Source organism: Helianthus annuus, chromosome 13 (genome assembly GCF_002127325.2).
Source record: "Helianthus annuus cultivar XRQ/B chromosome 13, HanXRQr2.0-SUNRISE, whole genome shotgun sequence".
NCBI lineage: Eukaryota > Viridiplantae > Streptophyta > Magnoliopsida > Asterales > Asteraceae > Helianthus > Helianthus annuus.
In genome coordinates, this window is record NC_035445.2 from 148466012 (window position 1) to 148610190 (window position 144179).

Sequence of the window (144179 nt, forward strand, 5' to 3'; positions counted from 1 at the left end):
TGTCTTTCCAAGTAAGATAGTTCTCCACCTTCATCATCTTAGGTGCATTCAACTTGGTCATGTTCGACTTTTTAAACGTTGCAGACTGAGAAAACCGTATAAAAGTCGTCCGAAAACAGTGGTTACCAAATTATACCGTTAGAATCGTCTCGAAAAGACGAATCCAATGATATATAATGTCAAAAACTGAATTCGGGATTTTCCAGAGTCTTTTTTTTTATTATTTTTTTTTATTATTTTTTTTTTGTCCTAAAAATCACACGAGTTCAACGGTCCAAACGGTTCTGTCTAACGAGTTACGGATCAATTTCTATTTTCAAAACACCGAAAAATTTCCGACGCTTGCCAACTGAAATTCCACCTCTTAATTTTGCTGATAATTTCGCTGGGAATACTGTTAAATTCGCTGGTTATCCACTTAATTTCGCTGGTTATGCTGCTTAATTCGCTGATCAGTTTAAATTTGCTGGTTATTTCGCTGAAAAGGCTAAATTCGCTGGTCTACTTTCGCTGGTCAAATTTGCTGCTTAATTTCGCTGAAACCGTGATAATTTCGTTGTGGAAACTAACACGATCACCAAAGTCGCCTTTGGATTTAAGTGCGCTGGTCAGTTAATTTCGCTGGTCAGTTAAATTCTCTGGTTTCTCAGCAAATTTAACTATCTTGTTCAACAAGCAGCTAATTTCGCCAATCAGTTTATTTCGCAGATCTGCAAATTTTGGAAGGTTAATCTTTTCGAAATTCTGATTATTCTCCAACACAATTCTGCAAAATCAAACAAGCAAATCAGTCAACTTTTGATGAAAATTTTTATGAAATTTATGAAGAACACGAAGAACAGTCTTCGAATCTTCAAGAAATTCAGCCAAAATTCTTCAAAACTATCAACCAAAAACAATCTTGCAAACCCTAAAACCTGCAAAAACAGCAATCAAACAAACCAGAATATCAAAACAGCCAACAAAATTCGAAAATCAAGATCAAACACACAAAAATTTTCGAAAATTTTAAGAACCCTAATAATCAGGTTTCAAAAATTTTGAAAATTTTACTCCCTGTTTCTGCAGCAACAATTCTGAACCGAGCAATCAAGAGCCTAATGCTCTGATACCAATTGTAGGTCCCCTTGAGTCTTATGGATCGTCACAGAATCGTCTTTCCAATCAAGAGTGCGGAATCCTCTTGATCAGAATTAGCAGAAAACGTGTAGGAAACAGAAACAGCAAATCACTTTCAAACTGGTCTTTATTGATTATCAATCTTGACGAATTACAATCAATCAAGACCACAAATTCGTCCAAGCCCTAGCTCTCACGAATTCTCTCTCTCACAAACTGTTTTGGCTGATTAACTGATTAACCTAAACCCTAAAGCCTAACCTTGTTTATATAACACAAGGTTTACTATTTGGGCTAGGGTAAACCTCATGGGCTAGGCCCAATTCGTTTCCCTACATCCAATTGGGTTTAGTTTAGCCCAAACACTATTATCTCACTATTACAAAGCTAAACTCGCTAACTGTTTATCGTTAAACTAATTACAAGATATCCAAAGACCAAATCTAAGCTGTTGTCACAAATATGTACCAACAGAATATGCAGGAGGTAGTGAAGAAGGAGGTGATGAAGTTGTTAGCGTCTGGGTTGATCTATCCCATTTCTGATTCAGCTTGGGTGAGTCCTACGCAGGTTGTCCCGAAGAAAGGGGGGATGACGGTTGTTCTGAATTCGAAGAATGAGCTTATTCCGTCTCGTACTGTTACGGGTTGGCGTGTGTGCATTGACTATCGAAAGTTAAATGACGCCACTCGTAAAGATCATTTTCCGCTCCCATTCATTGATCAGATGCTTGAGCGTCTCGCGGGTCAGCAGTTCTATTGCTTTCTCGACGGGTTTTCGGGTTATTTCCAGATTCCTATTGCACCAGAGGATCAGGAGAAAACCACTTTTACATGTCCATATGGCACATACGCGTACCGACGCATGCCGTTTGGATTATGTAACGCTCCTGCTACATTCCAGCGTTGTATGATCGCGATCTTTCAGGATATGGTCGAGAGTTCGATGGAGGTGTTTATGGACGATTTCTCAGTGTATGGTAGTTCTTTCGATCAGTGTTTGACGAATCTTGAGAGGATGCTGAAGAGATGTGTGGAGACGAAGTTGATGCTGAACTGGGAGAAGTGTCACTTCATGGTGACTGAGGGGATTGTGCTAGGGCACAAGATTTCGCGAGCAGGTATTGAGGTTGATAGAGCAAAGATAGATACAATTAGCCAGCTTCCTCCGCCGACTAGTGTCAAGTCGGTTCGTAGTTTTCTCGGTCATGCGGGATATTATAGGCGTTTCATTAGGGATTTTTCCAAAATCACTCGCCCCATGACACGATTGTTGGAGAAGGACGTTCCTTTCGTCTTTGACGAGGAGTGCCTTCGAGAGTTTGAGTTTCTGAAGGAGAGGTTAGTGAGTGCACCGATCCTCGTATCGCCTGATTGGAGCTTACCATTCGAGCTGATGTGCGATGCGAGTGACTACGCAGTTGGTGCGGTGTTAGGGCAGAGACGGGAGAAGCATTTTCACCCGATTTACTACGCGAGTAAAACGCTGAATGATGCCCAGGAGAATTACACCACTACGGAGAAGGAGTTGTTGGCGGTGGTGTTTGCGTTCGATAAATTCCGATCATATCTCGTTCTTTCGAAAACCGTCGTGTTCACTGATCATTCTGCTCTGCCTCACTTGTTTCAGAAGAAGGACGCGAAGCCGCGTCTTATACGATGGATTCTGCTTCTTTCCGAGTTCGACATTGAAATTAAGGATAAGAAGGGGGCAGAAAATGTGGCGGCGGACCACCTGTCTCGCTTGGAGGATCCGAAGCGTGAGGAGATTCGTGAGGAGGCGATAGGAGACAGATTCCCTCACGAGTCTATTGATGCTGTCACGGCAGGAGCCGTAGACCTCCCGTGGTTTAGCGACATAGCCAATTATTTGGCTGACGGGTTTGTGATGGAGAGTTTGAGTTTGCAGGAGAAGCGCAAGTTGACGAGGGACGCTAGGAAGTACATTTGGGACGATCCCTATCTCTTCAGGATAGGCGGTGATCGAGTCTTGAGGAGGTGTGTTAGTAGAGAAGAAGGTGCGGGGATCCTGAGGCACGTGCACGAGGGATTGACTGGAGGACACCATGGTGCGCATGTGACCGCACAGAAGGTGTTTGATTGTGGTTTCTATTGGCCGACGGTGGTAGATGCGGCCGAGTTTGTTAGGAAGTGTGACCGGTGCCAGCGGACCGGCAACATCTCATCCAAGGATGAGATGCCCCAGAATCCCATTCAAGTGTTGGAAGTCTTTGACGTTTGGGGCATCGATTTCATGGGACCATTTCCATCTTCGAGTGGAAATCGGTACATCCTCGTTGCAATTGACTACGTTTCGAAGTGGGTGGAAGCTCAAGCTTCGCCTACGAATGATGCTCGAGTGGTGGTGAGGTTCTTGAAGAAGTTGTTTACGCGATTTGGTACGCCTAGAGCCATTATTAGTGATCGCGGCACGCATTTTTGCAATGCGGTTATGGAGAAGGCGTTGGAGAGATATGGAGTTACGCACCGCTTGTCCACCGCGTATCATCCACAAACGAGCGGTCAAGTGGAGAACGCGAATCGAGGAGTGAAGCGGATTTTGGAGAAGACGGTAGGAAAGAGTAGGCAAGATTGGTCCGACAAGTTGGACGATGCGTTGTGGGCTTTCCGAACCGCCTACAAGACGCCATTAGGTACGACACCGTTTATGATCGTCTACGGGAAAGCGTGCCACTTACCGGTCGAGTTAGAGCATCGGGCTCTTTGGGCGCTCAAAACGGTGAATTTAGATTTGACCGAGGCCGCTAGGAGACGATTTTTCCAAATCCATGAGTTAGAGGCGCTTCGTGACGCCGCGTATGATCGTTCTTGGAGTATCAAGGAGAAGTCGAAAGCGTTGCATGATAGGAAGTTGCGAAAGTTGAAGGAGTTTAAAGTGGGCGATCGGGTGCTATTGTTCAACTCGAGGTTGAAATTGATCGCCGGGAAATTGAAGTCGAGATGGTCCGGGCCGTACGTCGTGAAGGAGGTTTTCCCGTATGGTATCGTTGAGTTGTTTGATGAGGAGAGTTCGCATGTGTGGAAGGTAAACGGGCATAGGTTGAAACACTACATAGGAGGTCCCATCGATACCGCCGAAGAGGAAACCGTTCCTCTTTCGGACCCGCCTAGCACCGCCACGTAGGTTCTTGAGTGAAAACTCAAGTGTAGAGTTTGTATATTGCATCGTTGTCCGTGTCGTGTCCTTAGTTTAGTTTTTGTGCGTTTTTGCGTCATTTGTGTCGTTTTGTGTGTTTTTGCGTCGTGTTTGTGTCGTGAGTATTTTTGCAGGTTTCATCGCCTTTACGGAGCCGAGATCGATCACCGAACAGCTGCACAGGTACGTTTAACGCTGAAAATGCGTAAATAAATGCAGGGGGCAAAATGGGGATTAATGAAATTAAATTTTTGCTGAAACTTGCTGTTGCTGTTAACCAAACAGCAGGTTTTTGCTGTCCATGCGACCCGCGTAAGGGTTCTTCCCTATTTAACGCGACCCGCCTGGACTTAAAAAGAGTTGAAAAAGAATCAAACACTCGCGACCCGCTTTCACTTACCATTACCTTTCACGCGGGTCGCTTGGTTGTTAAAAGGTTTTAAAAAATAATAAAGTTGAAGCGACCCGCTTCATATTGGCTTCACACTTCATGCGGGTCGCGTGAACAGTCACAGTCGGTCACACTTCAAAACCCCCAAATCAGTGTCATTTGAAACCCTAACCATTTGAACACCTCCCTCCGGCGATTCACACCCATAACCACCTATCTCCACCACCCATCACCACCACGATAACCCACCATTCACCACACCACTACCACCGTTTCACCACCGTTTCACCACCACCCATCTCCCCGAACACCACCATCCACATTACCCTCACCACTGCCATACAACACCACCATCAGCCCGTCCATTTTAACCACCGTCTACCACCCCTGCAACCGATCACCCACCACCGCTTTCCACCGCATCACCACCATTACACCCACTGTCCACCTCCGCAGCCGATTGCACATAAGCAACCATCACCACCATCACAGCTCCAAAGGTATGTGTTTCCTGTGAAAGTACTGGTCTAGTCTGTTTTGTCGAGTCGTGTCTGTTGTATTGAGTGTGCAGGTCATTTATGTGTCGAGTCATTGTTTGCAGGTCCTAAGTTGATGTTTGAGCAGTCCGGTTACTCAGTCCGGTCCGTAGTCGAGTCACGTTAGCTGTTTTGAAATCATAGGCTCAGTGTTTGTTTTGGGTCCGGTCCGTGTCTGTTTTGGGGCACGTAGTCAAGTCAAGTCAGTCGTGTCATAGTGTAGAAAGGGTGCGGGTGGCCCAGGTTGGTTTGATATGAGGGATTGATGTCTTGCTTTGAGCGATGTGCGCGTGGGGTGTGATAGATACATATAGGAGGGGTGGTTTTGTCCGCGGATGTATTGGTCATGTTCTTTGGACGCGGACGTTCGTTTTAGGATATGGTAACCTCCAAGTGTGGGGAGGCTTTTCGCGCCGTTTCATAAAAATTCCATTTTTCACCAAACTTTGCGCGCATTGCTTCCGTTGCTTCCGCACTTGGTGTGTGATGATTTCTCGGCACTTAGGATTGCTCGAGGGCGAGCAAGGTGCCGGGAGGGGGTAAAAGTGAAAATTTTTGTAAGATGAGTCATAAGTGTCGTTTTTAGGGTTATGTGCGTCATTTTGCGTCGTTTTGCGTCGTTTAGGGTCCGTTAGTGTGTTTCAGAGTCATAGTTGCGTCATGTTAGTGTCGTGTCGTGCACGTACTATTGCATCGCTCGATTTTAGGCCGCGTCGCCCGTACTCAATCTCCATTCGGGCGAGGTTGGCCTAGTTTCGGGTTGTTTTTTGTGATATGCACTTATATCGAACAACGGCCGCGAATGAAATGCTATACGGCCGTCGTCCGATTGTACAATATTATAATATTATTTTATTATATAAAACTATAAAAAAAAAACAGAAAAATTCCAAAAAAAATCAAAAAATTCAAAAATACCAAAAATAGCTTGTGATTACTAACGGTTCACCTGTTTTGCATGTTTATTTGATCTGTTGTGAACAGGATGTCAGGTGAAGGATCATCTTCGGGTGTCAAGCGCAAGAGGCGCACTACTCGTGCCCAGGCAGCTGCACAGGAGCAGCCGGATACTCTGGTGCTTCGAGAGATTAGATACAGGGATGCTGGGACCCCACACGGGCAGAGTGAGAGGCTGGTTGAGAGCCCGTTGTTGCGTTTTATGGTGGGGTCATATGAGTTTATGAAATTCGAGGCAATTAAGAAGGTGAAGTTGTTAGAGAGTAAAAGGATTGACTGGGATTTGGTTAGGAAGTTGGGACAGGTCGAGAGAGTTCAGGAGCTTCTAGGGGATAAGTTTAGGTGGGCGATGGATTGTGAGATGCCTCAGTATCTGGAGCTGACTATGGAGTTTCACTCCACATTCATTTATAGGCACCCAGGGGGGTTCGATCAGCCGGATGTGGTTTCGTTTGCGTTGGGCAAACAGGTTTACAATATGAGTCTGATACAGTTTGCAGAGGCGACAGGGTTGTATTCGGCTGAGGAGGTTGGGTCAGATGAGTTTAGAGGTTTAGTGAGGCAGGTTTTGAGAGACCCGGCAGAGGCGTGTGTAGTGAAGGAGGATTTGGCACGTTTCTGGCACACCATTGCTATTTCACCATATTCTAGCAATTTGGTGGCGTCAGACATTAGAGATCCGATTTACAGGTTCGTGCACAAGATTTTATGTTCCACTCTGATAGGAAAGCACGAGGGAGACAAGGTAAACCAGCACAGTTTGTTTTGCTTGATGTGCATGGTTGAGAGGCGGCCGGCCAACCTAGCTAGTATTTTGGCATGGTCTTTAGCGAGGCCGAAGAAGGGGGGTGGTACGGCCAGATTGTATGGTGGGCCGTATATCACTATGTTGGCAGCCAATTTGGGTGTGTTTGCTGAGTTTCCGGCAGAGAGGATGACTGAGGGACCCGCTCCATCTCTCGTGGAGTTGAGGAGTTTACAGCTAGCTAGGATCGTCACGTTTATCGAGCCGCTAGCATGGACAGAGATTCTGCCAGCACCACCGTCTCTGGATCCGACTGCCGAGGAGGCAGCGACCACCACGATTCCGGAGCGGTACCTGGTGCCACTTCAGAGACATCAGCTCCCAGCACGGGAGTATCCTTTCAGGCCGCCGCGGCCAGTGCCGCTGACTTTGGAGGGTTTGTATGATAGAGTGGAGGAGGTTAGACAGGAGGTTAGACAGGAGGTTGAGCAGGTTAGGCGTGAGATGCAGCTGGGTTTTCAGGGTTTGTATGATTACTTCCATATACAGCTACCACCGGTATTGCAGCCACAGCAGGGGGGTCCCGCTGGTGGAGAGGAGGAGCCTGCTGGTGGAGAACAGGGTGGAGCAGGAGATGCATGAGGATGAGCAGCAGTGCTTACAGCAGTTATATCTTTTGTTTTATTTTTTTATGTTGTTTTTGATCCTCGTTAGTCGGTTTGTATTGATATGATATATTTGGTTGGTCGGGTTTTTTGGGTTGGATGATACTTGTGATGATACTTTGATGGTTTATATTATTTTGGGTTTAGTATGTTTTGAGTGATAGGTTGATTTTGATGCCGCTTCCGTTCGCGTGTCCGAGTTAGTACAGTTTGCTGAGCGCGTTTTGGATTGGAGGGCATGTGTGGTATCGACTGGCATACTGACAGTCTCACATATGATTCAGCTAAGTCGTTCCACTTGTATACTTGTATATTTATTTATTTATTTTTGTTTTTAGGTTTTAGGAGTCAGGTTTACATCCTTGCATTAGGGACAATGCAACATTCAAGTGTGGGGATGGGAACTTGTAGTTAGTGAGTCTTTAGTCGAAAAAAAAATAAAAAAAAATAAAAAAAATAAAAAATAAAAATAAAAATCCAAAAAAATTAAAAAAAATAGAAAAATGTCTTTTGAAATAAGAAATTTGCAAAAAACGGAAAATGATAGAAAAGTCGGGTTTTTGATCGGGTTCAAATAATAATAATATGAGATAAAAAAATCGTGCTTGTGTCTAGTTTGGGATGCGCGGGTAGGCTTGATTCGGTTTCGGGTTCCTTTGATATTAATTATACCTAATTGTCGGTCTACTAGTGGGTTCTCATCTAGGGAAAGTGGGGAAATTGAAACCGCCAATAATAGTATAAGGGATGCCGTTATAAGCTAAGATCGTTAGAGTTTTTGGTCATTATCTCGTTGAAAAAAAAAATAAATAAATAAGCGAGCTAGAAACTAAATGAAAGTAGCCATTCTATGTAATCTGTGGTTGGGGATAGCGACTCTACAGCCGGAATACCGCTAGAATGTGTGAAATTGACCTTGCAAAATAAATAAAAAGTACCGAGGCCTATGTAATCTGTGGTTGGGGATAGCGACTCTACAGCCGGAATACCTCTAGGATTAGGGAAAGCAACGTCTACGCTCGTAAAAAAAAATGAAAAATGAAAAAAAAATGGAAGAATAGATTTGATTTTAAACTCTCTTGATCTTGGTATAAGGCGGTTAGGAAATAACCCAGTGGTGGTTCCTTTTGTCCTATAAGCTTGAGGGGGGAGTAGGTGGACTTGCAATTCGTAGCGTGAGACCCTAGGTGGATTGACCGAACTTGAACCTAAATTGCATGATAAGGGCTTGAAACCGGGTTGGGTTTAAGAGGATCATTATACTTGCAATCGCGGCTAACACGAGTATCGATTTAATAAAATAATTTAAGCTTTTGTCCCGATCGACTATCTTGGCTATGATTCCGTTTGCATTATTCTTTTTCGAGGACGAAAAAAAGATAAGTGTGGGGATATTTGATGTATTGCAAAATACATCGGTATTCGCGTCGGTTTTAGTCGTTAGTTAGTTAGTTTTAGTGTCGGTTTAGTTTAGAATGTACATACTATTGATTTATTTGTGTTTCCAGGTCTTTACAGCCAAAAGGAGCGAAAACGAGCAGAAATCTGGAATGGCGGAAGGCTGGCACGGAAACCGAGGAAGTCGGGAGCTGAAACGAAGAAAATTTGCAGTTCTGGAGCTCCCAGGCGGGCCGCATAGACTTAACAGTCAACTTCACACGCCCCGCATTGACTTAAAGGAGAAATAGAGGAATAACATCCTCTCGCGCCCCGCGTAAACTTAGTCAGATATCTTAGGCGGGCCGCGAGAGATTTGTAAAGCGAATCAGGATTGTAAACCCTAGGCGACCCGCGTTAGCTCAAGCCATTTCTTCACGCGGGCCGCCTAAAGAGACTGTGTCGGCAGAATTACGCAGATTGCATGGCAAGTTAGGGTTTTTGGGTTATATAATAACATATACGCGTGCACAGCCGAATTATTACGAACTTGGGCAACTTTGGGCAAGAATTGGCTGCTGATTGAAGGCTGTGGACATGCTTGAAGCATCTTGGAAGCTTGGAATCATTGGGATAGCGTTTTTGAGCATTCGGGAGTGAAGATTCGGGTTCTACATACCTTTTTCTTTCGTTCTTTGTTTGTTTAGACTTTGTTACCAATGAATTCAGTTGATACAATGTTTTTGACTTTGTTTTTGATGATGTTTTCCGGCTAAAACCATAAACTACCTAGGCGATGACTATGGCATGACAAAGTTTGGATTTTTATTTGATTATTGATGTGGTTGTGGACTTTTCTTGTATTGTAAACACTATGATAGTTTGTCTTGGTGCATATGTGTGCTTGTGATTATTTATTTATTGTTTATTTGTTCCATTCGATTCTTGGTGACGGTCTTTATCACGGAATAGAGTCGAATTAGGGTTCTTGACTTAGGTGAGTGTCTATATCACATAATAGGTCATTAATTCTTTAGGGTGAAAAGTGCACTAGTAACCTTAGGAACAATATTCGGTAATTAATTAAAATCAAGTGTGCTGCTAGACTCGTCGCGGAAAGGCTCGAGGATATTGATAGGTCTCGGAGTAGTTATAAGGAATTAACCACCCATTGTCTATTAAGCCAAGATTAAACCCATAGTTGCTTTAGACGTTCGCGCGGCAAAGTAGAGCGTCTTACATAAGCACTTTCAAGAAACTAGAGGACGGACAAGAAATCTAGAAAACCGGTGAGCGTAACATCCTAGGTAGTGCCACAAGAATCGCCTCGAGAGTGTTTGAGGGGCTTAGTGGTTTCTTAATAGGTTTAGCATTAGAAGATCCCGGTTCCACACCACATTATTATCATATAAGAATCCATTCTGAGTTTAGCCTGCGTCTAGCCTAGGTAGTCTTCATTCTCACTGATCAGACCCTTCGTTTGAGTTCGTGTCTAGCTTTCTAGTATTATTTTATTATTTTATTTAGGATCTTTAGAACCCCCCCCCCCAAATTAATAAACAATTTAGTATGTCGTGTCAGTTTGAGTGTAGATAGAGTCGTAGCGTAGTCAGTAGAGTCTCGTGGGTTCGACACTCGGACTTACTTTAGCTTTACTACGTCGATCGGTTCACTTGCCGGTTGCGTGTTTTTAGGGTTTAGGTCGAGTCTTAGTTTTATAAATTTAAAGCTTAGAGAGTCTAGAAATAGGGTAATTTAGTTAGTTTTATTTGACCCATTTTCAGCACATCAGAGTCTAACCGCCAAAATAAATAATCAATAAAGATAATGGATACACGCGGAAAGTAACGGCCAACGAGGCCTTACACATGAAAGATGCACGCGCCAACATAAAAATGAAAACTTTTGACCAGAAGAAACGGGTACCTTGAAAACTAAATTAGGTTCGTTGGAATAAACCAATGAACTACGTAAATAAGGTTTCGAGGACGAAACCTCTTTAAGGGGGGTAGACTTGTAACACCCCGAAAACTGGTTTGGTAATTAAACCCCGTTAATACTAAAAGACGGGTAAAGTACCGTTAGTAGTAAAAAATTAACCCGGTAAATATTAGGATCTAAATAAATAAACCTAATATTAGATAAAAGTTGAACAAATCCTTTTTAGGAAAACAAAGTATATAGAAAGCCCGAGTTAACAGGACTTAAAATAAACGGGTTATAAATCCCTAGAACTCACTAAGTTAACTAGGAATGTTTAACCTTGTTAATTAAAGGGAATATTGTTAGAAATAAGTAGGTTGTGGCCTACTTAATAACTAACCTAACATGAGGGGCCAAAGTTGGATAACATGAAAGTTAAATTATAAAAAAAAAAAGAAAATTGTAACAAAACACACATGTTGATCGACATCAGGGAGCTCCCATGGAGCAAAACCCTAGTTTCATCAAAACTACCAAATTGAAGGTCAATCCAAGACCCAAATCGATGCATGGACGCGTAGAAACGATCACCAAGTCATGGGGATCACAAGGTATGTCACTAAACCTAGATTGGTTGAAGTTGAAATTCGAGACAAGTAGGTTACTTGCAAATAAATTGATGGATTATGATCCAAAGATGAAATTAGGTGTTTATGTATGCTTAATTTCGTTAGTTATGAAGAAATTATGAACTACTTGATGTAAGGTTACATCTAAGTGATTTACAAGTAGATTATTAAGTGGGTTTTGATAATATGATATAATTATGCTTAAAACCATCACGAATGGTAGTATTAGGAAGATACTTGAACAATTTATGAGTTTGAGTATATGTTCATACATGACTTGAATTGGGTTTTGTATATTATAATGGAATTGGTGATTTTGATTCAAGTAAATAGATGTTTGAAATCATGATGTCTTGAAGGATCGTTGTCGGACCCGAATGAGTGAATTAGCGGCGTTCTATGCACTATGAAAGGCGGAAACAGACATAATGCATGAAATTCAGCTAGGTTTACACTAATAACTGTCTTTGTATTGATTCTGAAGCAATTACAGATCTGAAGACACTTCGACAGAGCTTCGCCGTCGGAAAACCTCTAAGTAATTTCGTACCAACTGACACAAGATCACAACTATATATAGTCATGGTAATTCCGCATGAAACATGCTTCACACGAAATTAGATTACATGCGAAATTACATCACAAACGATATTAAACTTACAAGTGGAATTAGGTCATTAATTACTTGCGGAATTACCCTAGATAATTCCGTGTGGAATTAGCTTAAACCCTAATTTCGTTTGTATTTCTCGTATAACATGCCTAAGACTTGAACGAAGATGAAGTCGACAGACAACTGCACTAACAGACTCCCCCTTGAATGTTGACGGAATCTTTAGTGAGAGTCTCCATCATGTCAACTCTTCAGTCTTGATTAGTCTTCTTTCTTTCTTGACATGTTTCAGGATCTATCTCTGCCTCTAACTTTTCTTTCTTAGATCTCTTGATTCCTAAAATATCATCAGCATGCATGAACTTGAATTCCTGAATCGTAACCTGGCTCACATTTTGCTCAGGTATCGGAAACTAGCTTTCCTGCACATTCTCTATCTCACAATAAATTTCACGAATTTAACATTTGACAAAATTTATTTATTTATTCAAACTCTCTCTCAAATTCTATCCAGAATGATATATCAATGATAAGATCTGATGAACCACTTGCAAACAACATTCAAAATTTTATCAATTAAGAATTCAAACTCCCCCTCACATACTGATCATCATGTTTATCCCTCGGAATTTTGAAAATCAGCTATTCAACATCAGTTGTCGAAAATCTTTTTGCGTTTTTCAAAAAAAATTATGCTAAAACACACTAAAATCTTTTTGGAATTTTTGATTAAATCACAGTAAAGAAATATTTATATACAATCTTTTTGTGAGTTTGTGTAAGAGGATCATATCAGTATATGAGACAAATCACGAACACCGTTAAGCTTTAGACATTTTATGTTCTAAATGATTCACCTAGATTATCAGTTAACTCTTTACACAAGGTTTAACTGTTTCGAGATACGAGATTAATGTTTTAATTACTTGACTTATTCGCGTGTCCCACCTCAGAATATACTCTCGTATCCAGATTTCTATATTCAGTCTTACAGGTGAGTGTACGCTAGTGATATCTGTAAATGGGTGAATGTGAAACCGTGAGAGCTCAGGTCAGAACTTTCGTTCAGCAGAGAGATGACGGTTCGACTTTAGGTGTGTCCCGTTTGGGGATCTTTTCTTCAACTGCCATTGATATATATATCTTTCGATATTTCTCAATTTTTTAGCAAAGGGCTGGCTTTAAGATTAAAGCTTTTGCAGAGTATTATACAAGGACTAGGCTATTGCTCCCACAAAATCAGAAGTCCTGGTATAATACCCCAGATATCACCACGCACAAAGACCTAGTATGTCAAAAACAGAAAATCTTTCAACCAAGATTTCGGGGGTTACCCATATATCCGAGAGATATTCCCCGCGAGATAAGTAAGCATTCGAATTTATGTTTATATCTCGAAAACAATCTACTAAATGAGTAAAAATCTACTGACATATCCGTAGTGAAATCATTTATCACTTTTTGACTTTCCAAATCTCTAGCGTGTCGTGATAGTCCACTGATGTACTATCATTTCCTCTTTTCACAACAAAACTCATTTTAAATTTTATCATGTTTTTGGATTTTTCTGAAATTTCTTACTCCCCCTAAAATTCAAAAACATTTAAAGAAACTTGAAAACAAACTATACATGAAAATTAACAAACTGATGTATCAAGCTTCAAATCTCCATCCACTTGGCATAAACAATCAGCACTCCCCCTTTCAACAAACTATTTTCTCATTATGATTTCAAAACACTTAAGTTTGTTTTAATCAAAATGAATTTTCCGGAAAATAAGTTTTGTTGATTTTAAACCACATGTAAGTTAGGGGTTCATCATCTTGTTCATCTTTAACAACTTGTAAAAATAACCATCAATCACTTGTATGAAAGATAAATCAAGTACAATTTAATGTCCCTGATTAATCTTGAAGATTAAGTACCACTTGTAGGAAAACTTGTAAGAAAAATGCCGATACCTACTCCTCACTTACCAACCTGGGAGTTCCGGCAAAGTTCACAACCTGTAAAAATTAACAATTTTAAAATTCATTCATAAAACAAACTTTATCAAGAATAATGCCGATTCCTGCTCCACGATTACAAACTTGGGAGCTCCGGCAAGTCCGGTTTTTTACATGTTAAACACAGACATCTAAGCCTCAGCAAGGTTGGATGTAAGCTTATCAAGTTCACTTTCAGTCAGGGTGTATGTTGCTTTTTTCGTTTCATAGAATTCTTTTACCCCTTTCAACTTACCCTCAACCATTTTTCCAACAATCTTTTTCACATTTCCATTAAACACTTTATCAACATCAAATTCTTTCTTTTCAGAATAGAATTGATTTGATATTTCAACCTTCCCAACTTTTGATTTAAAATTCTCAACTCTCAATGGTGGAAAATTAACTTCATCCATTGGAGGCACTGAGTTTCCTTCTTTAACTTCAACCTGTGGCTCCACTGATTTTGTGGAATCAGATTCATTGCCATATTTTACATCAAACTTCTTAACAACCCACATTTGGTTGTCATTTTTAGCTCTTTTTTTGTAAAAATGTGTCTTTGAACTTTCACCAACTTCATATGTTGAATTTTCAAAAATTTTGAATTTTTCAGTTGGTGGTTCATTTTTCTCAACAAATTTTTCTTTGAGTTTCTTAGAGACTTCCTGTTTTGTCTTTGTAGCTTGAGAGCGGTTCCATGCAATGTGACCAACTTCATTGCATTTGTAACAGGTTCTAGTCTCCTTTCTATGAAAGACTCCAGTCCCCAATCTCTCTTGCTTCTTGGCAAGGAATTCCTGATTCGATTGCTTCCAGAATGGGCTTTTTACTTCTTCTTCACTGTTTGTCCCTGAAACAAATTTTGTTTTTGGTTTATAAGTTTTCTCATTATTATAATTTTTAGGTGGAATAAAGCCAAGACCTTTCTTTTTGAAATTACCGTTATGATTTGGTTTCTTTTGAAAACCAGAACCAGAACCGTAACCCTTTATCTTGTTTAACCGTTGTTGAACTCTTGAAGTGTATTTTTTAGGTTTTGCAGTAAGATTTATACCTTTTATTCCAGAAATATTGATTTCTGTTAATTTGAAAACCTTTTTGATCTTTTCAGTTTGAACACTTCTTATTGGAAAATCTTTATCAGAATATAATTTGTCAGAATCATTTAAAGTGTATGCAACTTTAAATGTTTCCTCATTCAAATTAGATTTTGATATAAAAAACTCTTTACTATAAACCCGTTTAACCGACGATTTTGGACTGTCAACTGATGATGATCCCGGTCTTTCCGACTCAGACTTTGACTCCGACTCCTCATCTGTATCCAACACCTGATCGACCACCTTTTTTATTAATTCAGACTCATGATCAGTGTCAGATGATGTGAACATGACGTCAATGTTTTCTGGTAATTCATCAGTTGTTTCGGATTTTAACTTTATATTGACAGCCTTTTTGACTTGCTCCTCGTTCGGTTTTCTAGGAGAATACCCTTTCCGAATCGGAGGCGGACACTTGTTATAACTAACTCTCTATTTCTTACCAGTATCCTTCTTCTTTGGCTTCTCTTCTTGAAATGCTTCAAAACCCGCAACAGTTGGATAAATTCGATCAATAAGATAATCAGAACTAGAATAACTCTGTAGTAATCGTCTGATTCTCTCATTCTCTATCTTTTCTGTCTCCAACTCTTCTTTCAGCTTGGCACATTCTCAATGTAATGATTAATCGCCTTTTGCTTCGACATCATTACAGCATTCATCATGGTCAATGCATCTTCTCTTTCAGAATCTGTCTTTTGAAGACCAATCACTGTTCTGTTCAATACATCATAAGATTCTTTCACGTAGTTAAGATTGAACAGGAATTGTTCTTTCATCTTCTCAAACTCAGTCAACTTTTCATCTTTTGCTGCACATTCCTTGCAAGATTCTAAACACTTTAAGCAAGGCTTGATGTCTTCCACAATCTTTTCTTCTTCAATAATCTTTTCAGTTTCAACAACTTTTTCTACTTTCATCACCTGTTCTGTTTCAACACTCTCCTCAGCAACAATTTTAACCTCTTCATTTTGAACAGTCTCATCTTTTTGATCAGCGCTTTCATTCTTTATTTTCTTTTGTGCTTTTGCTTCTCGTCTCTCCTTCAGCTTCTCCAAGCGATCTGCAAAATAAAATTGAAAACTTTCAGGAGATAGATGAGTTTTTGCAACATTAATATGTCTTTCTTCCCCATCATCACCACTATCATCAGTTGGTGATTGATCAAACTCTATTGTCTTCATAGAACTATCATCTGAAGAATCAGGACCAGATGGTGTTTGATAAAAAGTGTTGCTCTTTCTGAACTTTCATCTAAACTTTGTGAGCTTTCATCTGATGAATCAGACTTTTCTTCTTGACTCTTCAAATTAACACCAATCACTTTCATCCACTGTGTAAACAAATCTGGTTCTTTCACAATTTTAGCAATGAAAGCTTTAAACTCCCCATTCTCATCCACAAACATATCCCAGCTAAATCCTTCTGGTAACCTTTCATCATCTTGATTGATTAGGCATGCTTTGTTGTCGGATGAAATGTATTTATCCCAGCTGAAACATGCTCTGTTTGAAGAATCCTTTATCACCTTTCTACCATGAGCCACTTGTGGTTCTTGTTGTTGTTGTTGACCAACTTGTTGATATATGGCTTTCCGATAGTAATCATCTTTTCCAAATGGATTCTTTACTTCACTTGCTTCTCGATTTTTGCATTCCCTCTTGAAATGACCTTTCTCCCTGCATCGAAAGCAAGTAACTTTAGATTTATCAAAACCCAAAGTTGAAACATGTGCATCTAGAAAATCATTTCTTCCTGTAATCATTTTGAACTTTTCTGCTCTCCTCAAGACACTAGCTAGACACCATTTGATATCCATGAGCTCCATTTCTTCAGCGTCTATCTGATCGTAATCCTCTTTCGTCAGCATAGGATTTCCTATCCTCCCTGCAACCAAACCTTCATAGGATTGTAGCACAGTTGCAAGTAACGACATGTGATATTTTGCAATTTCTTCAGAAAAACTTTGACCCTCTGGAAGATTCAAAGCAATGTTACATTGTATCACACAACCATTTCCACTTTTTGAACTTTGAGAATGTAAACTTGAAGTTGAACTCTTGGGATTAACACTCGGATATGACGAAAATCCACTGCTGTTGTTTGAACTTTGATCAACATTTCCAGATGAATTTCCAGCACTAAACGTAGTTTGGATTTTTGGACTCATTTCAGCCTCTTGAACACTGCCTTTGTAGTACATTTTCACATCTTGTTGACCACTTGGATTATTCATCCTCGCAATCTTTTGTTGTTCCAGATCTTGACCCTCAATCTTCTCGATGAATTGAGAAATTGTTAGCCCATCATACTCTCCGGTGTTCTTTAAGATCATCAAATATGTACCCCACTCTTTTTGAGGTAAAGCGTCAGCTAACTTGTAGACCCATTCCTCTCGATCTTTGGTTATGCTTAACATTGACATTGATTGCACTAAATGGCAATATCTTCCAATTAATTTCTTTGTATCTTCCCCTGGCAAACTTGTGAAAAGATCAAATTCTTTCTTAAGCAGTGCCTTTTTACTCTTAATCATCTTCTCACTTCCTTCAAATTTGAATTTGAGAGCATCCCAAATTGATTTTGAAGTTTTGTCATGTTGAAGTAATACAAAGATGTCTTCTTTAATGGCTTGCTGAAGTAGACTAATCATCATCTTTTCAGCTTTGTACATGTTACGTTCTTTGGCATTGAATTCTGAGATCGTTTTTTCAACTTGCAGCTCAGTGCGTGGTAGAACATACTTCTTCAAAATACACTCCCACGATCTCAGATGATTAGCTTGAACCAAGTTTTAAAACCTATCTTTCCAACCGTAATACTCCTTAATGCTCATTAGCTTCGGGGGTTTTTGCATTGTTCCAGTCTCATTTTCCAAATTCATGTTTTGAGCAATGGAAGCCGGAGTAGTCGGAGATGTGGCAAATGCATTGTAAAATTCTTCGTTAGACATTCTCAAACGGAATTAAGTTCCTCAAACGAGATTACTTTCAAACGAGATTATCTTCAAACTGAATCCCTTCACGCGAAATTAAACTGTTCAAACGAGATTACCTGCACCAGACAACCTTCAAACGAAATTAGTACTTTTCAAACGAAATCAGGTAATTCCGTGTGGAATTACTCAGATTTCAAACGGAAATAAGTTTGGAACGAGATTATCCAAATGAAATTTGAATTCCGTGCGGAATTAACTGTGAATTCAAACGAAATTATCTTTTAACAGTAATCCCGTGCAGAATTATAATGTTCTTCCAAACGAAATTAGAATGATGTCAGCATTTTCGAACAGAATTTCATGCGAAATTACAGATTTTGTTAGTTTTTGATTAAATTATGGTCCAAATCTCTCAAGGCTTTGTAAAAACACTATTTTGCATGTTATATGTGAAATTCAGATCATTTTGACCGTGAAAAGTTGTTCAATTTAGAAAATAAGGTGTAGAAGTAAGAAAGCTATATGAAATCCAGCTGAAAATGGCAGAACTCCTCCTCCTATGCTCTGATACCACTTGAAGGATCGTTTTCGGACCCGAATGAGTCAATCAGAGGCGTTCTATGCACTATGAAAGGCAGAAACAGACATAATGCATGAAATTCAGCTAGGTTTTACACTAATAACTGTCTTTGTATTGATTCTGAAGCAATTACAGATCTGAAGACACTTCGACAGAGCTTCGCCGTCGGAAACCTCTAAGTAATTTCGTACCAACTGACACGAGATCACAACTATATATAGTCATGGTAATTCCGCATGAAACATGCTTCACACGAAATTAGATTACATGCGAAATTACATCACAAACGATATTAAACTTACAAGCGGAATTAGGTCATTAATTCCGTGCGGAATTACCCTAGATAATTCCGTGCAGAATTAGCTTAAACCCTAATTTCGTTTGTATTTCTCGTATAACGTGCCTAATACTCGAACGAAGATGAAGTCGACAAACAACTGCACTAACATGTCTACTAGTTGATATGTAGAGCTTGATTATATTAGGTGATCGGATGAATGTCTAATGTTATGATGAGGCGGGTTTACATATAGATGGAAACCTTTAGTTCTTGCTTAACGAACGAATAATTAGCTTTGATAATCGAAAGTTAAATTAACTCGATATTAATAATCACTTGAATTTGTTAAAGTGATAGAAAATACGTAAGGTGGGATAATCGTGTTAGACGATGATTGATCTAACCATCTTATGAATTATAAATGATAGTTTGACGCTTGGAAAGCTAGGTGAAAGCTTGGGGAAGGAAGCGGGTCAAACAAATCAAGAATGAATGAAAAGCATAATTCGGATGCAATGTAAGTATAGGTTACACTAGTCATATATTTTAGAATGTTCTTTTCTCATGTTGATTACGAATAAGACAAATGCCTAATTGAGATATGGTGTTCCAGCGTGTAGTCCTACGGAACGAGATAACCAAATAGGATAAGAAACCGTATTGATGTTAAAAATGAGTTAAATCGGTAATTCGATCATGTTATGACGAATGAAACATGTACTTTTAAAGGTTACCATATAAGGTAAATCATGATAACCAATAAGGGTAAAATTGTAATTTGGTCACTCGTTGACAATAATTGTTAGTTTTGAAAGATACTTATTTCGTAAGCCTTAATAGGCCAAAAAGCGTTAAGAGGTGATTTATAATTAAAACGACCGTGCGGTGTAAACCGGAGCGAGTCATGTAGACGAGATGACAATAAGCTTCATCTCGCCAATATAGTCGGTCATTTAGACCAAACGGGTCAGAAGGTGAAAATATCACTCTCTGACAATATCGACTAATGGTTTGTTGAGTCGTATGATTACAAAAATAATTATCGAGTAGATATTTACATTGTTATTACTTAGTAGCTATTGAGGCAAGGTATTTGAATGGGTCAATATAATGATCCGAACCAGGTACGCATAATGGGATAACTCTCATTCAAACGTAAGGTCTAATGAGAGTTAATCGGAGTCTAAAATAGATTTTGATTACTTTAATAGGTAAACCGAATGTTGCCAACGATGGTCATTACGTTAATGAAGGGCCAAAATGGCTAAAACGCCCTTATATGTTTAACTGAGCAAACAAGAGGTTGTTTGGAAACGAGTTTCATGATTAGATAACTACTTAGGACAAGCATAGAAGTCGAAAGATGTAATACGATAGTCAAATGGCTCGATTTGAGTCCCCGCCGTAAAAATTGTTTAGTCGATGGGTAAAACTCGGTTTATATAGGTTACCTTAGTAAACTCACCATAAATTCAGTAGTGGTGGAATATTTTATGAATAGAAATGTGGTAATGTAATGCTAGAAGCAATCGAAAACGATTTTAAGCTAGAAAGTGCTTAAATGCCCTTAACGGGTCAAAATAAGCACTTGAGCGTAAACGAGTTCTAATTACGTAAGAAATTCATGACTTGAACCTAATATGATAGGAGATATTGAAATTATGAATTTCATGAGTTTAGGGAGCTTACAAACCGGTTTTTGTTTGATTATGAACGGGTCAAAACAGCAAAATGTGAAGAACATGCAGTAGCTACCATAAGTTACGGTAGCTACCGTAACTTACGGTTGCAACGAAAGTTGTTACGGTGGTATTATACTGCCTTACGGCAGCCCTGAGAGCCCAGTGGCTACCGTAACTTACGGTGGCTACCGTAAGTTACGGTGGTGCCCAGTTATTTTTGTTAAGTTTTGTTTCGCGAATCCGTTTGAACACGTTTAAAACTATGTATGACTAAAATCATTTCATGTTTATGGAATGTAGGTTGCCTAGTAGTACCGGATGACGACCGAGCCCGATGAAGAACCGAACACGATCGAGATCAAAGCTTCCGCAAATAGTTTCATCATCACATTTTAAAACGGCGAATTAAGTTACAAAATCTTGGAATGTTTTATTTAATAAAATGTTTAAACAAGCTCATTTTTTAAGTGTATATTAAATCTTAATACAGTATTATAATCCAAATTTATTGGTTAACCGATTAAAATGGATAAAGGGTCTTACACAACCCCAGGCCCTTGCGTGCTGTGACTTCCGCTAGGAAAGTAATTCTTTATCTTTCCAGTGAGGAGTCTGTAGGGTCATCGAATGGGGAGCTAAGTTCCTGGTCTAACATCTTTTCAGGTGTGTTACGCAACCTTGGGATAGATCCTGATGAAAAGAAGAAGAAAGCTGCGGGCAAGAAGAAGAAGAAGGTGATAACCATTGATGTTGAAGCGACCAGCAAGAAAAGCGGGAGTAGTCGCGCGACTGCTGCACCCTCTGATAAAGGTACTCTTCGATTCCGGCAGAGTAACCTGGAGGACTATGTTGTTACGAGAGACTCGCTGTAGGGTTTGTCCCATATAGGTGAGAAGAAGACTAGCGCAGCTGGTTCAAAAAGCTCTGGAAGCGCGGGATCAAGGATCCTAGAAGCCGGCGCGACCCCTTCTTCAATCGCCTCGGACGAAGATGAAGAAGAACGTGAAGAAGCTGCTGCTCAGCTGGTGAGCAGGAAAAGAACTAGGGAAGAGGCTGTTGCTGGGGCCATAGCAGTACAGAAGGCTGGGGAAACCCTAGTGATAGGGAAATAGAGTAGGTTGCGCTCCCTCTACAAGTTCTCATCAGGTTAGTGGAGGATCTTAATACTTGTGTTTTCCTTAGTAAAATTTCCTAACACTTAATTGCTGCAGAGGCCCAAAAGAAAACCCCTGAGAAGGTAAAGGGTGTTGAACTGAAAGACCCGAAGGAGCAGGCGCCGAAGAAGACAAAGTTCATCATTAAGGCTCCTAAGACTGTTGAGAAAGAGATTGAGAAGGTGGTTGTGAAGCCTACGGGCGACAAATCAAAAGAGACCGAGACCACTGCTACTACCGATCAGGATAAAACGCAGGGTCCGGAGGTCGTGCGCATTACGGGGCTTGACCAACCCTTTGTTAAGCCGACTGGGCCTGCGCAGCCAGATGCCCCCACCCAAACTATACTGTACCCGAGCAGACAACGCCTAAAGATACAACAACTGCTGCGGATGGTGCAGGTGCTGGGGGTTCTAGTGGTGATGTTAGTGCAGGCGTGGCTAGTGGTGCTGTAGGTTCTGGTGCAGGTGGCCAGACAGGTGAAAAGCGTCAATGGGCTATGCCGCGAACTCCTATAGGTCATAAAGATACCTTGGGAGATATTTATTACAAGACATATACTGAGGAGGCTCGCGGCGATCTTCCCCACCAACTTGTCTGGGGTTTGAAACAAAAGGATATCTTTGTTAAATTTAGGGCTTGCCGAGATTGGTTCCTAGGCTCTTTTCCTCCCAGTGAGGTTAATCGGCAAAGGTCCCGCAATCATGAACAATTGTATCGCACCTACATCATTGGTGAGGCCAACGCTCGCTCTGCTAATCACCAGATTGTGCGCGAATGGCGCACCATGTATAGGGAGCGAGCTGATTAGGAGAAGTATCGAGAGCGGCTGGTGAAAGAAGTCCAGGAGTTTAAGCAGTTGAAGGGTAAGTTTGCGGAGGAGAAAGCCCCCTTTGATGCGGAGAAGAAGGCAGAGGAATGGGGCCGCGAGGGCTTAAAGAACAAGCTGCATGCTGCTGAGGAGCTTTTGTCGAAGGAACGTGCTGAATGGAAGAAAGTATGCGAGAAAGACAATCAACGCATGTATACAGCACGCTCCAAGATTACCGATCTCGAAGCTGAAGTTGGCACTCTTAAGAGGAAGGTCGAGGATGCTCAGGCTGATAAGGGCGCATTGAGGTTTAACACTTGGTGCTTTCCCCTTTATATTGTTTCTGTCGAAATATTTCTAACTTTTATTCCTATGTTTGCAGGAAGAGTTGAACGCCCTTGTTGCAAACAAGGATAAAGATTTGGCCGCGAAGGATGTAGAGATAGCGGAGCTTAAGCCGATTGTTTGAGGCCCATGACAAGAATGAATTGTAACAAATCTCATTAAAATTTATAATTAGAATGATAATTAGTCAATAAGGAAACCCTAATTGAGACACCCAAGTAATTCTGCACTAACCCTAAAATTTTCGGAACAATCGGAATTAGGATCAGGGCCCCTAAAACTCAGGGGGGTAAAACCCTAATTGACAATTATCTTTAAATTGTGTTGTCTAAACTTAGAATTTTCGAAATAGTCGATTCATCAAGCCTATACCACTGACTAGGCTACTCTACAAATTAGACCGAACCCTTACGGACCGTAAGGGGTTATGGCTTACGGTCCGTAAGCGAGGCTATTTTCTGGCTATAAATAGCCGACCTTGGGACTTGAATTTGGAAATGAAAACGACGTAAAGTTGCTGTCTGTACGTTGAGTTACAGTCGTTATACTACAATTAAACACACACTGCTTTCGAATTGCTGCCGCAAAACAGGGTAATCACTCGATCGCTATTACGATTCATTTTCCGAGATCAATATATCCAAAGAATGTTTAAGTGCCGCCCACATTGGGTTATACTTTGTCGTTCGTCGTTAAATCGATGAATGTTTAAGTATTGCACTTTGTCGTTCATTGTGAGAATTTGATTTCGTGAGTTATCGTGACTGCTGTATTGATCAATAACCCAGTTTTGTGTGCATTATTATTGAAATTAGGTTAACCAGGCTAAATCATATTCTGTCCGTGTTAAATCTGCAATGTGAGTCATTCTCTTTTTATCAAATGTTTTACAATACTCCAAATTATTTTCAGAATTATAATTACAGTGATTAAGTTTATGTAATCACCAAATTACAGCCAGTATGTGGGGTATTGTGCACATTACTTCTGTTTTAATCACATTAGGTGGGCGAACCTAAAATTAAGTGATATACGTCATTCATTGGGGCAGCCAATGGTGATATGACCAAAGTCACAGATCCGGTCGAGTGACAAATACTGTGGGTAGTTGGTTGATAATAAACATATGTAAAAACTATTAATACTGTGAATTATAACAAATGTGTCGTTTTCAGTAAACTAAATGATTCACTCAGTATTTCCCCGCTGACAAAACCTTTTTCAAACATGTTTCAGGTGATCTACTGTAATTCAGGAAAAGTGCCGGGGAGCATTTCAAGCTTAAGATAGTGGCTCAGTATAAAATAAAGAAATATGTTTTATCAGAAAAATCTTATTATTGTAAATTATCGGGGTTTTATCCCGAGTTGTGAAATAAAATAATCGGGAAAAGTTTTTAGCTTTATAACGATCCTGATGTTAAAATTTCCGCTGCTAAAATCACATAAATAAATATCACGGGATTTCTGTCCCGCGGCTCCTGAAACGGGTCAAACCGGGTCGGGGGCCGTGACAGAAATAAGGTGGTATCAGAGCCACTGAGTTAAGCTAATTAAGTATTTAAAAGATACTTAATTTTTCCTGATTACTATTATGTGATTATGTGTTTTATTAAACTGATTATTTGTTAGTTACAGTATGGGTAAGCAAAAGCTGCAAGATATCTATCTTAAATTAGATAGGTCAGTCTATGAAGAGGGAAGTTCATCCAAAACTAAATTTTCAAAACTCCCTACAATCCCTGAAGAAGGAATATTTGTGCGAAAAGCATAATATGAGAAACCGCTTTCTCCTAGAAAAAGGAGTATGATTATTAAGAAAAGTAAAGAGCAAATCCGAGAAAAGAGGATTAAAAAGGAAACCCAAGAGTTAATCAATAAATCACCTTGGGAAAATAAGCTATATGAGAAATGGGCAAATTTGTATATGCTAGCCACTGTAGCAGAACATGCAAATCTTTAAATACCCTAAGTCTAGTAATAGCACTTCTCAGTAAATAAATAAATAAATAAATCTGAGTGTGTTCTTTCCTGTTATTTTGTACAAATAGTGTGCAATAAAACATCGATGTTTATTTGTTAAACTTTGTTCCAAAGTTTTAACTTAGCATTTCTGTGCATTTTGCATATATGCTACACAGCATGAGCGAGATATCTGAAGCTTTTCAGAACCTCAATCTTTACCCGGTGAATATAGAAGTTTCCCAAGAGTTTACTGGATACTTTGCTGATGTGGACCAACCTGTAGAATTCCATGCTCCACCTTTGACAAAGCCAAAATGAAAGAAAAAGAAGAATTACGTGTGGGGACATCGTATACGTAGGAAAAAGCCAGCTCCAAAACTTCATAAAATAAACAATCCTTTAGAAATAGAAAAAGAAACGGGTAAACAGCCGGAGATGGAAATTGAAGTTAAGAAAGATTCTAGGCAAATGGAAAAACAATTTGAGGAATATTCTAAAGATATAGAAATGGAAGTAGGGCAAGGTTCTAGACCAACACAGATAGAAATTGGAGAGAGCTCCAATCAAAACCAAAACCAGGGAATAACGTTTCAGGATGAAATAGATTTTCTATTGGCAAACTGTGAAACTAATCAGCCTGTCAATACGAATGTTTTTACCTATCCTGCTGAAAATCCACTTCCTATGAATTTTGCACCAGCAATCCCAGAACCAATAGTACACTCCCAACCTGTAGAAATGGAAGAATGGTGGACGAATGATTGGCAATTTCAAAATATTGTCAACGACCCTTATTCTTTATTTCCACAATTCGATCCAGAACCCCTACCTAATCCACCAATGAGTAACGAGAATATGGCTGAACTTCGTCATTATGGTGAAGAATTGATGGATGCAGGAAATAGAATTAGGGAGATAGGGGGACAAATTGCCTGGAAATATGATGAAAGGGAAATGCATTTTTAGAACGACAAATGGTGAGGGATAGGAAGGTGGTAAAACTATAGTTGTGTAATAGTATAGTAAATAGTGAAATCAGTCTGTAACATAACTCCGAATAAAACTTTGTAAAATATCTGTGTGTAGTGATGCATACTATAACGGATATGAAATGGAATCGAGAAATCGATAGTTTTGACTATACGTGTATTATAAATTGTCTGATTGTTTATGTATGATTACTATTTATCAAATACTAATAAAAATTATTATATATTATCAGATGGCAAATAGTGGTAATGAACCAGTAAATGAGGTTAATCAGTCGGAGCAACATCCAGGAGATCAATATATGACTAGACAAGATATTGAAAATATTGTTGCTCAAGGGATAGCCAATGCTATTCCAGCATTTGTTGCTGCTGTAAAAAGTCCAATCGAACCGCAACATATCATTCCTAGTAAACGTACTACTGAAGATAACTTCAGTAATAGTATAAACGGTGGCCATAATCATGTTAATCATGATAATGAATCCCAGCACACGCCGCTCCCTAAGAAACGGAAGGCTGCAACACCTGGTTGCACTTTCAAAGAATTCCTTGCTTGTAAACCCACTGAATTTGCAGGAAATGAAGGGGCAACTGCATCACTGCGTTGGTTAGAGAAAACCGAAGCAGTAATTGCAATAAGTAAGTGTGCCAAAGATGATCAGGTCATGTACGCATCAAATCTGTTTAAAGAAGGAGCACTCGAATGGTGGAACACTGTGTTACAAGCTAAAGGAAGAGATAGGGCTTATGCTATGACTTGGGAAGAATTTAAGAGTCTGGTAGAAAGAAAATTTTGTCCTGAGTATGAAAAGGAACAAATGGCAAATAAGTTCCTAACTCATCGGATGTTAGGTGTGGATTGTCGTGGTTATACTTCGACATTCTTTGAATATGCTAGAGTGGTACCAACACTGGCTTCGCCAGAACCGGTACTCATTTCTCGCTATATTTGGGGATTAATTAGCGAAATTCGAAATATCGTTAAGGCTGCGAGACCTCGCACTATTGACGATGCAGTAGAATTAGCTAACACCCTAACCGATGAACTGATACGCATAAGAGATGAAGACAGGAAGAAGGAATTAGCCCAGAAAATTACCCAAGGATTTAGAGTGGGTAATAGTAGTAATTTCAAGAAAAGAGGAGCAAGGCAATCTTCAGCATAGCCATTCTGCAAAATTTGCAAAAAGAAACATTTTGGAAAATGTAACAAACTTTGCAATTTTTGCAAAACGATAGGACATCGTGAAGAAAACTGCAGGAAGAAATCCATAATTTGTTACAATTGTGGAGAAGCCGGACATTTCAAAACAGACTGTCCTAAGTTAGCCAACCCAGTAGACAATAAACCCAAGGCAGCCGAAGGAGCTACTAAGAAGAATGCCAGAGCATTCCAGCTAACTACGCAAGAAGCAGAGCTCATTCCGGATGTGATAGCCGGTACGTTTTTAGTTCACAACGTTTATGCAAAAGTATTATTTGACTCTGGTGCAAACCAAAGTTTTATAAATACTTCATTCTGTCAAGCTCTTAAGTTACCCTTAACTACCGTTAGGCAAATTTTTACAGTCGAAACTGCAGATGGGAATTTAGTAAAAATCAATCAGGTTTTGCAAAAAGTAGAAATAGAACTCTCAGGTCATAAATTTGCTGCAAACCTATTGCCTATGAAATTAGCTGAATTTGATATTGTGTTAGGAATGGATTGGTTAATAGCCAACCATGCTCAAATCATTTGTGATAGAAACTCTATAGAAATTCAATCACCTACTGGGAAAGTAATCATGATTACAGGAGATAAACCTCGAAAGCCGCTAAAGTTCATATCAGTAATGAAAGTTGCTAATTATGAACGGAAACAAGGAATAGTATATATGATTTCAGTAATCATTTGTACTAAAGAAAAAGAACTTAAAGAAATTCCTGTAGTCTCAGAATACCCAGATGTATTTCCGGAAGATTTACATGGGTTACCACCAGATAGGGAGGTAGAATTTAGGATTCATCTAATTCCAGGAACTACACCGATAGCCAAGGCACCCTATCGATTAGCTCCTACCGAAATGCTAGAATTGAAAAAGCAATTAGATGAATTACTAAGCAAAGGATTCATACAACCTAGTTCATCCCCTTGGGGTGCACCAGTATTGTTTGTGAAAAAGAAAGATGGATCAATGAGAATGTGTATCGATTATAGAGAGTTGAATAAGGTTACAATTAAGAATCGATACCCATTACCTAGGATTGATGATCTTTTCGATCAATTACAAGGCGCTAAATATTTTTCTAAGATAGATTTGCGCTCCGGATATCATCAATTAAAGGTTCAAGAAGAAGACATACCTAAAACTGCTTTTAGAACTAGGTATGGACATTATGAGTTTACAGTCATGCCCTTTGGGTTAACTAATGCACCTGCAGCATTCATGGACATGATGAACAGGATCTGTAAACCATATTTGGATAAATTTGTAATTGTTTTCATAGACGATATACTTATTTATCCAAAAAGTCAGGTCGAACATTGTCAGCACTTTCATGCACTCTTAACTTTGTTAAGAAAAGAAAAATTGTATGCCAAATTTTCGAAGTGTGAATTTTGGCTACAAGAAGTGCAATTCTTAGGACACATGGTGAATCATGAAGGTATTCACTTAGATCCTGCTAAGATAGAAGCAATTACCAATTGGAAGGTTCCACAAACCGCAATGGAAATTAGAAGTTTTATAGGTTTAGCCGGATATTATAGACGGTTTATTAAGGATTTTTCCAAGATAGCTGTACCATTAACTAAGCTAACCTGTAAAGCCACTAAGTTTGAGTGGGGACCTAAACAAGAAGAAGCCTTCAGAATCTTAAAGCAGAAATTAACCAATGCTCCAATCTTAGCCTTACCAGAAGGAACAGAAGATTTTTGAGGTATATTGTGATGCTTCAAAATTAGGATACGGATGTGTGTTGATGCAACACAAGAAGGTAATTGCGTATGCTTCCAGACAATTGAAAAGCACGAAGAAAACTATACGACTCATGATTTAGAATTAGGAGCTATAGTTTTTGCCCTTAAAATATGGAGACATTATCTGTATGGAAGTAAGTTTACTGTTTATACAGATCATAAAAGTTTAAGGTATGTATTTGGGCAAAAAGAGTTAAATATGAAGCAAAGAAGATGGATGGAAATCCTGAGTGATTACGACTGTGATATTCAATATCACGAATGAAAGGCAAACGTAGTCGCAGATGCCTTAAGTCGTAAGTATCATGAGAAGCAAAGGCGAGTACGTGCTCTTAGAATAAATCTACAAGTAGATTTAATGGAACAACTGAAAGAAATTCAGGAAACGGCAATCAAGGACGATGCCGAAGGAATGAATGAAAGGTTACCTAAAAGAATTGGAACAAGGAAATGATGGAATTTGGAAATTCCACAAAAGCAGAATTTGGGTACCAAAGCAGGGAAATTTAAGATCAAAGATTTTAGACGAAGCTCATAAATCTAGGTATACTGAACATCCAGGAAACAATAAGATGTACCAAGATTTAAGAAAGAATTTCTGGTGGATAGGAATGAAGAAGGATATAGCCGAATACGTATCTAAGTGTTTAACCTGTTCACAAGTTAAAGCCGAACATCAGAAACCTTCAGGACTACTACAACAGTTAGAAATGCATGTATGGAAATGGGAACTTATAACAATGGACTTTGTTACTATGTTACCCAAAACCAGAAAAGGTAATGATGCCATTTGGGTGATCGTGGACCGATTAACCAAATCCGCTCATTTTCTACCAATAAAGGAAACCTTTAGCATGGAAAGGTTAGCCAAATTGTACGTAGATGAAACAGTATCCTTACATGGAGTTCCACTCTCCATTGTATCGGATAGAGATAGTCGTTTCACTTCCCGTTTCTGGACAAGTTTCCAAGAAGCAATGGGAACCCGACTCAATCTAAGTACTGCATATCATCCACAAACAGACGGACAAAGTGAAAGGACGATCCAAACTCTAGAAGACATGCTCCGCGCATGTGTAATTGACTTTGGTGGTAATTGGGATAACCATTTACCATTAATCGAATTCTCCTATAATAATACTTATCATTCAAGCATCGAAGCCGCTCCATTCGAAGCACTGTATGGACGCAAGTGCAGAACTCCCGTATGTTGGGCAGAAATAGGAGAAAGTCAATTATCAGGTCCAGAAATCGTACAAGAAACCACTGACAAGATAACTCAAATCAAGGAAAGATTGAAAACAGCCAGAGATCGCCAGAAAAGCTATGCAGACAATCGTCGCAAACCACTTGAATTCCAGATAGGAGACAAACGACTGTTGAAAATATCTCCTTGGAAAGGAGTCGTACGATTTAGTAAGAAAGGGAAACTGAGTCCAAGATATGTTGGACCATTCCCAGTAATCCAACGAATAGGACCAGTAGCTTATCGCTTACAACTACCAGAAGAACTAGCTGGAGTACATGAGGTATTTCATGTATCCAATCTCAAGAAATGCCTATCAGACGAATCCCTGGTAGTACCTCTTCAAGATGTGGAGTTAAATGAAAAGCTGAAATTCATAGAGAAAACTTTACAAATAGAAGATAGGAAAATCAAGTTTCTCAAACACAAGTGACTAGTACTGGTGAAAGGCAAATGGAATTCAAAGAGAGGACCAGAATATACTTGGGAACTGGAGTCAGAAATGAAGCGGAAATACCCTCATCTATTTTAATCTCGAGGACGAGATTTTTCTTAAGGTGGGGAGGATGTAACAACTCTCATTAAAATTTATAACTAGAATGATATTTAGTCAATAAGGAAACCCTAATTGAGACACCCAAGTAATTCTGCACTAACCCTAATATTTTCGGAACAATCGGAATTAGGATCAGGGCCCCTAAAACTCAAGGGGGGTAAAACCCTAATTGATAATTATCTTTAAATTGCGTTGTCTAAACTAAGAATTTTCGAAATAGTTGATTCATCAAGCCTATACCACTGACTAGGCTACTCTACAAATTAGACCGAACCCTTACGGACCGTAAGGGGTTATGGCTTACGGTCCGTAAGCGAGGCTATTTTCTGGCTATAAATAGCCGACCTTGGGACTTGAATTTGGAAATGAAAACGACGTAAAGTTGCTGTCTGTACGTTGAGTTACAGTCGTTATACTACAATTAAACACACACTGCTTTCGAATTGCTGCCGCAAAACAGGGTAATCACTCGATCGCTATTACGATTCATTTTCCGAGATCAATATATCCAAACAATGTTTAAGTGCCGCCCACATTGGGTTATACTTTGTCGCTCGTCGTTAAATCGATGAATGTTTAAGTATTGCACTTTGTCGTTCATTGTGAGAATTTGATTTCATGAGTTATCGTGACTACTGTATTGATCACTAACCCAGTTTTGTGTGCATTATTATTGAAATTAGGTTAACCAGGCTAAATCATATTCTGTCCGTGTTAAATCTTTAATGTGAGTCATTCTCTTTTTATCAAATGTTTTACAATACTCCAAATTATTTTCAGAATTATAATTACAGTGATTAAGTTTATGTAATCACCAAATTACAGCCAGTATGTGGGGTATTGTGCACATTACTACTGTTTTAATCACATTAGGTGGGCGAACCTAAAATTAAGTGATATACGTCATTCATTGGGGCAGCCAATGGTGATATGACCACAGTCACATATCCGGTCGAGTGACAAATATTGTGGGTAGTTGGTTGATAATAAACATATGTAAAAACTCTTAATACTGTGAATTATAACAAATGTGTCGTTTTTAGTAAACTGAATGATTCACTCAGTATTTCCCTGCTGACAAAACCTTTTTCAAACATGTTTCAGGTGATCTACTGTAATTCAGGAAAAGTGCCGGGGAGCATTTCAAGCTTAAGATAGTGGCTCAGTATAAAATAAAGAAATATGTTTTATCAAAAAAATCTTATTATTGTAAATTATCAGGGTTTTATCCCGAGTTGTGAAATAAAATAATCGGGAAAAGTTTTTAGCTTTATAACGATCCTGATGTTAAAATTTCCGCTGCTAAAATCACATAAATAAATATCACGGGATTTCTGTCCCGCGGCTCCTGAAACGGGTCAAACCGGGTCGGGGGCCGTGACATGAATCTTTAGAGATAGACCTTGAGGCAGAGACGGTGGAACCTGGTACCGCTGAGGAGACTAAGAAGAAAGCCGAAGAGGCGCGAGACATCAGCACTTCTGCGCTTAATTTGGCTCAAAACAACTATGTTGAGGCTCAATTGATCGTGGATACGCTGGTCTCCGAGTCTGAATGGATGCGCAATAGAGGAGTGGTTGCGGTGAGTTTCTACTCTTTTGCTTTAATCTGTTTATTGTTTTGTTCTTATGATATTTCTTGTGCAGATCGCCAACTCTATTCTGAATGCTACTGAAATGGATGAGGTTGTTGCCGCGTTGATAGATGCCTCACGCGCCGTTGGGCATCATGGTGGCTACCTGGAGTGCGTTCAACAAGTGGAAGAAGCCTTTGGCCAACAGTTTGACACTCATCGCTGCTCAATGACCGATCAGGCTGATTCTATACTTTCCCAAGCCGAAGAGGTTTATGACCATCCTTCATTGCTTGTGATGGAGTTGGTCATTGAAGCGTTGAAACATGATGACTGGTGTGCGCTACTGAGGTCTATCATCGATCCTCCAAAAACCGTGGAGTTATCAGATGAAGAGGAGGCAACCGATAGTGATGGTGATGGTGATGGTTACGAATAGATAGTGTTGGTAGGATGATGCCTTGTAATTTCTGTTTTCGATTTTAATGTAATCGTTTGCGCGGTCGCGCCTTTTGAATAGAACATATCATGTTTGCTACTTTTTATCAAGTTACAATTATTGCATTGTCGTTAGAAACTTTGTTCAAGAGCGCAAATAAATGTAAGTGTGGCTCGTGTATGAGTGTTATTGCCCGGTCTCGCGCTGTGTCCGCGGAGGACCTTCGAGGCATAACTCAAGAGCTCGTAATTTACTGAAGTGTTTTCGTGATAATCAAAAGTTTAACATGTATTTGTAACGTAGAAGGCATGACGACAAATCACAAGTCATAGCTAATGCTTGCATTAATTAGCTTAGAAACAGGCGCGAGGCCAACATACATAATCGAAATAGAAGAAAAAAAGGCATATAGCCAACATAGGTAATTAAAAGGCGCGTGGCCAGCATACATAAATAAAAGGCGCATGGCCATCGTAGCTAAGTGAAAAGGCGCATGGCCATGGGTAATCACATGTAACACTTGCGCAGTTGTTGCGCATTCCACGTGCGCAGGATGATGTGTCCATCCATGGTGCGCAGCCTGTATGCCCCTTTTCCTAGCTCCTCATGTATTAAGTATGAGCCTTCCTATTTAGGTGCTAGTTTCCCGGGGCCATTCAGCATTGGAGGCTTCGTTGTCTCTGAACACTTATTCACCTGGAGTGTAGGTACAAATACGCACCCTTGCATTGTAGTACCTCTCCAACTACGTCTTATACTTGGCCTCTTTGATTCGTGCTATTTCACGCCTTTCTTCTAGCAGGTCCAAGTTTAAACGACACTCCGCCTCGTTATCAATCTTGTTGACTGCTGATAAGCGCGGCGAGGGGAGGCCTATCTCTGCTGGGATAACCGCCTCAGAGCCATAGACAAGGCTGAAAGGGGTTTCTCTAGTGCTTGTTTTTGGCATGGTTCGATGAGCCCACAAAATGCTAGGGAGCTCATTTACCTAGCCTCTTCGCTTGGTGCCCAGGCGGGCCTTTATCCCTTCAATGATGCTTTTGTTGACACTTTCTACTTGACCGTTGCCTTGAGGGTGCGCAACGGAAGAGAAAGTGTGCTCAATGTTTAGCTCTTTCATCCACTCTTGAAGGTCTTCGAATGCAAAATTCGTGCCATTATCAGTTACGATCATGAGCGGGAGACCAAACCTGCAAATGATGTGTTCCCATATGAATTTTGCACCATCATCGTAGAAGTTGAAGCTAGGGCTTTTGCTTCTACCCACTTAGTGAAGTAGTCAACAGCAACGATTATAAACTTCACTGCTCCGGGAGCTTTGGGGAAGGGTCCACCATGTCAATCCCCCACTGCTGGAAAGGCCAGGCTGTGGACACAGGGATTAGATCATTCTTTGGTCACAGGGTTTTTGGAGCGTGCCTCTGATAGGAGTCGCATTTGCGCAATTCTTTCAGAGCGTTAATGTGCATCCCTGACCAATAGTAACCAGCGTTCATTATCTATGCTACGACCATGCGCGGGCCCGCATGAATGCCGCAGATGCCTTCATGTATCTCCCTGATCAGGTAACTTGCATCTTAAGGGTCCACGTAACGTAGTAGTGGCCCTAAGAAGGATCTTTTGTACATAATGCCCCCATTCATCTCATAGAACAACGCTTTATTTTGTATCTTTCTGGCCTCTGCCTTGCTTTCTGGGAGAATTCCTTCTTGAAGATATTGAATGATAGTGGTCATCCACGATGGTGGCCCTACCTCAATTACATTGACTTGACGCAGCAAAACAGATGGGTTTTTTAGGACTTCGATTCTTACGTCTTTGGCGAGATGTTGAAAAGCCGTTGAAGCAAGCTTGCTTAGCGCGTCTGCTGGCTTGTTCTCTGATCGATTGATATGAACAACCTTGTATGATTTGAACTGTTGAAGCAACTCTTTCGCTTGCTCTAAGTATAAGGCCATAACTTCGCCCTTTGCATAATATAACCCGTTAATTTGACTCGCGATCAGGAAAGAGCCGACATGTGCTTGTAAATTTTGTGTTCCCATCTTGATGGCCAGGCGCAAGCCTGCCAAAAACGCTTCATATTCCGCCTCATTGTTGGTAATTTTGAAATCCAACTTGATGGGCTGACAAGCCGCAACCCAGCTCCTGTGCCATCCTCATTTGAGGCTCCATCAGTGAATAGTAGCCATAGTTCATCTGACGTATCCTTGATGGGAGTTTCTACTACTTCACATTCTTTGATCTTGTCTTCAGGGACTTTAGTGATGAAGTCCGCCAATACTTGGCCTTTGATGGGTGGGCGCGGCTTATACAGGATGTTGTGCCCCCCCAGTTTAATTGCCCATGATGTGCACAAAATGCAACATATAAAATACATCAATTGTGGCATAAAACTAACCCTTTTTTAGTACTAATGTTGGAAAAAGTATGCTTTTGTCTTCCTTTTGTATTTTCAGGATTAAATGAGCTCAAATGAACAAAAGAAGCAAAAAAGCTACTAAACACAAATACAAGAAAAGGAACAAATGTGGCATGTCCGACCCCCCGACAGCATCTTCCCAAGCAAAACATGGAAACAGAAGGGTAAACACGCCCCGTGCTCAATGAGCACGGGGGCGTGCCCAAGTGTCAGCAGAAAAGACAAAGTGGTAGAAGCTTCCATTGCCCACCACGGGGCCGTGCTCAGTGGACACGGGGCCGTGGTCAACTATAAGTTTCGTGAAATCCAGGCAAATCTTGATAGTACAGATATGCTTCTGCACACGGGGTCGTGCTCAGCGGACACGGGGGCGTGGTCAACTAATGCAGACAAACTGCATTTAATGAAGAAAGAGAGTAGGATGGACACGAGGCCGTGCCCGAGCTTCTGTTCAACCTATAAATAGGAGTGCTTGGAGCTCTTGCAACTCATCCCTTGGCACACCACATCTCTCACACTTCACCCACCACACACCACCATCACAACACCATCATCCACCACCATCATCCATTGTACATCATAGTGTGTGTGAGTCGTCTCGGGATCCAAGATTGATCGTAAGAGTTCTTGACAATCAAAGGCCATGTTTGCTAAGTCTCTTACATCACTTGGTGAAGACAAGTGTTTAGTGTAATACTTTTTATTTTTAATCATTTGCACTTTTTATTGGTTTTGTATTAATGACTTTAATTACTAGTTTCTTATGTTGAAGGTGATTCTTCCTTATCGTTTGTCCGTGGTGTCTTGGCATTATTTAACTGTCTATATTAAATAAAAGATTTTCACCATTCATATCTCGACGGTCTATATGGAGGTATGTTGGCTACCTGGTCGGGGGTTAGGGGAACGGTTTGGTAAGAGTCTTGCCATTGTTCAATGTATAGATCCTGCAAAGGACCTGAGTCAAATTTAGTAGGACCTCCTTTAATACCCACCGATATTGGATGGTGGGGGTCCAAACTCTTTGATCCCCTCATAAGTTAAAATACTATTAAAACTTTAACCCGGCTACTTAGGACTGTATCCTTGCTGACTCAGACTACTTAGCCGAAGGTAACGTCGCCTTCAAAAGAGGGGCCTACCACATTATGCATTAATAACTTAATTAATTATCTTTCAATAATCCGACCCTATAGGATTGTAACCTTGCGGACTCAAACTACTGGGTTGAGGGTAACGTCACCTTCAAAAGAGGGGCCTACTACAATAGCTAAGATAATCTCTTAAACAAGTGCAAAAGTGCGAAAATAATCAAAGGTTACACTACACACGAGTCGGATCCAAGTGATTCATCTTGTCTATTTGTTTTTATTTTTATTTTTATTTTCAGCATTTTAGTTAGTTTTAATTTTTCTAGTTTAAAAACCCTTTTTCTAACATTTTGATTTGATTAGACGTTGAGGATAAACCGGTACTAAATGCTCTTGTGTCCTTGGACGACCTCGGTATCTTACCAACACTATACTACGTCCACGATGGGTTCACTTGCTCATATGTGTGTTTTGTGTTAGTGAATATCGTGTTTATAAATTTAAAACTTGGCTAAAAAGTGTAAAAAGGGCTTAAAATATACACCTAAATTATATACACACTAACACGCATCAAGTTTTTGGCGCCGGTGCCGGGGAAACAAGGATTTTAAGAAAGTTAGGAATCAACGGCCTAATCAATTTTTATTTATTATTTTTATTTTTTTAGGATTTTCTTAATTTTTCAGCTTCTGCAGAACTCAGCACGGGCCGTGCCCGCTGAACACGCCCCGTGCCCAATCATTGGAACTGGCAATCCTGTTTTAAGTTAGACAGTAAGCTGAACACATGGCCGTGCCCACTCAACACGCCCCCGTGCCCAAGATTCAGTTACTGAAAACAGAACCGTGAGATCCCGACGGTTGGTAATTTCTGACACAAACATGAGTGATACTGATACTTTTTACTTTCGGCACTCTTATGGTATGTGGTGTCAAATATGTGGGGGCTCTCATAAAGAATTAGAATGTTTCTTTCTAAATTATAAGCCCCACTATATAGACCCATCGTTTCCCTGTATCCTTAAGAGGGGCGAAAGTAAAAATAATCCCTATCTCTCCCTTGAATGCGCCCAACCGGATATTTTAGGAGAAATGCTTCTTGATGAACTATTTCAAGTAGAAGATCTAATTCTTAATTGGTTAAAAGAACTTGAGAAGGATTTTATTAACTCATCTCAGGACGATACCAAGGAAGAATTGTTGGGATCGCATTCAAACAACTCTAACATTCCGGATGATACCTCCCACTCTAGCGAGGACTTGATCGATAGTCGTCCCTGTGCCGATTGTGCCGTGAAGTACTCTCCATCGACTTCGTTCGGTGCATACATAGACCTGAGCGATTCGGCATACACAATCTTTAACGAGAGCCCGGGAAAGGGTTGGACTTGTCCACCTACATTTAGCATAGGAATCACCCTCACCGACAACCTCTTGCGTTCTCATCTTAATCTAGAGCAATTAAGGTATCTTAGGCACTTTGGGGTTGTTCCATCCAGTAAGGAACCTCCCGATCCGGATAAGTTCCTTAAAAATAGACAAACTTCATAATCAGCCTTTCGACACGGGGCCGTGCCCAGGCCAACATGCCCCCGTGTCTGCCAAAAGATTCACTTCCGACTTTACGTTAGAATACGGACAAAATGTGTCAGGATCTTGCCTGCACACGGGGCCGTGTCCAGCCGACACGGGGCCGTGCCCAGCATGCTGTCGTTTTCTATAAATGCAGCCAAGAATTCTGCACATTTGGACCATCCAAGGACAGGGATTTGAAGGGATCTTCTCTCATACCATCCTAGGTATGTTCTAAAAGAAGGTTCTAACAACCCATCTTGTCCTTTCCTCTTTCATCCATTGCCTTCTTCTTCATCTTTCTTGCCTCAAACACCTCCATTAAAGCTTACTTCCAAGCTTTATAAAGATGTTTGTTAGATTTTTGTCCAAGGAATCTTGTTAAAAATAAGTTGTACAACATTGTTTTGAGTTATTTCTCGTAAAAAATGCTTCATGAGTTGGAAAGATAATTTGAAACTTCAAGATTCCTTGTTCTAAAAATTTGCAGAAAGGTGACCACGGGGCCGTGCTCATTGAGCACGGGGCCGTGTCCAAGTTACTATTTCATCAAAATAAGTTATTTCTGGTTTGTTTTCATAGAATGTCAAGTCAAAACAGTGGAACATCTTCTGCACATTCAAGAAACAGTCGAAGAGAGAGAAGGTCTTCAATTGAAGCCACTCTCGTACGCTACGTCATGGCTTTACGAGAAGCTCTTGACAAGATGACTTCGGTAGAGGAGGTCCTAATAGACTGTATAAATTATCTTACGGTAGGGCTGGAAAACAGTTTTCAAGAAATTAACTTCTTGCACCAGAGGTTAAATGTTCATGTAACACCTCCCATGGAACCAATCCTCCCTCAAGAGGATTTGAACCTAGCACTTGGAGTCAACAACCCCACCGGATGGGATGACATTCTAGCGGAGCCTCCACTTGAAAATTTACAAGAAGTCCCGATGGAAGTTGTACCCCCTCAAACCGACGCCAACGAGCCCGCCTTCCTCCTCCCAAGGGAAATAGAGGAATGGCTCGCTGACGTGTGAGGAACCCATGCCCGGAGAAAGAAGTTATCTAAAGCCACATCCAACCGAGAAGAATTATCTTTTCGGAAATTTTGCTAATTAGAATAACTTTTAGGCTAGAACTTCTTGGTTTAAGCTTCTCGTGTTTCAATTAACTTACTTATTTAAATTATTAATTTTCTAGGATTATGTAATTCTCTCTCTGACTTTAATGAAATGATGGTTTTAGTGTTTGGATGATGTTGTAATGAATAAAACACACTCGGGATGGTGAAGGATAACAAGGGAAACTTGCACCAGCACCCCATGCACGAAAACAGGGCCATCCGACAAAAATTTCTTCATTACAGCAAGTTCAGCACGGCCCGTGTTCACCCGACACGGCCCCGTGCTTCACAACCTGCAGAAAACGCCCAGTTCAGGTAACTGGACACGGGCCGTGTTTACTGAACACGCCCCCGTGTCCAGGCTTCTGTTTCTTTTTTCAAACTTTTGTTACTGGCACTTGAACACGGGGCCGTGTCCAGAGTGCCAGTAACATAAAAATTTTGCTTTTAACACCCTTTTACACATTCAATCAACCTAAAACTTATTTTTGGGACACATTAAGGACAATGTGTAATTTAAGTGTGGGGGGATGCTAAAATTTTGAATCTTGCAAGTCCTAATTAACAAGCCTTACACAAAACTCTATTGGAACCGCTAATCACCCCAAATTTTTTCAAAAATTTTCATTTTCTTTTTACTTGTCTAGGTTTAAGTTGGGAATTTCAAGTTCTAACAAGGTTATATTTTTACAAATTTACAACCGATAGCGTCGTGATAAAAAGAACCAACATAAGAAAATTATGAAACGACATAACAAGCTTAGTTAAAATTTGATTATATATACTTGACCACATAAAAACCTATTTCCACAAAAGTGAGTTTTGAGCATTTATTGAGCATACAAATACATATCTTTACACTAAATGCTCATTTTCGTTTCTTGTGTGAATAGGCGGTTGGTTCTTACGACTCTAGAACTTGCCACGACAATGCATTCCCGGTCCTTACCAACTTAAACCCGAGTAAGTAAATGATTGAGGCATTAGGACTAACCCTTTTTCTTTCTATACCATTATTTTTCATTATTTTTACCACCTACCTAAAATCCCCCTAGTTAACCCCTTTGAGCCTAAACCTTTTCATTTCTTAACAAAAAACAATCACCCTTTTTACCCACCTAAACCCTTTTTATTTTTACCCTTTCTTTTAGTAACAAAGCTCGGTTTTCTGATAACTTAAAAAAATGATGATGAAACCAAATAAACAAAAAAGTTTATCAAAAAAAAATAACTTTGTTTGAAAGAAATGGTTCATCAAAATAAAATAAATTGTCAAAAATAAAAAGTCTTTCAAAAACCGACGCTTTTATGCTTTTTCGCCCTTTTACAAACCACTAACCCAACCACCCACCTTTAGCCCAAGCCTAACCCTTCACCCAAAAAGTCCTCTTAATATTTACAAAGGTATATAGTTAAAAGGAGGAGGATTGATTGCTTGGCAAGCTTATGGTAGGAGTAAGTTCCATGCCGCTCTCGAGTGATTCACTAAAAAATACACCTTCGGCCGAGTGTTGAGTGATCCCCCGTGAGGTATGTGAACTTGTATACAAATGAAATTTTAAAAGAGGCATGTTATTGTTATACCCTAATAAGTAATTTATCTTATGAAACGTTTTTAATAAATCATGACGAATAGGATTGTAAATAAATAAAAATAAAACTTAATAAAGAATCTTGGAAATCCCGACACTCTATGACAAGCCCAAAAACCTTCTCTTCTACCCATTCCATTTGGGAGTGAAAAGAGCCACATTATAAAGAGTTTTGCTTGAGGACAAGCAAAGATTCAAGTGCGGGGGTATTTGATGTGCACAAAATGCAACATATAAAATACATCAATTGTGGCATAAAACTAACCCTTTTTAGTACTAATGTTGGAAAAAGTATGCTTTTGTCTTCTTTTTGTATTTTCAGGATTAAATGAGCTCAAATGAACAAAAGAAGCAAAAAGTCAACTAAATCTAACACAAACAAAAGAAAAGGAACAAACGTGGCATGCCCGACCCCTCGAAAAATTCTTTCCAAGCAAAACAAGGAAACAAAGGACTTAACACGCCCCGTGCTCAATGAGCACGGGGGGTGCCGAAGTGTCAGTAGAAAAGACAAAGTGGTAGAAGCTTCCATTGCCCACCACGGGGCCATGCTGAGTGGACACGGGGCCGTGGTCAATTATAAGATTCGCGAAATCCAGGCAAATCTTGATAGTACAGATATGCTTCTGCACACGGGGTCATGCTCAGCGGACACGGGGGCGTGGTCAATTAATGCAGACAAACTGCATTTAATGAAGAAAGAGGGTAGGATGGACACGGGGCCGTGCCTGTAACATTCGTCAAAATGGTTCCCAAAAATCCGACCCGTTTTGAAAGATCCGAATCCTAAACTTTGAATCCATGGAAATTTTTCGCGAAATAATTGGTTAATTATTTACATCAATTGTTTAATTAATTTTTTTTTAATAAAATCTATTAATAAACAGGTAATTTACATCGAGATAGTTGGTAAACGGGCAACAAGCTGCGCCGCTACCCCTTTTTGAATAGCAACACTAAGCCTTTTAAAAACTACGTCCATAGATCTCGGGGTCATAACATTACTATGCATGACCCTTTGAACTCGACTAAGTAGGTCCACAGCCTCTGGCGCCAGAAAACCAAAAGTATCAAAAGCAAATGGGATAAACACGTGCTGGTTGTCAAGGCACGCTTTCTCATGCTTGATCACTTTACCCAAAGCAGCTTTTAAAGCAGCCTGACCCACTGTGAAAGCACTACTCCCTAAGCCCACTAGCGGGGAAACCCCTGTTAGATCCACACAGGCGTGTTTTCCTCCTACCCATCCAAAGACAAGAATGTCGGCTGGTCGAAGGATAGATCTCCCTTCCAACGGGTCTGTTAAGAAATTAACGGGTGCCTCTTTCTTAGCAGAAATACCAGCGCACCTGAATATGTCAAAAAGGACATCCCTAACCAAAACATGTCGGTATTTGAACCCCGGGAGCTCTCTACAATGAATTGCATGCTCACCAAAAGAATCCAAACACGCCTTATGACAAACTGGGCATACCTCGTCAACTGGGAATAAAGGAATCATGAGGCGATACTTAAGGATAGTACGGTACTCCATCGGCGACATATGCTGGCCTAACCCATCTATAGGTATAGCAAGATAATTAACTTTAAAATTTAAAAGTTTTGCTTCTTATAAAATAATCTACTTAGTTTTCAAGTAATTCGATGTTGAACAAAGTTAGTTAAGTTAGTATTAGTTGAGGGAGTTGATTGCAACCTATCGAAACCTTAAGTTAAAAATGGAACTTGACAACAGAACTGTTGTGCTTAGAAACTCTTAAAAATGGAAACAAAAAAAAAAGAACCGTGAACCGCGTGACTCGAACACAGGTTTACCAGCTTTAACAAACAACACTTTAACAACTCCGATATATCTTGAAAATGATACAGTTTAGGAATGTTTAATATATATAAACTTTTTCGTGTTTGAAATTATTTTCCTTTTACCGCCAAAGTTAATAGCGAACAACCAGCTTATGTTTCTTTTTTTAACCTTTCGCTGGTTTATCGGAATTGATACGATTCTGCGTTTCTTTTCTTATGCCAAATCATGAACCTGGACGTGTTCCGAGTCCCTATCACATACACGAATCTTTTTATTTTCGGAAATTATAATACAATCTCAATCAAGAATTAAAATGTGATTTAATTTGAATTAGTATATATACAACCTATGTGAGACCCTACGAGATGGACACCATCAAAATCACTCGAAAAACCCGCTCCCTCTGATACGATCCCGATTTCCACAACCCAAGTCCACATGCTTGATGCAAGCCCACGAGTTGGAGTTGATGACCTGAAGCCCACTGCCAATGAGAATGATCCAGGCCCAAGTCAAAAGATTTAGTGTGATGCACAAGTTTGCCCACGTTTGCATGTTTCCATTTCAAAGTCATGTTCCCCACTATGCATGCACGTTTACTTTAATTTAGGAGAATTCTGCACGTTTCTTTTCAGTATTGCATTTGTTTATTGCTTAAAATTAGGAGTTAGTTTCTTTTCAAGTATTTATATGTAATTCGCATCAGTGGGAATTTTAAGAAGAAAAATTGCATCAAACTCTTGTGTTCTTTCTCTCTATTTTCTTGGAGCTTGACCCCCTCTAAGGGTTAACCTAACAATTTGGTGCTTTCATTGCATCGTTCATCATGCCTCCCCGTAAAGAATCCTCCTCCACCGACGAACCCATCCAGTCACTTTGTGACAAGTTCGAGCAATTTCTCTCACGAGACTCTGAAATCACTACTCAAACAAATGCTAGATCTGACGCCCAATTTCAAGCCATTCAAACTTCCATCCAGCAACAAATGGAATTATCCAACAAACTGTTGGCCACTCTCGTGAAAGACAAAGAAAAAGAACTCCCCAAAAACCTTTCTTTTGGTTCTTTCGGACCTTCCAACCCCGACCTATTCAACCATCGCCAACCAAAAATCTTGCTGCCCATGTTTGACGGCTCAAACCCTTTGGACTGGATCTTCCAAGCCAACAACTTCTTCAAGTATTATCAGATTCCCGAACCCGAACGTACCTCTTTGGTGCAATTTTATTTCTCCGGCGAGGCTTTAAGCTGGTACAAATATCTCGATAACAATAGTCTGCTCGGATCTTGGCCCGAATTCTCTCGCGAATTGGAACTCCGTTTTGGTCCCTCGACATATGCCAATCATCAAGCGGCTCTTTTCAAATTGCAACAATCCACTACGGTCACTGCCTATCAAGCGGAGTTCGAAAAATTATGCAATTGTGTGGTGGGTCTGCCCAAGGACACACTCTTAAACTGTTATCTTTCCGGCCTTAAACCCGAAGTACACTCTGAGCTTGCTATCCACAAACCAACTTCTCTTCACCAAGCATATGGTCTTTCCAAATTGGTGGAAGACAAACTCTTGCTAGCCAACCCCATTGCACAACCCTCCCCATCTCCACCTGCTGTGGTTACTGCCCCTGTTCCCTCGCCAACCTTGCCGTCACCGGCTACCCCAACCCTTTTACCTGCTGCACCCACGTTACCCACCGCTCGCTTGACGCCGGAACAACTACAACAGCGTCGCACCGCTGGTCTATGCTTCCGGTGTCCCGAGAAATACGTACCGGGTCACCGGTGCAACCCACCTCGGTTTCTACTTATCGTCGATAATGTGGCAGATGTTTCTCCTGTTACTCAACTTCCCATCATCGAAGATGACACTACGGTTCCCCGTTTTCTCAGCTTAACCCCCACACTTTTTCTTGGTTTGACTCCGACCACTTCGCTGCGACTCACCGGGTTCATCCATAATCGCCCGGTTACCATTCTTGTTGACTCCGGTAGCACTCATAACCTCATCCAACCCCATCTCGCCTCGTTGCTGCACTTAGCTGTTCAACCCACACACCCTTTTCCGGTTCTCGTCGGCAATGGAGAACCCATTCAGTGTACCGGTTTCTGCCCAGCTGTTTCCGTAGCTTTGGCTGGTGTTTCATTTCAGGTTCCGTTGTTTTTATTGGCTTTCAAAGGATGCGAGCTCATCCTGGGTTTTGATTGGTTGCGTTCCTTGGGACCGGTTACAGCCGACTTCTCCGTTCGATCACTCACTTTCCGTTACAAGAATGATGTCGTCACTTTGCGAGGTCTTCAATCCACAGTCAACAAGGTTCCGTCCGGGGTTACAATCGCCGACCTTGGGGACAAGGTCGTTTCTCGAGGAGCGGGCATTGATACGATCCCGATTTCCACAACCCAAGTCCACATGCTTGATGCAAGCCCACGAGTTGGAGTTGATGACCTGAAGCCCACTGCCAATGAGAATGATCCAGGCCCAAGTCAAAAGATTTAGTATGATGCACAAGTTTGCCCACGTTTGCATGCTTCCATTTCAAAGTCATGTTCCCCACTATGCATGCATGTTTACTTTAATTTAGGAGAATTCTGCACGTTTCTTTTCAGTATTGCATTTGTTTATTGCTTAAAATTAGGAGTTAGTTTCTTTTCAAGTATTTATATGTAATTCGCATCAGTGGGAATTTTAAGAAGAAAAATTGCATCAAACTCTTGTGTTTTTTCTCTCTATTTTCTTGGAGCTTGACCCCCTCTAAGGGTTAACCTAACACCCTCTCTGTTTCGATAACACCATAACTTGCCGGACAACCGGAGCTTCGCCGGAGACCGAGAAGACTACCGAGGACACGAAGGACCCGCCGGAGACCTGAAGTTGCCCCAACGATAACCGGCATCACGTCGGAGGTTCACGACAGAACTTGTTCGCCATCGTTCGGTACAACCCTTTATTCTTTCCAGTTGATTCAATCTTTTTTTTTGTTACTTTAATAAAACAAGATTATATTAGATGTTAACTGAGATTGTTCCTTGTTCATATTCTGTTCGGCCGAAGAAGATGAACTGATTGTTTATGAGCAAACGAGTTAATTATTTAAACCAACTTTTTTAAGGGCATTTAAAAAAGTAACATAATCATGCAAACTTATATGTTCATCTAATATACACTGAAACAATATATATATACACAAAAGTTTCGTGGTCTTCGGAAGAAGATGATAATCATGCCACTTGTTTAAAAAAGTAACATAATCATGCAACTTCTTTAAAAACTAATAATAAGAATGATAACAAACAGTTTTTTTTATTCCTTTTCTTTTGTAATAAAACCGTTAATACCATAAACAATTATCCGTGTTTTTTTTGTTTCATTTTTTTTAATAAAAACCTCTAAAATTAACAGTCTAAACAATTATCAATTTTGTTGTTAATCCTTTATATAACATTAAAGTTTAATAATGGGAAACTATATAATCATATAATTAAATCGTCTCTCGTGTGGTATTCCATTCTAGGATAAACCGTTCGTTCGTTCTCTTAGATTTCTCAAATCTTTACCCGTGCGTTGTTACAAGAAAACGCAACGCAACCAATGTGAGTATACATAACCCATTTTCCATTTTAACACTTTTGGGTGCAATATGTATTCTATATCAATCATATTATTCACTTCAAACAACTTTATGCCCACTCTATCCAAATTGCACGTGATACATTTGATTCATGTTATACATGTTATGCTATTGTAAACTCTCATGGCTATGTGTTCATTAACTTTGCAAGCCTCCCCTAACAATGGTAGCGCTATAGGTTGAGAAACGTCCCTCCCGTTATTCTCGCCGGTATTGTTAGGTTAATCTATGTTAAAACCTCCCGTTATACTTTTGGGATTGGCACTTTAATTGCGTTAAACTTTGGTTTGGACACATAGAGTAACATCGTTTCGAGTATATACTGTTAATGTGTAATCATGTTATTCACGTTGGATATGAGCAACTTCAAACATTTTATTATGCTATGTATCAAACTTGTATACTCGGCAACATATTTTGTTGATTTTATTTTAATACATATTGCAGGTTGATTAGTACAAGACTCAAGAAACAAGCTAGGATGGCTTTAGATACCCATTTTAACAATTAAACAATGTTTGAATTTATGTTTACTATTTGAAACAATGTATTATTCTTTGGTTTTAATAAAATGATTTAATTCATATTGTCACATTTAGTGTTATGTTTTTTTGAGTAATTTGTTCGTCTCATCCAGATGTTTCTGCCATCGGCTGGGGTGTGACAGTGCCCGAGCTTCTATTCAGCCTATAAATAGGAGTGCTTGGAGCTCTTGCAACTCATCCCTTGGCACACCACCTCTCTCACACTTCACCCACCACCATCACAACACCATCATCCACCACCATCATCCATTGTCCATCATAGAATGTGTGAGTCGTCTCGGGATCCAAAATTGATCGTAAGAGTTCTTGACAATCAAAGACCATGTTTGTCTAAGTCTCTTACATCACTTGGTAAAGACAAGTGTTTAGTGTAACACTTTTATTTTTAATCTTTTGCACTTTTTAATTGGTTTTGTATTAATGACTTTAATTACTATTTTCTTATGTTGAAGGTGATTCTTCCTTATCGTTTGTCCGTGGTGTCTTGGCATTATTTTACTATATATATAAAATAAAAGATTTTCACCATTCATATCTCCACAGTCTATATGGAGGTATGTTGGCTATCTGGTCGGGGGTTAAGGGAACGGTTTGGTAAGAGTCTTGCCATCCTGCAAAGGACCTGAGTCAAATTTAGTAGGACCTCCTTCAATACCCACCGATATTGGATGGCGGGGGTCCAAACTCTTTGATCCCCTCATAAGTTAAACTACTATTAAAACTTTAACCCGACTACTTAGGACTGTATCCTTGCTGACTCAGAATACTTAGCCGAGGGGTAACGTCGCCTTCAAAAGAGGGGCCTACCACATTATGCATTAATAACTTAATTAATTATCTTTCATAATCCGACCCTTTAGGATTGTTTCCTTGCTGACTCAAACTACTGGGTTGAGGGTAACGTCACCTTCAAAAGAGGGGTCTACTACAATAACTAAGATAATCTCTTAAACAAGTGCGAAAATAATCAAAGGTTACACTACACACGAGTCGGAACCAAGTGATTCATCTTGTCTATCTATTTTTATTTTTATTTTTATTTTCAACATTTTAGTTAGTTTTGATTTTTCTAGTTTAAAAACCCTTTTTCTAACATTTTGATTTGATTAGACGTTAAGGATAAACCGGTACTAAAAGCTCTTGTGTCCTTGGACGAACTCGGTATCTTACTAACACTATACTACGTCCACGATGGGTGCACTTAACCATATGTGTGTTTAGTGTTAGTGAATATCGTGTTTATAAATTTAAAACTTGGCTAAAAAGTGTAAAAGGGGCTTAAAATATACACCTAAATTATATACACACTAACACGCATCACCCACTTCGCCAATCGACCTGATGTCTCTGGTTTTTGCAAGATTGTACCAATATGGAAGTTAGTGAGTACCGTGATTACATGCCTAGTGAATACCTGCGCAGCCTCTTGGAGGCGTGTAGCAGCGCAAGCACTAGCTTTTCCATGGTTGAGTATCGTGTCTCTGGATCTGTGAGCACCTTACTAGCATAATTGATTGGAGGTTGAACTCCGTCCCTTTCTACCAACAATACTGACCTAACTGCCTTGTCTGAAGAAGACAAGTAAAGAATAAGCGGTTCTTCCTTAAATGGTGCGGTTAAAGTAGGGAGCTTGATCAAGCATTTTTTCATCTGTTGGAAAGCTGCTTCTACCCTTGCCATCCATTTGAACTCTTGCTTTTTTACGCAGTTGCGCAAGGTACTGATGAAAGGGTAAGACTTCGCAACCCGGTTTGATAAAAAGAGATTAAGCGCGGCAAGGCGACCAACCAATCTCTACATTTCTTTGATCGTGCGCGACGATGGCATCCGCTCAATGGCTTGAACTTTTTCGGGATTGACTTTGAAACTGCCGTTTGTAACCACAAAGCCTAGAAATTTACCATCCTCCATACCAAAAGAACATTTCACTGGATTCAGCTTCATGTTTACGCTCCTTAGCGAATTGAACGTCTTCTCTATGTCTTTTAGCATCTGGTCCTCCTTGGAACTTTTGATCACAAGATCGTCAATGTACACTTCGATATGCTTTCCAATGTCATCAGCAAATATCTTATCCATCAGTCGCTGGTAGGTCGCGCCAGCATTCTTGAGCCTAAAAGGCATCTTTGTGTAACAGAAGATTCCGATGTCAGTGCGGAAGGCTGTCTTATCTTCATCTTCCAGCTTCATCTGGACTTGATGATACCCCTTATAGCAATCTAAAAAGCATTTCCACCTGAATGGCGCGAGAGAGTCTATCTTTTTGTCGATCTCAGGCAGTGAATAGCAATCTTTGGGACATGCCTTATTGAGATCTGTGCAGTCAACACACATGCGCCATCCTCCGGTATACTTCTCGACCATAATAGGGTTTGCAACCCAACTTTGGTAGCGCACCTCCCTCAGTATGCCTGCCTTTAGTAGTTCACAAACTTGCTCATTCATGGCTTTAGTCTTATCCGCTCCTAGGCTTTGCCTTCTTTGTACCTTTGGCACGACGGAAGGATAAGTGTTCAAACAATGTTCAGTGACGTCGCGCGGGACACCTGTCATGTCAGACAGGGTCCAGGCGAAGATGTCCATGTTCCTGAACAATAATTGCTTGAGGTGCGTCCTGATACTTGGTGAGATTTCGTGGCCTATCGTCACCGTCTGTTCTGGGTACTTGCGGTTCAAAACCCATTTTTCTGGCTCAGTTGTTGAAATTTTTGCTGCTTTGACTGGGCGCACATCCTCTGGTGCCATCACCTCTTTCTTTGCATAGATAATCACCACCCCCGTCTCAGTTGGAAAGCCAATGGTTGAGTGGGGCGTGGAGGTTACCATGTTCATTTCTCCTTGAGATTCTCTCCCAATTAAAACGTCATGCCTTGATTTGACTGGCATCACCATAAAGTTGACGTTTGTAGTTCTTGAAAGCTTCCCGTCAGACAGTGTAACGGGGAAGCTGATTTGGCCTAACGGGAAGACCGTCTCATTGCAGAATCCGGATAGAGGATAATCAACAGGCTCGAGGCGCGCTTTATCTTCATCATTAAACTGGTTGAAACATTGTTCATAAATGAAATCAGATGTGCCTCCTGGATCGATGAAGACGTACTCTGTTTCATAGTGGCCTATGATGCCGGTAATGACAACGGGGCGCGGGACGCGTGGACCCCCGCGCACGACCAGAAATTTGACTTGTTGTTCCTGCCATGCTGGTTCAAACGGGCGCTTGCCTTTGCTTTGTGCACTGTATCTTGGTCCATTGACCATGTGAGTTTCCAGGCGTCTAACCTTCTTTTGGTTTCTATCATCATTCCTCTGAATCTTCTGCGTCTCCTTGCGCAGATTCTTGACCAGATGGCTTAACTTCCCGCTTTTGAACGCTTTCTCGATTTCTTGCCTTAGACTGATACAGTCATCTGTCAAATGACCTGTATCTTTGTGAAAATCGCAGTGTAGGTTTTGGTCTTGCCCCTTCTTGTTTGTCATAGGCTTTGGTGCCTTGAAGTCATAGTTATCCGCTATAAGTACCTCTTTTGGTGTCTTGATGAGCGGAGTCCAGTGTTTTTCTCGATTTTCGTTCCTGACTACCTTTCGATAACCGATGCGGTCAATTGTGTCTCGCGCGTCTTCCTTAAAGCGAGGCCTTTCTTCATAACCGCTGTACTGGTTTACTTTCCATCCAGGGTTTCTGTTTCTGTTTCACCTGTTGTTGTCGCACGAGCTTTCCTTGGAAAAACGATCTTTGGTGTAAGAGCTTTTGGTTCCAGCCAATGATTCTTCAGTCTACGCTACTATCTTCATAGCTGCCATGAGTTTGCCCCATTCTTTGGGCATACCGTCTTTTCCTGTGATAGTCCTAGACTATCACAGCGAATGGCTGTCTTGAAGTGAGTGCGCATCAATTGTTCGTTTACATCACCAATCTCCGTATACTGCTTGTTGAAGCAAGTGATAAAAGCTTCTAACCCCTCATTATCTCTGCGCCAGATGTCTCTTACTTCGGACGTGTCATGCTGATAGCGTCTCTGTTGGCTAAAATGGCTTACGAATTGGGTTCTGAAGTCAAACCATGACTTGATTTTTCCAGATGGGAGGCTGTCGAACCAAGCGCGAGCAGCCCCTGTGAGAGTCTGTACGAACAAATGGCACCACATTGGCATGGTCCATCCTCCTAAAACACCAACGCTTGTAAATAATCGAACATGATCGTCAGGGTCGGTGAGACCGTTAAACTTTCCCACTGTTGGGGGTGACTTTGTTTTTTCTAGCGGGGCTAGAGCAATTTTTGGGATAAACTTCGAGTGTTCAGCAGCTTCAGCTGGTCTATAGATGAGGCTGAAATCATGTTCTGCTTCCTCGTTGTATGCGATGCGCGGCCTTGGTCTGTAAGACTCATGATTTTTCTGCAGACGGATGAAAACTAAGGAACCTTCATCCTCTTGCCAAGTAGGATCATCCGGTTCCATGTCGTCCCATTCGTTGTTCATGTTGCGTGGCCCCAAACGGCTATGAATTGGACCCCTTTGCAAATTTGACAGATGATCATAATAGCTGCCTGTCTCCCCATGTGTGTCGCACGTGTCGTGCAGACTTGGTCTTCTCTAGGGAGGAGGTCTGTTGAATCTCCCTTGAATGTTTTGTTGTGGGGGTGTCTGGCGCGCCCCCTAGATTGGATCCGGAGGAGTAACCAAGGATGGTTCTGCTTGCAGAATCGCTTGCTGTGAGCTCAAAGACTGATACACAACATTTATAGTAGCAATTTGCTTGGCGTACCAGGAAGCTAAGGTTTCGCCTTCTGGTAGCCCTAGTAACGCTGAAATGTTCGGGTTTGGAGCTGAGTTTGATGGACCAGCGCCATTGCTTGTTGGGGTTCCCGTTTGAGTGATGCAAGTGATGCTCGTGCGGGGTCCCCAAGTGTTCGTTGCTTTAATTTTGACTACCTTGTCGGCAGGCTGGAGTTGGAAATGTGGACTGTCTTCCCCCATTCCTACGTTAGAGTTTGTTCCAAAACCGAAATCGGGCACTCCCTGACCAGCCATGATCGAGAGAGTAGAAAAAACTCAGAAAAAAGAAGATGGAAGTGATTGTAAAAATCGGTGGGTGCCAATGATGAAACACGTAACTAATTTTAAGGTTAATTAGTTTGGTTTATGTTTCAAACATGAGGGTTAATTTTCTTAATCTTTCCTAAGCTCCAATGTGGTCTGATTTTCCTGCAAAACAGCAACACCGTTAGCTCGTTAATCGGGGAATATGGGGGTTTCCCTCTTAACCAGACTCTGGTGTGAGAATAAGTAACTGTTTTCAGGAAATAAGTGTGTTAAGAGTGAGAGTAGAGAGAATGGAATGTTTAACCATTGTATTGAGGTCTCTATTTATAGCCGGAGAGGTGTAACATGAGATGGGCTGATGGGCCTTGGGCCAAAAGGAGACAACAAGGAATATCCTAGTCTCAATGGTATCCACAGTTAGTGGTTTCTAGAAGCTCTTCGGTGCTGGCGCACCTTGATTTGAGCCACGTCTCCGAGTTGTGGGCCTTGTTGTTCTTCTGTCATCAGCAGGTGAGTGGAGATAATGTGGCAATTATCGCTGTCCCCTGATTGGTGCCACGTAGGCGTCCTTGTGTACTCTCTGTCTCCTGCACGTCAGTCGATCGTGGAGCACGATAGAGCATAACCTGGTGGACGCTTATTGGCTCGCTCTTCTGCCACTTGTACCTTTGGTATTTTCTGAAGTGGCCTTGCACCGTAACTCCTATGCGACTCTTGTTGTGCAAGTAACTAGCCCGCGCAGCGTTGTAGGACTTGAAGGCTCTTATTTAGGATACTAAGTGTGGAACTAATGTTATCTCTTGCTTCGGTCTCGCGCGAGGTCAGGTTTTAATTAAGCAGCCTGCGCGAGGTCGTGTAGATTGAGCAATTTATTGAGTATAGAGTATGGTCCAGCGCGACCTCAATGGTCTGTGCGGATTTTGGGACCATATCCCTTCAGATTTATACCAGTGTCTCTTGCTCGATCTAATCATAGATGCGCTTATGCATCATCACTTGATTTGATTTGAATTCGAGTAATCGAGTTTCTCCTACTGCTCTGTGCTTCTGCCATTGTCGATTTCTCAATTTGAATCTGGTTTTCTGCAACGAAAATGGTGGTTTCTAGACCGTTAACACCTGCACAAGTATACATATTAACTACTATTGCTAATGCTAATGCGGATATTGAAAAATTATTGTTGATTAGTTCGATTTGGCATCTGGCAGTGTGGACTCGGTAACTGTGGGAAAATATTGGGGAAAAGTGGACATGGAATACGAGTTGGTGGATGCTAGGGGTAGATCTGGGGGACTAGTGTCGACTTGGGACCCGGGGGTTTTCACTAAACAAAGAGTTGTCAAACAGGACTCCTTCTTGTTGATTAGCGGGATCCTAGCTGGAACAGATACGTATATTAATGTTGTCAACGTCTATGCCCCATGTGACGTCATGAGAAGAAGAACTCTATGGGAGGATTTAAAGGCACTCAAAGACTCAAACGATAATGGAATGTGGATCATGGCTGGAGACTTCAACGAAGTTAGAGAAGAAGAGAGAATGATATCTAGATTCGACTATCAAGGTGTGTCGATATTCAACAATTTCATATCAGAATCAGGTCTTGTCGAGTATAAAATGGAGGGATACAAGTTTGCATACATGTCAGAAGACGGAGCGAACCTCAACAAAATAGATTGGGTTCTGGTATGCGACGTGTTTATTTGAAAATGACCTCATTCTAGATTCGAGGCATTATCAAGACATCTGTCAGACCATAGCCCGTTGCTACTTTCATGTACAAAGTTGGATTTTGGACCAATCCCTTTAGGTTTTACAATAGTTGGCTTGAAGATGGCGGAATTGAAGGAGTAGTTAAAAAATCCTTGGAGGAAATTGGCAGATATCTTAAAGAAGCTTAAGATTGATATTAAAGAATCGAGAAGGGACACGAAGTCAGTCACGAGAGGAGAGGGAGATTAATGAAGCAACTATCATAGTAGAAGTAACTGAGAAGATAGCAGAGAACAGAAACCTCTCGGTATTAGAAAAGGAAAATAGAATAAAAGGAAAATGGAAAATTAGGAATTATGAGAGGAAAAATTGAAGGACTTGAAATAGAAGACAAAACTTAAATGGGTGAAGCTAGGAGATGAAAATTCAAAGTTTTTTCATAGGAGCATAAATTGTAGGAAAGCACGGAATCGGATTAACACGATAATGATCGATGGGAGTTTGGTGACGGAACCAAAAGCAATAAAAGAGGAAGTCAAAGCAAGATTCCTGAATGGTTTCACAGAGAAGATGAACAAAAGGCCTACGTTAGACAGAAGAGGATTCAAGCAAATCACATCTGAGCAGGCTAAAATTCAAACTAGAGAGTTCTCAAAAGAGGAAATAAAGGCAGTGGTGTGGGCTTGTGGGAATGATAGGGCTCCGGGACCGGATGGTTTCTCGTTTAAATTCATCAAAAGATTTTGGGAGCAAATAGAAGATAACTTTGTAGGAGTGATGAACGAATTTCACGAAAAAGGGTTCATAGAATGGGGTTGCAATGCATTGCATTGTTCATAGCCTTAATTCCAAAAGTTAAAGACCCGTTGTCGGTGAATGATTTTAGTCCAATATCCTTGATTGGTGTGATATACAAAGTGTTAGCAAAAACTCTTTCCCTAAGAATCAAGATTGTCATTCCATCGCTAATATCTCCGGTGCAAACGACTTTTGTGGAAGGAAGGTTCATTATCGATGGACCATTAATCACTAGTGAGATCATGTCATAGGCAAAAAAGACCAAGAAAGAAATGTTCATTCTCAAAGTGGATTTCGAGAAAGCTTACGATTCGATCAATTGGAAGTTTCTCCTATACAATCTTAAAGCAATGAAATTTCCTAGCCGATGGATGAAGTGGATTGGCGCGTGCTTAAAATCAAGTTGGGCATCGGTTTTGGTAAATGGGTCGCCTATTACGGAGTTCAAGCTACAAAGAGGGTTAAGACAAGGTGACCCGTTATCACCTTTTCAATTTATATTAGCAATGGAAGCACTTGAGGTTATTATGAAGAGGGCATGTGAGAGAGGTGTATTCAAAGGCATCAATCTTCCGAATAATCGTCTGTGTGTTTCACATTTGTGCTATGCAGACGATGTGATATTCATGGGTGAATGGTCTGAAACGAACATTAAAAATCTTAATCGCATTCTGAGATGTTTCTTCTTATGCTCGGGTTTGAAAGTGATGCGCGTGTGGTGTACTATATTTTTATGTATATTTTTAGCCCTTTATAACCACTTTAGTCAAGTTTTAAATTTATAAAACACGATATTTACTAACATCAAACACACATATGGGCAACTGCACCCATCGTGAGCGTAGTATAGTGTTGGTAAGACACCGAGGTCGTCCAAGGACACAAGAACTTCTAATACCGGTTTATCCTCAACGTCTAATCAAATCAAAAATTTAGAAAAAGGTTTTAAACTAGAAAAATAAAAACTAAAATGCTGAAAATAAAAATAAAATAAAAACAGATAGACAAGATGAATCACTTGGATCCGACTCGCCTTTAGTGTAACCTTTGATTATTTCCGCACTTTTGCACTTTTTAAGAGATTGTCTTAGTTATTGTAGTAGGCCCCTCTTTTGAAGGTGACGTTACCCTCAACCTAGTAGTTTGAGTCAGCAAAGATACAATCCTAAAGGGTCGGATTATTGAAAGATAATTAATTAAGTTATTAATGCATAATGTGGTAGGTCCCTCTTTTGAAGGCGACGTTACCCTCGGCTAAGTAGTCTCAGTTAGCAGGGATACAGTCCTAAGTAGCCGGGTTAAAGTTTTAATAGTAGCTTACATATGAGGGGATCAAAGAGTTTAGACCACCGCCATCCAATACCATTGGGTATTGAAGGAGGTCCTACTAAATTTGACCCAAGTCCTTGTAGGATATATACACTGAACAAGGCAAGACTCTTACCAAACCATTCCCTTAACCCCCGACCAGGTAGCCAACATATCTCCATATAGACCGTGGAGATATGAATGGTGAAAATATTTTATTTTATATAGACAGTAAAATAATGACAAGACACCACGGACAAATGATAAGGAAGATTCACCGTCAACATAAGAAACTAGTTATTAAAGTCATTAATACATAACCAAATAAAAAGTGCGAAAAGATTAAAAATAAAAAGTATTGCACTAAATGCTTGTCTTCACCAAGTGATGTAAGAGACTTAGGCAAACATGGCCTTTGATTGTCAAGAACTCTTACGATCAATCTTGGATCCCGAGACTACTCACACACTCTATGATGGAGGATGGATGATGGTGGTGGATGATAGTGTTGTGGTGGTGGTGGTGGAGTGTGGGTGAAGTGTGAGAGAGGTGGTTTGCCAAGGGATGATTTGCAAGTGAGCCAAGCACCCCTATTTATAGCCTGCGTAGAAGTCCGGACACGGCCCCGTGTCCATTGGGCACGACCCCGTGTCCACCCTTCTTCTCTTTCTTCATTAAATGCAGTTTGTCTGCATTAGTTGACCACGCCCCCGTGTCCGCTGGGCACAACCCCGTGTGCTGAAGCGTATCTATACTCTCAAGATTTCCTTAGATTCTGCGAATCTTAGAGTTGACCACGGTCCCGTGTCCGCTGGGCACGCCCCCGTGGTGGGTTATAGAAGCTTCTACAGCTTTGTCTTTTCTGCAGACACTTGGGCACGCCCCCGTGCTCATTGAGCACAGGGCGTGTCCGGCCTTCTGTTTTCTTGTTCTTGTTCTTGTTTGGGAGGATGTTGTCGAGGGGTCGGACATGCCACGTTTATTCCTTTTCTTTTATTTATGTTAGTTTTAGCTGTCTTTTTAGCTTCTTTTGTTAATTTGAGCTCATTTAATCCTGAAAATACAAAAGGAAGACAAAAGCACATTTTTTCCAACATTAGTACTAAAAAGGGTTAGTTTTATGCCACAATTAATGTAATTTATATGTTGCATTTTGCACACATCAAAAAAATCCCCACACTTGAATCTTTGCTTGTCCTCAAGCAAAACTCTTTATAATGTGGCTTTTCACTCCCAAATGGAATGGCTAGAAGAGAAGGTTTTTGGGCTTGTCATAGAGTGTCGGGATTCCAGATTTTTATTAGGTTTTATTTTTATTTTATTTACAATTCTATTCGTCATGATTTATTTAAAACATTACATAAGATAAATTACTTATTAGGGCATAACATGCCTCTTTAAAATTCCATTTATATACAAGTTCACATACCTCACGGGAGATCACTCAACACTTGGCCGACGATATATTTTTGTGAAACACAGTCGAGAGCGGCATGGAACTTACTCCTACCATATGCTTTCCAAGCAATCAATCATCCTCCTTTTTAACTATATACTTTTGTAATTATCAAGAGGACCTTTTAGGGTGAAGGGTTAGGCTTGGGTTAAAGGTAGGTGGTTGGGTTAGTGGTTATTAGAAAAGGGCGAAAGGCGTAAAAAGCATCGGTTTTCGTAAGACCCTTTATTTTTCATAACTTTTTATTTTTTATGAAGCAGTTCTTCAAACAAATTTTTGTTTTTGATAAACTTGTTTGTTTATTTTTGGCTTCATCATCATATTTTTTTTTGATAAGGAAGTCAGAGGAAAAACCGAGGTTTGTTACTAAAATAAAGGGTTTAAAATGAAAAAGGTTTTTGGTGGGGAAAAAGGGTGTTTGTTTTGGGTTAAGAAATGAAAAGATTGAGGCTAAAAGGGGTTAACTAGAGGGATTTTGGGTAGGTGGTAAAAAAAAAAAGAAAGATAATGGTGTAGAAATATAAAAGGGTTAGTCCTAATGCCTCCATTATTTACTTACTTGGGTTTAAGTTGGTAAGGACCGGGAATGTATCGTCGTGGCAAGTTCTAGAGTTGTAAGAATCCAAGCGGCTATTCACACAAGAAACGAAAAATGAGCATTTAGTTTAAAGATGTGTATTTGTATGCGGCTCAAAACTCACTTTTGTGGGAATGGGTTATTATGTGATCAAGTATATATAATCAAATTTTAACTAGATTTATCATGCCGTTTCATAATTTTCTTATGATGGTTCTTTTTATCACAACGCTATCGGTTGTAAATTTGTAAAAATATCACCTTTTTTTAAACTTGTAATTCCCGACTTAAACCAAGACAAGTAAAAAAATGAAAAAAATTTGAAAACATTTGGGGTGATTAGCGGTTCCAATAGAGTTTTGTGTAAGGCTTGTGATTAGGACTTGTAAAAATTCAAGGTTTAGCATCCCTCCCACACTTAAATTACACATTGTCCTCAATGTCTCCCAAAAATAAGTTTTTAGGTTGATTGAATGTGTAAAAGTGTGTTTAAAAAGAAATTTTACTGTTACTGGGCATCTGGACACGGCCCCGTGCTCGTTGAGCATGACCCCATGTTTAGAGTGGTAGTAACGAAAACTTACAGAAGGTGGACACGGGGGCGTGTTGGCTGAGCACGACCCTGTGTCTGGCAAAAATCTGCAGAATTAAACAAACAGCAGGTCTGGGGTAGGGGGCACGGGGGCGTGTCAGCTGAACACGACCTCGTATGGACAAAGTGCAAAGTTGAAAAACAGGTTTCTGGCTTCGGTTTCTGTCCCAATGATGTGTGTAAAATGCAACATATAAATTACATCAAATGAGGCATAAAACTAACCCTTTTTAAGTACTAATGTTGGCAAAAGAGTGTTTTTCTCTTCCTTTTGTATTTTCAGGATTAAATGAGCTCAAATTAACAAAAGAAGAAAAAAGACAGCTAAATCTAACATAAATACAAGAAAAGGAACATAAGTGGATTGCCCGACCCCTCAACAGCATCCTCCCAAGCAAAACAGAGAAGGCAGAAGACTGAACACGCCCCGTGCTCAGCCAGCACGGGGCCGTGCCCAAGAAGCAGCAGAAAAGACAAGCCTATAGAAGCTTTTATTGCCCACCACGGGGCCGTGCCCAGCGAACACGGGGGCGAGGCGAAAGTACTACAGGCACATTAATTGTAATTGCGAATTACAATTAATGAAGAGAGAGAATGTCAGACAGGCACGGGGCCGTGCCCAGTGGACACGGGGCCGTGCCCAGCCTTTTGTTCAGCCTATAAATAACAGTGCTTGGTTTCATTGCAACTCATCCCTTGGCACACCACCTCTCTCACACTTCATCCACCATCCACCACCATCACAACACCATCATCCACCACCATCATCCATTGTCCATCATAGAGTGTGTGAGTCGTCTCGGGATCCAAGATTGATCGTAAGAGTTCTTGACAATCAAGGCCATGTTTGCCTAAGTCTCTTACATCACTTGGTGAAGACAAGTGTTTAGTATAATACTTTTTATTTTTAATCTTTTGCACTTTTTATTTGCTTTTGTATTAATGACTTTAATAACTAGTTGCTTATATTGAAGGTGATTCTTCCTTATCGTTTGTCCGTGGTGTCTTGGCATTATTTTACTGTTTATATAAAATAAAAGAATTTCACCATTCATATCTCCACGGTCTATATGGAGGTATGTTGGCTACCTGGTCAGGGGTTAAGGGAACGGTTTGGTAAGGGTCTTGCTCTTGTTCAGCGTTTAGAGGTCCTGCAAGGGACCTTGGTCAAATTTAGTAGGATCTCCTTCAATACCCATAGGTATTGGATGGCGGGGATCCAAACTCTTTGACCCCCTCATAAGTTAACTACTATTAATACTATAACCCGGCTATTTAGGACTGTATCCCTGCTGACTCAGATTACTTAGTCGAGGGTAACGTCACCTCCAAAAGAGGGGCCTACCATAATTTGCATTAATAACATAATTCATTATCTTTCAATAATCCGACCCTTTAGGATTGTATCCTTGCTGACTCAAACTACTGGGTTGAGGGTAACGTCGCCTTCAAAAGAGGGGCCTACTACAATAACTAAGATAATCTCTTAAACAAGTGCAAAAGTGCGAAAATAATCAAAGGTTATACTAATACACGAGTCGGATCCAAGTGATTCATCTTGTCTATCTGTTTTTATTTTTATTTTATTCTTCATCATTTAGTTAGTTTTTATTTTCTTAGTTTAAAAATCTTTTCTAACATTTTGATTTGATTAGACGTTGAGGATAAACCGGTACTAAAAGCTCTTGTGTCCTTGGACGACCTCGGTATCTTACCAACACTATACTACGTCCACGATGGGTGCACTTGCCCATATGTGTGTTTAGTGTTAGTGAATATCGTGTTTTATAAATTTAAAACTTGGCTAAAAGTGTAAAAAGGGCTTAAAATATACATCTAAAATATATTACACTACACACGCATCCCCCGGCTTTGGCGGCACTAATGTTTAGTGCTCTAAGCCTCGTATGTACCTATTTTATCAATAAACACTACACAAACCATAACAAGCATCCTAAATTACCATAGTTCAAACATCCATACCATAAGTTAATAAAAAGAAAAGAAAAATGCATAAATTAAAAAGAGTTAAAGAAAGTAAATTATTCAACACACGGCACGCATGCCGGAAATTGTTCATGAGATAAAGGGGTTATGCTGAGGGACCTTCAACCAGCTGATCCTACCTCCACTCCTCCTGCCTAGTCCATATCCTCGTCTTCATCGACATCGCCTCCTCTGTGCCCCGCCATGTACTTCTGAATGTTCCCGATGTCATCCTGTATGTCGTCATCGCCTCCTCAATGGCTCCGACCCGCGTGTACGTATTGCTGGCCATATTGTTGGTGTTCCTGGTGCACATGAGGTTTTCCTGCAACAAATCATGCAAACTTTGAAAATTAGGGAAACCGCCTCCTTGAGAGGATGACTGGCCTAGATCAACCTGGGGCGGGTACTGGTACTGAGGAGGAGGTTGGAAATGTGGCGCGTGTAAGACGAGTGCCTCTTGCGGGTTCCATGCATGCCCCTAGACTCTTTGGAAGCTAACCGTCCCGTCATCTGCCTCATAAATCAGGTTCATCGAGCGGCAGATGACCATGTCCACCCTTCCCGACCATGGGCTCTTTTCGAAAGATCTGGGCATGTTCACGAAATGCTTGAAGAGACGGTATATCCACCCCCAAAGAAGATAGGGGTCGGTGGAGTAGCAAGCTGGTTCCAATGCATGTTTTGGAGCAGGAGGTACGGAACATCAAGGTTGGTGCGGGTATGAATGCAATGAAGGACCACTAGATCTCGTAACCCAACAACAGCGCTGCTACCGTGCCTTTGACTAAGAGAATAAGTGAGGACCCTATGGTTGTATCGGTAAAGAGGGTCCCTCAACTTAGTGCTCTTAGTACTGCTCGGATTGTAGTGGCCTTCTCCTATTTGTGCCCAAGCAGCTTGGCGGTCATTTTCCTTGATCTCACGTAGACCGCCGGTGTTTTCTTCATTACCCGCATCTTCCTCCGCATACAACCCAACTATTGACCCAAATTGTTCCATCGAGATTGGGTACTTAGTTCCTCCACATCTGAATTCCACCCCATCAATATCGAATGGGTCGGCTTTTGATTTGAACGCGAATGTGCTATAGAATTCCAGATTGTATTCGTGGACTGAGCGAAGTCGAGTGCACAGAGCGGCTCTCAGCGGGCCGGTGACTAGGTGTTGAATCGGTCAAGTTGGTTCACTGCTGCTAAAAGATCCATGCATACTGTTCTTGGGTATTCTTCCGGCCTGGTTCGAAGCACATCGTATCTTGCCTTAGCATCCAACTCGTTTGCATTGAACCATGTGAATTTCTTCAATATCTGAAAGGAAACACCAAACAATTAGCATGAAACAGTGAAATTTTTTGAGAAAACTGAAAAAAGTCGGCTGCACACGACCCCGTGTTTAGCGGACACGCCCCATGTTGGACTGATTTTGGCTGGACACGCCCCCGTGTTCAGTGGACACGGCCCCGTGTCCAGACATCTGTTACTCAAAAAGATCCATAAAAGATCCATGCATACTGTTCTTGGGTATTCTTCCGGCCTGGTTCGAAGCACATCGTATCTTGCCTTAGCATCCAACTCGTTTGCATTGAACCGTGTGAATTTCTTCGACATCTGAAAGGCAACACCAAACAATTAGCATGAAACGGTAAATTTTTTTGAGAAAACTGAAAACAGTCAGCTGCACACGACCCCGTGTTCAGCGGACACGCCCCATGTTGGACTGATTTTGGCTGGACACGCCCCCTGTGTTCAGTGGACACGACCACGTGTCCAGACATCTGTTACTCAAAAATCTCATTTTTCGACCCGGTCCCGAAAAGTTGAAAATTTTTGGTTCAGTAGGGGCGTTTTCCTCGAAAATGAAACCCCAAGTGCCGTTTTCCCCAAAACAAACCATTTACCCCTTCAATTTTATCTTTTTCGGTTCAAAAACAAGGGTTTGGGGTTTTTGTGAGAAATCGGGCACATCTATGAGCAATACAAGTGGATTTACTCTCTATAACATGAATCTAAACTAATGCTAACAGATTTATGCAAAAAAATGAGGTTCGATCCGGTTCAAGTTAAAGAACCCAAGATTTTTCCCCAAATCTTGATGTTAAACTACATGCAAATGCTTACTCTAACTACTAATAATGATAGAATCAAACCTTGGTGTTGTTAGGCGTAGAGGAGACGTCGAAATCTTGAAGAAAAATCGCCTGAACCAGAGAGTTTTCGGCGAAACGGGGCGTGTGGAATGAAGAACAGTTATGAAAAAGGGGTTTTATCCCGACAGTTGCGCGGACACGGCCCCGTGCCAGGCGATTTTTGAATATATATATATATATATATATGGTAGTATTCCAGCGTGAACAACCTTCCAAGAGTGAACTGCGTGAACAGATCTGGACCCTTGATTTCCTTTTTGGTTGTTAAGGGTATGATTATAATTATATAAAAAATTAGATTAAAATCATTATTTTAATAATTGAATTAAGTTACATCTTTCCTATTTTAAATTCATTATCCACAATATCTTTCCTATTTTAAATTCATTATCCACAATATCTTTTATTTCATTTTTATTTTTCAGATTTCACTACCAGAATTCGGATTATGATTTTTAAGATCCACGTAACCTTCATATTTCAACGGTATACACATGTGTACTTGGATATGAATTGAACAGTACACATGTGTACTCAGCATGGTACATATGTGTAATTAGCTACATAATATATACATATAAACAAAACCTGTAAAACTATTTTATATTAAGCAAATAACAAGTTCCATAAGGTTTGCCAAACCAAAAAAAAACATACAATTACAAGTTTCAGTTTCGTGAAAACAATAAACGCAACATAATCAGAAAAATAAAAAAGACATAGTCTTTTACAACTATTCGACGCTTTGTATGCTGAATCATCCTTATTGACCTCATACGTGAATCATCCTTATCGATATTCCATCTCCACTTTTCTCGTTTACGACGTCTCCTATAATAACACAAAAAAACTCAGCAATTAGTACTTTGCATAATTCACAAGTGTACATCAACAACTTTACACATTCAATACACAAAAAATATGAGATATCACAAAAAACAGACGCTATACACATGTGTACATCGCATTAAAAACAGACCAAAATCAGAATATACATGTGTACCGCGCCTTAAAAACAGATCAAAATCAGAATACACACGTGTACAGCGCCTTAAAACCAGAGCAAAATCAGAATACACATGTGTACAACGCCTTAAAAATAGAGCAAAATCAGAGCCTAATAGTCTGGTTGATAGATTTTTCTCATTTTTTGCTTGTAATCATGTTGTATAAACAGCATTATTGTCAAATTTTACTCAAAGCAGAAAATAACCTCTTCAATTATAATATGGTGTAGCCAAATTGATATAATCTTTGAAGATGAAACTTAATTCTTCCTGTGGGAACACTGATATGGTGTAGCCAAATTGGTATAATCTTTTGTGTTCGTATGCAACCTTTATCATCTAGGCAGGCTTAAATCAAACAACGAAAAACAACTTTTTCTTTTGAGAAACAACTTAAACGACACCATTGTCCCAAAATTAATAAAATCCAACCGAATAAAACTAAATAGCTAGATAATAACAATTACGTATAAATAACAATAATCGAATAAGAATTACCTTATCTGATTGCTTTCGATTACAAACATCCTCCTATTTGTAATCGACGACGAATGAAAGCCTAGCCCTAGCCCTAGCCAACAACATTTTGGGCGGTGAGAAGTCCGGCGAATCGATACCGGCGATGAATCAGTTTTCTTCGATTCGGATTTGAAACATGATTCGGCGAAGATCAATGTCGGCGATGAAACAGCGATGTCCCATTTTTTCTTCGATTCTGATCTGAAAAACCATCCGGCGATAATTCTTCGATCTAGGCGATGAATGTCAGAGAGAAAGTTGGATCTGGGCGACGAAGGTGAGAGAAAGATTGAATACGATGATTTTCTTCGATCTGGGCGATGAAGGTGAGAGAAAGTGATGATTAAGAAAGATTGAATATGATGATTTGTGAGAGAGAACGAGATTTATGCAATCAGTTTAAAATAGAAATTACACATGTATCCTTATTCATTTAACTAAATAGTAACAATTAATCAAATAATTACCATCATGCCATTGACTTAAAATCTCAAGATCATAAAAATCAAGGGCCCAGATCAGTTCACGTAGTTCACTCTTGTGATTTTGTTCACGTTTGAACCTAATCCTACATATATATATATATATATATAGGGAGAAGATCATGCGAGAACCACCTCTTATTGTGAGAACCGCGAGAACCAATGTGAACACACCAAAAATGCCTAAAAATAGCTAAAAATCACATAAAAAAATTTTTTTTGATTTTTTTAATATTTTTTAGGTTAAAATCGCTACTTTTCGAATCAAAAAAAAAAAAAATTTTTTTTTAATTTTTTTTTTTTAAAAAAAAAAATTTTTTTTTGCTTCGAAAAGTAGCGATTTTAACCTAAAAAATATTAAAAAAATCAAAAAAAAAATTTTAGATTTTTTTTTTGATTTTTTTAGATTTTTTTAGATTTTTTTTAGATTTTTTTAGGTTTTTTGGGGGTTTAGTTTTTAGCATTTTAGCTTGGGTGGGGGGGGGTTAGGTTTTTGGGGGTGGGGGAGGGGGGTTTAGGTTTTTTTTGGGGGGGGGTGGGGGTTAGGTTTTTTTTAGGTTTTTTTAGGTTTTTTTTAGCTTGGGGGGGGGGTTTAGGTTTTTGGGGGGGGGGGGGGTTTAGGTTTTGGGGGGGGGGTTTAGGTTTTGGGGGGGGGGGTGGGGGTTAGGTTTTTTTTAGGTTTTTTTAGGTTTTTTTTAGGTTTTTTTAGCTTGGGGGGGGGGGTTAGGTTTTTTTTGGGTGGGGGGGTGGGGGGTTTAGGTTTTTTTTGGGGGGGGGGGTTGGGGGTTAGGTTTTTTTAAGTTTTTTTTAGGTTTTTTAGCTATTTTAGGTTGTGTTCACATTGGTTCTCAAGGTTCTCACAATAAGGGTGGTTCTCGCATGAGCCCCTCCCTATATATATATATAGGGAGGGGCTCATGCGAGAACCACCCTTATTGTGAGAACCTTGAGAACCAATGTGAACACAACCTAAAATAGCTAAAAAACCTAAAAAAAACTTAACCCCACCCCCCAAAAAACCTAAACCCCCCCCCCACCCCCCCCCCCCCCCAAAGCTAAATGCAAAAATCTAAAACCCCCAAAAAATCAAAAAAAAAAAATCTAAATTTTTTTTTAATATTTTTTATGCTCAAATCGCTACTTTTAGTGGCCAAAAAAAATATTTTTAAATTTTTTTTTTTAAATTTAAAAAAAAAATTGCCTTCGAAAAGTAGCGATTATTATATAAAAAATATTAAAAAAAAAAAATTTCTGTGATTTTTAGCTATTTTTAGGCATTTTTGGTGTGTTCACATTGGTTCTCGCGGTTCTCACAATAAGAGATGGTTCTCGCATGATCTTCTCCCTATATATATATATACACCTGTTTTCCCAAAACTTGGTTAGAAGACTTAGTGGTTTAAATGTCATCCCGCTTGTTCGTAACTTACCAGGGATGATGTTGATGCGTTTACTCTTCGACCGTTTGAAGCGAGATTTCTTCCTCCTCATCCTCAATGAATCCTTGATAGAGCTTCAGCCGCTGGCCATTGACTTTGAATGGAATTCCATTCCGAGATTTAATTTCGACTGCACCGTGGGGAAAAATATGGGTGGTGGAAAAAGGTCCTGACCACCTAGACTTTAATTTACCAGGAAACAATCGAAGTCGTGAGTTAAACAAAAGAACTTGATCTCCTATCTGAAATACATTAGGTTTAATATGTTTATCATGCAAATTTTTCATTCTTTCCTTGTAAATTTCGGAGTTAGAATATGCATAATTCCTTAGTTCGTCTAACTCATTTAATTGCAACAATCGATTCTTATGGAAAATTCTACATCTAGGTTTACATTTTTAATTGCCCAGTAGGCCTTATGTGCTATTTCTACTGATAATTGACAACTTTTTTCGTAGACTAGCTTATATGGGGTTGTACCTATTGTTGTTTTATAAGCAGTTCTAAAAGCCCATAAAGCATCATCTAATTTATCAGCCCATTCCTTTTTATTTAACCCTACGGTTTTTTCGAGTATTCGTTTTAAACCTCTATTAGCCACTTCGGCTTGCCCGTTTGTTTGAGGGTGATATGCTAATGATACCCGGTGATAGACCCCATACCTTGTTAAATTTTTTTCGAGTTTATGGTTACAAAAATGGGTACCTCTATCACTTATTAATGCTTTTGGTGTGCCAAAACGAGAGAAATTTTTTTTCAGAAATCTTACGACGACTCTTCCATCATTCGTTGGAAGTGCCTTGGCTTCGGCCCATTTAGACAAGTAATCTACCGCCATAATTATATATTTGTTTCCTTTTGATGGTGGGAAGGGTCCCATAAAGTCGAGTCCCCGTACATAAAAAATTTCACAAAAAAGAATGCCATTTTGTGGCATTTTGTTTTTGGAAGAAATATTACCTGATCGTTGGCAAGCATCACATGTCTTTACAAGACTTTGTGCGTCTTTGTAAATGGTTGGCCAATAAAATCCTGAATCAAATACCTTTCGTGCTGTACTAGCGGCACCATGATGTCCTCCGTATGGACCTTCATGACAATGGCGGAGAATTCTTCTTGCTTCACTACCATGTACGCATCGGCGGATGAGTTGACCGACACACATTTTGAAAAGATAAGGATCCTCCCAAAAATAATGCTTCACATCGGCAAAGAATTTTTTTCTTTGATGATGTGGCCAACCTTTCACGACTATACCGCTAGCTAAGTAGTTAGCATAGTCGGCGTACCATGGTTCTTCTCGGTATTCCACCATTTCCAGGGACTCCGTTGGAAATTTTCCGTTGATTTGCTCATCCCTGGTTGCCTCCAAAGCTGGGTCTTCTAAGCGCCAAAGATGATCTACAGCGGTGTTTTCCAGCTCCTCTTTTGTCTTTGATTTCAATATCAAATTTTTGGAGGAATATAATCCACCGAATCAAACGCGGTTTAGCATCCTGTTTCTTGAAGAGATATCGAATGGCTGCATGATCTGTATAGACTACTGTTTTAGAAAGAACAAGATAAGAACGAAATTTATCAAAAGCAAATACCACGGCTAGTAATTTTGTTAGAGGCCTTGAGATTTTAGAAAAGTCTTTGATAAATCGCCTATAAAATCCGGCATGCCCTAGGAAACTTCTGATGGCTCTAACGGAGGATGGGGGTGGTAATCGAGAAATAATGTCTATTTTGGCTCGATCAACCTCCATTCCCTCGCTTGAGATTTTGTGACCGAGTACTATTCCCTCCGTTACCATGAAATGACATTTTTCCCAATTAAGGGCGAGGTTAGTTTCCTCACATCGGGGTAGCATTCGTTCAAGGTTATCGAGGCATTAGTTATATGAATCTCCAAAGATAGAAAAGTCTTCCATGAATACTTCCACTGTCTTTTCTATCATGTCATGGAAGATGGCCACCATGCAACGTTGGAAAGTTGCAGGGGCATTACATAGACCAAACGACATGCGTCGATAAACAAAAGTTCCATATGGACATGTAAATGTTGTCTTTTCTTGGTCTTCGGGTGCTATCGGGATTTGAAAGTAACCTGAAAACCCATCCAAGAAACAATAAACCGGATAACCTTTCTAACATTTGATCAATGAAGGGCAAAGGAAAGTGATCTTCCCTTGTTGCTTCATTTAATCGCCTATAATCTATACACACTCTCCATCCTATGACAGTTCTTGTTGGTATTAATTCATTTTTCTCGTTAGTTATGACCGTCATACCTCCTTTCTTTGGAACTACTTGGACGGGACTTACCCAAGGACTATCGGAGATTGGGTAAATGAGTCCGGTGTCAAGTAATTTGATGACTTCATTCTTAACCACTTCTTGGACATTTGGATTTACTCTACGTTGTGGTTGTATTACCGATTTGTAGTCATCATTCATTAAAATTTTGTGCGTACACATGGATGGACTTATTCCTTTAATATCTACAAGCTTCCAAGCGATCGCATTTTTGTGTTTTTTTTTCAAAAGTGTAATTATTTTTTCTTTTTCTAAACTACTTAATTTAGACGAAATAATTACAGGTGATTTACCATCTTTGTCTAGAAAAGCATATTCCAAACTTTTGGAAGTTCTTTGAGCTCAAGAGGTGGGTCTTTTGGAGACTCCTTATTTGGTTGCACATTTTTATCAAGAACCATAAAAGTTTGTTCTATGGCGACCTCTTCTTCAACAAAGTGGTCAATCTCTTGACTTGTATCGGGTGGTTCATCTTCATCTTCAATTAGGGGTTCATTATTGCCGAATGGATATTTCATTGAACGCTCAAGATCGACACTTTTTTTAAATGCCCCTAATTGAATAGATAGATTGTTGTACTTCCGGTTTTTCAAGGCTTCGTGTGTTTTTACAAAAGGTCGTCCCAATACTAGAGGAGTGTCATCAAGGATGACAAAGTCCGTTGGGATTACCATTTGATTTGTTTGGACCAAGACGTCCTCAACTACATCGATTGATTTTATTATTTTCCGATTAGATAGAAAAATGAGTATTTGAAGTGGAGAAAAATCACTAATACTTAATTTTTCGAAAATGTAAGTTGGCATTATATTAACACAAAGATCTTGATCAATTGTAATATTACTAATAAAGGAATTTTGAAAAAAACATGGAACCGGTGTAATGTTGATTTCAAATGGATCTTCTTTTATTAGCGAAGTCTGATCATTTGTTAATTTAATGCTTACTGTTTCGTCAATTTTAGTGTTAGTGCTTAACTCATTTAAAAACTTAGCATGAGTGGGAACTAAACAATGATTTTCGACAGAAGGTGACAAGAGATTAATTTCTTGAAAATTAGACTCTTCTTGAATTTAAACGTTACAGGACTCACCTTTTTCGTTGTTTAACTCATGTGTCGGTTTTTCACTTATTTGTTCTTCCATTTTCACACTTTCAACTAGGGGTGTGCATGGGTCGGTTTGGTTCGGTTTTTACTATTAACCATAACCATAACCGCTAGTTCGGTTATGGAGTTTTGGTAACCATAACCATAACCAAACTTCGGTTACGGTTAATCGGTTATGAAGTCGGTTATGGTTCGGTTTTGGTTAATTTCGGTTAAGTAACCAAGCAAGGTTTGAAATAAATAGGTTTTTGTGCATGATTTGAACTTAGCTTGAGCCAATTTTATAAGATAACAGAGACTAAACTTTTTGGTTAAACTACCAATTTAGGGTTCTTTTTAATAAGGTAATTCTCAAACAAAAAGAATTATGGCCATAACACCTTAGTTCTTTATCAAAATAAATGGCATCTACATCAAGATCATTTTGTTACTAACATACTTTTATCTTAGTAAAAACCCTCTATATGGTTTTGTAAAACACAAATCCATTATATAAAGTTAACATCACAAGTTCGGTTCGGTTTTGGTTATATCGGTTAACCAATGCTTCATAACCATAACCATAACCGATTGAGCGGTTTTACAAAGTTTCATAACCATAACCATTGGTTATATTGGTTATCGGTTATTAGTGGTTCGGTTATGTCGGTTATGGTTCGGTTATCGGTTATGGTGGTTAATTTGCTCACCCCTACTTTCAACTATTTCTACGTTATTATTACAAGTTAACTCTTCTCTTGCGCGGGACTTCTCTTCCCTTGCGCGAGATTATTTTTTGTAACACTCAATAGTTTTAAGGTGTTCTAGTATCTTTTCGGTTACTTCGGTGATAGAGTCAGGATCGGAATCCTCAACGCTCGAATCTGGATGTTCGATCCTTGGTTCCTCATAGTACTTATATGAAGTAGATGGTTCGCACCATTGTTCTTCATTGTAAGCATATGACGGATTGGTCGTAATTTTGTTCTTCATAATACTTATATGAGGTTGGTTGTTCACGCCATGGTTCCTCATAATAAGTATATGAAGGTGGTGGCTCATATCTTGGTTCCTCAAAGTATGAGTATGAAGGCTCACACGTTGGTTCATCAAAATATGAGTATGAGGGAGAAGGTTCACACCTTTGGTCTTCATAGGATGTGTATGAAGTCTATGGCTCGTACCTGGGTTCCTCATAATAGGTGTATGAAGCGGATGGTTGAATCAAGTCACAATATTGTACCGAGTGCGGGTCACCACAAATGGTGCAATAGTCTTCCTTATAATCATCCTCCTCATAGGTGTAGTTGTAGCGTCCTGAGTATTGATCCATAAGAATCACTCAGCAGACCACAACAGAGTCTCGAGACCAGAAAACGAAAATAAAAACGGAAACAGAGGCTGGACACAGCCCCGTGTGTAGTGGACACGGCCCGTGTTCCGGGTCTGTATCTGGACGTTTGAATAAAAGTTACTGGTTTTGTTCAGCACGGGGGCGTGTTCAGTGAGCACGACCCCGTGTCAGACTCTGTATTTGGGTGTTTTTATGAAAAATATGCAGCACGGCCCCGTGTTCAGTGAGCACGGCCCGTGTTCAACCTACTATAAATGAAAAACTAACTAAAATGCATAAAAATGTGCGCGCGTTTTGAAAAACTGATTATGCCGTTGATTTTAAGCTTTCTTAAAATCCTTGTGTCCCCAGCAACGGCACCAAAAACTTGATGCGCGTGTGGTGTACTATATTTTTATGTATATTTTTAGCCCTTTTTAACCACTTTAGTCAAGTTTTAAATTTATAAAACATGATATTTACTAACACCAAACACACATATGGGCAAGTGCACCCATCGTGAGCGTAGTATAGTGTTGGTAAGATACCGAGGTCGTCTAAGGACACAAGAGCTTTTAATACCGGTTTATCCTCAACGTCTAATCAAATCAAAAATTTAGAAAAAGGTTTTAAACTAGAAAAATAAAAACTAAAATGCTGAAAAATAAGAATAAAATAAAAACAGATAGACAAGATGAATCACTTGGATCCACTCACCTTTAGTGTAACCTTTGATTATTTCCGCACTTTTGTACTTTTTAAGGGATTATCTTAGTTATTGTAGTAGGCCCCTCTTTTGAAGGTCGGATTATTGAAAGATAATTAATTAAGTAATTAATGCATAATGTGGTAGGCCCCTCTTTTGAAGGCGACGTTACCCTCGGCTAAGTAGTCTGAGTCAACAGGGATACAGTCCTAAGTAGCCGGGTTAAAGTTTTAATAGTAGCTTACATATGAGGGGATCAAAGAGTTTGGACCCCCGCCATCCAATACCATTGGGTATTGAAGGAGGTCCTACTAAATTTGACCCAGGTCCTTGCAGGATCTATACACTGAACAAGGCAAGACTCTTACCAAACCATTCCCTTAACCCCCGACCAGGTAGCCAACATATCTCCATATAGACCGTGGAGATATGAATGGTGAAATCTTTTATTTTATATAGACAGTAAAATAATTCCAAGACACCACGGACAAATGATAAGGAAGATTCACCTTCAACATAAGAAACTAGTTATTAAAGTCATTAATACATAACCAAATAAAAAGTGCGAAAAGATTAAAAATAAAAAGTATTACACTAAATGCTTGTCTTCACCAAGTGATGTAAGAGAGTTCGGCAAACATGGCCTTTGATTGTCAAGAACTCTTACGATCAATCCTGGATCCCGAGACTACTCACACACTCTATGATGGAGGATGGATGATGGTGGTGGATGATGGTGTTGTGGTGGTGGTGGAGTGTGGGTGAAGTGTGAGAGAGGTGGTTTGCCAATGGATGATTTGCAAGTGAGCCAAGCACCCTTATTTATAGCCTGCACAGAAGCCCGGACACGGCCCCGTGTCCATTGGGCACGGCCCCGTGTCCACCCTTCTTTTCTTTCTTCATTAAATGCAGTTTGTCTGCATTAGTTGACCACGCCCCCCGTGTCCGCTGGGCATGACCCCGTGTGCAGAAGCGGATTTGTACTATCAAGATTTCCTTAGATTCTGCGAATCTTAGAGTTGACCACGGCCCCGTGTCCGCTGGGCACACCCCCGTGGTGGGTGATAGAAGCTTCTACAACTTTGTCTTTTCTACAGATACTTGGGCACGCCCCCATGCTCATTGAGCACGGGGCGTGTTCAGCCTTCTGTTTTCTTGTTCTTGTTTGGGAGGATGCTATCGAGGGGTCGAGCATGCCACGTTTATTCCTTTTCTTGTATTTATGTTAGATTTAGTTGTCTTTTTGCTTCTTTTGTTAATTTGAGCTCATTTAATCTTGAAAATACAAAAGGAAGACAAAAGCACATTTTTTCCAACATTAGTACTAAAAAATGGTTAGTTTTATGCCACAATTGATGTAATTTATATGTTGCATTTTGCACACATCAGAAAGTTAATTTAATTAAATCAAGCATAATTGGTGTAGGGGTGGAGGTTGAGGAAATTGAAAGAATGGCGGATATGTTAAATTGTAGAAAAGGAACAACACCGTTTAAGTTTCTGGGCCTAACGATAGGCGCGAATATGAAAAGAGTTAAATACTGTAAGCCGGTAATTGATAAGTTTAATACAAAACTTTCGGCGTGGAAAGCTAAGTGTATATCGTTTGCTGGACAAATAGTATTAGCAAAAGCGGTATTGGGAGCGTTACCAAATTATTACTTCTCATTATATCCAGCACCGAGGAAGGTTATTAATACCTTAGATGCGATCCGAAGGGACTTCATATGGAGAAGAAAGGCCGGAAGATTCAAAATAAGGTGGATAGCATGGGGTAAGATGACTAGGACGAAACAACATGGTGAACTTGGGCTAGGTGACTTGAGAAGTGCAAATATCGCTTTCTTGATAAAGTGGTGGTGGAAATACAAGTCGGAACTTTGGGCAAAAGTGATAACATCAATACATGAAAGTAAAAGAAGCCATAAAGTTTTACCAACTAACAACACTTTTGTGGGTATATGGAAAGATATCGTTGGTGCAGGTAAAGAGCTAGAAAAGATGGGCATAGTTGCAGCCGAAGAACTGATAGCGGAAGTGGGAAGCGACACTCAAGTAAAATTCTGGCTGAATAATTGGATTGCTGGAAGAACGCTCAAAGAAAAATACCCGGACTTATTCAATATCGTAACAAACAAAAAAGCAAACATTGTGAAATGCATAATACAAGCTGAGAACGAGTATCAATGGAACTTCGAATGGATCCGACCACCGAACACAGATAATGAATGAGCTCAGTGGACTGATTTGATGCAGAAACTTACTAGCGTGAATTTCAAAGACGGAGAAGATCGATGGGTGTGGAACGCGTCCAAAAGAGGAGAAATCTCTGTGGCAAATGTCAGAAAGCAGATAAACAAGCTACAAGGTGATGGTATAGAGGAACAATGGAAATATTGGAACAGTTGGGTGCCGCCAAAAATAAATTATTTCACATGGAGATCCGCAATCGATAAAATCCCGGTGAAGCAGGAGTTAGTTAAGAGAGGCATTCAAGTATGTAACCCACTGTGTTTAAGATGTGAGTCACAAGTGGAATCGGCCACACATGTTGTCTGCAAGTGTATCATGTCAAAGCGAGTGTGGAGAAAGATAGCAGAGTGGTTGAAACTACCTATACTTGACGAGTTTGGATCTTGGGTTGAAGCATTTAACTTTATGGAAGCCCTCAGCAGAATGGAAGAAAATTGTTAATGTGATCTTTCAAACGACCATGTGGACTATTTGGAAGGCAAGAAACGAAAAGGAATTTGACGGTTATTCCCGAACTGAAAATAACATCGTACAGGAGATAATGATGGAAAAGTTTCTTTTGGCTAAAATTAAAACGTACAAATCCAATCCAAATTTTTTAGACCAAGATTTAAAAAAAAGCACGTAATCAAATTGTCGTTGAAAATAATGGAAAAGTTTTTTACGTGCTTTTTTTTAATTTTATAATAAGTATTATATGATCTTCTAGCACCTAATCAAATTATATGTTAGTATTATAAAATTAAAAAAAAAGCACGTAATCAAATTGTCGTTGAAAATAATACAAAAATAAATATATCATATAATACTTATTATTGTATTTACGTATTACATTACATTTATTTAATGAGAAATAAAATCTTACAATTATAACTCGCAGATTAGCCAAAGTAATTTGAATCCAAAAAATATTTATATAATTCATAAATATCTATATATTTAGATTACCCAAAGTAATTTGAATCCAAAAAATATTCACATAATTCATAAATATCTATATATTTATTTGTACACAACATTACATCTTTTATTCATAAATTTACCATCTCTATTTAGGGACTGTTTGGCTAAGCTTATTTTAGTGACTTACTTACTTATTTACTTTTTGAAAAATTAAAAGGTGTTTGGGTTAGCTTATTATGTGAGAGGAATAAGTAAATAAGTCATTCCAATAAACTTAACCAAACACCCCCTTAGAATTAGTAATTTTACCCCGTCTCTACTTTTAGTTAAAGGGCATGTTTGGCTAAACTTTTTGAAACAACATATTGATTTATTGACCTTTTGAAAAAGTTAGTATGGGGTGACTTATTAATTTTTTTCACTCACATACACCCTCACTGTCAAACATTATTTTGAAGCTTATGACTTTTTAAAAAGCCAATAAATCAATAATAAGTTATTTCGAAAAGGTTAGCCAAATATGCCCTAATACCACTTACAAGACCAAGGACAAAAATCACGAGTTTTCGAAGAAATTATATTTATATAAAACAACGCATTTTTAGCAAGCGTAATTTTCCATACATCAAGGAGCTTTAACCAACTCCCTTCCTTCAATCCAACGCCTCCTATACCGCCGACAGTCCTCTTATTTTTTATTAACATATAACATGGTTCACAAGCAATTCGGTATTTCACTCGAGCTGGGATGTTTACATAACTTATGCACTTTTATATGGCGTGCATACATTATTTAAGAAAGACAATGCTGCAACATGGATCAACAAGTAAAAGATATGGAAATTGTCACATATAGAAGAGAGATGCCAAAGATACCACCAAAATGCACAAGGAAACTATCTTTCCCAGGTGAGCAGTAATGGCATAAACCGAAGTGGGATCAAGACCTGCACAGGTGACCACCACTTCGGTTGCAGAAGCCAGACCGTAGATTAGGAGACGGGTAACGGAGAACATGATGGCCTGAGGGTGAGTTTGGAACTGTGACTTGATATCTGCTAATGCTATAAGAGCATTAGTGATAAAGCTTAAAGCCGAACGGGGCATGGCCACACCTTCTCCCTCATTTACTACTCGCCGGTAATATTGAACCCAGAGGCGGCGAACGCATTGAAACAGAATCAAATAGGCCGCGGTGAAGTACGTACCAATTTTGGTCTTCTCGGGTTGTGGGTCCACGACCGGAATGCTAATTTCTTCGATGGCCTGATTCATTCTTTTTCCGTATTAGGGTCGTTGGACGATGGTGGATTGAATTGCATGATGCCATGAGGAACGAGTCTGAGGCTCTGACCAAACCATAAGCAAAAACACTACTTGTTTTATTATAGGTTCGGAGGGGGTGCGAGAGGACAAATTTAAAATAGGACGATAGATGGACAATAAAACCAATAGGCGGTTTCCTCGGGTTCTCATATATATTATTACATAGAATATAACAAAATGTTATGAAGTATTAAAAACATTCTTTTTTCTCTTGATTCACTTCATTTTCATAAAGTGTTTCATCCCTATAAAAAAAAAAAAAGTTATAAATCACCTTCTGATATATAAAAAGTATTTTCTTTCACTCAAATTAATTTTGTGCTTTAAAACAAGTGTTATATGACTGAAAGCATAGGTATACTAATTAAAGAAACATACCCATCGTTTGTTCTCTTCTGTTCGACCACATCTGCTATATATATCCACGTAGGTGGTCTATTTGTACTCCGCGACCTATGGACTCACTATTACCCACGTCCCACGAGTAGTATTTGAGGAAAAGGTAGGTGTCATCATGCCTCATTCCTCCCTAAGCTTTATCGTCAACGTTCTCCTTGCCTTAGCAGACATGAAGTCTCAGAGCCTGTCTGGATTCCCTTTCCAAACTCACCCATTTACCATCACGGTCTCTGTTACCAGTCTCCTCATGTACGGCTTGGCTTCGGCAGCCGAACTTGTAGTTTCTGCTGCCGGTCTTGATCCTACTTCCGTTTATGCGATTACTGCTCACTTGGGAAAAATAGTTTCCTTCTGCATTTTGGTCGCATCTTTGGCATCTTTGTTCTATTTTTAATACCTTGTGTATCTCTTACCCGGTGATTTAGGTTACAGCATACCCTGGCATGTTCTTTCAAAAATAATATACACAAATAATGTAAAGTGATATAATAACCGCAAAAGTTCTATATGCAGGTATTATACTAGTGATGTCTACAAGATGTCAAGTTCCTTTGTAATTCTGTGTTCCTTTAAAAACTGTTTCTTTTCCTACTTCGCTGTTTTAGTGATTTTGTCACAAAACTGGAGTATATGCTCAATGTTTCAGAATCTGTTTGCTATACCAAGAAAAAAAATTCAAATGTTGATCAGTTATGTACAAACATGATGGAAGAAATACCTGTAACATCAGACAGGCCAGCAGATAATCCAGTCAGACGCAGCCATGGAGTTCGACATATTTGTCAGGATGATCATCTGGTGCTCCTTAGGGTGTAAGTTGTTGATGGTAATACCGAACTCTAGGGTTTGAGTTCGTGATTATGGAGAGAGAGGTGTAGAGGGGAACGATTTTTTGATGTTATGATAAGTTTGTAATATAATTGTGTAACCCTTAACCTGTTTAATTATTTCCTTATATATACACCCAAGCGAAAACATAATAGTTAATAAGAGTGATATAGTCTATCAACAATTACCAATTAATTGTATAATAGGTTTAATATATTTTGATCTAGATATTACATAAATGACTATATGGCTACTAGATTAAATATCACAACAATAATATATTTAATCTTGCATCAAATTGCATAATTAATGGGCCAAATTATCTGCACACCTTGGTTAGTTATCTACACACTTAGGGTTTACCAACGCTGCGTATAGGTCTATACGCTGCGTATAGGTCTATAAGCTGCGTATAGGGATACGCAACAGATAGGAATACGCAGCGTATAGGGTTACCCCTCTACGTAGCATATAGACCTATACATAGCGTAGGTAAGGGGTAGGTATTGGTTACAGGCCCTTGATTACACACAAAATTCATGAATGTATGTAGTATTGCAAAGAAGAGGAAAAAGGAAAAAATGAAAATTGTTGCTGTATGTATTCGATAATCAAGTGTAAAAAGGAAAATAAAGAACTACTCCTACTTATAACAAAACCAAGAGACATAAAACACATGCAAAAATAAATATTCAGCTCCTTTATTTCTGCCACTAGCTGCAAACGTGTATCCCATAAACTCCGGTCAAACTTGACCACTTCTCAGTTACTTGCAGCATCTTCTAAAACATGGGTTAAATTCCTTTAAAACGTGCAACCTATTATTGACCCTTTTCATAACCCGTAAATAAACCCGTTAAACCGCGACCCGATTACGCACCGACCCGTGATCCGTAAACAAACCCGAATAATCCAACAATCACCCCTTTAATCGGTGTTTGTTTACGCCTTCACCGCAGAACCGAATCACCTCGGTTTCGAACCACTATGACATCTAACGGACACCCGATCTTCACCTCGATCACATCCAATGTCTCGGTTCAACCCGAAAAAAAAAACATCACGCCCGTAACATGTAACATGGCATAATGTTAGAACACCGTTCATTCACATTTTGACTTATCACGGATCGACGACCTAGCCTGGCCACATCCAAAGCCACTTGATTGAACTCCAATGCCATAATGTCACCCCGTGTTATTTTTTTTCTCTAATCATACCTTTTTCCGATCAACCTTATTCAAGGGGCCTCTCCACCGACCAAGAAAACAAACCACCCGTTTTTAACGTTTTCTCACCTTGCCAAATGAACCAAATCCAAAGCTACCTGCTTTGACGGATCTTTTACGCCCCTTTATCACACAACACGCCGGTCTCCTTTTATCACGAACAAGCCAATCAAGGTATTTGCAAAATCTGTGATAAAAATAACATCACAGCTTTTTTTTTTACAGCACGTTCGATCACGACTAACAGCCACGAAAAACACCGGTGTTCACCCGTCATCCTAACCGGTACATCACCCGCGACAACGACTGACACGAACACCCTTCTGAACTTCGTCTTCTGCTGCATAACAGTCCCGAACAACCCTTCTTTCTCCTACTTTAATCACCACTAACAACCATTGAACACAAGTGTTTATCACCGGTCACCCCCGTCGTTTTAACCGTTATGTCTACCACAACAACGGCCGACTAAAACACCTTAACGCGTCCTTCTTCTGCTGTAAAACGATCCGGAAACAGCCACCTGCTGTCTCAAACCTTCGTCACCTTCTTTCACTCCTGTCCTCCACCAACCAACACACCCGCCGGCGGGGGAGGCTTCCTCCGATCTTCTCGAGCCGTAGGCTTTGATACCAAATGTTGGTTACAGGCCCCTGATTACACACAAAACTCACGAATGTATGTAGTATTGCAAAGAAGAGGAAAAAGGAAAAAATGAAAATTGTTGTTGTATGTATTCGATAATCACAGAAGTACAAAGGAAAATAAAGAACTACTCCTATTTATAACAAAACCAAGAGACATAAAACACATACAAAAATAAATATTCAGCTCCTTTATTTCTGCCACTAGCTGCAAACGTGTATCCCATAAACTCCGGTCAAACTTGACCACTTCTCAGTTAGTTGCAGCATCTTCTAAAACATGGGTTAAAACGTGCAACCTATTATTGACCCTTTTCATAACCCGTAAATGAACCCGTTAAACTGCGACACGATAACACATCGACCCGTGACCCGTAAACAAACCCGAATAATCCAACAGTAGATACACGACCAGACAGTCAACCTAGTACGATGTCAATTCACTCTGACATACGATGCGTATAGGTCTATATGCAGCGTATGTACATAAAGTAAGACGCTGCGTATAGACCTATACGTAACGTATGTTAGACAAATTTGACACTGATACGATATTGTCTAGCTAGGCCTGTGAATAAAGCTATACGCATAGTATAGACCTATACGAAGCGTAGGTAAACCCTGGTTCAACTAGGGTTTGGTGTGCCAATAGGTACACCCTTGCATAATACATCATATAGATATCAGATGTGAGACATGAGCTGCTTATACACCTTGAGTTTGTGGAAGGCTTTATACTTATAGGTTATGTGGATGATGCTTGTTTCTGTTATCTTGGTATTGAGCCACCAGTTACATCCCACCATGGTTTCAGTTGTTTAACATATAAGTTTATGTTTGATTTTGTGGATTGCTTTACAGCTTGACCTGTTGGTTATCAGGTTGATGGTTCCGGCTTGATGTATCTAGGACATTAGCTAGGAACTTGAGTGATATGGGTGTGCGTTTGATCTGTGTGCCCAATATATACAAGTCCTTGTTAGTGTGCTAACAATAAATTCCCGCCATTGATTTACTTCTTTTTGTGCTTATTTGATCATGTGTGTATGTGCTTTAGACGCGTTTTGTTTGCTTCATACTTTTTTATGATTCGAACGAACTGTGTCAGCAACTCAACCACATTCACTAGCCATTGATGTTAAAAAACAATGTCCTTTCAAACACCGAGATTAAATCATTCTCCAATTTTCCTAACTTTATTAAGTTTCAAAACTTAGAAATCCTTCATGTTATTCAAAAATAAAATCTTTATCATTCCCAATTTCATATTAAATATTATTGTTCAAGATAAATTAAACAACCCAACATTTGGTCTGAAAAACTGATACACCAATATAATAACAATCATCAATTTTCCCAAAATTGTTTGCCTAAGGTCTAAGACAGTGATACCTTGGAAAAAAAATCACAGTTACTTAGATTTATTGCAACACAATAACAATCTTTATGTTTATTGGGCGATACGGAAAAAGTCCAAGAAACTTAAAGGCCTCGTGTTCATCATCAGGCATACACTCTCCTTGCTTTAGTTGAAACGAAGTCGCAGAGCCTGTCTGGATTCCCTTTCCAAACTCACCCGCTTACCGTCATGGTCTCTGTTACCAGTCTCCTCATGCACGGCTTGGTTTCCGCAGCCGAACTTGTAGTTTCTGCTCCCACTTCTTTTTATGCCATTTTGGCTCACTTGGGAAAGATAGGTCCATTGTGCATTTTGGCCGCATCTTTGGCGGCTTTGTTCTATTTTTAGCACTTTGTGAATCTCTTACCAGGTGATTTATGTTGGTTGCAGCATACCTTGGTCTGTTCTTTCTGTAATAATTTACACAAATCATGTAAAATGCTGGATTTTAAGTTCTTCTGTACGACAGTAAGAATGTCTTGATAGCCGGACATATTTGCCGGTAATACAATATATATATATGCATTGTTTTGGCGGTTGTTTTTGGCGGGTAACTGCCTCCGGCAGTTATTCGAAACCATTTACCCGCTTATCATCAGCCAATGCACACTCCTATCATCTAATCATTCGAGTACTTATCATACATAATTATCCTACTTATTGAATCCGAATAAATACATAATTAACATAACTAAGTTTAATAAATATATCTAACATAACCCCCTTAAACTTGGTTATGTTTACAAGCTTGCTCCATCACACTCCGGTTTGCTTCTTCGACTGCCCATCTTGCATAGTTAAAGTTAAACCGCTTTCTTTTCTTTCCTTGATTCCAATCATCGTCATCAACTCCAGCGAAGAGTGCAACTTGTCCTGAAATAGCAGATTGTGGGTGAACGTCATCTGCACTTCTTGCTTCTCTGTGAAAACCGGTGGAAGACCCTCCTTCTTCATGCACCACCTTCTTGTCCTGCACATTCCCTTGTGTGGTTTTGAATTTAGAATAGTATTCTAGGATATCAAGATACATGGCATAAATGACCCTCATGTAATCTCCATCATCGTAATCAAATCCTAGATCCTTTGCTATTGCAGGCCACAAATTTTCCGTAGTGACTTCCTTGTATCCACCGTCGATTGCCACCAGTATGTATAAACTTAACAAGTTTATTCTTTTCTTGTTTGGAGCAAAAGGTGGAAGCGGTCTTGTGGTTAATCCCATGTAATCATACAGGAACCATTTGACCATTTCCTCAAATTTCATTTCCAACATGTGTTTGTATTTAAACACAAATTCCCGATCATCAAGCAAGTCCAGAAAGGCTTTACAGTCAGCGAATTCGTGGAATTCCATTTCCTTAACGATCATCATATTCCAGTCTGGTTCTTGTGACGATAGATCCAATTCTTCGAAATACGAATTTAAATACCTTTCTTTGAATTCATCGTCATACACACTTTCTTCAATAATGCCCTGTTTTTCTTTTAACCCAATTTCTTCCTCCCTTGTCAACCCACTAGCATTGTTCACGGAATTATCAACCGGAGTAGAGAACATAGGATAAATTTTACAAGTATCACCGTTCTTGTTAACAGTGAATCCTTGCATGGTTAATTGATCTATGCTCAAGACGTTCCGATCTAATTCCGGAGAATAGAAAACGCTTTGAATTCTCATAGTTTCATTGCAAGTTTTGATTTCAACCGATCCAACCCCTCGTGTAAACAGAAAATTATTTCCCCCGGATTGTGTATCAACCCCGATAATATGTTTTATACGTTTAAATACGTTTAAATTTCCAGCCATATGGTGTTTAATTACAGAACTAACGTACCAAATATCGCTCCATAGCCCTCCTTCGGTACCCACTACAATCATCTCTTGATGATTACTAATATCTCTTCCTTGATTCTGTATTCCCATGTTCACCGCTTGCCGGATCAACTGAGTCGCTTCATCTGTTTCTTTCTTGTTACACGAGTAGATTTGATGCCCTGGTTGGTGACAGTAAAAGCATGTCTTCTCTCGTTGAAATCGCTTGTTCTTGTTCTTCATTTCATCCGTGCAGTGTTGACAAGGCAACACAGTGGATGATGGTTTGATTTCAACCTTCTTCTTCCCCGTTTCCGCTCTGATACCACTATGTTGGGGATCAGAAGGCATTTGTGCAGCGGAATTAGTGATTGGATTAATGTGATCATGCATGACTGAACCGAATTGAATAGGCATTGTTTGAAAGGATGAATGGTATATGATGATTTTAATGGACAATTCAAACGACAGTAAGAATGTCTTGATAGCCGGACATATTTGCCGGTAATACAATATATATATGCATTGTTTTGGCGGTTGTTTTTGGCGGGTAACTGCCTCCGGCAGTTATTCGAAACCATTTACCCGCTTATCATCAGCCAATGCACACTCCTATCATCTAATCACTAATCATTCGAGTACTTATCATACATAATTATCCTACTTATTGAATCCGAATAAATACATAATTAACATAACTAAGTTTAATAAATATATCTAACATTTTCTTGTGTGGAGGGCTTTATATATTGCTTCACTCATGGGTAGGTTATGTGGATGATGCACTTTTTTTTATTGTCACAAGGGCGATAGGAATTATGAGTGGTGGACTTTGTTACATCCATCACTCCCCTTAATTGTGGTTGCTAATCATGAAGCCCCTTATTATATATGATCTTGGATACCAGGATGATGGTTCTTGCTTGTTGTAACATGGACATTAGGAATTTGAGTAATTGCTGGATAAAAGGGCCACAGGCCATTTAATAATCACTCTTGGGGTTGTTTTCAACTTTGTGCTACAAATGGGGAGAAGTTTGCATAAATGGACGTGAACTTTCTATGACACTAAGATATGGAAGCTTCTCGCCAATTGAACTGACGAGAACCCCATATGTAACACAAAGTTGAAAACGTACCCTAGAGTGATTATCAATGTTGCAGAAATCGGCCTAGACGCTAGTCGGTGGGTTACTGCCTAAATTTATGCTAGTCGGTCAAAAAATCGGTTATGGTCAAAGTCGGTGAAAATCGGTCAAAGTCGGAGAAAACCGGACTAATCGGTCTCATGGTTTTTGACCCAATAAACCCAAATTTTGATGCCTAGCACTTGGTTTAAAGCCCAAAATTTAATTATAACCTATTTTAACATTTAAGTTTAGGTATTTTAACATTTAATCCCCTATATCTTTCACTAGTTTACATAAATAAAAAGTATAAAGTTATCTCCTAAATAATAAAAAGTATAAAGTTATCTATATATATATATATATATATATATATATATATATATATATATATATATATATATATATAGGTAGAGGATCCTGTAAAAAGTGCTCAAAGTGTGAGAAGTGTAAGAAGTGTATTATAACACTATATATAATACTATATAACACCATATAAACACCGTATAACAATATATAACACCATATAATACCATATAACACTATGTAAAACTATATTTCATTATATAACAAATATAACACTATAGGTTGTCTGATAGCATGTCTATTATAGATGTATAGTGTTATATTTGTTATATAATGATATATAGAGTTACATAGTGTTGTATGGTATTATATGGTGTTACATATTGTTATACGATGTTTATATGGTGTTATATAGTATTATATATAGTGTTATAATACACTTCTTACACTTCTCACACTTTGAGCACTTTTTACACTATCCTTACCCTATATATATATATATATATATATATATATATATATATATATATATATATATATATATAAAATTGTAAAATTATACTTAAAAAGTCCAATCCGATTAATCCCGATTAATCCCTATTAATCCCGATTAATTCCTAGGCGGTACCTCACCGTTCGACTAGCGCCTAACGCCTTCTACAACTGATTATCATATGGCATATGGCATGTGGCCCATCTATACAAAAGGAAAAAAAAAATTGAATTTGAGTGATGCGACTGTGCTTTTGATGTTGTTTGGTTTAAAAGCCTTTTGGGCTTTTGTTGGTTAACTTAGGGAGCTAATTAGTTTTTCTTGTTACCATCTACCAACGCCATAGCAACAGCCCAAATTGTCGGGTCCGTCCTTGTGCGGAATCTTTGATTAAGTCCATCCTTGAGCATAATCTTTGATAGAATACCAGAGCAACATGCTAACTATAGTTAGTACGGCATCTCCTCGGTTAATGAAACAAGCTGCATGATTCGAACCGGGTCAGCAACTCAAACCAAATTCACTACTCATAGTCCATAGAATGTCATATTTTCATCCACTCATAAAAGAGATAAAGGTAGTTAGGTAACAACTGAGGTGAGCCATCATCTCAGAAAATACACCATGCATGCACCTTTTAAAGCTTTTTGATTGAGCTCAATGTTCAACACGTCAAAATTTTAGTTCATTTGCAATGTAATTGTATTGATATCCACTGAAAAACAGCACCATATTGTCTAATTACAAGCGAGAACATGTAAGGTTTGTAAAAAATATTCTGTTAGGGCCCAAACTAGATCACATCGGGTTGGGCTTTAATGTCTGAACTTAAGGCCCAATGGTTAGGTGTCTTGTTTCAGGGTTATGTCCTGAAAAAAGGCTAGCATCCTAACATTCTCTATATTTCATTTTTTTTATTAATTAAAGTTCGTCAGGTTCCGTTCTCTATCCAAAAAAAGAAAAGAAAACTAACAAACAGAAAATCAAATATAGACAGGAAGCTGGTTTTCTGTTGTATCCTAACATACCAGTAACTTGAATCAAGGTTTTTGATTGTGACTTTATGTTATACAAATGACTATTATATATATTTGGAACTTTTACAAGTAGCCCTGTAACACTTACCTTTATGGTTTTTATACAAAATTATCGATTATAACACGTGTCGGTAGCTTTTGAGCAGACCACAATTTTACTTTTCCGGTTCTTTCTTTTGGTTACACGCACTTGTGTTAAATATTTTCATAACATGCCTATTTAAATTTTATTGATAATGAAATTGTATTCAAGATAAGTATTTTTTTTGGTATCATAACGAAACAAACCCATACCAACCGAACAATTAATTGGTACTTGTGGCGCTATTATCGAAGCTTGTATCTACATTCGTTTTTATAGTTTTTGATCGATTTAACCAGGTGTTTGTATCCTTTTGGGTATACAATGACTTCATTTTTGTGGGTTCTATCTTTTGGGTACACGGGGGCATTATATGTGTAACTAAAAGAGAGTGCGTTTTACTTGCGCCATCGTGCGGGTGGAACTTACTAGTTATACACATCATCGTATTTATTATTTAATATTTAATGGACTTAAATTTTTATTTTTCATGATAAGCGTTTTTCCAAGAGTGGTAAGGAATGAGTAACCAACCATAAACATACATCTAGATGAATACTTCTCGTTGGTGACTAGTTGATACTCATGGATTTTTGCAACGGATATTTCTGCAAATGTGAAGTATGAATTTATATACTTAATTAAATGTGCTAAATCATGATAGAATCACTGTATAAAATTAGTTGCCTAAAGTAGTTAAATGATAGCGTTGAGATGTTAGATTTAATTTATGAAATTGATGCATACACATAAGCTATCATGCTTTATCTTATGGCATATAGTTCACCATATGTTGAGCTACATAAGGCTACAGTGGTTTAGTCGTACGCTTATATTGAACCAATATTAGTGTACGCTAAGTTTTTGAAAATGAGTTTTGATTAATAGCTTGAAATGGTTTTGTTGATAGCAACAAATAATAGATCAAGGATAGTAGCCGGACTGGTTAGGCAAAAGGGTTGAAGGGTTCAACTTTGCCTAACGCAGGTCGTGGGGTCCCCCCACGTTTGCAAGACGTGGAGAGAGGTTCACTAGTTTAATTTTGTTGTTTGCTTGAGATCCTCTACTGAAATGTGTTCAGTTTCGGATGTGGGAGCAAAGGGAATGTGTGTGTTGAATGTGAAAGAAAGTGACTTGCATGAAGCAAACACTCAAGAACAATGACCAGAGATTCGCCAGGAATCAGAGCTAATCTCGGAATGTTTTTCACACTTAATGAAGTGTCACATTTATAGGGAAAACCATCGCTCAAAGAGGAAACTGTTTGACTAGTGAACATGCTTGCAGTGGGGGTTTTGCCCTTTTGGGGGGTTGAAGCCTTTTGACCTGCGGATAAAAGGTTGTGCTCTGTGAACTCGAGCTACTTTTGCGGCTGGGGAGTTTGGTGAAGCAATCAGAGATGTGACTTGCTACTGTTCGCGTATTGTTTTATCTAAACTCCCGGATTTTCAACCTTTGAACCTTTTAACCTTTTAACCTTTAATGTGTCTAAGTCATTTTATTTGGTCTTGGGCTACCCCGTCATCAGGTTTCAAGTTTCAAACATGTGTACTTAGTTCTGTAATTAACGTCTGTGTGTTGTATATCTTATTACTTAAGTGATGAAGATAATAGAGATACAAAAACTAGCGATTAGCCAATGGATTTTCGTTAACGTCATAACTTGTTTGTTGTGTAATACCTAGATTATGTTTTGTTACTGAATTTGTACACCCAAATCATCTCATATTCCGATTTTAAAAGTTGTTATGGGCCCAAATGTCCACTACTATAGAAAAGGTAGCGATTACGTTACAGAAAGTGATTGCCTCCATAACATACATTAGGCATCTAATTGCCTTCATCTGGGAAATAGATTCATCATGATTACACGTAAGTTAGATATTAGGACCCATAAGAGTACTAACTGGAGAATAAACAAAGTAATCGTTCTTCAACACTTTCTCAATGTAATGAGAATGTATCATTAATATATGTTAGTGCATTAATGTCTATCGCCTTCGTAAATCCAAGCCGTAGCGAGAAACCGAAGAAATCAAGCTTATATTGTAACAATTAGATAGAATTAGCAAGGCGGCATTTTGGTAATTAATGAGAAATCTCATTAATTCCAAGGGATAAAATAGGAGCTTTATGTCATAAGTTGTAAGACTTTTTGCTCATTTGGTGATTTAGGAGATTCAAGTCTAGAGAGAGAAAGTCTAGAGAGAGAAAGTACTCTCTACGTGATTATTGTATTGTACACGTCATATCTTTCAATAGATTCACGGTTCTAGTACGTTATTGTGTGTTCGGTCACGCACGTTCACGGATTTCGCACGTCGAACGTTCGTTAAGCAATCGAACGGTATCAAAACCGGTCCTACAATTGGTATCAGAGCTAGGAGCTCGATTGCACTGATCAAACACATTGATTCGTACCAGATTTCAGCGATTTCAGATCTGAATTGCATCATTTCTTCATCTTCTACTCATTCTTTCACGTATTTCACTGTTTTTCGTCAAATTAAACGGGATTTTACGGTCCGAATCGGCTGATTTTTTGATATGTTGTGCGAAAACACCTGATCTATAACCCTACCAAGTTTCAAATCCAAATTCCTAGCCGTTTAGGAGAAATCGAAGGTTTTAGGTCCGATTTCGCGTCAAATATCTGATTTCGCTCGAAAATCCCTTGATTTCGCTCAAAAACGTTTGATTTCGCTCGAAAAACAGTGATTTCGCTCGAAATACCTTAATTTCGCTCGAAAAAACTTTGATTTCGCTCAAAATCATCATTTAATCTGATTTCGCTCGTAAATTTGGTTTGATTTCGCTCGTAAAACCGGTTTAATTGTGATTTCGCTCGTGAAATATCTTGTGATTTCGCTCGTGAAATATCTTGTGATTTCGCTCGAAATCAGTAAAAGTCTGATTTTGCTCGAAAGATCCTGTCGATTTCGCTCCAAGGGATTAAAACGTGATTTCGCTCGAAATTTTAATTCCTGATTTCGCCTGAACTGTCATCGTATTGTGCGAACATTTAAAATTGTTGAACAGTCTTGGTCCAATTATTTGATCAATTCTATACTGTAGGCCCAATCAGTTTCAAACACAAGTTAAAATTGTCAGTATATGTGTTAAATAGTTGCGGTCAAATCAAAGAGTTTAATACTTGTAAATTTGTGGACTTTGAGGTCAAATAGAATTGGAACAGATTGCTTTATCATCAGTGTTGTCAGCCAGATTCAGTATAATATCAACCCATGTGATAAATTGTCGGCCATTAGCTTAATTGAAAAGGTTGCATGTGAAGTTTACACTGATCGATATTCATATTAACTGTCCAATTAAATCAATAGCCCAATAGAAGAGATGTTTCCATGTGAAACATCAAAAAGATGTCAGGACAAGATAACTCATATTAACCGACCCATGTGATTCATATATCGGACAAATTAATTGTCAACAGCTCATTAATTTGAACGTCCCAATCAGCTGAATTTGTTTTGAATTTGTGGTCCAATCAAAATGTTTTGAAGTTTAATTGATTTGTTGTCGGTTCAGTGGATACGTGATGATTAAATAGATTTCTAGGCCCAATTGGATAGCTCATCAGTTTTGAAGATCCGTTAGGCCCAAGTCATTCTAAGCCCATTCAAAGGACGTGTCACATTTGTCCATTTTCCGGATCATTCATATACAACGATTCCACCCGAACAACTTTGGATCGAATCAGCGAGTCTTCGACAACAAGTCTTAGATTGATTTCACACACTCACTTTTACGCATTCAGTTCGTTTAAAACTGATAGTTTGTTTGATTGTTTGTTTGCAGGTGATCCGAGGTGATTAGTGAAGCATCGGATATTTGCCTGAGCGAATTCCTACTCGATCCACTGTTGCCTGATCTTTGCTACTCAATCGGATAGTCATTTGTTTGTGTGAAATTTTGTATTGTTTGAAAATCTATTGTTGTAAATTTTTCATTACCGAAGCATGGGTTCTGAGATTTATATTGCACTGAATAAGTTTGATAATTTTACAGGTATCAAGGGAGAGTCTACGAAAGAATTGAATGACAGGTATTGCCTTCTAGTTGTGAAGATGGGGAGATTGAAGATAACCAAGACCAATGAGGAACTGAAAGACAAATTGGCAAACGCATTGCCATATGATGAGTGGAGTACTTACTTGATGATGTTGAAGAACAATTCAAACTATGAATTTCTCAACCTTAGTGGATTCATCGAAAAGATTGAAGCTCAAGAACTTGAGTTCCAAAAGATTAGAAAATTGAAGTATGATTCAAGAGAGAAGAGTAAAGCAGCAACTGAGGAAGTAACAGTCAAATCTAAGGAAATTGTTCAAGAGGTAGAGGAGCAGGTTAAAGAAATTTCAGCTATCAAGACTGAGAAGAAAGCTGAAGCTGGAATGATGTCTGGGAAGTGCTCAAATTGTGAAAATCTGAAATATTTAAATGCAAAACTCTTGAGGGATTTAGAGAGTTTGTCATTAGAAAATGAAAATCTTAAAAAATCAGAAAATGTTTTGAAAAATCAAAAACAAAATTTTGAAAATGAAAAAGTAAAAATTGAGAAAGATTTTCAAAGTCAAATAAAGATTTTAGAAGATGAGAAAGATATTTTTGGTAAAAATAATCTTGAAAAACAAATTGCAATAAATTCTCATCTTGCTAAAATCATTCAGCTTGAAAAAGAAGCTGAAAGTGATCGGAATAAAATTGCTGAGTTAGAAAATAAGTTGAAAGGTTTTGTGAGTTCTGCACCATATGTGTGTCCAGAACCGATCAATTCAGTTCTAATAAGTGACGATGTCACAAACTTTGACAATGTCAAAGTTGAAGATTGCAATGAGAAATCTGATGATGAAAATGAAAAAATTGAAAAACAAAAATTGTTTTTGAAATTAAAAGAAAAATTTCAGAAAACTGTTCTACAATCGACTGAAAAGGGAGAATGCTCTAAGCAAAAACCTTTGAAGAAGAAAATGGAACAGAAACAAAAAGTTAAAAATTTTAAAAATGATTATAAAAGCTCATCAGATCAGTCATCCAATCACTATGAAAAACCACAAAAATTTAAAAATCAAAACTCACAAAAAGTTGGTAATGAGTGGTGCAGGTTTGACCACAGTGCTCAAGCGTCAAATCAAGCTTATAGGAGAAGTCATGAGTACTACAAATCAAATCAGTGTTATGATTTGAGTGTTTGGTATGATAGTGGTGAACGGTACGATAGCAGAGTGTGCTACAAATGTGGTTTTCAAGGACACATTGTTGTTAACTGCCAGAGTAAGACTTTTGAAACGAGGAGATGCTATGAATGTCGAATCATATGTCACATTGCCAGAGATTGCCCAATGAGATTAATAGGAAGATCGAGGGCTGAATCTCAGAAAAAGATGAAGAAATCAGTCAAGGTCGAAGAAAAGCCCAAGGAACAGAAGGTGAAAGAACAGAAAGTGAAGCTTTCACAAGGGCAGAAAGACCGACTGAGAAAGAAAAGAAAGAAGGTGAGAGAGTATCTCGAAAGGATTTTGTCCTCGGATACAACCGGAAAATCAGATAACAGTTCTGATAAATCGTTTTGCTCTCCAAAGAATGATCAGTCAAGTAAAACGAATTCATCAGATTCAAATCTGAGGACAAAAAGGAGTGTAAAGAAATCAGATATTAAGTCTGGCAATGAATTTGTTTCTGCGGAAGTAAAGGAGCCACGTGTTGGCGATGAATCTGACTCGTCAAAGTTAGAAGAGCCACAAGTTGAGCTCAAAAGTGAAAATTCAGTTCCGCCAATGGATGACATAAATTTTCCACCATTGCGGACTGAAAATTTTAAACAAAATGTCGAAAAGGCTTTTAATAACAAAGTGAAAAATATTTTTGGAAAAATGGTTGAGGGTAAGGTAAAAGGGGTTAAAGAATTTTATGAATTAAAAAGAAATAATCATACCCCGAGTAAAATTGAAAAGATCACACCCAAGGCTGGCCAGGCTTGGGTGCCTGCATTTGTTGCTTAAAATCCTGACTTGCCGGAACTCCCAGGTTGGTAATCGGGGAGTAGGAATCGGCATCTTTCTTGAGAAATTCACTTCGGTGATATTTCGACTTTCAAAAGATAAATTAAGGACATTAAGGTGTACTTGATTCATCTTTCCTACAAGTGGTAATTTGAAGAACAAGGTGATGAAACCCCGAGTTTATGAAATGACACACAAAACTAATTTTCCGGAAAACCATTTTGATTAAAACAAACTTAAGTGTTTTGAAATCATAATGGGAAAATAGTTTGTTGTCAGGGGGAGTTCTGATTGTTTACGCCAAGCGGATGGAGAATTGAAGCAATTCTCATCAAGTTGTCACTTTACTTTGTACAGTTTATTGTTTTCAAATTTTCTCAGAAAATCAAAATTGAAATATATTTTGATCTTAGGGGGAGAAAAAATTTTAAAAAAATTAGAAAGTTTGAAAATGTCAAAAAAAAAATTGAAAAAGCAAAAATGAGTTTTGTTGAGACAAGAGGAAATGATAGTAAATCAGTGGACTATCACAACATGCTAAAGAAATGAAATGTAAAATGTGATAAACGGTCTCACTAAAGATGTGACGATAGGCTCAGCTAGACTAGTAGATTTGCGATAACGATATAAACTTAAATGAAAAAGTCTAGTTCTAGTGGGAAACATGATTGAAAGCATAGTACTTAGTTTTGTCCTTCTTGATTGTGTACCTACTCAGTAATCGCTGAATGCAAAGAGCATAAAAACCGGTCAGTTTGTGAACTTTCACAACTTGCTGAAAAAGTCACTGTGATTGTGCATTTCATTTTGCAAAGATTTAAACTTGTTTTATTTCTTTATTTTGTTTAAGCATTGGACATCCTCTGCGTATACGTGAGTATCGACCTGGATGTTATTGCCTAAACGTTCTGCTTTATTTTCTTTGGTGTTTCGTTTAAGCTTTGGACCTCCTCTGCGTATACGGAAGTATCGACCTGGTGGTTAAAGCCTAAACAACTTCAACTTGTTTTTATTTTCTTATTTTGTTTAAACATTGGACTTTCTCTGCGTATACGGAAGTATCGACCTGATTGTTAATGTTTAAACATTCTGTTTTGTTTTCGCACATATCACAGTTGATGAAAGTTTAAAGGCATTACTTGAGTTAGTGTATTGCATGATGAGGGATATGCTGAGATCGTGGGGTCCATAAGAATTTAGTGCAAAATTAATATACCTTAACGTATCTGTAAACATTTCGAAAGTTTTTAGATTGAGCTTAAGAGGACAACTATATCGCCAATCAATGTGAATCGTTTAGAACTTAAAATGTCTAAAAGCATAATGGTGCTGGTGACGTGTCTCAAAAACTGATATGATCCTCTTTCACAAACTCACAAAAATATTATCTGTAAATATTTCTTTACTGCTTTTCATTAAAGACAAATATCCAAAAAGATTTTAGTGTGTTTTAGCCTAATTTTTGAAAAATCCGAAAAGATTTTCGACAACTGATGTTGAAAAGCTGATATTCAAAATCTCAAAGGCTAAACAAGATGAACAATTGGTTTGGTTAAGATGATGAGAAGTTGGAAGATAATCCTCAAATGTTTAGATGATTCATTAATTTGAATCACAATTTTGGGTGTTATATGTTTGAGAATTTTGAGTGAATTCTTTTAGAGTCAAAATTATTTTGTTTTACGAAGAGGTTGAGATGTGTAGGTTTCTAATTCTATTGCTACGAAAAGCCAGGCGTCGATCCTAAAAGCACGGAAGCTTGACGAAAGGGGAGCCTGAAGAAAGAGACTACCAAGGAGGGGAGCAACTGAAGCTAAAGACAGATCCACGGGGATTCTGTTCGAGAAAGAAAAAGACAAGACGCTACGAGATTGACTGCGGCAATATCCAAGGGGGAGATTGTTAGTGCATTAATGTCTATCGCCTTCGTCAATCCAAGCCGTAGCAAGAAACCGAAGAAATCAAGCTTATATTGTAACAATTAGATAGAATTAGCAAGGTGGCATTTTGGTAATTAATGAGAAATCTCATTAATTCCAAGGGATATAAATAGGAGCTTTATGTCATAAGTTGTAAGACTTTTTGCTCATTTGGTGATTTAGGAGATTCAAGTCTAGAGAGAGAAAGTCTAGAGAGAGAAAGTACTCTCTACGTGATTCTTGTATTGTACATGTCATATCTTTCAATAGATTCACGGTTCTAGTACGTTATTGTGTGTTCGGTCACGCACGTTCACGGATTCCGCACGTTGAACGTTCGTTACGCAATCGAACGGTATCAAAACCGGTCCTACAATATACTTTTGTTCCTCCCTCTTATCCTTATTCCTAGTTCGGGGGGGTTAAAATAAACTATTTGCAAAATTTTAGAAAACAGGTCTCCTTCGTGCCACGCGAAGGTGCACTAGTGCATTGTCGCGTGGCGCGGCGAAGTCCACTTTTTAGCCAGATGTTTAATTTCGCGAATTTTGAACGTTTATTCCTAACTCCCAACCACCTTCTTAAATGTTCAAACCCTAATACCCACTTATAAATACACCTTCTCCACACCTCCTAATCCCTTTACACACCTCCAAAACACTCTCAGATCCTCTCATATCTCCCAAAACTTCAAGTGTTGGTAGATTTATACAAGTTCTAAAACAGTGATTTTGTGCTTGTTTCTTCATGTTTTTCTTCTTGTTTCTTGCTTTCCTCCTACTTGGACAACCTCTAGGAGTACTACAACATGTTTACCAAGGTAAACAAAGTTGGTAGATCAGGTCCCAAGTTAGGATTGTTTATGAGTTTTGTTAAAAGTATCAAAACATGTTCATCTTGTTTTATCTTTGGATCATCTTCAAGTTGTCAACAAATCCCTATGTTGGATAGGTTTGATTGATGTTTGTTTCAGAAATAATAGTTGTGTTAGCTTACTTTCCATACAATCTAAGTCACCAAGCAACTTTCAAGTAAACAAAGTGAACAAACTACACCAAGTCTTCAAACAATAACCATGTTTTGAATGCACTCGTCTAGTTGAACTCACTTGGTTACTTGGTGAATTAGATGATTTATTTTGTTTTTCATACTTGTATTCATGACCATCTTAATCATCCTTGTGGTGATTTTGTGCAATGATGAACATCCATGAGGTTAGTGGATTACCCTACCTCTAATGCATGACAATACATAACCATATCATACTAAATAATATACATATAAAATACTTCCTAAACCAAACAGTGACACCAACCAATTCATGGTTGATTGTCATGTGTTAAGGTGGAAAATTGGTTACTTGGTGAATTAGATGATTTATTTTGTTTTTCATACTTGTATTTATGACCATCTTAATCATCCTTGTGGTGATTTTGTGCAATGATGAACATCCATGAGGTTAGTGGATTACCCTACCTCTAATGCATGACAATACATGACCATATCATACTAAATAATATACATATAAAATACTTCCTAAACCAAACAGTGATACCAATCAATTCATGGTTGAATGTCATGTGTTAAGATGGAAAATGTTTTTTTTTAGATTCCTTACTTTGACTTCTAATGAGCGATTTAGTGCCCATAAAACACACTAACAAATGATAGTATCCAAGTAAGTGTCTAAACGAGACAGGTTTTGTGTATTCTCTTATGACTATAAAGATTCCCGTTTACTTCCTCTCGAATCCAATTCACCATACTCACACACCTTGTTTATCCTTTTAGGGTAACTTGGTGATTCCATCCTCCAAGCCACTTACTCGCTTTTTGTGGAATAGCGTCACAAACCGTGAGTATACGTGACCAATTTTACACTTTAAATCACTTCGGGTTGTAACATGTATCATTACTAAATTCACAATCACACACACAATCAATCTTATCCAAACACTCAATCCTTAACATGCTATTTGTTATGCTACTTGTTTATACATAGTAATACGCTCATGCATGTTATCTATCATTAACATTGCAAGCCTTCTTTAACATGTATAACGCTATAGGGATTAGCAAACAACCGCATTTGTTGGGTTACTAATAAGTTGTTTAATCTTTATGGTCTTGTTCACTTCGGTGACAAGACTACGCATACGGTCTTTTTCACTTCGGTGCTAAGATTACGCTAGTGGAAACTTTGGCTTGATTTTTAGTTATTGCATGCTTGTCACACCCCAACCGATGATGGAAACATCGGGGAATGGCACTGAGCGAAACAGATTGTCAAGAGAAATTCCATAACGACTAAATTACCAAATAGTTAATATTATGTCCCATATCATAACCCATTAAGTAATCTAATTATTACAGACATAGATATTCTCAAAACAAAACATGTTCCAACAACTCATATTCAAATAAATAAATTGTCTTTGTTTCTAGACTCCATCCTACTTGATTCCACAAAAGCAGGAAAAACACAGCATCCTAGCATATAACATCCTAAACATCTGTCACATACATTAAAATAAAGGTCAATACACAGAGTGTAAAGGTGAGCATACAAGTTTGATAATAGTAATAGAGTTCGAAATCGTTTACGCATAACCAGCATGTAACATGTACAAAGTGAACGCAAGTAGGTTATCGACAGAGAAATATGCACAGACGTGACTGCGAGTTGTAGAATGCGCAACACATATCCCTACTGGGACACGTGAAGTAAAGCTCTTAACAACCCCTGTCCACGACAGGTGCTGAGTCCAAACTATAGTATTATCGTTGCTAAGGTGTCAGGAAACAATCACTGTGTTAACATAACATACAAGCATTCATCGAATAACACGTAGCATGCAATAACGGTTAGCGTATAAATAGTGTTTGCGTTGTGTGATTGATGTGATTTGAATATAGATAACAAAAAGGGATCGAGTATACTCACAGATTGTGTTTAACAAGTAAACACTCTCTTGGATTGAAGGGAGCACTGAGAGAGATTACCTGAATAGTTACCGATAGCATAAACGATAAGCGGCTCGTAAAACGGTGTAAAGGTGGTAAGTGTCGGATGGCCAGTCAGTCGGATCTCAATCCGTTCGGATGGTCATCCGATCAGATGGCCATTCGAGTGGATTGACATCTTGTTTGGTAAGGATGTGTTTGTGTATAATGGCTTTGAAGTTTTCGTTGAAGCATTTTAAAAACAGAGAAGTATCTCTACCCTTCAGGTCGATCGATCGAAAGGCGGTTCGATTGGGTGACGATCTGATTGGTAGGACACTTACTGAGAACAAGTTCACAGCGGTGTTGTCACTCGATCGGATTGCAATCCGATCCGGTGGTAACCCGTTGATTACTAATTATACATTGAACATGTTGAAAATTGTTTAAGTGTTAAAGTACCAAACGTCACATGCTCGGATGGTCGTTCGATCGGATGGCAATCCGTTCGGACGGCTATCCGTTCGACGTTCAGTACTTTTGAAAGTTGAATAAAAATTCAAGTGTTAACCTTCAAGTGCAATCCGATCGGGTGACTGTCCAATCGGATGGCAATCTGATCGGACGACAATCCATCCCGTGACCTGATCGTGTTGCTATCTTGGAGATTTGTTAAGTTTGCGATTTGTTCGAGACGATATGACAACGTGCTAAACAACAGAAACCCCTCCAAGAGCCAGGTGATCCGATCGAACTGGAATCACCCTGGTTCGGTTGGTCAACTGTTCATGACGGTGGTTCGTGTTTAACCCAGAGTCGGTTGTCTCTTTGATAGAAAATAGATCTTGAACCAACACATCACTAAGAAGGAGTAGAAGGTCAGAATAAGCTCCGAAACTATCGGTTTTGAGTGCATTGAGTGTAAAAAAGTTGAAAGAAAGTCAGAAAACCATCTTTCAATCCTTTTAACCATGAATCTGTGTAGATCTATGTGAAATCGTTGTTGATTCATGTGGAAATTCTTTAGATCTGAGTTGTTCTTGGTGGAATGAGGCCAATACTTGAAGTTCATAAGAACTCCGTGATGACATCATCGTAGAACACCCTAAATCCGTTGATCTCACGGTTAAAAGTTAAGATTCAAAGGTGAAAAGGATGAAAGAGTGTGTGTAGATCATAGAAGTACAAGATTTAGGTTGAGAACTTACAAGAATCGCGATAAATCGAGAGAAATGAGGCTGGAGTGCGGCTGGGTCGAGTAGAGAGCTGTCACATCAAGTGATATGACAAGTGAGGGTATTTATAGGGTTTCCAAAAAAGGAAAGTGCAAAGGGGTCGAGTGGGTCACCGATCGGATGACACTCTGATCGGGTGACAATCCGATCGGATGGCCAACCGATCGAGTGGCTCCGATGATTTGAGTTCCGCCGTTTCGATTCGCGTGCTGAGCTTTGCGATGCGTTTCGAGTGAGCGATGCGATAGAATTATCCATTAGTTACACAATTAATCCCAACTACGAATTCTAACATACAATCATCCTAAGTAAGTTGCGTCTAGCGTTTGCGATTCAATTGCGATGGAGTTTAGATTACATTTCGATTAATTACCACCACATAAACATAAATAAACATGCACAAGTAACACATAAATATCACACACACGTAAAACAATATCCAGAGCGCATAATTCGGGTTGCTAATGTGATTGCGATGCGATAGGCGATAAAGCAATAAAACATGCGATAAATAGCGATTAAACCTTGATTATTAACAAGTACTCCACATAATACAACTAATGCGATAAAATAAATAGATTATCTACAAGTCAAAGAGGTCAAGAGGAGTTGAGCAAGGAGTGACAGATCACAATTAGCAATCTTTTCTTCCTTTGACTTCAATCTTGACTTTGACTTTGACTTTCGAAATACGAGGTGTTACAACCTCCCCCTCTTAAGGGAATTTTGTCTCGAAATTAGGCTTAAGCCGTAACAAACAACTGCGGGTACTTCGCCTTCATGTCGCTTTCGAGTTCCCAAGTGAACTCTGCGCCTCGTTTGCCTTCCCATCGGACCTTCACAATGGGAATGCGCAAGCGTCTGAGCTGCTTGGTTTGGCGGTCCATGATCTCGACAGGTTTCTCCACGAAGTGTAATGTTTCGTTCACTTGAAGATCTTCCAGTGGTACGTATAAATCATGCTCAGCCAGGCACTTTCTGAGGTTCAACACGTGGAAAGTTGGGTGGACGTTGCTAAGTTCTTCCGGTAGTTCGAGTCTGTAGGCCACTTTTCCGATCCTTTCCAGAATCTTAAAGGGTCCAACATATCGAGGCGCGAGCTTTCCTGTCTTGATGAATCTGACCACACCCTTCCAAGGTGACACCTTTAGGAGTACATGGTCGCCAACGTCAAATTCAAGGGGCTTGCGTCGTCTATCGGCGTAACTTTTCTGACGACTCTGAGCTTTCAACAGATTGTCTCGAATTTGGAGGATTTTGTCAGTCGTTTCTTGTAGTTGCTCAGGACCTGTTATTTGCGAGTCACCGATCTCATGCCAAACAATAGGCGATCAACATCTTCTTCCATACAATGCCTCAAACGGTGTCATTTGAATGCTGGAATGATAAATGTTATTGTACGAGAATTCGACTAAAGGTAAGTATGTGTCCCAATTATCACTGAAATCTATGACTCACGAACGGAGCATGTCTTCAAAGGTACGAATCGTTCTTTCAGTCTGACCGTCGGTTTGGGGATGGAATGCGGTACTTAGATTAAGCATAGTACCGAGAGCAGATTGAAACATTTCCCAAAGACGCGAGGTAAACCGACCATCGCGGTCAGAGATGATGTCGTGAGGCGTCCCATGTCGACGAATGATCTCATTGGTGTAGATTCGGGCTAATTTTTCTATCTTGTAGTCTTCTCGTATTGGCAGAAAATGAGCAGATTTAGTCAAACAGTCAACGACAACCCCGATGCTGTCGTGACCTGATGGCGTGCGCGGAAGTTTCGTTATGAAGTCCATAGCTATACTCTCTCAATTCCACATGGGAATCTCGGGTTGGACGAGTAAGCCAGAGGGTCTTTGGTGCTCGGCCTTGACTTTCGAGCAAGTCAGGCACTTTGAATCATACAGAGCGATATCTTTCTTCATGTCCGGCCACCAATACTTGTAGCTAAGGTCCTGGTACATTTTATCGGCACCGGGATGAATAGAATATCGGGAATTGTGGGCTTCATCCATCAAAATCTGTCGTAAATCGGTCCACTTAGGGATCCAAATTCGGTCCAGATAATGGAATATCCCATTCGACTTATTCACTAACTGGGCTCCATCGTTGAGAATCCTTTCCTTCTTCAAAGTGTGCTCGGTTAAAAAAGCATGTTGGGCTTCGTGGATGAGAGTTTCGAGATGATGCTGGGCGCGAACATTACGAACGCTATGCAAATAGCTTCGCCTGCTGAGGGCGTCGGCAACGACATTTTCTTTGTCAGGATGATAACGAATCTCATAGTCGTAACCGTTGAGAAGTTCCACCCATCGGCGTTGACGCATACTTAGTTCTTTCTGGCTGAAGATGTGTTGCAGGCTCCTATGGTCGGTGAAGACCGTACACTTTATACCTAAAGGTAGTGTCGCCAAATCTTCAACGCAAAAACAACTGCGCCTAGCTCGAGGTCGTGGGTTGTATAGTTCTTCTCGTGGATCTTGAGCTGACGAGACGCGTAAGCTATAACCTTGTCCTGTTGCATGAGAACACAACCATGACTAAGGTTCGAGGCATCACAATAGACAACGAAGTTATCGTTTCCGTCGGGTAAAGCAAGTACAGGAGTATTGTAGAGCATATGCTTGAGTGTTCGAAAGGTAGCCTCTTGTCAAGTTCCCCAAACAAAAGGCCTGTCTTTATGCGTGAGAGTAGTAAGCGGCACGACGATTTTAGAGAATCCTTCGATAAATCGGCGATAATAGTCCGCCAGTCCGAGAAAGGACGGACTTCAGACGGGGTCTTAGGGGTAACCCAACTCTTAACGACTTTGATCTTCGCGGGGTCGACGTGGATACCTTAACTATTGACAATGTGGCCGAGGAACTGAACCTCCTTTAGCTAGAATTCACACATGGAGAATTTGGCGTAGAGTCGATTCCCTTGGAGTAACTCGAGAACCAAACGTAGAAGCTGCGCGTGTTCGGCTTTCGAGTAACTCGATGAACACAATGACGAAGCGGTCAAGAAACGGTTTATACACGCGATTCATCAGATCCACGAAAACCGCGGGTGCGTTGGTCAAACCAAAAGGCATAACAACGAACTCATAGTGGTCGTATCGAGTGTGAAAAGCGGTTTTGGGTATATCATCCTCTTGAATGTGAAGTTGGTGATAGCCTGAGCGTAGATCGATCTTCGAAAAACATGATGCACCTTGCAACTGATCAAACAAATCATCGATTCGAGGCAGAGGATAGCGATTCTTGATTGTTAGCTTATTCAATTCCCTGTAGTCGATGCACATCCTGAACGACCCATCCTTCTTTTTGACAAAAAGGACTGGTGTGTCCTAAGGAGAGGTGCTAGGGCGAATGAAGCCTTTATCAAGCAATTCCTGGAGTTGACTCGAGAGTTCGCGCATTTCGAACGGAGTGAGTTGATAAGGAGCTCTAGCAACATGATTGGCTCCAGGAATGAGGTCAATTCGAAAGTCGATATCACGACTTGGTGGTAAACCTGGAAGATCATCAGGGAACACTTTTGGAAATTCGCAAACAACAGGGATATCTTTCACTCCTGTATTCCCTTTCTTTTCCTTCTCCGCTAATACGATGTTGGCCAAGAAAGCTCTGTATTCCTTGCGGAGATACTTGCTAGCTTGGACACATGACATGAGTTTGAGACCTTTCGAGGGAGTTTCGCCATACGCACAAAGTTGCTCACCATTAGCAAGCGAGAATCGAATCATCTTATCGAAACACACAACTTCAGCACGATTTTCACGAAGAAAATCCGTGCCTACTATGATGTAAAACTATCGAGCTGCATCGGAATAAGGTCGATATGAAAGATGTGATTGTTGAGTTCGAGAGTACAATCACGAATAACAGAATTAACGGCGACGGTTCTTCCGGTGGCAACTTCAACATCGAATGACGTAGGGAGCTGGGCGCGCTTACGATTAAGGAGCTTTTCGAATTCAAACGACACAAAACAGTTATCGGCTCCAGTATCAAATAAAAACGAAGCATAAATACCATTCCCGAGTAACGTACCATTGACCACATTGTTATCAGCTTGAGCTTGGCGTACATTGATGTTGAATGTGCGTCCACGGGCTGCTGGTTGTTGTTGCTGCTGTTGCTGGGGCTGCTGCTGTTGTGGCTCTTGCTTCACCACTCGATCGGGCACATGTTCGCGAAGTGGTTGGCATCACTACACGCGAAGCAAGCTCTAGCATGGATCGTGGGTGTATGATCCGCTTGTTGGCCTTGAGGAGCGGGAAGTAGAGCTTGGTGAGCAGGAGCTGGAGCTGTAGCTTAACGAGGACCAGTACGGCAGTTAGCGGTGAAATGGCCGTACATGTTGCAATGCACACAGTATCTACAGGCGATACCCACTGGGTGATGATAAGTACATGTTGGGCAAGCAGGGTGAGGAGTGGCGGCGGATTCAGCAGTAGCGGCGGTTGTAACTTGATGCAGACTCTTTGAGGTTTTGTCCCAGACACCAGCCTTGACTCGCTTATCATTGATCTCAGTGGCGAGTAGAAAAGTTTCCTCGATGGTCGTCGTCTTGGCAGTTTGGACGAAATCAGCCATGCAATCAGTAAAAGCATGGATATACTTTTTGATGGTGATTTCGGGCGTCTTAACTTGGTCTGGACAGATTATGCTGAGCTTCTTAAAGCGAGTAGTCAAAGTAGGGTTATCACCATCCTTCTGCTTCAGATGCCAGAACTCGTCCTCCAGCTTTTGGAGTTCATAGGGAGGGCATAACTCTTTCTTCATCAGGTCCTTCAACTCATCCCACGTCAATCCATAAGTTGTGTCATTTCCACTCTTGTTTCTCTCGACTGTCCATCAGTTTAAAGCGCGGGACTGGAATACGCCTGAGGCGTTAACCGTTTGGGGATTGTCAGGACAGTTTCTCTGACGCAGGGTGACTTCAATCGAATCGAACCACTGAAACTTGGCCGTAGGACCATCTTCACCGGTAAACTGTTTCGGTCTGCAAGCTTTGAATTGCTTGAAGCTAAAGGCAGCTTTTGGCGAATCTGTTCGGGATTCTTCAGAAAATTTGCTAGCGTTTTCATTTAATTCACTGACGATCTGAGGGATGACTTTTGCTATCTGCTTAGCGACCAGAGAGGCGATGCGTTTGTCATCGTGGTTACGACAAGCTGATCGAGGGTGAAAAGATCTAAATGACTACATTGTCCGCAACAGACATCGCCATAGGATTCAAACGCTATACAATTTTTAATTAACCCCTGTATAGACTAGCGATTTATCCAAAATCTGCTTTATAAAGCACAGGAACACGTCTACCATACAACCACATAAGCACAAAAATCACGTAAGCACATAATCACAGAACATATAAGCACGTAGGGGCATGTAAGCACGTAAGGCACAGAAGCACAAAAGGCAGTCAGAATACAGAAACCTATCATTCAAAGTTCGCGCGCGTTCGAGAATAGCGATTGCGATCATCGAGTACACAGCGAGTAGTATAGCATAAGCGAGTATCATAGCATGCGATCATAAATAGCAACGATTTGTTAGCGATTTGAGGTAGGGGTGCAGTGCGATTCGTGTGTGTCGATCAAAGCGCGAGCGAAAAGCGAATAAATCACCAACATTGAAACATATAAACAAATAGAATCACATAAAAACACATAAAATCCACATAAAACGACAAATTATCAGAGTAAGCGGCGGCGAAATCTAGAATCAGAAACACATAAAATCGAGTATAGGTTTTCTGGGTGCGAGACATTGACTACCCAAAGTGGTTCGACTATTCACAAGGACTTTTGGTACACACTTTGGCCTTCGGGACTATGTTCTCGCCTCGATTTAGGCGTATGGCACGCATCCTTCCAGTTACAATGGTACTTCAAGTCGTTGGAGTCCGTCGAGACTTTGGTGAGAGCTTTGTAAAATCAAAATAGGAATCGGAACAAGTCGTCAAGGTTCGGGTTTCACCCCTGACTTAACTGCTTTGTTCCTATTTTGATAAAAAGAGAGAAGAAAATATGCGTTAAAGTATGGATTTCACTCCTAATTCAACGCAAATTCTCCTGTTTATAGATAAAAATACGGGTTGTTCAAGCAATTTAGTCGAGAGTTTGCGGTTTTCACACCTATTCTCGACCTAACCACTTGTTCTTTATCGAAAATTAAAGTGTAGTGATAGTGTAGTGTAAGCGAGAATAGCGAGATATAGCAAATAAGCTCGTACAAAACCCCTACAGGGCATGTACAAGTTGGTATGTTGGTACTTAGACTATAGACTATGTCATTTCTAAGACATCAACCGATGACGGAAACATCGGGGCATGGCACTGAGCGAAACAGATTGTCAAGAGAAATTCCATAACGACTAAATTACCAAATAGTTAATATTATGTCCCATACCATAACCCATTAAGTAATCTAATTATTACAGACATAGATATTCTCAAAACAAAACATGTTCCGACAACTCAGATTCAAATAAATAAGTTGTCTTTGTTTCTAGACTCCATCCTACTTGATTCCACAAAAGCAGGAAAAACACAGCATCCTAGCAGATAGCATCCTAAACACCTGTCACATACGTTAAAATAAAGGTCAATACACAGAGTGTAAAGGGGAGCATACAAGTTTGATAATAGTAACAGTGTTCGAAATCGTTTACGCATAACCAGCATGTAACATGTACAAAGTAAAGGCAAGTAGGTTATCGACAGAGAAATATGCATAGACGTGACTGCGAGTTGTAGAATGCGCAACACATATCCCCACTGGGACACGTGAAGTAAAGCCCTTAACAACCCATGTCCACGACAGGTGCTGAGTCCAAACTATAGTACTATCGTTGCTATGGTGTCAGGCAACAATCACTGTGTTAACATAACATACAAGCATTCATCGAATAACATGTAGCATGCAATAACAGTTAGCGTATAAATAGTGTTTGCGTTGTGTGATTGATGTGATTTGAATATAGATAACGTATGTAACACCCCAAAGTGCGTAAAGCAAAAAGGGATCGAGTATACTCACAGATTGTGTTTAATAAGTAAACACTCTCTTGGATTGAAGGGAGCGCTGAGAGAGATTAGCCTGAACAGTTACCGATAGCATAAACGATAAGCGGCGCATAAAACGGTGTAAAGGTGGTAAGTGTCGGATGGCAATCCGATCGGATGGCCAGTCGGTCGGATGTCAATCCGTTCGGATGGTCATCCGATCGGATGGCCATTCGAGTGGATTGACATCTTGTTTGGTAAGGATGTGTTTATGTATGATGGCTTTGAAGTTTTCGTTATAGCATTTTAAAAACAGAGATGTATCTCTACCCTTCAGGTCGATCGATCGGGTGACGATCCGATTGGTAGGACACTTAGTGAGAACAAGTTACAGCAGTGTTGTCACTCGATCGGATTGCAAACCGATCGGGTGGCAACCCGGTTATTTTTGATTATACATTGAACATGTTGAAAATTGTATAAGTGTTGAAGTACCAAACGTCACATGGTCGGATAGTCGTTCGATTGGATGGCAATCCGATCGGACGACTATCCGTTCGACGTTCAGTACTTTTGAAAGTTGAATAAAAATTCAAGTTTTAACCTTCAAGTGCAATCCGATCGGGTGACTATCCGATCGGATGGCAATTCGTCCCGTGACCTGATCGTGTTGCTATTTTGGAGATTTGTTAAGCTTGCGATTTGTTCGAGACGATATGACAACGTGTTAAACAACAGAAACCCCTCCAAGACCCAGGTGATCCGATCGAACAGGAATTACCCTGGTTCGATCGGTCAACTGTTTGAGACGGTGGTTCGTGTTTAACCCAGAGTCGGTTGTCTCTTTGATAGAAAACAGATCTTTATCCAACACATCACTAAGAACGAGTAGAAGGTCAGAACAAGCTCCGATTCTATCGGTTTTGAGTGCATTGAGTGTAAAAAAGTCAGAAAACCATCTTTGAATCCTTTTAACCATGAATTTGTGTAGATCTATGTGAAATCGTTGTTGATTCATGTGGAAATCCTTCAGATCTGAGTTGTTCTTGTTGGAATGAGGCCAATGAACTCCGTGATGACATCATCGTAGAACACCTCAAATCCGTTGATCTCACGTTTAAAAGTTAAGATTCAAAGGTAAAAAAGATAAAGGAGTGCGTGTAGATCATAGAAGTACAAGATTTAGGTTGAGAACTTACAAGAATCACGAGAAATCGAAAGAAACGAGGCTGGAGTGCGGCTGGGTCGAGTAGAGAGCTGTCACATCAAGTGATGTGACAAGTGAGGGTATTCATGGGGTTTCCCAAAAAGGAAAGTGCAAAGGGGTCGAGTGGGTCACCGATCGGATGACACTCCGATCGGGTGGCAATCCGATAGGATGGCCATCCGATCGAGTCGTCACTCGATTGAGTGGCTCCGACGATTTGAGTTCTGCTATTTCGATTCACGTTCTGAGCTTTGCGATGCGTTTCGAGTGAGCGATGCGATAGAATTATCCATTAGTTACACAGTTAATCCCAACTACTATATCTAACATACAATCATCCTAAGTAAGTTGTGTTTAGTGTTTGCGATTCGATTGCGATAGAGTTGCGATTACGTTTCGATTAATCACCACCACATAAACATAAATAAACATACACAAGTAACACATAAAGAGCACACACACGTAAAACAATATCCAGAGCGCATAATTCGGGTTGCGAATGCGATTGCGATGTGATAGGCAATAAAGCAATAAAACATGCGATAAATAGCGATTAAACCTCGTTTATTAACAAGTACTCCACATAATACAACTAATGCGATAAAATAAATAGATTATCTACAAGTCAAAGAGGTCAACAGGAGTTGAGTAAGGAGTGACAGATCACAATTAGCAATCTTTTCTTCCTTTGACTTCAATCTTATCTTTGACTTTGACTTTCGAAACACCGGGTGTTACAATGCTAGTATGATTATATGACTTAGTGTACAATTAACATGCGGATTGAGACTTTATTCATACTTATGCGATGTACACAAATTAGTATGCTCACCGACATTATTTGTGTTGACATATATTTTATACATGTTGCAGAAAATGTATGATGATGATACTACAAGGAAATCTACTAAGGGTGGATTTAAAAACTAACAAAATTTTACTATTCATTTTTAAGTTGTAGTTTTGTACTTGCAATTGTTGTACTTCTTTCTTTAAACAATGTACTCCTTATGTTGATGGAATGAAATGAAATATTGAATTTTAATTAATTGTCGCAAAATTAGTGTTATGTTGTCTTTGAACAATCTCTTTTGTCCTGTCTTGTCATCGGTTGATGTGTGACATACGTAAGGCTACGGTGGGTTGGCTGTAAGCTTATATTGAGCCAATATTACTGTACGCTAAGTTTTTGATAATGAGTTTTGATTAATAGCTTGAAAGGGTTTCAGGTTGCAAACATGTGTACTTAGTTATGTAATTAACGTGTGTGTGTGGTGTATATCTTATGACTTTAGTGATGAATATAATTGAGATACAAAGACTAGCGATTAGCCAAATGGATTTTAGTTAACATCATAACTTGGTTGTTGTGTAATACCTAGATTATGTTTTGTAACCGAATTTGTACACCCAAATCATATTCTGATTTTAAAGTTGTTATGGGCCCAAATGTCCACTATTATAGAAAATTTACTACTTACTGAAAAGTCAACATAGTTGACTTTGTGTTTATAAAAGTTATCTATGGTAAAATGTTTTGTAATTGTATTAAATCATAAAAGTTAACTATGGTAAAATGTTTTGTAATTGTATTAATTTTTTCTAATCTTTTAGGTGTTACATATGAACACCCAAGCATGCAAATTTACTTGTTTAACTTTCTTTTAGGATTTCACTATTTCCACACTTTAAAATTTTATTACTACATATTTTTCACTTAATTTCTCTCTATATATCTATGTATATATAGATAGAGATAGAGATAGAGAGGAGTAACTAGTAATGTGGGAATATTAACTCCCTTCTTTTATCAATCAATACTCATAAAACTTGGTTGACATCCATCACATTATCGGGTTATTAACTTGTTGATCATCATAACACATTTCAACATAATTACGTTTCTAAACCAAATTTTCCAATTAACCTTTTCAGACATACTTTAATAAAGCTATAATTTTGGGGTTGTTTCTTGACCCAGATCAATTTTAAGAACTTTTGCTAAAGTAGAAATAGTACAAGTAGAGGAGCATTTTATTTCATTCCTCCAAAGATAATGGCTAGCTAACACTTGAAACAAAAAGCTTCCACAAAAGTGTTTGGAAAACCAGATACGGTTGAGATTTTTGGGTCTCATAGATCCAATTTTCCAGCAAATTGAATGTGGTGGTTTGGTGCATAATATTTAAATCTGATGGTAACCTAGTGGTGAAAAAAGAACCCACTTGGGACCCGGTTTAATATTTGATCACATCATGTGCACCAACTTTCTTTTCCTTTTTAACAATCAAATTTTTTTTACCTTCCAAGTACTACCTAATCAACCTTTATTTGTGGAAATTTGAACACACTATATTTGTGACGGCAATCATCACTAGACCACAGGTCATGAACATGTCCACAATTTTGTGTCACTGTATGGATTATTATTGTTATTATTATTTATAAATAAGATTGAGGAAATGAATTATATTTAAATTACTTCATGAGTAATTTTACTAAAACGGTGAATTTGGAAAATTCTTTAAGTAGAAAGAGTACAAGAAAATTGTGATTGGATTAATCTAATTAGCCATTTTCCGGGTAACAGATTTCTAGTTAATCATTTATAAACATTCGGGTTATGCTTTGTGGGTTTCCTATAGGTTTTTGATTTCATACGATACAACTTTTATAGCTTTTCGAATCGTGTATATCATTTGTACATTAAAGTATTTTGTTGGTAGCCCAATTCAATAACCAGATAAGACAAAAAGTGTTTCTGCAAGAACAAGATGTTCTTCTATGTGAAAACAAAGTTGTAAAATAGCAAGTTAAATAGACTAGATGTGAGATGATTCCGTCATATAAGTGGGGAACTGTCAACAATACAATACTGAATAACCAAACTTGTGTTTATTGAACAACAAATGAAAGAACAGTAACACAAGTACAAGCAGCCGCTAATTATGAAGAATGGCTGCAAACAATCAACAGCGACACAGCTTAGATCTCGAACACAGGAACAGGCTTCAATGTTCTAGAGAGTAGTGAGGGAAGGTTGCAATCGTTGATGCTGATGAACAAACGCCACTTCAGAAGAAGACGAAGACTGCAAATATTCTTGAGAGAGCTTATTGCAGAAGACGAAGGCAGCCATCACTTTTATGGGGATCCGAATCTGCTAAAATGGAAGGGATTGCGACAGCTATGAGATACGCCAGTCAAGAGACAGCTTGGACAACCTCTTGTGTACGCTAACCAGCCCATCCAGAAGAGAAAAGCCCATCAGCCACAAAGGGACTTTAAAACCGGCCTAAACCTCAAAAGGAAACAAAGGATATTAGAAACAATAATAACTAAAACATATTGAATTGAAACAAAAGGAAATAAAATTTTAACACCCACCCTCAATTCAATATGCAAAGCAGTCGAACATACCCAGACTGTTACAAATCTTTTCATGAGAATGAACCAACGAGCCTTTGGTGAACACGTCAGCCGTTTGATCCTTGGAAGAAACTCCCAAAGTTCGGATAATACCCTTATAAATTTTTTCTCTTAAAAAGAAGAGATCAATTTAAAAGTGCTTTGTTCGTTCGTGGAAAACGGGATTAGCAGCTATAGACATAGCTGATGTGTTATCACAATGAAGAATAATACGGAGATTAGTGTCAACCTTTAATTCCTTTAAAACATTAAAAAGCCAAATTACTTCACATGTTGCAGCACACATAGAACGATATTCTGCTTCAGCAAAGGACCGTGATATAGCAAACTGCTTCTTACTCTTCCATGAAATAAGAGAATTACCCAAAAAAAAACACAGAAACCAGTGACAGACTTCCTAGTCTTTACACATTTTCCCCAGTCCGAATCAGCAAAAACTTTTAAGTCTAAACCATCATCTTTTTTAAATAAAATACCCTTTCCAGGGGATCCTTTAAGATACCTTAAAAGTCTTAAGGCAATCTTAAAAACAACATTAGTGGGAGAATGCATAAACTGACTCAAATAATGAACAGAATAAGCTATATTAGGTCTTGTGTGAGAAAGATATATCAACTTGCCAACTAATTTCTGATAAACAGAAATATCATGCAAAGGCTGATTATCTTTCTCACTTAAATGAGTTAAAATATGATTAACTTCAATAGGATTGCTTACTGGTTTACATCCAGTCATTCCAAACTCAGAAAGTAAATCAAGACAATACTTTCTTTGAGATAAACACAATCCATCAACAGTTTTCAAAACCTCAATACCAAGAAAGTATTTTAATAAACCTAAATCTTTTATTTAGAATTTAGATTTAAGTAAAGATTTAATTTTATCAATTTCTTTTGAACAACTACCAGTAATGACAATATCATCCACATAAACAAGAAGAACTATAAACACAGAGTTACTTGCTTTCATAAACATAGAATGGTCACACTTACTTTGTTCAAAACTTAGATCAGTAAAAACATCAACAAGTTTTTCATTCCACATTCTAGGGGCCTGTTTCAGCCGATAAAGAGATTTGTTATGCTTACAAACTTTGCTTTTAGAGTTAGTATCATAACCCTTAGGCAGTGTCATATACACTTCTTCATTCAAATTACCATACAAGAAAGCATTGTTTATATCAAGTTGAAACAAATCCCAACCATTATGTACAGCCATGGTTAAAACACACCTGGCAGTTACCATTTTTACAACGGGTGAAAAAGTATCAAAAAAATCTATTCCTTCCTTTTGACTAAACCCCTTTGCCACTAGTCTAGCCTTGAACCTTTCTATTTCCCCATTAGACTTGTACTTAATTTATAGACCCATTTGCATCCTATAGGTTTTCTATTAGGAGGCAAATAAACAATGTCCCATGTATTGTTTCTATGCAAAGCTTCTAATTCCTCATTCATAGCATTGACCCAATTAGTGTCAGTTTTAGCCTCAACATAATTTTTAGGTTCAACACTTTTATTAAGCACAGAAGCAAAACACAAGTTATCAGGAGAAAGATTAGCGTAATTTAAAACATTTTCAACACCATATTTAACTTTCCCTTCAATAATAAAATCATCAAGTTTAGAAGGAAATTTGATATTTCTAGAAGATCTCCTAAGAGTAGTGCTTGGTTGATCCTGAACTTCTCCCTCAGAATTGTTGTTGTCCTCATATTCAGTGTCATGATCAGCCCTGTCTTGTCCTGATTCTTCACTACCGGGTTGCTGATTATCAGTCATCCCTAAAGTAGCACTTGAATCAGTCGACTGCTCAGACCCATGTCCTGATGAGGTGCTCGATTGAATATTCTCATCATTGGGAGTTTGGTCAACATTAGGGTTTTGGGTGTAGTTTAAATCGGATAAATCAAAAAAATTTAGAGTATTAGTCTTAGGAATATCAAGATCAAAAGACATTTTCTTTTCTTTAAAAGGAAAAACGGTTTCATAGAACCTGACATCCCTAGAATAAAACATCAATTTTTTATCAAGACTCCAAAGTTTATACCCTTTTTTCATTTGAATATCCAATCATGACACATTTTTCAGCATGTATGTCAAATTTATCAGTGTTATTTAACACAGTGCTAAAACAAAGACACCCTACCACCCTAAGTTGACTTAAAACAGGGCCAAAATCAAACACTAGGTCATACAGAGACTTCCCATTTAAAATAAAACAGATGAAGGGGTCCTGTTAATCAGATAAGCAGCAGTTGGAACACATTCAGACCAGAATTTGAGAGGAAAACCTCCTTGAAAAAGTAATGTTCTAGCAACATTTAATAGATGCCTATGTTTTCTTTCAACAATCCCATTTTGCTGTGGGGTATAAACGCATGAGGTTTGATGTAGGATACCATTTTCATAGCAGATTTTATTCATTTGTTTCTTAAAGAATTCTGTTCCGTTGTCACTCCTAAATATTTTAACAGGTTTACTAAATTGAGTTTTTTGCATATTATAAAAGCCTTTAATATAGTAAAAAACTTCATCTTTTGACTTCATGAGATATACCCACACAACTCTAGAGAAGTCATCCACAATAGTAAGAAAGTATCTAAAACCATCCCTACTTGGAACTTTATAAGGACCCCAAACGTCTAGATGAACAAGATCACATAAGAATTTTGATTTGTGGTCACTTAAGGGAAATGGTTCGCTTATGTTGTTTAGCCCTATGACAAGTTTCACAAGGTGCAAGCTGAGAGTTAGTTTTGATATTAATTTATTTCTTAAAACATGCAGAACAGGTTGAGCAGGATGTCCTAACCTAGCATGCCAGAGATTAACATCACAATTAGCATTACACACCTTATTCGAAACAGAAGAACTACCACAAAAGTAAAGACCATCAAACTGATTACCAGTCACCAGGACTTTCTTTAGATGAGAATCCTGAATATAACAGTTATTTTCATCAAAAGAAACAGTAAGCTTACAATCTCTAGCAAGTTTATGAACAGAGATTAAGTTAACACAATAATATGGAACAACGAACACATCATAGAGAATGACTTTGTCACTCAATTTTATATCACCAATTTTAGTTACCAAAGCACTTGTGCCATTAGGGTGTTTAACCTTAATGTTGAATTTAGTGACATCTTTTTGATTAATAAGGCACTCATCAGTCATAACCATATGCTGATTAGCACCAGAGTCAATTATCCACCCAACTTTTTCCCCATTGTTTATAAAGTTTGAAAACCAACAGATAGGTTTAAAACCACAACTGGGTTTGGATGTAATAAAGCTATTTAGACATATAGAATTTGCACACATACCAGCAAAGTTACTATTCTGAGCGTCACCCTTAGGTTTATCATTCAAAAGACTAAGCAACTGAGCAACCTGGTCATTAGTTAAAGAACTCGCAACAGAAGATGAGCTGAGTCAGTAGAATCAACAGTGACATTATTACTAACCCTGTTACCCTTGTTCCCACCAGGTTTTAACTTCATCCAAGAGGGATACCCAAGAAGTTCAAAACACTTCTCAATAGCGTGTCCAGTCTTATTACAATGAGAACATTTGAGATTAGGGTTCGGAGTTCTATTATTCTTTTTTCTTAAGTCAATAACTTGACCAGTTTTAACAGAAAAACCAACAGGATTATTTGGGGTTTTATCAAAAATATTTTTAGAGTGAAGGTGAGATTCTTCTCTAGAGATGACTGAAAATGCATCCTTCACAGAAGAAAGAGTTTCTCTAGTTAATAAATTTGTTCTCACAGACTGGTAGGAACTATCAAGACCCATTAAGAACTGCATAAGTTTAATAAGATGATTAAAGTCATTAAATTGTTTTGATGCATCACAAGAACAAGCAGGCAAAGCAAGTAACTGGTCTAATTGCTTCCACATACAGTTTATCTTATGATAATATTCAGAAACAGGCATGCCATTTTGACTAAAGCAGTTAATTTTTTTTTTTGGATACAGATTAAACACAACAGACCTGTCTATCTTATCATAAGTATCCTTTAAGTCTTTCCACACATCCGAAGCAATTTTAGAATAAACAAGACCAAGATATAATTCCTCAGATACGGAGTTAAGAATCCAAGTAAGCACAATAGAATTGCACCTATCCCATTGCCTACCCAAAACCTCATCAGTTTTAGACCTAAGGCAAGAACCATCAACAAACCCTATCTTATTTTTTACTTGTAAGGCAAGATACATGGCATTAGACCAGGTCCTATAGTTTTCTGACCCTTTGAGTTTTACACTGACTATGGATAAATTGGCAGAGTCACTAGGGTGAAGAAATAGAGGATCACCAGCATCTATTTTGCTAACCAAGGTAGCACTAGGAGAAGTTATAACATAGTTATCATCACCAGACATATTGAAAGCACACAAAAACAGTTACCTAAAGAATAGGCAGTGCAAATAATAACAATAATAAAATAAAATAAAAAACAAAAACAGAGGACAGCGAAGCCTGGACAGAGGTCCGATCAGAGGTTCATCACTCAATGGTGCCTCCGCAGACGATATTCAGGGAGCTTTAACACACGAACTAAACAAATGCAACAAGTAAGCAAATAAGACTCGATCAAGTACCGGTCCGACTAGTCTGGTAAACAGGGGATGCCTAGACACACTGACTCAGTGATGCAAAAAATAAAATAAAGAACAAGATAGAGATAGAACGATCTCATAGTGGGTGCGCAAAGCTTCAGCACGTCAGACTTGTAACCTTCACTTAGGGTTACAAGGATCTGATCAGATGATGAAAGAAGATGTTCTGTCGGTTTGCCCTAATTAGAGACCAACAAGAACTTCCAATAAGCCGAAAAGTAAAAACCCTAAAAATTAGGGTTTCAATCTTCAACAGTTCACGTACACCCAGTAGACCAAAAAACCTCTGTTCTTAACCAGACTTGAAATAAACCCCAAATAACCAAGCAGAGGATCAGGAATCGGTAGATTCAAACTGTACCACCAAGATTTCTTAGATCTTCAGCAACACATACAGATCCACACAAATCTGTTCTTCAACACGAAGCAGCAGCGGAAGACGATAAACTTCAAAGAGCCGATTGTGGCTCTGATACCATGTCAACAATACAATACTGAATAACCAAACTTGTGTTTATTGAACAACAAATGAAAGAACAGTAACACAAGTACAAGCAACCGCTAATTATGAAGAATGGCTGCAAACAATCAACAGCGACACAGCTTAGATCTCGAACACAGGAACAGGCTTCAATGTTCTAGAGAGTAGTGAGGGAAGGCTGCAATCATTGATGCTGATGAACAAACGCCACTTCAAAAGAAGACAAAGACTGCAAATATTCTTGAGAGAGCTTATTGCAGAAGACGAAGGCAGCCATCACTTTTATGGGATCCGAATCTGCTAAAATGGAAGGGATTGCGACAGCTATGAGATATGCCAGTCAAGAGACAGCTTGGACAACTTCTTGTGTACGCTAACCAGCCCATCCAGAAGAGAAAAGCCCATCAGCCACAAAGGGACTTTAAAACCGGCCCAAACCTCAAAAGGAAACAAAGGATATTAGAAACAATAATAACTAAAACATATTGAATTGAAACAAAAGGAAATAAAAATTTAACAGGAACACACACAATTAAATGTTGCAACTCTTCATGAAAGATTATAACAACTTGACGTTAAAATTGTTATCGAATTCCAGTTACATCAATTATATCAATGAGCATCACCATTCAGTATTCTACTAATGCACAATTGAAACTAGTGACCATTTTTTCAATAATAAATAGTTACAAGTGATAATCATTTTCCATTAACGTACAGTTGTAACTAATGATCATTTTATCAATGTTGGGCTAAGTTGTCATTGATCTTCAGTGGTGTTGGGTACCATTGATGATAAGTAACAACTTGTCATTGATTATCTGTCACTTTTTGAAGATCATTTCCCATGCAAATTTCTAGTAAAGCGCGCCCCCTACCAAGGGATTTTCCACTTGGACCCATAGAAGGCCAACCTCTGAAACCCCAGGGTGTTTCCCTCGATCCCATAAAGGGACACTGCCCCTTAGAGCCCCCTCATGGTTTAGGGGCCCATCGAGGCCCATTCGACATCTCCTAACAAATTTTAATGTTAATTATGAGTTCTCATTTCATATTTAAGTAAATCTAATTACCCATGATAGTTTGATGACACTAAATCACCTATAATTTATTGGTAGATGTGTAAGAAAAAAAAACAAAGAAAAGATCATGACTACTAGTATTAAAATATGACTTATTTTAGAGTATTTTAAGTTAATTAAGTCAATCAAGAATCTAGATAAGTAAACTAGTTCTTATTTTTTATGGTTCAACAGATAACTATCAAAATACATAAAATAAGATTAAGGAATATATGTTTTAAAACTTACAACGATTGTGCGTTTACAATTTTATAATCGTAGAAAATAAGGGCGTTGCTAAAAAAACATCCTCTTTGTAGGGGAAGATGTTACATGCACACCTTTTAGTCAACACAATAATTAATCAAACATGTGATATGTGGGCATATAACTATATACATCTATACGATTATACCATAACATACAATATCTTATACGAACGTATCCTACACGAGCATTTATTATCACATACATTGTCATATATGTAACATATCGTAAACCCTATACAACCTAAAGAAACAATGATCCTAACCAGGAATTTCATCCGTCTTCAATAAGAGACCAGGAACTACACCTCATTTTCATCATCTCGATCTAGATTTGCAAAATCGTGAAGAGCTCGTTAGAAAGGGTCAGTAACCAAGGTTTCTGCACCACCCTCTGACGCTCAAGGCAACACTGAATTCACCATTGATAAGTGTGAGCATTCATGTATGAATAGCAAGTCATATGAGTGTGAATTAAATTAGGGATAAAGAGAAGATCCCTACCTTGAAGGTGAAGTTCCCTTATATAGGGAACCACTAGGATAGAATTTTGATGGATTCAAACCCATTGAACTAAACCTAATTTGGACTATCCTCAACACTCTCGTATAAGATTGAATCACTTAAAAATAAGGCTAGGATGTTTTTGGTAGCATCAATGAAACAGATTCTCTCGAATGTAGGTCGTTTTCAAGCTTGAATGCTTGCAAATGGAGCTGGTAGGTTCCTAAGAAGGTGAATACCCTCATGTGGAAGGCTAATTTGGAGAAAATTCGAACAAGACTGGCTTCATTTCAGAGAAATATTATAGGCGGTCCGATGGATTGCAAAGTTTGTGGCTAAAGGGAGGAGATGAGTGATCACTTGTAGATAGCTTTTGGTTTTGCCATGTCGATTTGGCAAGCAATGAGTACGTGGTGTGGTATACCGATTATATATACATTCTTGGTTCAGGGTTTGATAAACATGCACCAAACGTCAACATTGAATCACTGGAAGAGTAAGTTTATCCAAGCTATTATTTTCACAACTAGTTGGTGTAGTTGGAAATCGAGGAACGGGCTTGTGTTTTTGGGCAAGACAGCTAGTGTGTCCAAAACAACGAAAGACATTAACGTTTAGCATACCTTTGGATTAAGAATATGCCACCATATAAGATATTGATGTGAAAAGATTAGTGTAAATTTGATTTACAAGCTTTTTTAGTTTTTCAATGGCAAATTTAGATCACTGACAGATCGTGCCACCAGCGGAATCACCCGATCATATCCATCTCCACTAGCCAATAATGTCTATACACCAATTCAGAAGGAAACCTAATAAATCTGAGAAAAACCCTCTTTATAAGAATCGAACCAAAAACTAATGAACTCTAAAGCTTATCTCATCCTTTAAAATTGCCACCACGCTATAAAAATAACTACACTTAATTAATATATTCTCTCCTGAAAAAATAACCAACAATTCTTAGAATGCGGTTTCCAAATAGGCAAAGTAAATAACACGTGGGGTCCCAAAATCCTTGATAGATAAACTATGATAGACAGTGGTGCCAGATGTGACCGTGTAAGTATAACTTCTTTTGATCATGACCCTCAGTTCAAAAACATTATACTGTATTAAATAATCACAAAAAATTGACTACCTAACTTAACAAATCAATCACGAATTCTATATTTTATATATTACCTTAAAAACAAATGTCTGTGCAAAGTCACCGACCAACACTAAATTCATATATCTTACATTCGGGTGAAATTTCAAAGAAACTAGGGTTATTCCTCTACGCGCGTTGCGCGGGGTAAACCGGGTTAATTAAATAGGGAGTCGCAGTTCACGGGTGTAAATTACTCGAATGGTCTCTGTTTGCTTGAATTTTAGCTAAAATAGTGATTCGGAAAGGGTTATCTTGAAAATCATGTAAGAACGGCTGATGATAAGAGTCTTGCAAACAAAAAAGGAGACGCTAAATTCAACAAAAGTAAAAAGCTACTGTCATTTAAGTTTAACTACACAAAAACCTCAATATGCAAGTATCAAAACTTTAACCCATATGATATACAAAAACCTATTACAACATAAAGCATAACGAAATTTTAAATTAGGTAATGATGGAAAAAGCTAAATGAACGTCTCAACTTGGACAGGCATTCATGCCTGGAGAAGAGCTACAAAACTCGTCTACTGGTCGATGGACAACTCCTTTGATCGAAAATTTGAGCTCTAAAACACTAAATCGAATAAGCAAATCTTGTTAAAAGAGAAATTTATTTACCTTCCAAAAGTTTAACTGAATTTGTGTCCTACACAAATGAAGTCCATCAGGTCAACTAAAGCTATGGTCTGTTATGGATATCATTGGCTCCCTCAGTGGATTAAACAAAAATGGAGTATGTCATCATGTGATTGACTTGGTGATTTTATTAAAACCAAAAAAAATAATTTATTTTTAACACAAAAGCAACGGACATAATACTTTAGCGTTCTATAAAATTTTGAATTAGAGAGAATCCATTGTAATGGTGTATGAGTTTTTCCCCCTATTTACCAAGAGTCTGATGGAGATCATGTGATTTAAAAAATAGATTTGTGCAAAACATACAAGATGATGTATTCATTAAACAATCACCTGATGTGCATTATTCAACATGTAGGGTCTATTATCATAAGACTTGCCCATAATTGCTGAAGCAACTCACGCTTGGTTTCCTCAACTTGACAGATTTGTACACATTGTAAATTTCAGCAAGATAACTTTTTTAAAAAGAACCAAATATTCTATAATTCTATTAAAGCAGACACAAAATAGTTCTAAAAGTGACCAATATCAAACCACTAACACTAATTACCCACCTGAACTATCCATTATCAAACCGGTGCAAATCCCATAAAAAAAAAACAAACCTGCAGTAAAAAATTCATTTACAATAGTAAAACGGTGTTGGGTTTTTCTTATAAAAACAAAAGGCATACAAAAGAAACATTTGACATTGCAGGTAAAGTTAGGAAACACATACCCAGAGCTAGGCCGAACACAATATTTAGGTCGAACACAACATTTCTTCGGATTTGTAGCTTGCACCTAAAATTTTGGAGAAAGTTTGAAAAAGTCATCACAAATTCAATTAAACTGTCACGTCAAGAAGTCACTGTTCTGAGTTCTCTTATGATAGGATTAAAAATCAACAGTTAGAAAGAAAATTTCAAATTCCAAATCAATCTCTTGAAGAGAAGCACCAACAACATCATCAAAAGTAAACTTCCAATATGAACACATCAGGTTTGGTTAGATTTGTGTTCGTAGGCGCAGATATACCACCTCATTGTGGCTGCAAATCATCAGATTGCCACGCCATAACAACGTGGATAGATGATTTTTCTTATCTCATCATGGCGCATTCAATTTTCTTCTCTGTTAAAATGTTCATGTTCATTATGTTTTCAAAGCATCTAAGGTAATGTCCATACAACTTGCACCAAAAAGTCGACAACTAAAGACACTAACTAAAACACGTTAAACTGATTAATTCAACATAACCATAACAAAAACCTCAAAAGTCTCTATAACATAAAGCAACAAAACTGATAGAAAGAAACAAACCCAAATAATCTCTTAAAGAGAAGCACCAAGAACAATATCATCGACAATGAACTTCCAATATGAATACATCTGATTTGGTTAGATGGGTATTCGTAGGCTCAGATATACTACCTCATCGTGGCTGCAAATCGTCGGATTGCCACGCCGGGTAAAGTTCTTATACAAATAATCTTAACATACTAAACATACAAATTGAAGGAAAACTCAAAAAGACAAGGTGGCATTTTTGTAATTATTAATAACTATCAAGGTTACTCTACAAATATACCTAAAAAAACCTAACCACTCCCCCCACCCCCAAAAAAAACCTAAACCCCCACCCCCCCACCCCCCAAAAACCTAAAAAAACCTAACCCCCCCCACCCCCAAAAACCTAAAAAAACCTAACCCCCCACCCCCAAAAACCTAAAAAAAACCTAACCCCCCCCCCCCTCATCCAAGCTAAAATGCTAAAAACTAAACCCCCAAAAAACCTAAAAAAATCTAAAAAAATAAAAAAAAAACACACAAATTATTTTATTTTATTTTTTTAACATTTTTATTAAAAAATCACTACTTTTAGTAGCAGCCAAAAAATTTTTTTTTTTTTTTTTTTTTTTTTTGCTAACGAAATGTAGCGATTTTTTAATAAAAAATGTTCAAAAAAATTGTGTTTTTTAGGTATTTTTGGTTGTAACTTTGATAGTTGGTGGTAATTACAAAAATGCCACCTTGTCTTTTTGGGTTTTCCTTCAATTTGTATGTTTAGTATGTTAAGATTATTTGTATTTGATCTTTTGCCTTGCCGCGCCAAAACAACAAAGATAGACGGTTTTTCTTATATATCATTATCATCACGGCCTATTCAATTTTCTCTGGTACAATGTTCATGTTCTCAAAGTACAGAAAGCACAAAAAAAAAAAAAAAACAAAATCCATACCTGCCATGCCAAGACAACTTCAACATCCAATTTAGAGTCATATGTATGAATTCATGACAGCCATAAGACATATATAAGGTGATACGAACGACAAACCCAAGCCAACCATATCCACCAAAAATTTGATGAGTTAGATAAAGATTTAATCGACACCGTGCACCAGCAATAAGGTTTTTGGCGAGTTACGCAGCCATGACACAGATCCCCGACCACACATTGACAGATAGAGGTGGTGTCAGCGACCTCAACACAAGGCCGACCACCACCGGCACCATCTAACACCAAAGATGTAAGCAAGATTTTTTTTCGCCCGCGCTCCGCGATGCGGTCAATCAGCCGTTAATACGAAGGAAACGATTGCCACGAATATCATCAAACGGTTCCACCATCACCATCAATACAACCCGTACATTAAACAGCTACAACTCCACCACCACCACTACCAACACATCCAACTCCACCACCTCTACCAACACAATCAGGACACCAAAATATTTGACCACCACCAACTCAACCTTCATCATACAGTTCCAACTCCACCACCACTACCAACACAATCGTTTAATCAATCAATCTCGGAAATCTAAGCAAACAAAAAACGAAATCACGAACACCAATCGACTCAGATCCGAAAAGATCATCATTATCGAACCCGCTCACTGGCGCTACGGTTGCAACGGAGTTGCCATGCCATGTAGCAAGCCAGCATCATTGTCTGGTAGACAAAAGGCCGAAACCTCGCAAGAATGCCAGCCCCCATCGCCTAAAACGTCGGCTAAGGTTTTATGTTGAAACTCGCCACCACCAAGACTGCCAGAATCCGCCGGTGGTGACCCTCTGGTAGCCGCCCCTCGTTCTTCTTAAATATGGGTAAGGTGTACGCTGGAAGACACGCATCTCAAGGGAGGATGACGACCCAAATAGGTCAATCAGAACAAACCAAGACCAAAACCACCGTTCATTTGTATTACTCTATTAATAGAGTATAACTGAAGATCATTTTATCTGTATACAGTCTATGTGGATCACGGATCCTAAAATTTTCGATAATGGCGGTAAATATTACCCCCAAATTGAAGATTCAACGCCAATCCAAAACAAACTCAATATTTCACTTACAAAGAAGAGAACCTAAGCAAACCCAATTTCTTGTTTGCAAGATCAAGAAACCCCAAATAGCAAATTTTGTGATTTTCTCACATGAATACAGAAATAAGTATGAAAGAGTGAACGAACCAAACGGTCGAGCGGCGGCGGTTCTCTGGTGGTGGGTGGGTCATCGGTCGCCGACAGGGAGACATAGTAGAGCGACGCCTTGTGTCCAATAGCCGAGAAACGAACCATCCCACCGCACTGTCTTTCCGGCCAGCTCCAAGTTTTATAGATCAACAACCATGTCTTTCCACACTCTCAGAAAACCCCACAGCAGAGAGACACCCGATGGTGATCGTTGTGGTGGTGTGACGGTGGTGACCCTCTGGTCACCGGTGGTCACCGCCCCTCTCTCTTATCCATTTTTCTCTCTGCGGCATATAAGGGGGTTAAAAGATTGAAGACACGTGTCTGAAGAGGGGATGACCGGCCAAATAGGTAAATAGGAACAAACAACGACGCAGAATCACTATTCATTTCCAGGGCTTTATTAATAGATATTAATTCCTTGATAAATTGGTTATGTGTTTTAATTGAGTTTGGTATTTGTCCACGTTCGATCCATTTGACTTGCAACTATTTTTTTTTTGTTTTCTTTGGTTTTTTTCCTTTTAAGTTTGGTTTTTATTTTAGATTTATTTATTTAGACCATTAGGTCGTAACGTGCAGGTTGAAAAGTCGAATTACTGTTTCGTAGCAATCAGTTTACAACTCAAAATTGTTTTTTGTCATAACATAACCTACTCAACTTCATACGTTTCTCTTTAATTGCCTAGCCACATCAATTTCATAGCGATAACCGGGTTCGTAGCATTGTTTCAACGTTGGTATTGAATTTTACAAACGTGCCCTTTGACACGTAAGGCTCCGCAGCAAAGTGCAGGAGCTAATTAGGGCTTTTCGGTTAAAATGTTTTTTTTTTTTTTTAGTTTTATAAAGTTGTAACATGTGAGCCATAATATGGTTTTAATATATTTACTTATAAGTTACTTAAACACTCTAATATCACTATCGCAACGGGTGCAATTAAGTTCACAAACACGCCGCTACTTGCGGTCCACCGCAACGCGTGTACGATATAAATTCCATTTATTTTATGTTTTGATCCAATCAGATATGTCAAAGCACGGTATAAATACTTATATACTTTTCAATGGGTTCAATCGGATAGTGTTGAAATACGTGTTTTCATATGGTTAACGCATCACATTAACGCTACTAATCCTTTTGACGTTTACAATGTACTCGCTTCGCTATGTGCGCAGGTCCTTTTACTAGTATATTTTAAGAATAACTACCACTTCTTTTTCTTTAATAAAAAAATCACAATAAAGTAAAAAGTTTATGCATTTGTATGTTTCTAGCAGTATCTCACTTTCTAATTTGAATACCAACTAGAACATTATTTAAAGAATTGGTTGCTTTTGGGTTATGATGAATTTATAGACCATTTACCGTGAGTCCAGCAAGCACCTGCCAAGAGTGAAGAAAAATAACCTTTTTTCAACCTCTTAATTTTATACTAAAACTTTCTCTATATAAACCCATATGCTTAGGGTACACGGGGTGCCTTCGGCAACCCCATGCGGTGACCCAAAATACCGATTAGGGGGGGGGGGGGGGGGGCTGCCAACCTTTAGGTGAGTTAGAGAGAGGGAGTGAAATGGGTGAGTGGCTGCCGAAGAGAGGGGGAGGAGAGAGGGAGAACTTGACCAATCAAAAGTTTCTTTTTTTTTTTTAAAAAAAAAATAAAAAACCAATTCACCTAAGAGGGGAGTGCCGCCATCAATTTAGGGTGTTAGGGGAGTTTAAGAGGGGAGTTGACGTGGCACACGAGGATTGGTTTGGCGTAAGAGAGGGGACTCACCTATTAGGTGAGCACCCCATATTCGTTTTAAAATTGTTTTATATTCGTTTTAAAATTACGGTTTTGTCCTTAATTTAAAATAAAATTACGTTTTTGCCTCCATCTCAAAATAAAATTATGTTTTTATCACTCGCTCAAAATTACGATTTTGCCCTCGGTTCAAAATTATGATTTTATCCCCATATTACAACTACAATTTTGGTCCCAGTTCAAAATAATTTTTGCTTTTGCCCCTATACAAAAAGGAAGTGGGGGAATAGTGCCACGCAGCTGCGTGGCACTTCCCTATTGGACCAACAGTTTTATTGTTTTATATTCGTTTTAAAATTGTTTTATATTCGTTTTAAAATTACGATTTTGTCCTTAATTTAAAATAAAATTACGTTTTTGCCTCTATCTCAAAATAAAATTATGTTTTTATCACTCGCTCAAAATTACACCCTTAGTCTTTTCACTTCCGCTACCAATTTTTCTTTCTTTTTTTTTTTGTAAATCAAATATACATATCTAAAAATAAAAGTGAGAAAACGAAACTTGTTTCAACTAGGAATGTTTAGTATTTAAATTGGAGTTGAAACAACATAAAAATTTGAAACGAAGAAACAGGGCAATAGAGGCGACGGTTGTCGTCGCTAATAGTCCAGATCGTCGCCCAATAGCGACGACATATCGTCGCTATTGATGGACGCTATTTGACCACATGTCGCCGTTATTGGTCCATGTCACCGTTATTGGTGGTTGACCTTTAGCAGCGACACTTCATCGCTAATAAGGCGCGGTTAAAGACCTTCGTCTACCTGATGAGTATGATGTCGCTGCTAGAAGTCTTTTTTTTTCAATGTTTTTGCTGCTTTTACAATATTTCCCGGCTTTTACGAATATACAAAACCTGCCGATTTTCACTTTTTCAAAACACACAAACAAACTACATAAACCCAACAAACTACATAAACACAATAATTATATGTTCGTATACTAACATTCATTACTTAAAAGTTAGTCGTTTAATTCGGACAAAACATCCTAAAATTGCATAAAACATGAAAAACTTCATCATGTCGTCGTCGTCTTCATCGTTATCGAAAATGTCATCATCAACGTCTGCGGGTTGCTTTCCCCTCAAACCGAGATATTTTTCAAGGCAGCTCAAAAACGACGGGGTTTGAAACAACATCGAAACAAATTCCTACGATAAAAATATATCAAAACCCAAATTAGCATATTTACATTCTACTAACATAATATATACCAAAGTTACCAATTTCCTAACAAAACTACTAATATAACTCAAAATTTACCAAAGTTAAATATGATAGTTTATACCGCGGAATATTGTTGTTGACTTTGAGACTGCGCACCAACATTGGAGGGCATATTAGAAGGTTTATGCCCAATCCCTCAGAACCATCCCCGCCGATTACCCAATACCTTTTGAAACGAGGAAACCTCACTCGGCGGTTGACAACTACTCTTTGGCACGTCCGTTTTGACCCATAATCTCTTGTTCCAAAGCTAGCTGTATTTTACGAAGATGATTAAATGTATGTATGTATGTATGTATGTATGTATGTATGTATGTATGTATGTATGTATGTATGTATGTATGTATGTATGTATGTATGTATGTATGTATGTATGTATGTATGTATGTATGTATGTATGTATGTATGTATGTATGTATGTATGTATGTATGTATGTATGTATGTATGTATGTATGTATGTATGTATGTATGTATGTATGTATGTATGTATGTATGTATGTATGTATGTATGTATGTATGTATGTATGTATGTATGTATGTATGTATGTATGTATGTATGTATGTATGTATGTATGTATGTATGTATGTATGTATGTATGTATGTATGTATGTATGTATGTATGTATGTATGTATGTATGTATGTATGTATGTATGTATGTATGTATGTATGTATGTATGTATGTATGTATGTATGTATGTGTGTGTGTGTATGTGTGTGTGTGTGTGTTTGTATGTGTGTGTGTGTGTATGTGTGTGTATGTATGTATGTATGTATGTATGTATGTATGTATGTATGTATGTATGTATGTATGTATGTATGTATGTATGTATGTATGTATGTATGTATGTATGTATGTATGTATGTATGTATGTATGTATGTATGTATGTATGTATGTATGTATGTATGTATGTATGTATGTATGTATGTATGTATGTATGTATGTATGTATGTATGTATGTATGTATGTATGTATGTATGTATGTATGTATGTATGTATGTATGTATGTATGTATGTATGTATGTATGTATGTATGTATGTATGTATGTATGTATGTATGTATGTATGTATGTATGTATGTATGTATGTATGTATGTATGTATGTATGTATGTATGTATGTATGTATGTATGTATGTATGTATGTATGTATGTATGTATGTATGTATGTATGTATGTATGTATGTATGTATGTATGTATGTATGTATGTATGTATGTATGTATGTATGTATGTATGTATGTATGTATGTATGTATTGTCACACCCCAACCGATGGCGGAATCATCGGGGCATGGCACTGAGCGAAACAGATTGTCCAGAAGTTTCCATAACAATTATCATTACTATTCAATTTATATAATACGTCCCATACCGTACCTTAAATAGCAAACAAATTATTACAGATAAAAATCCAGGCAAATATTATGTTCCGACAACTCAGATTTAAATATAAATATTGTTTATCTATGTCTAGAGACTCATGCTGCAAGATCTACAGACAACTATGCTCTAGACTTTTATTCTAGCCTCGCCTTCCTAGCAGATAAGCATCTTAAACACCTGTCACATACGTTAAAATAAAGTCAATACATAAAATGTAAAGGTGAGCATACAAGTTTGATAATAGCATATAGAGTTCGAAATAGTTTACCCATAACCAGCACGTACACAGAGGAAAACGAAGCATGTTAATTATCGACATGGATCTATCGATACCAATGACTGCGGGTTGACTGCCCGAGGCAGTTCGCAATACATGATTACCACCGTAATCCATGCAAGTAATTGTCCTTAACAACCCCCGTGTGAACGGGTGCTGAGTCCAAACTATAGTACTATCGTCGTTAAGGCAGGTAGACAACATTCCACGTGTAAACATAACAACAAGCATTCATTTAGTCACGTATTACATGCGGTAACAGTTAGCGTTTAAAGTAATTGAGTAGTGTGTTCGATTGTGATTTAGAATATGTAACATATGTAACACCTAAAAGTGCTAAAGCAAAAAGGGTTCGAGTATACTCACAGCAGTTGATGGATTGAAGGGAGCGCTTGGGAGTAGAGTTAGCCTGAATAGTTCGATAGCATAACTATAAGCAACGCGTAAAATGGAAACAAGTGTTGGAGGGTCGGACAGCTGGTCGATCGGACGGTAGTCCGATCGGACGGCTTGACTGTTCGGTTAACAGTCCGTTCGGACAGTTGTCCGGTCGGTCGGTAAGCCGATCGGATGGCTGTTCGAGTGGATTGTTTCTTCCTTTGAGTAAGATGTGTTTGTGTATGATGGTTTGACCTTTTGAGGTTTTTGTTGCAGTATATGAAAACATTGAAGTATCCTTTCCTTTCTGGTCGATCGATCGAACGGTCGTTCGATCGGCCGGCTAACTGATCGGTTAGGTACTTCAGCTGACAAGTTCTTAGCAGGGTGTCACCTGATCGGACGGCTGTTCGATCGGGTGGCACTCCAAACGCGTTGAACATGTTGAAAATCGATCGTGTGTTGAAGTATAGTATCTCATGATCCGAAGAGTAATTCAATCGGACGGCAGTCCGATCGAACAACAGCTCGTTCAATACTCCACTTCAATGATTTATTCAAGTGTGGGGCCATGTGCTAGCCGATCGGCTGGCCGGTCGATCGGCTGGTTGTCCGATCGGTCAGCATCCTGACCTGGTCTGCCTGTTCGTCTAACACTTGGCTTTTCTGATTTGTTTTTCGTTATATCAAGGTATTTTGACAACGAGTCGAACCATAGAACCCTCGTTCTTACTTGTTTCCCCTGATCGGACAGGAATCACCCAAATCCGGCCGGTGAACTGTTCGGAACGGAGTTTAACGTTTAACCCGAAATCGTGAACCTCATGAGTAGAATCCGGATCTTGAGCCATCCAACCACCGGAATGATTAGCAAGTCGGCACAAGCTCCGTTTCTATCGATTTTGAAGGCATTGAGTGTAAAAGAGTTGAAAGAAAGTTGGAAAACCATCTTTCAATCCTTTTCACCGTGTATTTGTTTAGATCTATAACAGATCCTTGTTTGTTTATGTGGAAATCGGCTAGATCCAAGTTATTCTTGGTGGATTGAGACCAAAACATGAAGTTCTTCAAGAACACCATGATGACATCATCCTAGAACACTTGAATCTTGATGATTTCACGGTTAAAAGTTAAGATTTGAAAGATAGAAAGGTGTAGGAGTGTGTGTAGGTCAAGAAAGTACGAGATTTAGGATGAAATCTTACCGGAATCGAGAGAAATCTGAGAAAAAGGATGAGAGCACGAGCTAGTCGGTCAGAGGTTTCCAAAAGTGGTAAAGATGACAATGACAGGGGTATTTATAGGATGCCAAATGAGGAAAGGGCTGGCCGATCGGCCAGGCAGCTCGATCGGACAGCCTGTCCGATCGGATAGCAGTCCGATCGGCTGGCTGTTCGATCGGCTGGGAGCCTGATCGTTCAGCTGCCTGATTCGAGTGTTCAGTGCGACGATTTTTGATATTTCAATTTCGATTGAGGACGATGCGAGTACAATAGAGTTTCCTATTCAAATTACTTTTAATCCCAACTACTATATCTAACATATAAGCATCTATATCTCGCGCTATCTCTTCTCCACTAATTATCATAATTCGATTTCGATTGAGTTCGATTAGGTTTTGATTTCGATTCGAGTATCGATTGATTACCACACACATAACATAAAGTAAACACGCACAAGTAACACATAAGGAACACACACACGTATAATCGCACCAAAGTTGCGTAATTCGAGTTTCGAGTTCGATGATGATTAGATTAGCTCGATTATTGATTAATTGACTTTATCGCATTGTTACTTCCTATTATTCACAGTCGTAAAGCGTTTCGCAACGATAAACATTCGATTACTTCGATTATTAACACTTACTCCACATAATACAACTAATGTAAACATAAAATAGACTAACTACAGTTAAAGAAGTCAAAATAGTAGTTGAATAAGGAGTGACAGATCGCATTTAGCGATCTTTTCCTCCTTTGACTTCCATCTTGACTTTGACTTTGACTTTTGAAAACACGGGGTGTTACAGCCTGCCCTTGTTTAGGGAATTTCGTCCCGAAATTAGGCTGAAAGCTGCACAACACCGTGAATCACCTTTTGCTACTTTCTCTCTCTAGACTTTCACTTAAACAACTGCGGGTACTTCGCCTTCATGTCGCTTTCGAGTTCCCAAGTGAACTCTGCGCCACATTTGCCTTTCCATCGGACCTTCACGATAAGAATGCGCGAGCGTCTGAGTTGCTTGGTTTGGCGATCCATGATTTCGACAGGCTTCTCCACGAAGTGTAGCGTTTCGTTTATTTGAAGGTCGTCGAGAGGTACAATTAAATCATGCTCAGCCAGGCACTTTCGGAGGTTCGACACATGAATAGTCGGGTGGATGTTACTCAGTTCCTTCGGTAGTTCGAGTCTGTAGGTGACTATTCCGATCCTTTCCAGAATCTTAAAAGGTCCAACATATCGAGGCGCTAGTTTCCCTTTCTTGCCGAATCTGACCACACCCTTCCAAGGTGATACCTTTAGGAGTACGTAGTCACCAACGTCAAAGTCAAGGGGCTTGCGTCTTCTATCGGCGTAATTTTTCTGTCTACTTTGAGCTTTCAACAAGCTGTCTCAAATTTGGAGGACTTTGTCAGTCGTTTCTTGCAGTAACTCGGGACCGGTTAGTTGCGAGTGACCGATCTCGTGCCACACAATAGGCGATCGACATCTTCTTCCATATAAGGCCTCGAATTGTGCCATTTGTATGCTGGTATGATAACTGTTGTTGTACGAGGATTCGACTAGCGATAGGTACTTATCCCAATTACCACCGAAGTCTATGACACACGAACGGAGCATGTCTTCAAGAGTACGGATCGTTCTTTCAGTCTGTCCGTCGGTTTGAGGATGGAATGCGATACTTAAGTTAAGCGACGTACCAAGAGCTGCTTGAAACGTTTCCCACAATTGCGAGGTAAACCGAGCATCACGGTCAGAGATGATGTCGCGAGGCATACCATGATTACAAATGATCTCGTCGGTGTAGATTCAGGCTAATCGTTCTACCTTGTAGTCTTCCCGTATTGGCAAAAAGTGGGCTGATTTGGTCAAACGATCAACTATAACCCAGATGCTGTCGTGACCTGATGACGTGGGCGGAAGCTTGGTTATGAAATCCATAGCTATACTCTCCCACTTCCATATAGGGATTGGCGGTTGTTCGAATAAGCCAGAGGGTCTTTGATGTTCAGCCTTGACTCTTGCACAAGTCAGACAACTTCCGATATAGAGAGCGATATCCTGTTTCATGCCCGGCCACCAGTACTTGTAGCGAAGGTCCTGGTACATTTTATCGGCACCGGGATGAATAGAATATCGGGATTTGTGGGCTTCGTCCATCAAGGTCTTTCGCAAATCGGTCCACTTAGGGATCCGAATTCGGTCCAGATAATAGAAGATCCCATTCGATTTGCTTACAAGCTGAGCTCCATCGTGATAGATTCTCTCCTTCTTCAAGGTGCGTTCATTAAAACAAGCATGCTGAGCTTCGCGGATGAGGGTTTCGAGGTCGAGCTGGGCTTGAGTATTGCGAATACTGAGCAAATAGCTCCGTCTGCTGAGCGCGTCGGCAACAACATTTACCTTGCCTGGGTGATAACGAATCTCACAGTCGTAATCGTTAAGAAGTTCTACCCATCGGCGTTGACGCATATTGAGTTCTCTTTGATTAAAGATGTGTTGTAAACTCTTGTGATCGATGAAGATCGTACACTTGGTACCATATAGGTAGTGTTACCATATCTTTAACGCAAAAACAACCGCGCCTAGCTCGAGATCATGGGTCGTATAGTTCTTCTCGTGGATTTTGAGCTGACGAGATGCGTAAGCTATAACATTGTCCCGCTGCATAAGAACGCAACCAAGACCAAGGTTGGAAGCATCACAATAGACAATGAAGTCGTTGTTTCTGTCGGGTAATGTGAGAACAGGAGCATTGCAAAGCATATGCTTGAGGGTTTGAAAAAGCAGTCTCTTGTTCAGTTCCCCAAACAAAAGGCTTGTCTTTATGAGTAAGAGCGGTAAGCGGCACATCGATTTTAGAGAATCCTTCGATAAATCGTCGATAATAGCCCGCTAATCCGAGAAAAGAACGAACTTCGGAAGGGTTCTTAGGCGTAATCCAACTCTTAACTGCTTCAATCTTCGCGGGATCAACATGAATACCTTGACTATTAACGATGTGATCCAGAAACTGAACCTCCTCCAGCCAGAATTCGCACTTGGAGAACTTGGCATAGAGTTGGTTCCCTTGGAGTAGCTCGAGAACCAAACGTAGATGTTGCGCGTGTTCGGCCTTCGACTTGGAATAGATCAAGACATCGTCGATGAACACGATGACGAAACGGTCTAGAAATGGCTTACACACGCGATTAATCAGATCCATGAAAACCGCGGGTGCGTTGGTTAGACCAAAAGGCATAACAACGAACTCATAGTGGCTGTATCGAGTGCCAAAAGCGGTTTTAGGTATATCTTCTTCCTGAATGCGTAGTTGATGATAACCTGAACGTAGATCGATCTTTGAGAAACACGTAGCACCTTGCAGTTGATCAAACAAATCATCGATACGAGGCAGGGGATAGCGGTTCTTGATGGTTAGCCAACTCCCGATAGTCGATGCACATCCTGAACGACCCATCCTTCTTTTTAACGAAGAGGACTGGCACGCCCCAAGGAGAGGTGCTCGGGCGAATAAAGCCTTTCTCAGGCAATTCCTGGAGTTGGTTCGAGAGTTCCCACATTTCGGATGGCGCAAATCGATAAAGGGCTTTGGCAACAAAGTTAGCTCCAAGAATGAGGTCGATACGAAAGTCGATATCACGACTCGGCGGTAGTCCAGGAAGATCATCAGGGAACACCTAAGGAAATTCACGGACCACTGGAACGTCTTTAACTTCGGCCTTCTTTTTCTTTTCCTTCTCCGCTGCTACAATGTTGGCCAAGAAAGCTCTGTATTCCTTGCGGAGATACTTGCTAGCTTGGACACATGACATAAGCTTGAGACCCTTCGAAGCTATTTCACCGTACACACATAGTAGATCACCGTTCGCGAGCGACAATCGAATCATTTTATCGAAGCACACAACTTCAGCATGGTTTTCGCGAAGAAAGTCCATGCCTACTATGACGTCGAAACTTCCGAGTTGCATTGGAATGAGGTCGATTGGGAAAATGTGATTGTTGTGCTCGAGGGTACAATCACGAAGAACGGAATTAACAACGACAGTTCTTCCAGTAGCAACCTCAACTTCAAATGACGAGGGGAGATAAGAGCGCTTACGACTAAGGAGCTTCTCAAATTCAAACGACACAAAGCAGTTATCGGCTCCAGTATCAAACAAACACGATGCATAAATACCATTCACAAGGAACGTACCATTAACCACGTTGTTGTCAGCCTGGGCTTGACAAGCGTTGATGTTGAAGGTTCTTGCGCGTGCTGCTTGTTGCTGTTGCTGAGACTGCTGCTGCTGCTGGGGCTCTTGCTTCACAACCCTGTTCTGGCACATGTTTGCAAAGTGGTTAGGATCACCACATGCAAAGCAGACTCGAGCATTGATCGCGGGTGCTTAAACTGCGGGTTGGCCTTGCGGGGCTGGGAGTAGAGCTTGATGAGCAGCGGCAGGAGCTGCGGTGTTACGGGGACCATAGCGACACTTGGCAGTGAAATGACCGTACAAATTGCAATGAGCGCAGAAACGACAGGAGAGACCCACCAGATGATGATATGAGCATGTCGGGCAGAGCGGGTGGGGACCTGTGTATGCACGCTTTGCTAGCGATGCATGAGTAACTAGTGCTGGTTGATGATGCGACTGCTGCTGAGCCGGTACGGCTTGTAGAGGAGCAGCAATGGTAGTGACAGCACAGTTCTTGCTGCTGGAGCTGCTGTTGTTGTGCTTCTTCTTTCAGTGTAATGACTTGGATGGTTGAGCAGTGGCGGTGTCGGCGGTCGGTGCAGTAGTAGCTTGATGCAGAGACTTGGAGGGCTTATCCCAGAAACCAGCTTTGACCCGCTTGTCGTTGACCTCGGCGGTAAGCAAGTAAGTCTCTTCAATCGATGAGGTCTTCCCGGCGTGAACAAAATCGGCAACACAATCGGGTAGAGCTCGAATATACTTCTTGATCGCTATCTCGGGCGTCTTGACTTGATCGGGACAGATAATGCTGAGCTTCTTAAAGCGAGCAGTCAGGGCAGCGTTGTCTCCATCTTTCTGCTTGATGTTCCAAAACTCGTCCTCCAGCTTTTGACGTTCATGGGGAGGGCAGAATTCGTCCATCATAATGGCATTCAGCTCTTCCCAGGTCAGCTCATAAGTTGCATCATTCCCGCGTTTGTTTCGTTCGGCCATCCACCAGTCTAGAGCTCGGGACTGAAAGACGCAGTTGCATTTAGGGTACGGAGATTCTCAGGACAGCGACTTTGGCGCAGGGTGACTTCGACGGAATCAAACCATTGAAACATAGTAGTAGGGCCATCTTCTTCGGTGAATTCCTTTGGTCCGCATGCCTTGAACTGTTTGAAGCTGAAAACAGTCTTGGTAGCATCTTTAGGAGCTTCGGTTCTCGACTCCTCAGATGATTTGCTGACGTTCTCATAGACATCGCTCACAGCTTTTGCTAGTTGTTTGGCGATGATAGCAGCAAGACGCTTGTCTCTCTTTTCTTGGCGAGAAAGTAGGTGTCGGGATCAAGATGACATTGTCTGCAACAGACATCGTCACAGGACTCAACACAACAAAATCGAATCTCACCTCACACGTCTAGCTCTAACTAAAGCTCAGGAACACGATAAGGCATGAACCACATAAACACATAGGCACGAAATCACAGATTAACATAATCACAGAAGCACATAAGCACGTAGGGCACGGAATCACAGAAGCACATAAGCACGTACGCATTTAAGCACAGATGCAGTCAGAATACAGAAACCTACCCTTCCAAGTTCGCGTGTCGTTCGAATATAGCGATCGCGAATAGCATATCGAGTAGCATAGTATAATCTTATAGCATGTCGTGTATAGTATAAGCGTATATCATAGCATAATGTCGTCTAGATTTGCAGCGACTTGTTAGCGTATTGAGATATGTGTCGGTCGAAGTGATAGCAAAATCGAATAATTCTCCAAAAATTTAAACACGTAAACAGATAAATACACATAAAACACACAAAATCGACGAATTATCAGAGTCGACAGTTGCGGGCTCAGAATCGAAACATATAAAATCGAGAAATAGATTGTCTGTGGCTATTAGACATTGACTATCCAAAGCGATTCGACTATTCTCAAGGACTTGTCGTCACATTTTGACCTTCGGGATCGTGTTTCTGCCTCGATTCTTGGGCATTCAGCACGTATTCCCTAGGTCATACTCGTGAGTTCAGGTCGTTGGAGTCCGTTGAGGCTTTGGTGAGATAAATAAAAGTCGGAACAAGTTGTCAAGGTTAGGGTTCCACCCCTAGATTAGCAACTTCTTCATTGTTTTTAGTAAAATAGAGGAGATTATTCATCAAAATGTGGATTTCACTCCTGATTTGGTATAATTTTCCTCGTTAAACAAGCATTCGTTATTAAAATAATAATTAAGAAATCATTGATAAGTTGATAAAGCAGCATTGATCAAGCAATTTAGTCAAGAGTTCGCGGTTTTAACACCTAATCTCGACTAGATCACTTGTAGTGTAGTGTAAGCGAGAAATAGCAGGATATAGCCCATAAACTTGGTCTGTTGGTTCCTAACTATAGTCTAGGTCTCTAAGACATCGACCTGGACTAGGTCGAGTCTAGCCTAATTCCCTATAGTTATGGCTCTGATACCAATCTGTCACACCCCATGCAAGTAATTGTCCTTAACAACCCCCGTGTGAACGGGTGCTGAGTCCAAACTATAGTACAATCGTCGTTAAGGCAGGAAGACAGCATTCCACGTGTAAACATAACAACAAGCGTTCATTTAGTCACGTAATACATGCGGTAACGGTTAGCGTTTAAAGTAATTGAGTAGTGTGTTCGATTGTGATTTAGAATATGTAACGTATGTAACACCCAAAAGTGCTAAAGCAAAAAGGGTTCGAGTATACTCACAGCGTTTGATGGATTGAAGGGAGCGCTTGGGAGTAGGGTTAGCCTGAATAGTTCGATAGCATAACGATAAGCAACGCGTAAAATGGAAACAAGTGTTGGAGGGTCGGACAACTGGTCGATCGGACAGTAGTCTGATCGGACGGCTTGACCGTTCGGTTAACAGTCCGCTCGGACAGTTGTCCGGTCAGTCGGTAAGCCGATCGGATGGCTGTTCGAGTGGATTGTTTCTTCCTTTGAGTAAGATGTGTTTGTGTATGATGGTTTGACCTTTTGAGGTTTTTGTTGTAGTATATGAAAACATTGAAGTATCCTTTCCTTTCAGTTCGATCGATCGAACAGTCGTTCGATCGGCCGGCTAAACGATCGGTTAGGTACTTCAGCTAACAAGTTCTTAGCAGGGTGTCACCTGATCGGACGGCTGTTCGATCGGGTGGCACTCTAAACGCGTTGAACATGTTCAAAATCGATCGAGTGTTGAAGTATAGTATCTCATGATCCAAAGAGTAATTCAATCGGACGGCAGTCCGATCGAACAGCAGCTCGTTCAATACTCCACTTCAATGATTTATTCAAGTGTAGGGCCATGTGCTAGCCGATCAGCTGGGTGTCTGATCGGCTAGCTTGTCCGTTCGGACAGCAGTCCGATCGGTCAGCATCCTGACCTGGTCGGCCTGTTCGTCTAACACTTGGCTGTTCTGATTTGTTTGTCGTTATATCGAGGTATTTTGACAACGAGTTGAACCATAGAACCCTCGTTCTTACTTGTTTCTCCTGATCGGACAGGAATCACCCAAATCCGGCCGGTGAGCTGTTCGGAACGGAGTTTAACGTGTAACCCGAAATCGTGAACCTCGTGAGTAGAATCCGGATCTTGAGCCATCCAACCACCGGAATGATTAGCAAGTCGGCACAAGCTCCGTTTCTATCGATTTTGAAGGCATTGAGTGTAAAAGAGTTGAAAGAAAGTTGGAAAACCATCTTTCAATCCTTTTCACCGTGTATATGTTTAGATCTATAACAGATCCTTGTTTGTTTTTGTGTAAATCAGCTAGATCCAAGTTATTCTTGGTGGATTGAGGCCAAAACATGAAGTTCTTCGAGAACATCATGATGACATCATCCTAGAACACTTGAATCTTGATGATTTCACGGTTAAAAGTTAAGATTTGAAAGATAGATAGGTGTAGGAGTGCGTGTAGGTCAAGAAAGTACGAGATTTAGGATGAAATCTTACCGGAATCGAGAGAAATCCAAGAAAAAGGATGAGAGCACGAGCTGGTCGGTCAGAGGTTTCCAAATGTGGTAAAGATGACAATGACAGGGGTATTTATAGGATGCCAAATGAGGAAAGGGCTGGCCGATCGGCCAGGCAGCTCGATCGGACAGCTTGTCCGATCGGACAGCAGTCCGATCGGCTGGCTGTTCGTTCGGCTTGGAGCCTGATCGTTCAGCTGCCTGATTCGAGTGTTCAGTGCGACGATTTTTGATATTCCGATTTCAATTGAGGACGATGCGAGTACGATAGAGTTTCCTATTCAAATTACTTTTAATCCCAACTACTATATCTAACATACAAGCATCTATATCTCGCGCTATCTCTTCTCCACTAATTATCATAATTCGATGTCGATTGAGTTCGATTGGGTTTCGATTTCGATTCAAGTTTCGATTGATTACCACACACATAACATAAAGTAAACACGCACAAGTAACACATAAGGAACGGACACACGTATAATCACACCAAAGTTGCGTAATTCGAGTTTCGAGTTCGATGATGATTAGATTAGCTCGATTATTGATTAATTGACTTTATCGCATTGTTACTTCCTATTATTCAGAGTCGTAAAGCGTTTTGCAGTGATAAACATTCGATTACTTCGATTGTTTAACATTTACTCCACATAATACAACTAACGTAAACATAAAATAGACTAACTACAGTCAAAGAAGTCAAAATAGTAGTTGAACAAGGAGTGACATATCGCATTTAGCGATCTTTTCCTCCTTTGATTTCCATCTTGACTTTGACTTTGACTTTTGAAAACACGGGGTGTTACATGTATGTATGTATGTATGTATGTATGTATGTATGTATGTATGTATGTATGTATGTATGTATGTATGTATGTATGTATGTATGTATGTATGTATGTATGTATGTATGTATGTATGTATGTATGTATGTATGTATGTATGTATGTATGTATGTATGTATGTATGTATGTATGTATGTATGTATGTATGTATGTATGTATGTATGTATGTATGTATGTATGTATGTATGTATGTATGTATGTATGTATGTATGTATGTATGTATGTATGTATGTATGTATGTATGTATGTATGTATGTATGTATGTATGTATGTATGTATGTATGTATGTATGTATGTATGTATGTATGTATGTATGTATGTATGTATGTATGTATGTATGTATGTATGTATGTATGTATGTATGTATGTATGTTGAATATTATACTTCAGATACTTACATAATTCCGCTCAGCTACCGTGTCAAGCCAATTCCCATCTTTATCCGTGTGAGTTTTTCGGTACGTATCGAGTCATTTCAAACCCTATTTAACATTAAAAATTAGATTAGACATTAAATAAACTCACACATACTCACACGCATATATATAAAGCATTATGTTTTTGTAGGCGGTGCTACTGCATGACGATGTCCCCCCCCCCCCCCGCGGTATGGTAATTGTTGGCGCTGGCGAACGGCTGCGTTAGCCTCACATCATGCTATATATTTTGGGTCCAAGAAATGATCAATAGTTCTTTGCCGATTTTCATTACGCATATCCTCGGGGGGGGGGGTGCCCTTGCTCTTTCAACATCATTGTACCCTCAACTTTTAAGAAATTCTTTTTTAGCCAAATTCTTGCAGCTAGAGTATCGCTTCATGAACACATGCTTGATACCGTCTTTCAAGTTCTGGTCTTAATAATCACGTTCCACCTTATCAAAATTGATGTTTTCCTAGCAGTTGAATGAGAAAAGTTGAAAACATTTGTTATAAAAATTTACGGCCCGTTCGCAGTCGTTAAACGGTTGCGTTTACGGCTGTAAACGCAACAGTTAACCAATGTGTTTACGTTTTTTCACAGCCGTTATACTGCTGCGTTTAAGGCTGTATAACGGCTGCGAACGGGCCGTAAACGCAGCGGTTTAAAGACTACAAACATAGCAGTTAACCGTTGCGTTTACGGCCCGTTCGCAGCCATTATACGGCCGTAAACGGCTGCGAACAGGCCGTAAACGTAGCGGATAACCGTTGCATTGGCAACGGTTAACCACTGTGTTTACGGCTCGTTTGCAACTGTTATACGCCCGTAAATGCAGCCGTTTAACGGATACGAACAGACCGTAAACGCAGCAGTTTAACGGCTGCGACCGGTGCGTCTGCAGCCATTGAACCGCTGCATTTACAGCCCGTTCGCAGCCATTAAACCGCTGTGTTTACGGCCCGTTCACAGCCGTTAAACGGATGCGTTTACAGCCTTTTACTTTATAAAATATGTATTTTAACTTATTTAACTTCAGGTGGTTAGTTATTGCATCCCTATGTGATTGTCTGACATTGCGCCAACCCACTTTTTGGAACGGTATGGTGCGCCACATGTGCATACCCGCCTCCCGCGCAAATAGATCATTCTCTTCACCAACAGGGGTATAAGTTGCCTCTCTATCAAACTAAATAGAAATAGGCCCCTCTTCTTTAACCCTATTTCGAAGCTTTTTATTTTCTGCCTTTCCTCTTACTCTCCTAGCAGGAACCGCTGTAATTAAAACCAAAATTAACTAATGACAACATTTATAATTAATGAAATAAACTTACTAAAAAATACTTAATAATAATACTTACCATCAATCTCGTGAGTCCCATGCCGAAAAGGATCCGGAAATGGCGGATCCCTGACTCGGTCGCCATCATGTCCCCGAGGGACCACATGGCCATCAGATAAACAAGCACAAACCACAGAGAAAACATACTTCCTAAAAAAAATTTACACATGTCACAAAAAGTTTCTATCAAATACAATTACTAAAAAGTACAACAAGTGTAACTCATGTAAATAAAGATTTCAACAAGCGTTTATCAAATACAAATTCAAACTAAGTTACAACAACTCTTCTTTTAATCAGACTCGATGTCATAATCGGGATCGTCTTCGTCATAATCAGTCTAGACCTCAAACACTTCATCGACGGTGGCCGTTGGCGGATTAACTTCAGTTGCAGGCTCACTCGTAGTAACATGAGAAGACCCAAGTTGAAAGTATTGGGTGAGGTCGATGACAAGTGGACAATTAGATGAAGAATTATTGTGGACAACGTCAATACCTTCGGCTAAGTCACTGTCAACATTTTGAACCTTCTCCATGCGGTTATCATTTATTGGTCGATCCCAAATTTTTCGATGATTAACATTTTCAACGACCCATCTATGTTTATTTTTTGGTTTCGATACGGTTCTTGGATGAAGAACACTTGTTTAGCTTACGAAGCAAATATGAGTTGATCGTCGTTATCTCATTCATGTTCAGTGCTTATACTGGTTATATTATTGTCATACTTTGCACCCCTTCGAGTATCAAACCATTTGCACCGAAATAGGATGGTTGAATAACCATTTGTATAACACAACTCAATAATTTCTTGTAATTTGCCATAAAATTTTACACCATCTCTCCAACCACTTCTACCCCAGAGTTTTGCGTTGCGTGTCTTGCATAACATTCAAGTGTCATAAACCTAACACGGTTGACTATACAAGCAGTGTAAGTATCTACAAATATTTTCGCACCAATTGAAAGAGCATACAACTCTGGATGGAAGTCTGGAGAATTTTGTGTTTTCATTGAATGGACTTATCAAATATAGAGTAATAAGTCTTATTTATATGTATAACCTAACAAAAATAGAGTAATACGTGTTATATATACCTTATACCTTATTGAGAAACCACCCCGGAAATTTGGTTCTAAGATCATCTTGGGGATGAGTAGATAGATTTGAATTCACTACATGGATGACAAATATAAGTAAGGAAGGGAAATTGTAATTAACAGATTATGGAAAGTTAAAGATAGGAACACTCACTTCGTGTACTCCCTGACTTCTGCGTAGTCTCAAGGACAAACCATTCTATCTTGCTTTTTTGATGGTTGAAAGATGTTTGCTTGTCGCTGCACCAACTGGATGACACTTAGACTTAAATACCCACAACTTTCTTTGTTCAACAACGACATCCTCATTTCTATTAAGGCGATTGAACTTAGTCTGAACATCTCGAAGATACATTTAACAAAATGTTAGAGCTTCTTCAACCACATATGCTTCAGCTAAAACAACCTTCCGGCCTTGTCGGGTTTCTGACATAGTTTTTTTAGTTTTTTCATGTACCTTTCAAACGGGTACATCCATCTAAAAGCTACCAAGCCTCCCACAATCGCTTCATCAGGTAAATGGTAAACAAAATGAACCATAATGTCAAAAAACGCTGATGGATAAATCATCTCTAACTTTTAATAAGACGGTAAGAATGTCATCCTTTGCTTTCTTCATATCCTCCGCCAACTATGTTCTAGAGTAAAGTTGCTTAAAGAACATACAAAGGTCTACTATTGGAATAGATGTATCTTTGGTCAAAAGCCCTTTAACCCTAATTGGTATCAAACGTTGCATGAGAATATGACAGTCATGAGATTTGAACCCACTAATGTTAGCATTGTTATATGTCACCCTCTTGCTGATATTAGACCCGAACCCATATGGTAGTTTAACATTTATTATAAACTGATAGAAAAGCTTTCGATCATCATATTTGAATGAGTATTTTGGATGGGGGCTTAAGAACTTGTCACCCAATTTTTTCAACCATTATGTCTTTCGAGTATTTAGTTTTTCCAAGTCGGTTTGTGCCTTTGACGTGTCTTTGCTATTATCATTCATCTAAAGAGTACCAAGCAAGCTGTCGCACACATTTTTCTGTATGCATTACATCTAAGTTGTGCTTTAGCTACAGAGAAGAACAATACTCAAGTTCGAAAAATATGCTTCATTTGGACCAGTTCAGCTCGAAATCTGTCCGGGTTATCCTGCCACCTCAAAAATCTGGATGCTTGCCTGGTAGACGATGAATCAGATGACCAAATTGAGCTTCTATGTCAGCAGGGCTAAACTGTCTCAGAGGGTCTCCTGTCTCGGGTCTCTCGTTAAACTCAAAACTTGTTCTCCACGGATGGTTGGCATCTAAGAACCGGCAATGACCAACATACACACATTTACCAGTTACACGCATTGAAGGAGTGTCTTCGTTGCAAGTCGGGCATGCTTTGTAACCCTGTCCGCTCCAACTTGATAAACTACTACAGGCTGGAAAGTCGTTTATGGTCCATAACAACATCTCCTTCATTGTGAAGAATTTACCTGTCTCTGCATCTTTAGTACGTACACCTGACTGCCACAAATGTTTAAGCTCATCCACTAACGATCTAAGGGAAACGTCCATTTCTTTCCCAAGTGATATAGGGCCAGGAATTAACAAGGTCAACATGAATGTGGACTCTTGCATGCATACCCATGGAGGTAGATTGTATGTGGTGAGTATAACCGGCCACGTGCTATGAGTCGAGGATCTGATACTGTTTAACGGATTAAAACCGTCAGCTGCAAGCCCTAGGCGAACATTTTGGTGGCTCCATCGCGAAGTTTGTTTATTTTCTATCAAAGTCCTGCCATGAAGATCCATCAACTGGATGATGCAAGTCCCATCTTCTAATCGTCTGGTACTCTGCCATATCATCTCTTTTGTCATGTGCCATGAACAATACAAGCGTCGTAGTCTAGGCGTCAAAGGAAAGTATCGTAACACCTTACGGGCTACCTTCTTGCCTTTTGTATCTTTATCGACCCATTAACTCTCATTAAAAACGGGACAATTTTGCAACGACTGGTGCTCTTTCAAAAGAGCACACTCATTTACGCACACGTCTATCATCTCATACGCCAAACCAATCTTCTTAAATTTCTTCTTAGCTCCATAATGCGAAGGGGGAATCTTTTTGCCTTTTGGCATTTAAGTTTGCAACAACTTGAGGAGATGATCAAATGATATATTAGTCCAATTGTGCATCTCCTTTAGATTCATAAGCTTTGCTAAAAAGTCAAGAGAAGAAAACATAGTACAATCAGGATATAATTTTGTTTCAACTTCCTCTACTAGCACTTCAAAATCATCACCAACACCGCTACTATTTTCATTCGAACTGTGTTGGTTAAGGTCTGTATCTTCTTCCGTACGCTCCCCCCCTAATGTCTTCAATAACATTTTCCATACCGTCCTGTGGCGCAACGTCATCTACTTCAACAACTGGTGGCCGAGGCGTTTCGCCGTGATAGACCTATTACATGTAATTCTTCCAAATACCGATAACTTGCAGATGGTGTTTCATTTTTTTTCATGGATTTTAAGCAAAAAAATTTACATCTCTTACACGGACATCTAACTTTCACTTGGTTGCTGAACAGTCCTTCGCACATCATGATAAAAGATTGGAGTCCTTGCAGTGGTGAGGTGATTGACGTGGAGAATCAATCCAACTTTTACCGATAAACATTATGCAGCTGAAAAAATAATTTAATTTAAGGTTTACCAGACAAGGGTAGGCTGTTAAACCCACTTTTTGAACACTTTATCTCATATATGAATGTGTATTACATGATTGTTTGTTTAAGAAAAATTCGGCAGCATTTCCTCTTAGCTCCCAAATATATATGTAAGAATATATATACCCAAGAAGCAAAGAGAAAATGACAACCGAATCGTTCTTAAACAAACAATCATGTAAGACACATTCACATCATAAATGAGATAAAGTATTCAAAAAGTAGTCCCGGGGACAACCCGAAATTAATATCTAAATCAATTTCGGGCAGGAATTTCTAAGCTCATTATCTTTAAAATGTTGAATTGAATATTGGGTGTGTTTTTTTAAGCTTCTTATGTTCTAAATTATGGTTTAGATTTTGGGCGGATATTTTCTTAGCTCGTTATGTTTTAAATGATGATTTCAATTTCGATCGGGTATTTTCTTAGCTCGTTATGTTTTAAATGATGATTTGAATTTCGAGCGGGTATTTTCTATGTTCGTTATGTATTAAATGATGAAGTCAATTTCGAGCGGGTATTTTCTAAAACCGTTATGCTTTAAATGATAATTTTAATTTCATGCGGGTATTTTATAAACTGATATAATAATGGCATATGAATTTCAAACCTAAACATAAACAAATATGTTTGTCAAACATAAACATACAAATTATCAAACTTACACATAATTATTTTTCAAACCTAAACATAAAAATATAAATTATCAAACTTAACATCATTTTTTCAAACCTAAACATAAATATACAAATTATCAAACTAACATACATACGTTTACATACACATACACATATACATACTAGCATATATATATACACACATTAACACATACTTTATAAAATAGTTACATACACACATTTACATACTTACATACACACATTTTCCCCAAAACACATAATTTATCAAACTTAAACATAATTTATTTTTCAAACCTAAACATAAACATAGTTTATACATACGTACATACTAGATACTAACATACTAATTCACATACATACTAACTGATGTGCACAAAATGCAACATATAAATTACATCAAATGAGGCATAAAACTAACCCTTTTTAGTACTAATGTTGGAAAAAGCATGCTTTTCTCTTCCTTTTGTATTTTCAGGATTAAATGAGCTCAAATGAACAAAAGAAGCAAAAAGGAAGCTAAATCTAACATAAATACAAGAAAAGGAACAAACATGGCATGCCCGATCCCCCGACAGCATCTTCCCAAGCAAAAACAAGAAGGCAGAAGGCTGAACATGCCCCATGCTCACCGAGCACGGGGCCGTGCCCAAGTGACAGCAGAAAAGACAAACTTATGGAAGCTTCTACTGCTCACCACGGGGCCGTGTCCAGCGGACACGGGGGCATGGTCAAACCTCCTGCAGGCGCATTTATTGTAATTGCGAATTACAATTAATGAAGAGAGAGACGGAGTTGGACACGGGGCCGTGCCCGAGCTGTTGTTCAGCCTATAAATAGAAGTGCTTGGAGCTCTTGCAACTCATCCCTTGGCACACCACCTCTCTCACACTTCATCCACTACCCACCACCATCACAACACCATCATCCACCACCATCATCCATTGTCCATCATAGAGTGTGTGAGTCGTCTCGGGATCCAAGATTGATCGTAAGAGTTCTTGACAATCAAATGCCATGTTTGCCTAAGTCTCTTACATCACTTGGTGAAGACAAGTGTTTAGTGTAATACTTTTTATTTTTAATCTTTTGCACTTTTTAATTGGTTTTGTATTAATGACTTTAATTACTAGTTTCTTATGTTGAAGGTGATTCTTCCTTATCGTTTGTCCGTGGTGTCTTGGCATTATTTTACTGTCTATATAAAATAAAAGATTTTCACCATTCATATCTCCACGGTCTATATGGAGGTATGTTGGCTACCTGGTAGGGGGTTAAGGGAACAGTTTGGTAAGAGTCTTGGCATTGTTCAGTGTATAGATCCTGCAAAGGGCCTGGGTCAAATTTAGTAGGACCTCCTTCAATACCCACCAGTATTGGATGGCGGGGGTCTGAACTCTTTGATCCCCTCATAAGTTAAACTACTATTAAAACTTTAACCCAACTACTTAGGACAGTATCCCTGCTAACTCAGACTACTTAGCTGAGGGTAACGTCGCCTTCAAAAGAGGGGCCTACCACATTATGCATTAATAACTTAATAAATTATCTTTCAATAATCCGACCCTTTAGGATTGTATCCTTGCTGACTCAAACTACTGGGTTGAGGGTAACGTCGCCATCAAAAGAGGGGCCTACTACAGTAACTAAGATAATCTCTTAAACAAGTGCAAAAGTGCGAAAATAATCAAAGGTTACATTACACACGAGTCGGATCCAAGTGATTCATCTTGTCTATCTGTTTTATTTTTATTTTTATTTTTATTTTCAGCATTTTAGTTAGTTTTATTTTTCTAGTTTAAAAATATTTTTCTAACATCTTTGATTTGATTAGACGTTGAGGATAAACCGGTACTAAAAGCTCTTGTGTCCTTGG

At 39.2% G+C, this 144179-nt stretch overlaps 1 long non-coding RNA gene across 1 annotated transcript; it reads right to left on the bottom strand.

Annotated features, from left to right (window-relative positions):
- Nucleotides 1-117692: 117692 nt before the first annotated feature.
- Nucleotides 117693-121078, bottom strand: LOC110899689. Its single transcript, XR_002570465.2, has 3 exons — nucleotides 119528-121078; nucleotides 118024-118088; nucleotides 117693-117910 (listed from the first exon to the last, which is right to left on the bottom strand). It is a non-coding gene; the product is annotated as an uncharacterized LOC110899689 (long non-coding RNA).
- Between the last annotated feature and the right edge of the window lie 23101 nt (nucleotides 121079-144179).